Genomic DNA, 140,776 nt, shown 5'->3' with positions numbered 1-140,776 from the left:
CAATCTTGTTGGGAGTGTTTTCTCGAATGTGAGTAAAGGTTGGGCATGTTTGCTAGTCTACCTTGCCACGAAGCACAGAGGTTGACACACAGGGACTTTCCAATTATCCAGCAATGGTACTGTTCCTTTACCCTCTCTTCGATTTTTAAGAAAGTAGTCATGTTGGGAGTCTGGCTCTCGAGATTCGGAGGACGGTGCCTCTTCGATTTTGGAGCAAGCAATCTTATTGGGAGTGTTTTCTCGAATGTGAGTAAAGGTTGGGCATGTTTGCTAGTCTACCTTGCCACGAAGCACAGAGGTTGACACACAGGGACTTTCCAATTATCCAGCAGTGGTACTGTTCCTTTACCCTTGTGGGTAATAATATGGTAGCTAGACCTTCAAAATTTATGGGTCTAAACTTTGTTAGTGCTGTTTCTTTGCTATTCTTTTACCCTTGAACAGTAAGATTCATGTGTTTTCTACTTCCCCAGAAGTCTTTGACAGAATGCCCATAATTTCCGCAAAACTGAGTGTGCGTGTGACAGGTGCTGACAAGGTTGGAAAAGGCTGGAAAAGTAGGTGCCTCTTCGATTTCTGAGATCGGCCCTCGTGGTCTCTGGGGAACCCAGCTTTTGAGAAAGCGAGCGCCTCTTCGATTTTTTAGATCGGCCTTCGTGGTCATTGAGCAGCCCAACTTTTGAGAAAGCAAACGCCTCTTCGATTTCTGAGATCAACCCTCGTGATCTCTAAGCAGCCCAGCTTTTGAGAAAGCAAACGCCTCTTCGATTTCTGAGCAGGCGCCTCTTCGATTTCTGAAGCTTCGTCGAGTGCAGATTTTTATAGGGGCTGGCATTAAGTTCCAAAGCACACTTGAATCTCCACCAGTAGAAGCTTCATTCTTGCACTTCTAAGATCTTGATTTGTCCGACCTCTTCTCTCTTCAACACCTTTGAAAATGTCTGGCCCCTCCGACCGTCGTTTTGACTTGAACCTTGTTGAAGAGGCAGCCCCGCCTTCTCCAGACAACATATGGCGCCCATCCTTCGTCTCCCCTACTGGTCCTCTTACCGTTGGGGATTCCGTGATGAAGAATGATATGACCGCTGCGGTGGTGGCCAGGAACCTTCTCACTCCCAAAGATAACAGACTACTTTCCAAACGGTCTGATGAGTTAGCTGTTAAGGATTCGCTGGCTCTCAGTGTTCAGTGTGCAGGTTCTGTGTCTAATATGGCCCAACGCCTATTTGCTCGAACCCGCCAAGTTGAATCATTGGCGGCTGAAGTGATGAGTCTCAAACAGGAGATTAGAGGGCTCAAGCATGAGAATAAACAGTTGCACCGGCTCGCACATGACTATGCTACAAACATGAAGAGGAAGCTTGACCAGATGAAGGAAACTGATGGTCAGGTTTTACTTGATCATCAGAAATTTGTGGGTTTGTTCCAAAGGCATTTATTGCCTTCGTCTTCTGGGGCTGTACCGCGTAATGAAGCTCCAAATGATCAACCTTTGATGCCTCCTCCTTCTAGGGTTCTGTCCAGTACTGAGGCTCCAAATGATCCCCCTCCGGTGCCTTCTCTTTCTGGGGCTCTACCGACTGCTGAGACTTCTCCTAAGCAACCTTTGTGAAGGCTCCCTCTTGTGTGCTTATTTTGACTCATGTATATGTACATATTTGTAGCTTATCGGGGATATCAATAAATAAGCTTTCCTTCATTTCAACGTATTGTGTTAAATACACCAAAGCCTTCTTCGCTAAGTTCTTTGAATTTTCTTTTGTTAAAGCTTGTATGTTGAAGCTTTCTGAGTGGAGCATGTAGGTTGGGGTAGTGTTCCCTTAATTTCCCGAGTGAGGAAAACTTCTCGGTTGGAGACTTGGAAAATCCAAGTCACTGAGTGGGATCGGCTATATGAATCTTAGAACGCCATTGTGCTCGATCCTGTGTCATGTCCTTCGTTAGATCTAAGTACTCTAAGTCTTTTCTTAGAGTCTCTTCCAAAGTTTTCCTAGGTCTTCCTCTACCCCTTCGGCCCAGAACCTCTGTCCCATAGTCGCATCTTCTAATCGGAACGTCAGTAGGCCTTCTTTGCACATGTCCAAACCACCGTAACCGATTTTCTCTCATCTTTCCTTCAATTTCGGCTACTCCTACTTTACCCCGGATATCCTCATTCCTAATCTTATCCTTTCTCGTGTGCCCACACATCCAACGAAGCATCCTCATCTCCGCTACACCCATTTTGTGTACGTGTTGATGTTTCACCGCCCAACATTCTGTGCCATACAGCATCGCCGGCCTTATTGCCGTCCTATAAAATTTTCCCTTGAGCTTCAGTGGCATACGGCGGTCACACAACACGCCGGATGCACTCTTCCACTTCATCCATCCAGCTTGTATTCTATGGTTGAGATCTCCATCTAATTCTCCGTTCTTTTGCAAGATAGATCCTAGGTAACGAAAACGGTCGCTCTTTGGTATTTCTTGATCTCCGATCCTCACCCCTAACTCGTTTTGGCCTCCATTTGCACTGAACTTGCACTCCATATATTCTGTCTTTGATCGGCTTAGGCGAAGACCTTTAGATTCCAACACTTCTCTCCAAAGGTTAAGCTTTGCATTTACCCCTTCCTGAGTTTCATCTATCAACACTATATCGTCTGCGAAAAGCATACACCAAGGAATATCATCTTGAATATGTCGTGTTAACTCATCCATTACCAACGCAAAAAGGTAAGGACTTAAGGATGAGCCTTGATGTAATCCTACAGTTATGGGAAAGCTTTCGGTTTGTCCTTCATGAGTTCTTACGGCAGTCTTTGCTCCTTCATACATATCCTTTATAGCTTGGATATATGCTACTCGTACTCCTTTCTTCTCTAAAATCCTCCAAAGAATGTCTCTTGGGACCCTATCATACGCTTTTTCCAAATCTATAAAGACCATGTGTAAATCCTTTTTCCCATCTCTATATCTTTCCATCAATCTTCGTAAGAGATAGATTGCCTCCATGGTTGAGCGCCCTGGCATGAACCCGAATTGGTTGTCCGAAACCCGTGCAAAACTAAAATTTAGCATGCGTAACAAATATAGCAGCAAGAATATAACTAATGCATAAATAAAATAGGATATGAACCTGCACATAAGTTTGCCATGCGTCATCACTGTCAACTTCAACGCACTTTTTGACATCATTCCATGCAAATTCACTTGTGTTTATCATGTCAACGACCATACTATATGTTTTTTTCCATTTCTTCAACTTGGACTCAATATGTGGATTTGCCTTTATATTTGAATGAGGACATAAAACATTGACAGCTTTTGCTATTTCAACCAAAGTACCTTGTTTGAAATCACCGGTGTCACACCGTTGCTTCCGAGCAACAAAATCCTCAAGAACTCCTAGTAATACTTCTTCCTCAAATGCTTCCCATTTACGCCTTCTTCCTTTTGGCTCTTGAGTAGCATTCAAAATATTATCGTTATCCATACCTAAACAAAAAATATTTTAATGAAGGAAAATATCATACAAATAATCAATTTGCATAATATCCAATCAACTTGCATAATATCCAATCAACTTGCATAATATCCAATTAATTTGCATACCATCCAATCATTGTGCTAATATCTAACAAATGCATGATAAAAAGGAATACTAAAATAAAATGTTATCATTAAAACATATAGCTAGTTCGGTTGCTGGTTCCTAATTGCTCTCCACTCATTATACATTTCCTGAGCCATATCATTCCTCATTGCAGTCCACTGGTCCGATGTTTGAACACTACCAACATATTCACCTTCTTCTGTATTTTGTCCATCTTCTATTATTGGCAAATTCTCCATTGGATCTACTGACATCTCTTGCCTAATAAGATTGTGTAGTAGGCAACAAGCGGTAATTATTCGACCTTGTGTCCTTATCGGATAGAAAGATGGACTCCTTAGTATCGACCACCTTCCTTTTAGCAAGCCAAAACAGCGTTCAATTACATTCCTTGCCTTAGAATGCTTCATGTTAAAATATTCTTCCTTATTAGAAGGTGTTCTTCCCTCCCATTCAGATAAATGATAAGGTATTCCTCTATAGGGTGCAAGGAATCCTTCACCATTTGTATAACCACCATCTACAAGGTAATAACAACCTAATGAAAAAAAAAACAGACCTTATTAGTGTTTTGTAGTTGACAAACAGAACTAAACCTAACTTACAAAGTTGAGACTAAGTAATAGTCTTACCCGCTGGTACCTTAAAACCATTAGGCCTACTAATCGCATCATGTAGCACTCTAGAGTCTGATGCGGAACCCTCCCACCCCGGAAACACATATATGAATTGCATATCTCCTGAACACACACCTAACACATTAGTTGCGACTCGACCCTTTCTTGTTCGGTATCTTGGTTTGTCAATTTCAGGTACATGCACATCAATGTGTGTTCCATCCAATGCTCCCAAGCAATTCTTAAAAACCAAAAATAATAAACTTTTTGTTAATTTATACAAAGGGAATGAAGAGTTAAAGCTTAGGGAAAATGAAAAAAATTTCTCATCATAGCTTAAAACATCGCCACCTAGCATCTGTAGAATCAATAGGCACAGGCTGGGGGACTTTTAGTAGGGTACCTTGTAATCGCAAAATTCCTTGCAATACGCTATTGAAATACCTACTTATAGTCTCTCCCGACCTATAAAATCTACCGCCAACACTACGATTCTTAGTATGATGTGCTAATATTTGTAAAGTTATACACACCTGTTCCTCTACAGACACCAAACCATCAGTTTTTACCCTCCCATCTTGACGAAGTAAGTCGCATAATATGCCAAAAGTCCTTCTATCCATTCTCAATTCGTTAACACATTCAGTATCAGTATTCCCTATTATACCATTCAGATAACACAAACTAATCTCTCGTCTAATAAGTGAACGGTTAGTCAATGTGGGTCGTTCAACATGTCTCTGTTTGCCACGTAGCATCATCACCACAAGAATCGTACAAATACAAATTGTCTCCAAATAAGACATCTCTAACAATAAGATCAATAAAAGCTTCCTTCGATCCATATCTATCCAAACAAAAAAAAAAAACAATAAACAAATTAACTAAATCATTAACCCGAGGCAACAAATATACATATGGCGTTGAAAAAAAAAAGTTATCATTAACCCGAGGCAACAAATATACAGGTGGCGTTGAAAAAAAAAAAAATCATTAACCCGAGGCAACAAATATACAGGTGGCGTTGAAAAAAAAAAGTTTTCATTAACCCGAGGCAACAAATATACAGGTGGCGTTGAAAAAAAAAACTTTTCATTAACCTGAGGCAACAAATATACAGGTGGCGTTGAAAAAAAAAAATTTTCATTAACCCGAGGCAACAAATATACAGGTGGCGTTGAAAAAAAAAAAGTTTTCATTAACCCGAGGCAACAAATATACAGGTGGCGTTGAAAAAAAAAAACTTTTCATTAACCCGAGGCAACAAATATACAGGTGGCGCATGTGGCGTTGAAAAAAAAAAGTTTTCATTAACCCGAGGCAACAAATATACAGGTGGCGTTGAAAAAAAAAAAGTTTTCATTAACCCGAGGCAACAAATATACAGGTGGCGTTGAAAAAAAAAAAGTTTTCATTAACCCGAGGCAACAAATATACAGGTGGCGTTGAAAAAAAAACACTTTTCATTAACCCGAGGCAACAAATATACAGGTGGCGTTGAAAAAAAAAAAGGTTTTCATTAACCCGAGGCATCATATTCAAAATGTTCTACTCTTATACATCTATAAACATGTGTCTAAGAACACTAGTATGAGGATTGCTATCATTGCTAGGCATTGCATGTGAAAAGGGAAATTAAAGGACACCTGTAATGCAGTAGCCTTAGCCTTAGCCTTCCGTTTATGCTCCTCTTCTCTGCAACCAACAACCACAACAAATTGCAATTCAGCATCAACCCCACACAATACAAAACATTCACATTGTATACACACTGCATACATACACACTGCAAACACAGTACATACATACACACACTACATACACTGCATACACTACACACACACTACATACACTACACACACACACTGCATACATACACACTGCAAACACAGTACATACATACACACACTCACATACACTACACACACACATTACATACACTACACACACACCCTGCAAGTACACACACAATGCATACATACATACACACACTGCATACACCCTGCATACACCCTGCATACATACACACTGCATACATAGTACACAAACACACACACTGTATACACCTTGCACACACAGTACACAAACACACACACACTACATACACTACACACACACACTGCATACACTACACACACACCCTGCAAGTACACACACAATGCATACATACATACACACCCTGCATACACCCTGCATACATACACACTGCATACACAGTACACAAACACACACACTGCATACACCTTGCACACACAGTACACACACACTGCACACACACACACACTGCATACACACTCATTCACACACACACTGCACACACACACACTGCTTACACACTGCACACACACACACTACACACACACTCACACTCACACTCACACTCACTCACACTCACTACATACACTACACACACACACTGCATACATACACACTGCAAACACAGTACACTACACACACTACATACACTTCATACACTACACCCTGCATACATACACTACACACACACTGCATACATACACACTGCAAACACAGTACACTACACACACACACTACATACACTACACACACACACTGCATACACTACACACACACCCTGCAAGTACACACACACTGCATACACCCTGCATACATACACACTGCAAACACAGTACATACATACACACACTACATACACTGCATACACTACACACACACTACATACACTACACACACACACTGCATACATACACACTGCAAACACAGTACATACATACACACACTACATACACTACACACACACACACACACACACTACATACACTACACACACACACTGCATACACTACACACACACCCTGCAATACACACACAGTGCATACATACATACACACACTGCATACACCCTGTATACACCCTGCATACATACACACTGCATACACAGTACACAAACACACACTGTATACACCTTGCACACACAGTACACAAATGACACCGTAATCTTATATTATTACATACGAATCGAATAAATTCAAGATACAAGATCTTTGGACCAATTTTATGAATCAATATTCTGTTAAACGTCCTTGATTCGGTATCAATTTCCTAAGACACATAAAGCAGAATAATAGAGCAACAGAGTAAAACCAGAACTCAAACTAATCAATCGTGCCTCAAGAAGATCTCCCTATTTAGATCATATCACCAGATTCACCACATCCATTTCTACCAAATATCACGATGCAGACTATCCGTTCCAAACCATTAACGTAATCCGAATGAAACACTCAAAACCAAGAGCGATGCACACATCTAAACATAAAGTTGATAAAAATCTCAACATTAAAGAACCATTTCAACTATATTGGCATAGAAGAAAAACCAAACGTCTGTGTGTGTGTATACATATGCAACTCAACCACTACATTCCTCATCGAAACTTTTGATTCGTTTATAAAATTGAACAAACAACAATTACCAAAATCAAATTAATCCGAATTCCAACTAATAAACAACCTAATCAAATCATACATCGATCAAGCAAACCAATCAAATCTCCACAATTTCCATCAATAATTTTCAATCAATGGATTTGATTAAATCCAATAAATACCTAAACAGATCCAACGATGATATTGTTGATGGGGATGAAGATCAGCTTGACGAAGAACCCGACGAAACCCATCACGACGAACCCGATCGCTGTCCGGAGCGCGACCTTGGAGAATTCTACACGACAATCAACCATCAAATCTCATCAATTACACATGCATATCAAAGAATATAACTTGTGAGAAAACACAGATCCGACCCGAATGCTGAATTACCTTTGCGATCGGGCTTGTGGCAGCGCTTGACGAGGCGAATGCTGTCCTTGGAGAACTCTCGGAGCAGATCTGTTACATGAAGACGAGGGAGCGGACGACGAGAGGAACAGATGAGGAGCAGGATGCAGATGAGGGCGACCAGGATGCAGCTGACGGCGAGCAGGACGCAGAGATGAGGATGAGGAGGACGACGTGAGGGAGGAGGTCTTACGAATCCGGACGTTTTTGGGGTGGTTCGCTAAGAACTGCTAGCGAAGGGTTTAATCCGTGCGAGTCGGATCTAATCCCATTAAACGTAATCCTTGCCCCTACCAAACATCAGACTACAATACCAATTAGTGTAGTCTAGTCCAGTCCCCCCTAAGAAGGTCAAACAAACACGCCCTAATGGTATTAGTCAGGATCCATTAAGTGGAATATAATCTTAGTCAACACGCATTACTTCTCAACTTACATCTTACGGACATGCATAACACAGTAGGTGTGAGATTCTATCACAAAAGAACTTTGAATTTTTAAAGTGGAACCACATGAATTAACCCACATTTAAAGCTTTCAATTTTCCTATATGAGATTCTTGTGTTTTACCTCACCCCTTAATGTGGAACCACTTCATTATGGGCACACGTGTAACTAATTTCATATCGATCTTAAAAGAACGAAGCAAAACAAAGCATTAAACAAGGTAACTTAGGCAAGACAAGGTAGACCTAGTTGGCCCAATTGATCAATCAACTCACTCTAATACTAAGTTAACATTTCATATACTCGGCCAATCGCCCCCTACTCTAACCCTACTCACTCTAACCCCACTGATATGGTCCCACAATTTACATCTAATGACCTGCACAACAGTACAGTTGAGAGGTTTATTACAAAAGGTTTCCGTCATCTTAGAAGTGGAGCTATTTAATATGTCACATTTAGGTCTATCAACTCTTTATTTTAATTTTTTTTTACAGCTACTAGTATATAGTCTAGTGATTATCTTCTCTATTTTAAAGTAAAAAGTTTCATGTTTGACTCATTTAAATGAGTTCAAGTTGAACCGAAACTTTTTTAAATGAGTCAAACATTTTTCGTTCGGGGTGGATTCAACTTGAACTTTTTACTTTTACCGGTTTTCGGTTCAACTTGAACTCAAACCGAAACTGAACCAAAACTTTGAAGAGTCAAACCGAAACTTTTTGAAGAGTAAAAACTTTTTTATTCGGTTCGGTTTTTTCGTTCGGTTCGGTTCAGTTCGGTTTTCGGTTTTTTGAACCCACCCCTAAGTTCAACACTTAATTAAATAGTGGTATTACAAGCCCCACACTCGTTAGAATATTGTTGCATCACACTACTGATGCCTTAATCAAGAACTTAACTAGACCTGACATTCGTGTCGTGTTTTTTGTGTTCGTGTCGTTTGCGTATCATACCTGATATCTTAAAAGGTCGTGTCATGTAACACCCATTAAAATAAACGGGTAAAATAACCCGCCCCGAAATCGACCCGATAATATTATAACAGGTAATATGACCCGACTCATTACCCGTTAAGGAAAATATATTTTAAACCAATAAATAATCAAATGAAAAACATAATACTAAATAAGTATATACATACCATATTGTTATATCCAAAACATAAAAACTCAATTTTCTTTTTTAAGTATATTTTCACTTACCTAAATTGATTGCTTTTATTTATCTTACGGCTGGTATTTAACTAAAGTCTTTAATGGTTTTTTAATTAATGTAGAAGTGTAAAAAATATAGAAAAAAAATATATAAACGCTTGTAATGACAAACTTTACAACTTTCATGAAAAGCTTAACTTCAAAATTCACAACTATAATCATATAAATCATATATCAAAATTTAACTGTTGATTGTTGTTTACATTTACGCTTCATTGTTCTCATCAAATTTTGTTCTTTCAGATTTTCTTTTTGAAAACATGATCTATGAGAGGATGCATGAAGATGAATGATTTGGATCGTTGATATTATATTCAGAGTTTTACAATTAGTGAAAATATTGCTTGATGTTTATAAAGTTTCTACAAACTATATGACATCGACTCATATTTTAGTTAACCGTAAATATCGAAACGTGATATCAAAGATATGAACTGTTCATCTTCTTACATCCGCTAGATGATCATGTTTTCAAAAAAAGAAAATTTTAAAAATGAATTTCAGTAAGAAGAATAAGGTGTAAATGACAATCGACGGTTAAATATAAATTTAAGGTTTATGGATTATAGTGTTGGATTTTGAAGTTGACTCATTCATGAAAGTTGTAAAGCTTGTCACTATGAGTGATTGTATATATATATATTTTTACATTTTTTACACTTCTACAATAATTATTATTAATTTTGTCCTCAAATAAAAAACATTATTCATGAGGGTTTGGAGGATTTTAAAAATCTAAAAGATAATTTAAGTGTAACCATTATCTACTCGTGGAGGAATAATGATGAATCACAAGTGTTTATATATTCTTTCACATTTTTCATACTTGTATGTATGTCTTCTTAGTTCTTACCTATATAAATACTATACTAGTTTATTTTAATTTTGGACAACAACATGTTAAGTAAATTTTATCATAGTAATGATAATAATGAACTCTCATAATAAAAATAAATAATGACTAAAAGTTTTTTTTAACTTATATTAATAATACAAAACAATATATTTAATATAGAATATATTGTATTTATTAATATGGCTATTGTATTTTATAATATGTCTTTTAGTAATTAAACTTTAAAATTATCAAAATAATTTTTTTCTTAACGGGTTGAAATGGGTTACCCACGTGTTACCTGCGTGTATACCCGTTAAGAACCCGTTATTAATGGGTCATCCGATAATGACTCGATTAATTATTGTTTTGACCTAAAACCCGTTATTTTCATGTCGTTTTCGTGTCATGTTATAAACAGCTGGGTCTAAACTCAACCCATTTGCTGGGAAAATAAGGCTTTCACCTTGCACTTCTCTTCAGCCTAGTTTCCCAATTAGGACCCAATAGCTATGTTTTGTTCTTCAACAACTATCAAATTCAAGCCCAATACACACAGATACGATGGGCTTGGTAGCACCTCCTTCCTCTGTAAGGAAATGTACGATTCCTTATTTGGCCACCAAACATTAATTTTGGTGGCCATATCCTCGACTCCATAAAAAGAGAAAGCTGTTAATGAGATTCAAATTATAGGGGAGTCGAGAGAATGAGCGACATACCATCAGTTGTAGTGAGAGAGATGGGGGACAAATCATCCCTACAAATGTTGGTGTTGAAGATGTATTTGAATTCAATACTATAAAAGGGGACATCACTGGCGCTTTAAAACCGACAAGAAACACCAGTTAATGTCGGATATTTGGAAAAAATCTAACATTAAGTCGTGCAATGTCGGATATAGTAACTGACACCAATACTACCGTCACAAAAGGGTAATGACGTCGCTTAGACCCCCTTAATCCGCCACCAAGAAGACAGGTAATATAAAATAAAAATAAACAGCAGTGTCGCTTAAAATCGACATAGAGTCTAACGTCGCTTTTAAGCGACATTAAAATGGCACATTATGTCAGTTAAAACCAACATTACCTAATAAATAAATAATTAAAAATCACACTTACTGTCAGTCAAAACCGACATCATGTAAGTTAACTAAATAAAATTCTCTAGGTACTGTCATCCATAAAGCGACACCACATACATTAAAATAATAAAAATTATAGGAAAATCTCATTTATAGGAAAATAATAAAATTCTCCCTCAATTTTTAGTTATTAACAAATACAACAAATTATAGGAAAATAATTTCAACTATATTTCATTTATAAACCAAGGCTACGATTAACAAAATCTCATAACAAATATTTTATATTACACATAACGTACAAAAACTTATCCGTCATAACAAACATTTAATCCGACATTACAAATTCAACATACGAAAAAAAGAAATAGACCATAAATGCTACCACAAGTGTCATACATATCCGACAAGAAAGCGAACCACATAAACTACTCAGCAGAAGCAGAGCCCGAATGTGACCCAGTTCCTTGCCTGGATCCTTATTTAGATCCTCCTTGTGATCCAAAAACCCTTCCCATGCCAACATCTAAAGGAGCACCTGCGAGCATTCCAGAAAACCCTTCAATTGGAACATCATCAGAAGAAGGCATCCCAGGTTGATATACAGGCATTTCATATGGCGGCTGCTGCATGTATGGCATGTGTGGCTGCTGTATGTATGGCATGGGCTGTGTCGGATACATCGGATGTGAATGAGGTTGCTAATAATAGCCTGTATACGGATATACAGGTGCTGCAGGAGGATGACTTTGGGGTGACTGTTGAGTTCCTTGTAGGCATGAATATGGATGAGGCTGACTTTGGCCTGACTGCTGGGTTCTTGGGCTATACGGTGGTGGTGGCTGAAATTTTTGCAAAAACACCGCAAACAACTGATTGTTTACTTGTTGCTGGCTGCGTGTTTCTTCAAGCTTAACCTCCAGGTTTGCCACCTTTTTAGCATTAACTTATCCCTTCCTTCTCAATTCATTATTCTCAGTCAACAACACTGCCACTGAACTCCTGGATGATCTTCTGGAAGAATTAAAACTAGAAGATGAAGAAGATGAATACAACACCATATCCAGAGTCACACCATGTCCATACCCACGTACTCTATTATGTTGCTCAGGACCCATAGTCTCTACATAAACCCGGGTCCTAAGGTCATCACTATCCTCTTGTCCAGACTAAATCATAGTTTGAATATGCCCCTCCATAGTTGCCTTGCAATAAAAATTCAACTACAGATAATAACAATAATATACTGCCACAAAAGAAAAAAACAATTACCCCAGTAAACTCAGATGTTTCATCAATCCAAGAGTTATCTTTCCGAGTATGATAGTAACAAAAAAACGAAACAAGATTAGCCTCATTCCCATGCTTTTTCCGCTATAATTATAAGTCAATAAAAAAAAACCAATTTTCAGCAACCATCAAATTAAAAATAAAGTTCTACCAATTATATACTAAATTTAAAATTATCTACAATTCTTCAAATGTACAACCCTTACAAGATATGCCCGTATTCTTGCATAAGATTTTGCACCCGTTGTGTGATTCATTGTTTTCAACCGTCGATTATGCTTATTTTTTGAGGCAATCTCTCGGAAAAAAAAAACAAATTTATTATACAAATTTTTATGCCACCAAAGTCGTTGAAGCAATCTCCTGAAAAAAAAAAATATTATTAAACATTTACCTTTGTTTTTTCCTTATTCCAATGTGTCACCAATTCAGCCCACTGTTGTGGATCCACATTAGAAGGAGTCTTCTGGTGCTCCTCAACTAGTTTATTAGTATAAAAAAAAATTTAACTTATTTCTATATTCTTTATGTGCGTGCTCCACAATAGGAAGTGTCATTTGACAGATCATTGGCATTCTCGGAATATCTTCTTCTTCAAAAATAATAGTTTCCTACACTCATCATAAAATACAAACAAATTAACAATTACTATAAATATTGACTTATTCTACTCTCTTCAAGTAACAAAATTTTTTTATACCTTTATTCTATTCCAAAAAGCTTCCCTGTCATCTTCCTTGATCTTACGACTCACCGGCAAGTAAATAGATTATTTATCATGCATGCAATGTGGACAGGCTTTATAGCCATGTGTACTCCATCTTGACAACATTCCATAAGCCAGAAAATCACTTATAGTCCATAAGACGGCAGCCTTCATCGTAAAACTTTGGTTGGAATACGCATCATAAGTGGGAGTGCCCACCTCCCACAACTCATTCAACTCATCAATCAGTTGACGCATGTATACATCAATCTCTTTACCAGGACTACATCAATCTCTTTACCAGGACTGCGCAGTCCTGGTATTAATATAGACAACAACAAATTTGGTTGCTTCATGCACATCCAAGGTGGCAAATTGTAAACAGAAAGCACCACAGGCCATGTGCTATGATCATTCCTCATTTTCCCAAAATAATTAAATCCATCACTGGCTAACCCTAATCGGACATTTCAAATTTCTGACGCAAAATCCGAATATAAATTATCTAAATGCTTCCATGCTAGAGAATCTGAAAGATGCATTATAAACTCATCCTTAGGATATTCAGTTGCGTGCCACCTCATATGTTCAGCTGTATGCTTCGACATAAAAAATCGTTGCAATTGTGGTTTTAAAAGGAAAATACCACATGACCTTAGCTGCGATCTTTTTTCTCGACATATCATCTGCGTTGGTAATTTTATATCTTGATTCACCACAAACCGAGCACATGGTCAAATTCGAAGTATCATTCCAATAGATCATGCAATCATTGGGACATGCATCAATTTTCACATATATCAGACCCAAGTCATTTATAAGTTTTTTTGCCTTGTAACAAGATTCAGGCAAACAATCTCCTTCAGGCAACATTCTTTTAATTAACTCCAGTAAAGTGGTGAAGATCTTGTCTAGCATTCCCGCTAAACACTTGATCTGATATAGTCTTACAACTGCTTCCAATTTCTTAAACTCCTTACAACCTGGCCACAAATCTTGATCTGCCTCTTCAAGTAACCTCAAAAAAGTCTCCACCTCTTTTGGACGCCCTTCCCCAATAGAATGTTCAGTAGACGGCCCAACACCTTCTTCTGTTAATGGTTGGACAAATACATCATTAAGAAAATCATGCATGCCAATCACCTCATCTCCTATTTCTTCTTCTCCAATTGCCACATTTTGTTCTCCAATGTTTTGCTTGCCATGATGTTGCCACAAAGCGCTTTTATAATCTTTATCCATATCGTACAATATGAGATGTTCAACAATAGTGTTCCTAACAAAAGTATATCGATTACAACATCTTTTGCAAGGACATCTAAACTTATCAGGACCAACACCATTTGCAACTGCTTGATCCAAAAACAAATTAATTCCAGCTGTATACGCTTCAAAATTTTGGGGTATCGTCAACCAACTCTTGTCCATGCTTTACCACTTTACGAGCGCAAAATATTACGTGAACACTAAGATGCCCACACTCTTTCAATCCGTATCATGTAGGCATAACTATTAGAATTTTCAATTTCTATCTTTCAACCCTCGAACTCTACCACGATTGCAATCTTTTAATTTTCAACACCTATTATAGTAAAAACAAATTAAAATAACAACAAAAAGTTATCAAAATTATGCTCATCTAATCCATTCTAATAAATAACAACCAAAAGTTATCAAATTAAAATAACAAATTAAAATAACAATTAAAGTGCAAAACAAATTAATTTAACATAATATATTTTTATGTTATTTAACATAAATGCTTATAAATAGTATTCATTTCCATTTTCTCATAACAATTCAAGTGACAAAATTAATTAATTCGACTAAATATTTATTAATTTAACAAAAATAGTAGAAAATTATCTAAGTACTTAAATTAGAATTTTTAAATAAATAAACTTGTGTATTATATAATTTAAAAATTAAAGAATTTAGTGATAGAAACCTGAATTATGGAAGAATTCCGACGTCGATCAACTCTTTATGTACTTAACCAACTCAAATAAATTCCCTACAAAAATAAATTGTAAATAAAAATTAAACATAAGAGGAGAAAATAAAAATATTAAAAGCAAGAAAAACTTACTATTGTGAGGAAGGAACAAATGAAGTTGGAAGAACAAATAAGAAAAGCGCAAGAGAGAGAACACGGAGGGTTTGTAAATTGGAAGAACGAATAAGTAAAATGCAAGAGAGGAAGAAGAAAACACCGCCCGGGGGGGGTTATAATACCATCAAGTTGTCCTTTACAACCGACACCAGGTTTCAAAATATTTAAAAAACTAAAATCTATGTCACTCATAACCAACGCAGACTTTAAAAAATTTAAAAACAATAAGGACAAGTTTGTGTGGCGTCGAAATAAGGACAAGTTTGCGTCGGTTAAAACTGACGTGTCCCTGATAGTCTCGACTGTTGTATGAATGGCCTCGAAATAGGACTTTATGTCGCTTAAAAGCGACACCAGTGTTCAAAAATATTATAATGTATGTTTACGTCGGTTTAAAAGCAACACCAGTATTTAAAAATATTAAAATGTATTTTTACGTCGGTTTTTAAAAAATATTAAAATGTATGCTTACGTTGGTTTAAAAGCGACATTAGTATTTAAAAATATTAAAATGTATGTTTACGTCGGTTTAAAAGCGACACCAGTATTTTATGAACATTAAATCTGACGTCATGTTCAATTAGTGTCGTAACTGTCTTGTCCGCCACTATATTAGATTAAACTGACACCACCCACTAACACTATAAGACCATTTTGTAGTAGTGATTATTACCTTTAAAAGAAAAGGTTTAGGAAAACTAATGAAAAGGGCTTGAAAACTTTGAGTTTTAATGATAAGGACAAAATAAAGGGTAAAGTGAATAGTACCATGATTGACTTTTTAGTGTAAAAATTGTTGTAAACATTCATAGTTTAAGTATGATTGTGTAAATCCTAGATAAGATTTGATTCTAGTTATCCTTTCCTATTACAACTTGTATTACTTGGAGGAGAAGGAATATCTTCTCTCCCTTTACTACTATAAATAAAGGCACAATGTAGGAGGGATAATAACACACACATTCCCCTACAATTCTACAAACACACATCTCTCTCCTCTCTCTCTCTGCCGCCGGCCCTAGTCCATCTGTCAGATAAAATAGACCACAACACGTTATCAGCACGCTCCTACCGCTGCGCTTAGGAATCTGACGTTGGAAATTTTTTCTGCATCAAACCAGTTCATCCATATCATCACGCAATCAGGTTCTTTCCAAACAACGGTTTTTAACTCGATATTTTGCAAGCCCTGATAGCATGAACATTCACCATGATGCATGACCCAACTTTACGTTTTACGTATTTTAGATTCTACGTAAATTGTGTATGCTTCATAATCAAAATTGCTATAATTATGTGAATTTGATATTTGTCATGAATTGAATCCTACATATGTACATGCATTGAAACTATTATTTGCATATGCATCAACGTAAATATGTGATTCATTAAAATTATACATGCATATAATATAATTGAATACAAAAAAAAAAAAAAAAACGAAAAAAAATATTTTTAGGGTTGCACACAGCAGCCCATTCCCCTCTTCTCACCCCGTGGGCCTGTAATCCCACCCGAGGGTTCTTGGCCTATATTTTTAGGCCCCGAGATTTTATTATTTAATTTTTTTTAAATAATATGGGTTTTTTTTATATTTTCACCCACATTTTAATTTGGCCCCGAAGACCAAAAAAAAATAAATAAATTAATTCACTTATCATTATACAATATTTCTGCATATATTCTTTGCATATTTGTTTGCATATATATTTGTGTTTGCCTGCAGGAATATATGAACCTGAAGTTCATAATTACTTTGAAACCCGAAGTTTCTTATACACATGCCTTGTTAGAAAACCCGAAGTTTTCACTTAAATATATCACCCATGAAAACCCGAAGTTTTTCATGCAAAATTAAACCAATACATGTCTATTAGAACCTGTATGTTCTACTCCTATGTGAATGGATTGATTTTTTCTCCATTACACTAACCACATCTTGTCCATCTATTTTGTGATAGGACCATGTCGAATTTGAACAAACTCGACTTCACCGCTTTGGAGGTTTCTGGAAGGAACTACCTCAAGTGGGTTCAAGATGTGAAGCTCCACCTCACTGCAAAGAACTTGCGTCCTGCTATTGAAGAAGCAACATATAAACCTGTTGGCGAGGCTGAAAAAGCCACTGCTATGATCTTCATCCGAAGACATATCCATGACGCTCTACAAACTGAGTACCTTGCTGAGGAGGATCCACGTGCATTATGGGTCGCTTTGGCTGATCGTTTCGATCACCAAAAGGACATATTCTTGCCTGAAGCAAGACACGACTGGCAGCACTTGCGCTTCCAAGACTTTAAGTCTGTGAATGAATATAATTCTGAAGTTTGTCGAATCCGATCACTTCTCAAGTTTTGCAATGAAACTTTGACTGAAGAGGATCTCCTGGAGAAGACCTACTCGACCTTCTCTGCTTCTAATATTGTCCTGCAGCAACAATATAGAGCTCAGAAGTTCACTAAGTTCTCGGATTTGATCTCTGTTTTACTTCTTGCTGAAAAGCAGAACCAGCTGTTGATGAAGAATCATCAAGCTCGACCTACTGGGGCTACTGGTGTGCCTGAAGCACATTATAGCACTAATCAGCACCTAAAACGCCAAAAGAGGCGTGGTAAGGGCGGCCAGAAGCCATCCCACCAAGGTCAACAGAGCCAAGGCCCATCCAAGGGAGGAAATAAAGCCCAGAAGCGCCCAAACCTCGCTCCCAAGGCCCCGAACTTCAAGAATAAGGGCAAAGCACCTGCCACAATGAATGACGATATGTGCTATCGTTGTGGTTCCAAGGACCATTGGTCCCGTATTTGCCGTGCTCCCAAGAAGGTTGTGGATGCATATCATTCTCGTCGTACGAAGTTTGAATCAAACTTCCTGCAAGTGGACGAACCGGAAACTACAAAGATGGAGGTTTCTGATTTTCAGGAGGATACCACTCCTTTGGAAGATTAGAATCTTAGACATAGACTTCTTTTTCAGTTAAAATAAGACAATTGGGGCCGAATTCCACCTTGTGGCCGAACCCCCCCTTGTTTTTTGGTTGATTTTGAACAATTTTCCTTTATGTTTTTGGATTATTAGTTGGCGATTTATTTTGGATATTAAGTTTTTTCCTTGAATAAATGAAATTATTTTGAATTGATACTTGTTTTTATAAACTTTTATGCATGTGACCGATTCAAATTAATTTTTCATTCTAGGTATGACTAGTGGGAAAGTTAGTTGTCTGGCAGATAGTGCAACCACGCATACTGTTTTGCGTGAACGCATCTATTTCACTAACTTCGTACCTAAGAATGCACCTCTGACAACCCTCTCAGGCCCATCCAACCTGATCGAAGGATACGGTAAGGCACGTATAATGTTGTCCAATGGTACAATCTTGACCATTGCTGAGGCACTCTATTCTCCACGTTCCGGAAGAACGTTACTAAGTTTCAAGGACATTAGAGATAACAATTACCACGCTGAAACCCACGTAGAAAACGGAGTTGAATTTCTGTGCGTAACTTCCTACTAATATGGCCAGAAGCGTATTCTAGAGAAGATGGAGCGTAACCCGAGTGGTCTGTATACTACGACCATACGCCCCATAGAATGCCACTATGTGGCCGGCCCTACCACAGGGACCGCGCACGAAATTACACTTTGGCATGATCGTTTGGGACATCCTGGACGAATAGCGATGCGCCGTATCCTCAAAAATTCACACGGGCATCCACTAACCCGAAGCTTAGGTTCGATCCATGAAATTGCATGTCAAACATGTTCTATGGGAAAACTTATTACTAAGCCTTCTTATGACAAGATTCGTTCGAATCCTCCCATTTTTCTACAACGGATTCAGGGGGACATTTGTGGACCGATTCAACCTCCCTGCGGACCATTTAGATATTTTATGGTTTTGGTTGACGCTTCTACACGTTGGTCACACGTGTGCTTGTTGTCCACAAGGAACGCTGCATTCTCCAAACTGTTGGCTCAGGTTATCAAGCTCAGGGCTCACCACCCTGATTATCCGATCAAATCTATTCGATTGGATAATGCTGGAGAATTCACATCTAAAACTTTTGATGACTATTGCATGTCGGTTGGGGTTGAAGTTGAACATCCTGTACCCCATGTTCACACCCAGAACAGCCTGGCAGAGGCTTTCATTAAGCGTTTACAAATGATTGCTCGATCGTTGGTCATACGTACCAAGCTACCGATCGCTGCTTGGGGCCATGCAATATTGCACGCAGCAAAGTTGGTCCGCCTGAGGCTTGTTGCGACACAACCATTTAGTGCCCTTCAGTTGGTCACCGGATGCGAACCCGACATATCGCATCTGCGCGTTTTTGGTTGTGCGGTCTATGTGCCGATCTCGCCGCCCTTACGTACAAAAATGGGGCCTCAGCGAAGGATGGGAATCTATGTCGGATATGATTCTCCTTCGATTATTCGTTACTTAGAACCTTTGACAGGCGGTCTGTTTACCGCTCGTTTCGCGGATTGTCACTTCTATGAGACAGTCTTCCCGTCGTTAGGGGGAGATAAGAACGTCAACGTTCCTAATGAACGACGCGAATTATCGTGGACGACTCCCACTTTGTCTCATTTAGATCCCTGCACCGCTCAGTCTGAAGCTGAAGTGCAGCGCATATTAGATCTCCAGAGCATAGCTCAGAGCATGCCAGATGCTTTCACCGATCTAGCGCGCGTGACAAGATCACATATTCCAGCTGCGAATACGCCTGCAAAGATGGATGTACCAAATGTACGACGGACTACCCTCCTGGAAGCCCGGGACGCCAATTCTGGTGATCCACGTACATTAGCGGCTAGCCAATCATCTGCCCCTACACAAAAGCGTGGCAGACCCCTTGGTTCAAAGGATTCACACCCCCGGAAGAGGAAAACCACGGCACAAGGTCCTGAAGAGCCTACCGTGAATCCGACTATCGCTTACTCATTTTACCCAACTCATGAGGAAATTCTAGATTATGGAAGCGTCCTTGAAGAGACGAATCCTCCTCCCGAGAATCGTGAGATTTCGGTCTATTATGCTAGCTTAGATGATGTGTGGCGTAGAAATGAGATGATTGTCGACGATGCATTAGCATTTGCAGTAGCTACTGAGATCATGTTGAGCGATGACATTGAACCGCGTTCCGTTGATGAATGTCGACGTAGAGCTTATTGGTCAAACTGGAAACAAGCAATCCAAGTTGAACTTGATTCACTTGCGAAACGTAAGGTGTTTTGGACCTGTAGTTCCTACTCCTCCACATGTGAAGCCCGTTGGCTACAAGTGGGTTTTCGTTCGGAAGCGTAATGAGAAGAACGAAATTGTGCGTTACAAAGCTCGTCTTGTAGCACAAGGTTTCTCACAACGCCCCGGGATTGACTATGACGAAACTTACTCACCCGTTATGGATGTGATTACTTTTCGATACCTTATCAGTTTGGTAGTTTCCGAACAACTGGATATGCAGCTGATGGACGTAGTAACCGCGTATCTCTTTGGGGATCTTGATACGGAAATTTATATGAAAGTTCCCGAAGGACTTACATTGACTGGTTCAAATATTTCCAAACCCCGGAACACGCTCTCAATTCGGCTGAGGCGTTCACTATACGGTTTGAAACAATCCGGAAGAATGTGGTATAACCGTTTAAGTGAGTATTTGACTAGTCAGGGATATGTGAATAACGAACTATGCCCTTGTGTGTTCATTAAGAAGTCACATTCCGGATTTGCGATTGTTGCAGTATATGTCGATGACATGAATCTCATCGGAACTCCTGAAGAGCTCGCGAGAACTGCTTCGCACCTGAAGTCGGAATTTGAGATGAAAGATCTAGGTAAGACTCGATACTGTCTCGGCCTCGAGATAGAGCATTGTTCGGATGGAATCCTAGTACATCAATCGAACTACACCCAGAAGGTGTTGCGCCGTTTTAATGAGGATAAAGCGAAGCCTTCGAGTACTCCTATGGTCGTTCGTACGCTAGATGCAAAGCGAGATCCCTTCCGTCCGAAGGAGGATGATGAAGAGATTTTGGAGCCTGAAGTTCCTTATCTAAGTGCGATAGGCGCTTTATTGTACTTAGCTCAATGCACTAGACCCGACATCTCCTTCGCTGTTAATCTTTTGGCAAGATACAGCAATGCACCAACACGCAGACATTGGACTGGCGTGAAAGACATCTTCCGTTACCTTAAGGGTACTACGGATTTGGGCTTATTCTATCCCTACGAATCCTCGAGTGATGCCGCACCCTATGCTCATCGGGTTGATTCTCGCCTTGTTGGTTATGCCGACGCTGGATACTTATCTGATCCGCACAAGGCGCGTTCTCAGACGGGTTATGTCTTTACCGTTGGAGGCACCGCAATATCTTGGAGGTCAACTAAACAGACCTTAGTTGCCACTTCGTCTAACCATGCTGAAATTCTCGCCTTACATGAAGCAACTCGGGAATGCTTTTGGTTGAGAGCAGTAGTGGGCCATATTCGAAGCTCCTGTGATCTTCATCCCGCCGTTAATGCCCCGACGACGATTTTTTAAGACAACGCAGCTTGCATCGAACAGCTCAAGAAGGGTTACATCAAAGGAGACAACACCAAGCATATTGCGCCGAAGTTCTTCTTTACACATCAACAACAAGAGCATCAGAAGATTGAAGTCACGCAAATCCGATCACAAGACAATCTGGCCGACCTCTTCACCAAATCACTACCGAAGGCGACGTTTCAGAAGCTTGTTCATGGAATTGGTATGCGTAAACTTTCTGAGTTGTAACTTTGCTATTTCTCTGTGGAATTATGTCAAACTCAGGGGGAGTATCTTCTAGATACTTGCTTGATCTTAATGTACTCTTTTTCCCTACGATTAGGAGCATTTTTCCCACTGGGTTTTTGCTACCTAACTAGGTTTTAACGAGGCACCCACCTTGGGCTGGTCATATCCCTGATGACGTCCTGTAGACGTTTCTTTTGACTTTGCATTTCTCACGCATTTTTCCTTAGACTATGGATTTTGTCCCTACTTGGGTTTTTGCCATAGCCTTAGGGTTTTTTAGTGAGACTTACTACTTATGCAAGTTCCTACCTTATTGAGAATAAGCGTTGTTCCTTGGAATCAATGCCAACGAGTCGACTTCCTCAACTTCTGCATGATGCTGAATCTACCTTGAGTATTTACCCACTCAAGGGGGAGTATTGTAAACATTCCTAGTTTAAGTATGATTGTGTAAATCCTAGATAAGATTTGATTCTAGTTATCATTTCCTATTACAACTTGTATTACTTGGAGGAGAAGGAATATCTTCTCTCCCTTTACTACTATAAATAAAGGCACAATGTAGGAGGGATAATAACACACACATTCCCCTACAATTCTACAAACACACATCTCTCTCCTCTCTCTCTCTGCCGCCGGCCCTAGTCCATCTGTCAGATAAAATAGACCACAACAAAAATATGGTTTTTCGTTAAAGTGAACAGTACCGGGTGCTTTTCGTTAAAATTCCGTTTAAGTTTTTCAATTATGTAACATCGTGAGTGTAACTATACTGGCTAAATTAGAAGGGCAAAACCGGAAAATTAAAATAGTAATCCATCGAACATCCCTCACATAATTTACCTATCCCATAATCTTCACGTACAGCTCTTTCACCTTCTCTAGTCTTCTTCTTCTGCATTGCTGCGTTCCTTCTGAACTCCTCCAACCAATATTACACACACAGAGATCCGAGGAGTTTGGGAAAACCCTAACCCGGATTCAATCCACCGTCCCGTCATTAGAACGCATCACTTTGTCCAACTCCCAACTGCTATCGGGGTTCGCTCTGTTTTTATTTATTTAATTCCTTTTAGGAACTAATTTAATTATGCTGTCGTTGAATTTCTCGATCCTTTTGCATATAATTTGTTCATAGGTTATGGTTAGATCGATTATATATCCGTGAGTAATTGGTATTGATTTTGATTATTTTTTATGCGCCAAAAGATGGAAACTTTAGGAGAAACTGTATGAACTGATTTACATTGCGGTTTTAGATAACCATATATTTTTTTAAATTTTATTGAATTAATCTATCTCATTGTCCCGTTGATATTGAATTTGGATTTTCAAGATTCCTAGAAAAAATTATCATAAAAAATGAAGGTTCCTGTATAAAGGGTTTGATTTTGAAGAAAGAATACACCTTTCAATTTTGAAGTCTGGGATCATTTGAATGTGATAATTGTGTAAGCTGAGATTATTGCGATAAGGTGAGTTACGATTGTAAGCGTGATGTCTTGTGGTTGATATTTTCAGTTATGGCTGCTGTGGCACCGGAAGGATCCCAATTTGATACTCATCAGTATGATGCAAAAATGAGTGAGTTGTAAGTTTTATTTTGTCCGCTCGCTGTCTTCCTCTCATACTTTTTTTATTCCCGTATTCCATATTTTGAATGTGGTGCATAATTTGTGTTGCCAACGATAAAGATTTATTCTTGGTTTACTGGATTGATGGGAGCAGACTTGGAGCTGATGGGCAAGACTTCTTCACATCGTATGACGAGATTCATGACAGCTTTGACGCTATGGGATTGCAGGAGAACCTTCTTCGGGGTATCTATGCATATGGTAAATCAAACAATGCTACAAATTGTGTTCTCTGGAAGTTAAGAGTTTCTGATATTGTACTTTTTGAAATTTGTTGATGGGAATTTTTTTTTGGCTAGATATATTTGATAAGATGATTTTAGTTTATCAACATTTTAGGAAGATAGAAGCTTATAAATCCATTTTTCATCAATTGAGTTTACTGAGGTTTTCGGACAATGTTGTTTTGTGTGTGTGTGTGTGTGTTTTAGATAACAGAAAATGGTGGGTGGGAGTAATATTTTAGGCTGCAACTTGTAAGATTGTTTACGCGAGAAGTGTGGGGTGTGACCTTCGCTTGAAGTAAAATCCTTTACCATTTAACACTGCCTCTTCTTGATTTACACACACACACACACACACACACACATGCATATGCATGTTTGTTGGTATGATATACTACGAATGTTAGTCATCCCTGTGGTAAAATGGAAAGCTGATATATGATTTAAACTTTTATTCAAGGTTTTGAGAAGCCCTCTGCAATTCAACAAAGGGGAATTGTTCCTTTCTGCAAGGGACTTGATGTGATTCAGCAGGCACAATCTGGAACTGGAAAAACAGCGACTTTCTGCTCTGGGATTTTGCAGCAGCTTGATTATGGCTTACTTGATTGCCAAGCATTGGTTCTTGCACCCACACGAGAGCTTGCTCAACAGATCGAAAAGGTTATGAGAGCACTGGGTGACTATCTTGGTGTCAAGGTCCATGCTTGTGTTGGTGGGACCAGTGTTCGTGAAGATCAACGCATTCTCTCCAGTGGAGTCCATGTCGTTGTTGGCACTCCTGGTCGTGTTTTTGACATGCTACGAAGGCAGTCTCTTCGTTCTGATTACATTAAGATGTTCGTGTTAGATGAAGCAGATGAAATGCTTTCACGAGGTTTCAAGGATCAGGTCCTTAATTTCTTTTTCATTTGTATTCTCTGTTTCTTCTGTGTGCTGATACTTCTTGCTACAAATAATGAGTTTGGTGATGTTTCAATTTCGCGTGCTATTTTGGTTAAGTGGTGTATTGTACTAACAATCCCATTTCTTATTTTCAGATCTATGACATTTTCCAGCTGCTACCACCTAAAATCCAGGTGGGGGTTTTCTCTGCCACAATGCCACCAGAGGCCCTTGATATCACTAGGAAGTTCTTGAACAAACCTGTAAGGATTTTGGTGAAACGTGACGAGCTCACCCTTGAAGGTATCAAGCAGTTTCATGTCAATGTTGAGAAAGAGGATTGGAAACTTGAGACACTTTGTGATCTTTATGAGACCTTGGCAATTACACAGAGTGTCATCTTTGTGAACACCAGGCGCAAAGTTGAATGGTTAACAGACAAGATGCGCAGCCGTGATCACACAGTTTCTGCCACCCACGGAGACATGGACCAAAACACAAGGGATATCATCATGAGAGAGTTTCGGTCTGGTTCTTCTCGTGTGCTCATAACCACTGATCTGTTGGCCCGTGGTATTGACGTCCAACAGGTCTCTCTTGTGATTAATTACGACCTTCCAACACAACCCGAGAACTACCTCCATCGTATTGGTCGTAGTGGACGGTTTGGGAGGAAGGGTGTTGCCATCAATTTCGTCACCAAGGATGACGACAGGATGTTGTTTGATATCCAGAAGTTTTATAACGTTGTCATTGAGGAGCTGCCGGCAAATGTTGCTGATCTGCTCTAAATAAGGTTTTGCATTGTTTTGGTGAATTGCCATCGAATTTTCGAAGCCGTATTCATCTTTTTCCTAGGGGCGATTGTTTAACATTGTTTACTTGGAACAGGGGAATTCCCGTTTCAGGTGCGGAAAAAACGACTTGAAATTTTTGGTCGAAGTTTTGTTGCGTGTTTTTATAATTTTAGTAGGTCAGAAGTTTTGCACCATTAAACTATGTTAGGATTGAAGTGTTCAAAGTGGTTTTTGAGATAAAATATGGGGTGTGCTATCCACACACCCCATCTTACTTTTCACGCACCCCTTTATAATTTCTGTTTGTTGATCTTCTTTAATTCATCCGATCCGACGGCCGAAAATTAAAAAGGTGTGTGAGAAGTAAAATGGGATGTGTGGATATCACATCTCTAAAATATAAAGTTGGAGTCACGAAAGCTTCTCGTTTGAGTGCGCTGAATATTGATGCAATTTTGACTTTTGAGAATTTTGTTTCTGTTGTGAAAGAGCGAATAGAAAAATGGTAAATGAGGAGATATTCTTATTTACGATTAGGAATATATACATATATCTGATATCTCTACGTGTCTATAACATCGGAAATTCAAATAGTGATGGAGCAAAATGACCCCAAACATAAAGGGGATGGACTAATTGGGATCAACTTCTCAATATAGTCAAAGAAAAAGAAGAATAAGGTTCTTTTTTTTGGTTAAAAGTCCTTAAAAACAAAAAAATAAAAAGAAGAAAGATAGATGAGACTCCCTCATAACAATATTTGTTGACAACCAACTCTTACAACAAAGTGTAGCTATTTGTATAATTGTTTAGTGACCAGTTTGATGATTACCTTCCTAGGTGAAGTCGGGCTTACACAAAATGGGTTTTACCGACCCATGATGAGCATGATAAGTAATTCATTTGTATTTACCAACACATGAAATTTTGATAAAATATGGGCTCCGGATTTAAATAAGTAATCGGATATCTTAAAAAAATCATGAATGAAATCAATTAGAGAGGCAACTTGATGCATACGTATTCCTTCTTTTTAGTCTCCGATTCATGGTTTCTTCCATTCCATATAAGCAATCATCACATTATTGTACGTTTAGCTATCATTCCTCAAAATTCTATTTTTGATTAAAAGTTCGTAACTATTTTATTTGTGTATATTTTTTTTGAAATTGCTTCATGCCAAAACATATTCAAATGTGAAATAACATTTGGATTCATAAAATGGTTTTGCCAAACAAGGGCAAACTTGCTTCTTTATAGCACATATAGAAGGAGAAAAACTTACATGGAACAAGTTCACCGCCACATGACGTCCTATGTCCAATAATACATTGCCAAATGCAAGTTTTTCTCCACATGGCAAGATATTATTAGATTAAGACACCATGTAACGGTGAACCCATTCAATATAAGTTGCTCTCATATAGAAGGCCTAAAATTTGTATTTTATAGCATTTTAACCAAAATGGTCTTTGAAATTGACATAACTCCTTATTTTGGTCTCTAAGATTTGAAATCGATAGAAGTAGTCCCTAAGTTTATCCACTGTGAATCAATTTAGTTATTTCATGAAAATCTCTTGTTACTAAGGATTAAAATGATAAAAATACTCTTATGATAAACAATGAGCCAAAATCATTTAACAAAAATTAAGGGCATTTTTGTCATTTTCACCTTGTTTAACGGAATTTTTTTCAAAAAATATCCAAAATAATTAACAATGGAAAAACTAAAATAGTTAAATTTTAAAAACCAAAATGAAAAGTTATATTAAACTCGAAACGTATTTTAGTTCGAAAGTCTTCTTTTATTATTCCATACTAGCCTTCATGCACGCGCTCACGTGCGTGCATAAGACATTTTTTGGATCATAGTGTGCTAAGCGCGACTTAAATGTTTTAAATGTATTTGTATGCGTAAATTGACAACAGGAAAGTCAATTATTTGAAGTAAATGTATAATCTTAGATCATGCTAGAATAAACCCCTCATAAACCAATTAAAACAGCTGAATTTATAGAATAAAATCGGTTTTTATAGAATTTACATTAAGAATAAAGAAAATAATATTTAATAAACAATTGATTGAATCACATTACTGATAGCCCATTGTGAGGCTAAGCCCACCATTCCCTTTTAGTGCAGATAATATCGTTTGTTAAAAAAAATCATTCAACAACTAATTTAATCACATCATTATTCGCGTGCGAAAGACTTTTTTTTTAACAGACATTCAATAAACAACTGATTGAATCACATTATTGCTAACTCATTGTGAGGCTAAGCCCACCCCCTCCACCTTAGTGTAGATAATATCATTTGTTAAAAAAAAAAACAATTATTTGACAACTAATTTAATCATATTATTATCCACATGTGAAAGACCTTTTTTTATAACCGGCATTACATACCTCTTAAGATGTTTTGAATGTGTTTAAAAATAGAGAAAATAATATTTAGGGTAAATCTTAGTTTACTACCCTCAAGTTTTATGGTTTTCAACATTTAGTACATGAAGTTTTTTTCATCCCAGAGTCATACCTAAAGTGTTAATTTTGGGACAGTCTCATACATCCGTTAGTCTGGCTGTTAAGTATTCCGTTAACTGATGACGTAGTGCCCATGTGGATAATGACTGAGCACCACATGTCATTAAGGGGTTCACGTGGAAATTAAAAAATTTAAAAAAAATTCCCCCAAATTTAAAATATTAAAATAATTAATTAAATAAAAGTAAAAAATAAAAAAATAAAAAAAAAAGCCCCCCATAACCCCTTCATCTTCCCCACCCGACACCCTTCATCCCTTCTTCCTCAATTTCCTTGTTATGATTGTTGTCTGCAAGTCTCACCTTATATGAAACTCGACCTTCAAACAGACCCAATAGTTGAAGACCTCGCCACCGTCTACACCTTTCTCCAACAATTGAAGACCTCGCCTCCTTGTCGTTGCTTGAAAAGCAGGAGAAGCAGGACGAGCTCAACACGACAGGGCATCGAATGACGACGCGTCGTTAATAGAAGAGACACACAAGGAGAGGAACAAGGCCATTCTCGATTACTACTCTGATTTGCAGGAGTGCTACTCGGAGATGGAAGAATCTGAAACGATGAAGCGAAGAAAATTGAGAAGCGCCTCATGTGCGACGGTAACTGATGAAGTCGAAAAAGGTAAGCCAGGAGTCGGGTCGGGTCACCATCGGCGACTATGGGTTAAGGATAGGTCGAAAGAGTGGTGGGACGAGTGCAACCAACCCGATTTTCCGAAATCGGAATTCAAAAAGGCTTTTCGGATGGGGAGTCGAAGATGGAGGGGGAAGGGTTGGTTGGGTGGGTGGCTGGGTAAATGGGTGGTGGAGTCGAAGATGGAAGGGGAAAGGTTTGGTGGGTTGGTGCAGAGGAGAGAATTGAGAGATAAGGGAGGAAGGGCTAGAGGTAGAAGACGACCAAAACACTTATTTATTTATTTATTTATTTTTGAAATTTTAATTTCTACATAGACCCCTTAATGACACGTGACACTCAATCGTTGTCCACATGGACGCCACGTTATCAATTAACGGAAGACTTAACAGCTAGACTAACAAATGTATGAGACTGTCCCAAAATTAACATTATAGGTATAACTCTGGGACGAAAAAAACTTGATGTACTAAATGTTGAAAACCACGAAACTTAAGGGTAGTGAATTGAGATTTACCCTAATATTTAATAAACAACTGATTGGATCACATTGTTGCTAACCCATTACAAGGCTAAGCCCACCCATCCCCCTTAGTGTAGATAATATCATTTGTTAAAAAAAAATCATTTGGCAACTAATTTAATCACATTATTATTCGTGTGCGAAAGACTTTTTTTATAATCGGCATTACACGCCTTTTAAGATGTTTTAAACGTGTTTAAAATAGAGAAAATAATATTTAATAAACAACTAATTGAATCACATTATTGCTAGCCAATTGTGAGACTAAGCCCACTCTCCTCTCCCTTAGTGTAGATAATATCGTTTGTAAAAAAAAATCATTTGACAACTAATTTAATCACATTATTATCTGCATGCGAATAACCTTTTTTTATAACCGGCATTACACGCCTCTTAAGATGTTTTGAACATGTAAAAAAAAACAATTATTTGACAACAAATTCAATCACATTATTATCCGAGTGCAAATGAACATTTTTATAACCGGCATTACACGCCTCCTAAGACTTTTTTACGTGTTTAAAAATAGAGAAATTGAATCACATTATTATTAGCCTATTATGAGGTATGTTTGTACCATACTTGACTAATTCTGAAACTTCTAAGCACCGATCAATGTTATACCGTCAAAGATCCATAAAACTTTCCCTCCAACCAGAAGGCCAATCACAGCGCGACACATGTCGACATCAGAAACCAATCATGGCGCGACATTTGTCAACATCATAAGCCAATCATAACACGATACGTGTCAATGTCAGAATGAAACTAGAAACTTTCTTCTATAAATAGAGATCATTCTCTCACAATATTTCCTAATGTCATCTGTACTAAATCATTCACTACTACTCACTAAAGGAAAGCTTGAACCTATGTACTTGTGTAAACCCTTCACACTTAATGAGAACTCCTGTACTCCGTGGACGTAGCCAATTTGGGTGAACCACGTACATCTTGTGTTTGCTTCTCTGTCCCTATCCATTTACATACTTATTCACACTAGTAACCGGAGCAATTTAGCGAAGGTCACAAACTTAACACTTTATGTTGTACCAAAGTCCTCACTGATTTTGTACATCAACAATGTACTAATTATAAAATAAAAAATAAATTAAAAAAACACACACACACAAATTAATTATTAAAAAATACTATTAAAATGACAAAAAATGTCCAATCTTATTTGATGCATTATTTTGAGATGCCTTTGAAATTTTTTATCTTAAAGATATTTTTGTTTTTGTTCAAATATTTTTGTTGAAATTTGATCGCAGTAAAACATTATCGATCTTTTCCATTGACTTTATATATAGATAGAAGACCTAACATTCGTATTCCTTTATTCTTTTATGCATAGAATTCAGCTTTTTCCTGGAAAATAATATTAACAAACAGACAAGACAACCTGATTCCCCGCGAAACACGCCATCTAAAATCACTCATAAGGTCAGCTTTTACCAAAAAAAACCTTAAAAAATGAAACCCAAACAAAATATCTCTCTAGTTTTTTCCTCTTACTTTTCTTCTTCTTCTTCTTTTTCCTCCTCTGTTAGAATCCAAGCCCACCAAACGGTTTGAAAGCTCTCTCTGCCCCCATGGAAGAAGACTACAGCAGATCAAGGTCGTCGTACGGCGGCGGCGGGAATAATATGCAGGTGGGAAGCTACTATGGACACCCAACGAGGCCGCCACCCCCCACTTCCTCCTATGAGCTGAGGAGCTACAGTGTTTCATATGCACAAACCCAGAAGGCTAATCAGAATTATAACTATAATAACAGGGAGATTAAGCTGAAAAAAGGGAAAAGCATTTCTGGGTCGTCTTCGAATTGGGGGGTCCTGGCTGATCCGGAGTTGCAGAGGAAGAAGAGGGTTGCGAGCTACAAGATGTACTCTGTGGAGGGGAAGATGAAGGGCTCGTTCAGGAAAAGCTGCAGGTGGCTTAAAGATAAGTACACCCAAGTGCTTTATGGCTGGTCGTGATTAAAAGTGATTAATAAGTGCTTTTTGGTGGGCAATATTTAGATTTTATTCTGTAATTATTCTTATTTGTAAGTCTTTTGAAATGGAGTTTATGGTTGTGATCGTATAAAAAAAAAAATCACGATTTGAGTTTGCTGCAAATTAATAAATTGAACTGAACTGTAAATTGGAGTGTATTGTTTCTGGTTTTGAATCAATTTGTCACCTTCTGTGATTATCCATGTTGTTCTTGTTAAAAGTTATACGCTTTGAGGTACGCTGATAACGATTTGTCGGTGTACACAAAAACTATTTGTTTGGAGATATTGATATTTCTCACCTTCAAATTGGTTCAAGATTTTGATTCTCTGTTCTGGTGTTAGGTTTTATCTATACTATATAAATCTGGATGCTCTAATTTTTCCCTTGCCTTTCATATCTAACCTTTTTGTAGTGTGCTTTAATTTGCGACCTGCATATATGAGAGGTGCTTTAATTTTCATTGTAAGCAATAATCTTGCTTGATTACTAAGTTTCTGTTAGGAATCCTTTTTGGAAGGGCGAAAAGCGCTTTTGATTGCATTTGGCAAAAAACTTAGAAGCACTTTTTGATAGGTATGTAACCGCTTTTGATTGCATCTGACAACAAACTTAAAAGCGCTTATGACTCACACAAGCGTTTAATGCAGAAGTACCGACCAAATGCTTCTTGTGGGAGCATTTTCAAGTGCTTATTTTAATTGAGAATAACGTGTTAATAATCAAAGTACTTTTATTATAAGCACTTATGAGCATAAGTGTTTTTTAGAGAAGCAACGCAAAAGGGCTCGAAGTGTCATCCATGGCTGTTTATAGAGAAAGACATAACCATTTCACATGATGAGTATAACAATAATAGGTTATATCTCCGGTTGTATGCAAGATTCTCACCTATTTATGTGTTTTGTTATCATCTTTTGGTTTTCATATCCATCAAGCTACTTGGCTTATGGGATCATCTCTGTCGTGAATGATTTGTAGCCGTTGAGTCGGTTGACTCCTTATGCAAGGCCAAGTAGTTCTGTGGTTGAGATGATTTTAATATGTAGCAGGACCAACCTATGAAGTTTTGGCTTTGGAATTTCTGCCAGCCCATGTGCTTGTAACCTCCCCTACCATAATATAATGCCATTGCAACTGTTTCCATCACTCCTTTCTGTCCGCAAATGGCTTGTAGTTTGAGTAGTTAAAAATATCGTTACACTCAAGCTCTCGTGTTTGATTTCTCCTCGCCAGTTTGATTTCTTTTGGAAACGGTTAATACTCCTGCAATTGAACAAGTAGACCATTGGCTGGCATTTATGCACAATGATTCACGGTGGCAGGGGCATCATCGGTTGAAAGAAGATACAATCTAAACTCCGTGAAAGGGCTCCATAAAAATCTTTCAGAAGTGCAACTTTGTTTTGCGGGATTAGATACAGCTAATCGACCCGCAAAAACTAGGTCAGATTGATACTGCCAAGCAAGCAGTACTATGTGCCAGTTGATCAGCTGGTATCTGATCCCGCATGGCCTGGATGGCTGGATGCGCCTGTTCAAACCATTTCTTCCAACCAAAATAAAAACTCCTAACTCTACCATTTGAAACTGCAACTAAGAGAATGCATTACTTTCACCTGAACTAATTTCAGATACTGACCATATTCCGCTCTTTTTTTTTCAATGGTTTTCAATGCCACCCCAAGACAAAAATGGAAATTATTGAATTGGAATTGTTTAATATGTAAGAGTACATACTTAAGCACCAACATGTTATAGGGTTACAGATCAATTGTAATTGTTTAATGGACAAATCATTTTGGTCTATTGTTTACTAAATTGAGAGTATTTTTGTCATTTCGGTCCTTATTTAACAACAATTTTTCACGAAATGATCAAAATGATTGACGGTGAACAAGCTCAAACCAATTATGTTAATCTCAGAAACCATTTTGGCTAAAAAGACATTCTTTGTATTTACTTGAAAAGAGTTCCTAGAAATTAGTTGCATATAGTTAAGACTCCATAATCTTACTCTATTTGGGGCTTTTTGACTCCTTGCACATTAAATAACTTGTATGCCAAGTTACTTAATTGTCCAAGCAATCACTACTACAAAATTATCTATAACTGACGGTCCAAAAACCGACAAAAAACGTATATTACTGTCGGATTTTAAGCAAAATCTGACAGAAAATGGATGCAGTGGCGGATATAATAAGCGACAGAATTGCCTACGTTAGGAAATGAATTTTCCGACAGAAAATATTCTAAAACCGACATAAATCCTGTCGGTTATATCCGACAGGATAAAACCGACAGTATATCTGTCAAAAATATTTTAAAAAAGGATTCAAAAATATTATCGGTTATAACCGACAGTATTTTTTTGATATCCGCCACTAAATATCCGTCAGGAATTTATGTCGGATATAACCGACATAATTTTTCTAATATCCGCCACTAATTAAATGATGTGTCGGATATAGTTTATCCGACAAGATTTTTCTAATATCCGCCACCATCATCCGCCACCTAAAGTTGTAGTAGTGAATCGTATCATAGCTCGTTGTCAAACATGTGAGATTTTACATAACGACTAAATTACTTTGTGTGGCGTGCAAGTAAATTTGGCTATATATTAATAGGACAGCTTAGCATCTCCTTGCTAGGTCAGATTACTTTCCCAGTCAAATTATCTCCGTCTCAATCACCTGCGGTACCTGAATACCTCAACATCCGGAAACGCCTACACTATGGCACAACTGGAAGCGAATTCTACACAAATAGCGCCGGAGCTTGAAAGCGAAGGAGGCGAAGATCACTTGCATGGAAATCGAAATCAGGGCTCAGGAGAGCCAAACTCAAACGCCAGAATTAAACATGCTCAGATGCTGGCTGCAAAGACTAGTCGAGATAAATTTGAGCTGGATAAAGCTTTAAACGAAAAAGACGGTAAGTCTGCAATCTGCATGAATTTGTTTGACTGCATTTCCTAATTCATTCATCAGATATGATCATGAATTAAACTATGTTGTATTTTATTGAAATTTATGTATTAACAGTGTGATAGGAATCAGTTGAAAGAACCGAATAAGCATGAACGGAGACTCAAATTCTGTTTGGCCACGATGAGGGAGAAAATGAATATACTGCAACTATTTTTGCTTCATTTCGGAAACAGAGCTCATCAAGGAAATCCAATGAAGCCCTTCTTGCCACGAGAAGAGATAGCTAAACATGTAAGAGTTTTACTTATTATGTATGCACATACGTCGGTATGTAAATGTTTCTTGATTATATAGCCTTTTTGAGTTGTTGGAAATGTGATAATGTATTCTGCAGAAAATGAATTTCCGGATGGTACATGAAACAAACAGTTTGGCGGAGGAAAAAAAGCTTTTGAAAGAGATCAATGCGAGGCAGAAGGAGGTGGTTGATTCAGTTTCACCATTGGGAAAAAATCGTTATTTTCCGCCTTACATAGATGTAAGAAATTTTAATTTCTCCTAGATTAGTCAACTATACGCTTTTTTTTTTGTTTAATCTAATTTGGATTTGGTTTTATGGTTTGGAATATTGAAACAGACTAGGCACTTGCGCCTCGACGAGTATTTTATGGTGATAAACCCGAGGAATGTAGTTGAAAACTGCCTAAGACAAATCCAAGAACTCAAATGGCGAAGCGCAAGATCTGGAATTATATTTCAAAGCCAATGGGATGGTGAAGCCATTGCTGATCATGCAAGTTATGATGTTAATGCTGCTGCCTATTCTATTGCCAATGCCAAGGGAAAGATTTGGGATTCATTGAGTTCAAAAAAAGCGTTACAAGAACAAATCAGAGTAACATACATAATTCTAACTCAAAAAGAATTGGAAAATTTGATTTTTGTGTTTTTTTACTAGCTCATTTGATTTAATTTCTTGACACAAATATTGCAGGTAACTGCCAAGGAGATGGATGAATTAACGAAATCACTGATGGCCCTGCGGCGAGGGCAGAATATAAAGAGAGCTGGGAGAAAATTGAAGGTCGTTGAAAGAGATGTAGAATGCTTGAAGAAGAAAATGACATTGATGGATCAAAAGAAAGATGAAGCATACGAGTGCGTTTTTTAATTGAGAAAACAAGAGAGTACATCAGTTCTGCCATTCACCAAATAAAAATACACAATGCCATTGCAACAAATTTTATCGTCTCTTTCCGCAAGAACTCAAGTAGTTAGTGACATCATTGCATTCAGCTCTTGTTTCGGTTTCCCTTCAATGTGATCTGTTTTGCGGTAGCATATCCGCTCTAGCCAATCGTGACAACGTTCATATATGTGGGCCCACTTAAATCATTTCAACCAAAGTAAAGCTGTAAACTGGAATGTATTACTTTCAGTATAATTATTCTCAGAGACTAGGTCCATATTTTGCTCTCTTTTGACTAAATCGTGCACCTCTGGTTGGAAATATTTGGCGAGTAGATGCTACTTCTGGTAAAATTCACACTAGATAAATATTAATAAATGATCATTTACGTTGACATGGTAAATCATATAAAATAATGAAACAACAATGAAATGCTTTTGTAGGGTAGAAAACGCTCTTCATGCTTAATTAGAACAAAATCTAAGGTTGAGGCGTGTAAGATCACTGTTCTTAAAAGTGGATTTCACCTCTCCGAGACTCTTGGTGTTGTAAGTTATGATGCCCTACCCTCCAGGATACAACAACCTTGTAAGCGTACACTTGCTACTCCAGTCACTCGATTTTTCCATTGGTACAAAACCATTGAATGACACAGCAACACTTGAAAGAATGAGAGAGGAGAGAATTGGAGAGTTAGTATTCCTGAGAAGCTTCATACACGGATGAGTGGTTCAAAGAAGAGGATCACTTGATCAACTCTTTTCAAATGGTTTATATTCTGGAGATATAAGGCTTATAATGATTCACATCAAAATAATGACTAACAGTTATGAAGGAATTAACACATATGATCAAGGTTCTAAAAAACTCTAGGCGCTAGTCGGGCGGCGGGCCTAGCGCCTAGGCAGGGTTGAGGCGGATTTAGGTAATTTTTTTGTATATTTTGTAAATAATTGCATATTGACACTTACAAAAATTATACTTGTATGAAATACATAAATAAGATAATAAAAGAATGATAAAATGCAAACAAAATATCTAGCAAGTCCACAATTTAAAAACATATTAAGCATATATACCATATAACTTAAGACATTTTAAATGACTATATCTAATTTTTAAAGATTAAAAGTAAAAATCCGGTTAGGTGGTTCATAATAAAAAGAATTTTGAAAAGGTGCATATGCATCCTTTCCCATTTCATAAAGTACCATGTGTGTGGTGTGACCCCTTCCCTCTAACCCTAGTTCCCATGCCTCACATCAGACAAGACCCATGCCTCACATCAACCAAGACAATCAGAGACTCCCAAACCAAGGAGTCCATTTTGACGCCTTGAAAATCGGAATCTTCTATTCTTTTTTATTCTTTCCTTTTCCTCATCCTCTTCATTTTCTTTCCGTTCACTTTTCTTCTTCTTTTTTCCATTTTCCCTCTGTAAACTCTCTTCTTCGATTGCTCTGCCCGATTCCCTATCTTTTCCACCTAATTAAGTTTCTTGTTTCCTCTCCCTTCATTCTTCTTCGATTGCTCCGCCTGATTCCCCATCTCTCCGCCTAATTTCCATCATGAGTCCAGTCAATTTCCTCAAGCACAGCAAAGAAATCCTCTCCGACGAAGAAATTTGGGCTTCCAGTCAAAGTTATCGTTTTTTTTCCCTGTAATTGCACTGTTATTCTAATTCCTTCTACACATCTCTCTCACGTTTACTCTTCCCTCACGCTCTCTCGATTTCTCTTTCATCACCATCGCGGTGTAGTGAGACGGAAAATTTTAACAAAATCGCTGCAGATGCCGCTTGGCCCGACGCCTAGGCTGCCTAGCCCGCTTAGTCGGCTGCCTAGGCGCCACCTAATACCCATGCCGATTTCCTGAACGTTTTGAAATAATCACGGCGGCGGCCCGACGCTCATCGCCTAGGCAGCCGCCTAGACCGCGTTTTAGAACACTGCATATGATATTAAAATTAAGATGTTGATATGCACAAGCAATATATATGTGTGTGTATATGGCTGTTGTAGAAACGGTACACTAGTGATGGATACCAACTAATTAAGTGATAATGTTAACCACTATAATTTTAGAAAATAAATCGACTTTTTTTTTTCTTTTCGGAAAACAATAGTATCTACACTAAGGGAGAGAGGGTGGGCTTAGCTTCACAATGGGCTAGCAAGAATGTGGTTTAAACTCGCATTTGGCGAGAATTGAACCTAAGACCTCTCACTTACAAGTGAAGAGGAATACCATTAGATCGTAGTACTAAGTGGCAATTTTTTTGAGTACATCGACATTTTTAAGGGGAGGGAGAGTTTGGCTAAGCTACACAATGGGCAACCTAATTTAATATCAAATTCGCCATCCATGAGATTCGAACCTAAGACCTCTCACTTCCAAGTGAAGATAAATACCACCAGACCGTAATACTGAGTGACAATACTAAGTGGCAATTGACTTTGTATTTTGAAATACCCTAAAAATACCAACACTTCTGGCACACGCCATGTCCATTAATTTACTCAGCTTAATTTGTTTAATAAGGTTTTATGAATCAGTTGACTAAATAGTTGAATATCAGAGTGCGCAACGAACAATACTAACAAAGTAATAGAAATATTATTGATATCAAACGAGAATGCCGAAACGGCTACAAAACCCTAAGAGACTACATTGTGAATAACTTATTACTCTGAATAACAAAGCTCTCTATTTATAATAAACTAACCCTAGTCCCTAATAAGCAAGGAAACGAAAACCTAATTCTAATGGGCAAGAAACTCTAATATCCTTGTCCCACAAGAAAACCACAAACAATAATAAATAATAACTAATTTTCCAACATAAATTTGCGTGGGGTGCAAGAAAAATCGGCTGAATATTAATAGGAGAGCTTAATAGTTTACCAGCATCTCCTTACTGAGTCAAATTATCTTTGTCTCAATCAGTTGCAGTGTCTAAATATCTGTACGTTTGAAGGTAATGTACAAATGGTTTCCCCGTTTTCCTGGTAATTTGGTACGCTGATGCATTCGGGTGCCAGTCGAAGGCACAAAACCTGTATTTCATCTATTAATGTTGACGGTATACTTTCACATCCTTTTGTTTCTTCATTTTACTCTTTCCTTTGCATCACATCAGGCAAGGTCAACACTATGGGGGAACTGGAAGCTAACAGAGAAAACAATCGCTCGCAAGAGCACGTGCATGAAAACTGGAATCGTGGTTTAGAAGTTGATGTTGTGGGTGAAGAGATAACTATTAAAGGCAGAATTCAAGAGGTCGAGAAGCTGGCTGCAAAGATCTGTCAAGATAAAATTCAGCTGAATGAAGATATAGCGAAAAGGAAGGTATGCGAAATGATCCGAACGTTCTATTGGATATATAATATATATATGTGACTGCATTTCCTAATTCAATCATCAAACACCATATCTGACATTTTATTGAAAATATTGTCAACAGTGTGATAGGAGCAGTGTCCTTTTTCGGTTGGAAGACCTGAATGAAAAGGGACTCAAATCCAGGTTGGCCGTGGAGAGGGAGAAAATGAATATTCTGCAACTATTTCTGCTTCGTTTAACAAACAAAGCTCCCCAAGGAAAACCGGAGAAGCCCTTCATGCCACGAGAAGAGATATCTAAGCATGTAAGATTTCCTTATTATACATGCACACTCGCCGGTATGTCAATGTTCTTGATAATACAGCCTTTTGAGTTCGTTGGAAATGTGAACATGGATTCTGCAGAAAATGAATTTCCGGATGGTACATGGAACAAACAGTTTGGCTGACGAAAAGCAGCTTGTAAAAGTGATGAATGTGAGACAGAAGGAGGATACTGCTGGTTCATTTTCGCCATTGGGAAGGGATTATTATTATTATATAGCTCCGCCTCTTATAACTGTAAGATTAAACAAGTAATATTAAGTTCCGCAGAGTTAATTAGTCTACTATACAACGAGTTTTTCTTTTTCTTTAGATTTGATTTTTATCGTTTGGACTACTGAAACAGACTTATTACTTGCGTCATCTCTCTGCTGTACAATATCTTCGGAATCAGAGAAGTATAATGCATCACCGCCTAAGACAAATCCAAGAACTTCAATGGCAAGGAAGACAAATACAAGAACTTCAATGGCAAGGCGATAGACCGGGAATAGTATTTGAAAGGCAATGGGATGAAGCCATTGCTGAAGCAAGAGCTAGTGCCAATCCTAATGCTGATGCTAATGCTGCTGCCAATGCCATTGCCACTGCCAGGATTTGGGATTCTTTGAGTTCGAAGAAAGCATTACAAGAGCAAATCAAGGTAAAACACATAACAATTCTAATTCATCGAATAGAGTAGCTAAAAGTTCGAACTTTGTTTCTTTTAACTTGCTAATTTAATTTCTTGACACAATATTGCAGGTAACGGGTGAAAAGATAGAAGAGTTAACGAAATCACTAACAGCCGTGCGGCCAAAAGTCAGGAAAGTTGAGAGAGAATTGAAGGCCATAGAAAGAGATATCGAAATCTTGGAGAAGAAATTGTCGTTGATTGGTCAGAGGAAAGATGAAGCAAACCAATGCATTCTTAAATTGAAAAACCAACAGAGTGATCATGTCCATGTATTCTTAAATTGAACATAAAGATTCACAGTTGTGTAAAATAAACATTGGTTGAAGAACTGTTCTGCCCACCCATATTATTTGGTTTGTTTTCAACACACCAAAACTCCATTGTTTAGGTTCGGAAAATATAATCCAAGTTCTTTGTAATTACAGTTACTTAGTTAGAAAATTATTAAAACCATGAAAAGGGAAATGATTTCTACACACTACACATCCCGATTTTTTTATTGTCATTGGACCGCACAAATCAAGGGAGAATCAAACGCTATAATTATGAGGGTCAAGGTGTGCAAAAATCACTCACTCCATAAAAATCGTTCAGATGTGTGGTTTTTTTTTTTTTTTTTTTTTTTGCGGGATCAAATACAGCTAATCGACCAAAGAAAACATCAGATATAGCCAAGCAACCACTACTAGTAGTGTGTGCCAGTCGATCAGTTGGTATCTGATCCTGCAGAATGGTATCCGGCTTCTAAACTACGGGGAGGTAGGATTTGAACTCGGGTATAAAGGAGGGGCGCTTCCGCTCTAGCCAATAGTCACAACGCCCACTTTCACTTGAATTGTTCTCAAAGACTAGGACCATATTTTACGCGGCTTAATTTGACAATGCCACCCCAAGAAAAAAATATCTGGATATTCAAGGTAATGTACAAATGTCCCATTCCTTGTTTTTATGTTAATGCACTGATTCATTCGGTGCCAGTCGAATTCAAGATATGTGTTTTATCTATTAATGTTGATATGATGGTCTTGTTGAGAGTGAATTTCACGATGGGAAAATAAGAGATTTTGCATATACGTTTATAAGTAATTGGGTTACTCCCCATATTGGACAAAAAAAAAATGGTTTTAGGTGGAACCTCAACTTTCTTTATGTATCAGAGCAGTTTGTCTCGTGTGTGAAGCCTAACGGCCACATGTGAGAGGGCGTGTTGAGAGTGAATCCTACATCGGAAAATGAGTGACCTTGCATGTATTTGTAAGTAATTGTAGTACTTCCCATATTGCCAAGAACTTAAATGGAAAAGCGCAAGACCGGGAATGCTCTTTGAAAGGCAATGGGATAAAGCCACTGCCAATGAAGCAAGTGCTAATGCTAATGCTGCTGCCAATGCTATGGTCAATGACAAGAGAATGATTTGTGATTCTTTGAGTTCAAAAAAAGCATTACAAGAACAACTCGAAGTATCATACACAATTCTTACTGATCAAATAGAGTAGGTGAAAATTCAAACTCTGTTTCGTTTAACTTGCTGATTGAATTTCTTGACACACTATTGCAGGTAACTGGTGAAAAGATTGAAGGATTAACCAAATCACTATCGGGAGTGCGGCCAAAAGTTATGAAAGTTGAGAGAGAATTGAAGGCCATTGAAAGAGATATAAAATGCTTGAAGGAGTAATTACCATTGATGGATCATAGGAAAGATGAAGCATACCGATGCATTCTTAAACTGAGAAAAAAACAACAGAGTGGTGAGGTACAAGAAATTGTGATGACAGGAAGGTGTCTGAAATTAGTTGCTTGGGTCTCAAATAAGCTCTTTCGTCAAGGATCAGCGGAGGTTGAAGAACGTCTAATTCTTCATCTTCCTTGAATCTGTAAATTGAAATGGTTCATATTAATTAGTTCTTAAAGTTATCTTGTGTCAGTACTGTAAGCAATTGTACTATTAGACCGTCGGCATTTATGCACCAAGATTCACAGTTGTATTGTAGCAAACATTGGTTGAAGAAATGATCTGTGCACCCATTTTCTTTTGTTTGTTTTCAACATCATTAAAAGTCCATTGTTGAGGCAGTGAAAATACAATCCAAGTTCTTTTTTATTTTTTTCCTAGTAACAATAATCCAAGTTCTTTTTAGTACAGTTTTATTTAAACCATGAAATAGGAAATGATTTATACACGTCATTTTCACCTCTTGCGCACTCCTATTTTTTTTAATTGTCATTGGATTGAACAAATCAAAAGAGAATCAAAGACTTAAGACGGGTCATGCAGAAATCATCTCCCCCCGGATGAAAATCTTTAAGAAGCGCTATTCTGGTTCGTGGGATCAGGTACAGCTGATCGACCGGATATATCGAAATCAGATACAACTAAGTAATCAATAGTATGTGCCGGTCGATAAACCAGTATCTGATCTTACAAAATGGGATCTGGATCCGAACTTTTAACCATTTCAACCAAAAAAAGTTAAACTGCTATTTGAACTTGGAACCAAGAGAACGTATTTCTTTCAATTGAATAATTCTCAGAGACTAAGACCATATTTTTCTCTCTTTTTCTAAATGTTTTTCAAATCGTGCACTTATTGCACATGCCGTGTCCATTTACTCAGCTTCATCTGACAATGCCAACCCAAGAAAAAAAAATTATTGAACAGGAATTGTTTAATAAGGTTTTGAAATCTGTTGACTTAATTTGCTTGGGATGCAAGGGTAGTTGTTTAATAAGGTTTTATGCATCCCATTAGTGTGTATTTATATTGTGGTTTTTGCTATAATTATTAATAGGACAGCTTAACCCTTATATCAGCATCTCCTTGCTAAGTCAAACTCAAATTGTCTTTGTCTCAATCATTTGCAGCACCTGATTATCTGGATATTCAAGGTAATGTACTAATGGCCCTTTCCTTGTTTTTATGTTAATTTGTGACGCTGATCCATTCGGGTGCAAGTCGAACTTAAAGACCTGTGTTTCATCTGTTAATGTTGACGATCTACTCTCGCATCATTTTCGTTTCTTGATTTTTACCTTTATGCCAGTGCATAAACCTATTTATTCTTTTCATTTGTATATAGTGTGATTTAACTCCGCCGTGTAAGTTTATCTTACATTGCCGGTCCCAAGCCCAGATAAAGGAGGAGGGGGAGGGCGTCAGGTAGTCGACAGCCGGCACTCCATGATCACGTCGAATCCTTATGAAAATGAATCCAGAACGAAATCGCGCTAAAGCTAGGGCGTCACCCGTAAGTGGCGCGCTGTGTGGCCCGAGCACAGTGATAAGTGAGCAAGGGTCGCTGTATCTCCATCGGCACCCGGATGCAGTGTTAAATGAGCAAGGGGGCTATAGAAACTTCTTTTCGAACGACTCCACTCAAAGTTGTTTGGGAGCATATGCTCCTATCAACTTTACACGGGATACACAAAAGAAGTACTTTGATCCTATTAGACGGGGAAGGGTGAAGAAGCTAGGACAGAAGGGTAGAGTTCAAGAGAGCAAAATGCGTTTAGGAACGTGGAATATAGGAACCTTGACGGGAAAATCTATGGAAGTAGTAGAAGTTATGGTGAGGAGAAGGATAAATATTATGTGTCTACAAGAAACTAAGTGGGTTGGGCATAAGGCAAAGGATCTAGAAAACTCAGGGTTTAAACTATGGTATTCGGGCACAAATAGAACGAGAAACGGTGTTGGCATCATCGTGGACAAGACCTTGACACAAGATGTTGTAGATGTCAAGAGGGTAGGAGATAGAATCATGGCAATCAAGATTGTAATAGGACAAGAACTTATCAATGTGATTAGTGCGTACGCACCTCAAGTAGGGCTGGATACGAGTTCGAGGGAGAAATTTTGGGAAGACCTTGGAGACTTGGTGCAAGGAATTGCTCAGACGGAGAAGTTATTTATAGGAGGAGATTTAAATGGACACGTGGGCAGGGAGACAAGCAACTATGGAGGTTTTCATGGTGGCCATGGTTTTGGGGAGAGAAACGAGGATGGGGAAGCTATCTTGGATTTTGCAATGGCATATGATCTCTTCTTAGCCAACACCTTCTTTAAGAAGAGAGAAGAACATGTGATCACCTACAAGAGTGGGTCGTCAAAAACACAAATAGATTTTCTTCTAATGAGGAAAAGGGATCGTATAACTTGTAAGGATTGCAAAGTTATACCAGGAGAGAGCGTGGCTAATCAACATCGCTTGTTGGTGATGGATGTACATATCAAAAGAGTGAGAAAAAAGAACAAGACTTGGAAGTGCCCAAGGACTAGATGGTGGAATCTAAAAGAAGAAAAACAAGCCATTTTCAAAGAGAAAATAATCACCCAGTGTGTGTGGGATAGAGAGGGGGAAGCTAACCAAATGTGGGATTCCATGGCTAGTTGTATCCGAAAAGTAGCAAAAGAGGTATTAGGAGAGTCCAAGGGCTTTGCCCCACACCAAAAGGAATCTTGGTGGTGGAATGAGGAGGTACAAACAAAGGTGATGGCTAAGAAGGAATGTTGTAAAGCCTTATACAAGGATAGGACCGATGAAAATGGTGAAAGGTATAGAAAAGCGAAGCAAGAGGCGAAGAAAGCTGTGAGAGAAGCTAAGTTAGCGGCTTATGACGATATGTATAAGCGACTAGATACCAAAGAAGGAGAGTTGGATATCTATAAACTAGCTAAAGCAAGGGAAAATAAGACAAGGGACCTAAACCAAGTGAGGTGCATCAAGGATGAGGATGGAAAGGTTCTTGCTACAGAGAACGCGGTTAAAGACAGATGGAAAAGTTATTTTCATAATCTTTTCAATGAAGGACATGAAATGAGTGCTTCTTTAGGGGAGTTGAGTAACTCAGAAGAGTGTAGAAACTACTCTTTTTATCGTAGAATCCGGAAGGAAGAAGTGGTTGTAGCTTTGAAGAAGATGAAGCATAGAAAAGCAGTAGGCCCAGACGATATACCAATCGAAGTGTGGAAAGTTTTGGGAGAGACAGGTATAACATGGCTCACTGACCTTTTCAATAGGATTTTGAAAACGAAGAAGATGCCAAATGAGTGGCGAACGAGCACTTTGGTGCCTATCTACAAGAATAAGGGCGATGTACAAAATTGCATGAACTATAGGGGTATTAAGCTAATGAGTCATACAATGAAGCTCTGGGAGAGAGTCATTGAGCATAGATTGAGGCAAGAGACACGGGTTTCGGACAACCAATTCGGGTTCATGCCAGGGCGCTCAACCATGGAGGCAATCTATCTCTTACGAAGATTGATGGAAAGATATAGAGATGGGAAAAAGGATTTACACATGGTCTTTATAGATTTGGAAAAAGCGTATGATAGGGTCCCAAGAGACATTCTTTGGAGGATTTTAGAGAAGAAAGGAGTACGAGTAGCATATATCCAAGCTATACAGGATATGTATGAAGGAGCAAAGACTGCTGTAAGAACTCATGAAGGACAAACCGAAAGCTTTCCCATAACTGTAGGATTACATCAAGGCTCATCCTTAAGTCCTTACCTTTTTGCGTTGGTAATGGATGAGTTAACAGGACATATTTAAGATGATATTCCTTGGTGTATGCTTTTCGCAGACGATATAGTGTTGATAGATGAAACTCAGGAAGGGGTAAATGCAAAGCTTAACCTTTGGAGAGAAGTGTTGGAATCTAAAGGTCTTCGCCTAAGTCGATCAAAGACAGAATATATGGAGTGCAAGTTCAGTGCAAATGGAGGCCAAAACGAGTTAGGGGTGAGGATCGGAGATCAAGAAATACCAAAGAGCGACCGTTTTCGTTACCTAGGATCTATCTTGCAAAAGAACGGAGAATTAGATGGAGATCTCAACCATAGAATACAAGCTGGATGGATGAAGTGGAAGAGTGCATCCGGCGTGTTGTGTGACCGCCGTATGCCACTGAAGCTCAAGGGAAAATTTTATAGGACGACAATAAGGCCGGCGATGCTGTATGGCACAGAATGTTGGGCGGTGAAGCATCAACACGTACACAAAATGGGTGTAGCGGAGATGAGGATGCTTCGTTGGATGTGTGGGCACACGAGAAAGGATAAGATTAGGAATGAGGATATCCGGGGTAAAGTAGGAGTAGCCGAAATTGAAGGAAAGATGAGAGAAAATCGGTTACGGTGGTTTGGACATGTGCAAAGAAGGCCTACTGACGCTCCGATTAGAAGATGCGACTATGGGACAGAGGTTCAGGGCCGAAGGGGTAGAGGAAGACCCAGGAAAACTTTGAGAGAGACCCTAAGAAAAGACTTAGAGTACTTGGATCTAACGGAGGACATGACACAGGACATAACACAATGGCGTTCTAAGATTCATATAGCCGATCCCACTCAGTGACTTGGATTTTCCAAGTCTCCAACCGAGAAGTTGTCCTCGCTCGGGAAATTAAGGGAACACTACCTCAACCTACATGCTCCACTCACAAAGCTCCAACATACAAGCTTCAACAAAAGAAAATTCAAAGAACTTAGCGAAGAAGGCTTTGGTGATTTAACACAATACGTTGAAATGAAGGAAAGCTTATTTATTGATATCCCCGATAAATTACAAATATGTACATATACTTGAGTCAAAATAAACAAACAAGAGGGAGCCTTCACAAAGGTTGCTTAGGAGAAGTCTCGGAGTCGGTAGAGCCCCAGAAAGAGAAGGCACCGGAGGGGGATCATTCGGAGCCTCAGTACTGGACAGAACCCTAGAAGGAGGAGGCATCAGAGGTTGATCATTTGGAGCTTCATTACGCGGTACAGCCCCAGAAGACGAAGGCAATAAATGCCTTTGGAACAAACCCACAAATCTCTGATGATCAAGTAAAACCTGATCATCAGATTCCTTCATCTGGTCAAGCTTCCTCTTCATGTTTGTAGCATAGTCATGTGCGAGCCGGTGCAACTGTTTATTCTCATGCTTGAGCCCTCTAATCTCCTGTTTGAGACTCATCACTTCAGCCGCCAATGATTCAACTTGGCGGGTTCGAGCAAATAGGCTTTGGGCCATATTAGACACAGAACCTGCACACTGAACACTAAGAGCCAGAGAATCCTTAACAGCCAACTCATCAGACCGTTTGGAAAGTAGTCTGTTATCTTTGGGAGTGAGAAGGTTCCTGGCCACTACTGCAGCGGTCATATCATTCTTCATCACGGAATCCCCAACGGTAAGAGGACCAGTAGGGGAGACGAAAGATGGGCGCCATATGTTGTCTGGAGAAGGCTGGGCTGCCTCTTCAACAAGGTTCAAGTCAAAACGACGGTCGGAGGGGCCAGACATTTTCAAAGGTGTAGAAGAGAGAAGAGGTCGGACAAATCAAGATCTTAGAAGTGCAAGAATGGAGCTTCTACTGGTGGATATTCAAGTGTGCTTTGGAACTTAATGTCAGCCTCTATAAAAATCTGCACTTGACGAAGCTTCAGAAATCGAAGAGGCGTTTGCTTTCTCAAAAGCTGGGCTGCTCAGAGACCACGAGGGTCGATCTCAGAAATCGAAGAGGCGTTTGCTTTCTCAAAAGCTGGGCTGCTCAAAGACCACGAAGGCCGATCTCAGAAATCGAAGAGGTTTGCTTTCTCAAAAGCTGGGCTGCTCAGAGACCACGAGGGCCGATCTCAGAAATCGAAGAGGTTTGCTTTCTCAAAAGCTGGGCTGCTCAGAGACCACGAGGGCCGATCTCAGAAATCGAAGAGACACCTACTTTTCCAGCCTTGTCAGCACCTGTCACACGCACACTCAGCTTTGCGGAAATTATGGGCATTCTGTCGAAGATTTCTGGCGAAGTAGAAGCACATGAATCGTACTGTTCAATCACCCACTTCCCACACGCAACAGCAGCTTATGGGTACCACATATAACTTTGCCAAAGTTGAGACTACTTTTCCAGCCTTGTCAGCACCTGTCACACGCACACTCAGCTTTGCGGAAATTATGGGCATTCTGTCGAAGATTTCTGGCGAAGTAGAAAGCACATGAATCGTACTGTTCAATCACCCACTTCCCACACGCAACAGTAGCTCATAGGTACCACATATAACTTTGCCAAAGTTCTCTGACAAAGTTGAGACACGTGAAGCTTGCAACTCTCACTACATCGCTCTGACCAAGAAGGGTAAAAGAATAGCAAAGAAACAACACTAACAAAGTTTAGACACATAAATTTTGAAGGCCTAGCTACCATATTATTACCCACAAGGGTAAAGGAACAGTACCACTGTTGGATAATTGGAAAGTCCCGGTGTGTCAACCTCTGTGCTTCGTGGCAAGGTAGACTAGCAAACATGCCCAACCTTTACTCACATTCGAGAAAACACTCCCAACAAGATTGCTTGCCCCAAAATCGAAGAGGCATCGCCCTCCGAATCTCGAGAGCCAGACTCCCAACATGATTACTTTCTCAAAAATCGAAGAGAGGGTAAAGGAACAGTACCACTGCTGGATAATTTGAAAGTCCCTGTGTGTCAACCTTTGTGCTTCGTGGCAAGGTAGACTAGCAAACATGCTCAACCTTTACTCACATTCGAGAAAACACCCCCAACAAGATTGCTTGCTCCAAAATCAAAGAGGCACCGCCCTCCGAATCTCGAGAGCCAGACTCCTAACATGATTACTTTCTCAAAAATCGAAGAGAGGGTAAAGGAACAGTACCACTGCTAGATAATTGGAAAGTCCCTGTGTGTCAACCTCTGTGCTTCATGGCAAGGTAGACTAGCAAACATGCCCAACCTTTACTCATATTCGAGAAAACACTCCCAACAAGATTGCTTGCTCCAAAATCGAAGAGGCACCGCCCTCCGAATCTCGAGAGCCAGACTCCCAACATGATTACTTTCTCAAAAATCGAAGACACCGCTCTCCGAATCTCGAGAGCAAGACCCCCAGCAGGATTGCTTTCTCAAAAATCGAAGAGGCATCGTTCTCCGAATCTCGAGAGCCAGATCCCCGACAGGATTGCTTGTTTGAAAACCGAAGAGGCACCACTTTCCTAACTTCAAGAGCCGGATCTCCTTGGATAAAGCTTGTCTGTAATCTTCACACGCAACATCAGCTTTCCAGATACCACATACCACTTTTTCAAAGTGCTCTGACAGAGTTAAAACTTGTGAAGCTAGCAGCTCCCACTACCGTGCTATGACCAAGCAAGGTAAAGGAATAGCATTATTACTTGATGTTAGGGAGACTCCTATATATGTCGACCTCCATCCCCAACGGACAGGCAGACCTGCAAAAATGCTCAACCCTTCCTCTTATCTGAGAGGGCACTCCCAACGAAGCCTTTCGAAATATTCAGCTTTCTTTCCCCCCGATAATACCTCTGTAAACAAGCTATACTAGAGCAAGAATATCTCATATCATCAGGGTTAAAAGCAAGAGTATCCCATATCATGCTTTTTCCCTGTCTTTTCCTTTGGCCTTGTTCTTACCTGCAAGACAAGGAGAAAGAGAGCAATCAGTCAGCACTTGGAATCAAGCTTCCAGCCAGGAACTGACTGCCTGGAACCCCTTACCTGATTACTTACCTGGCATTGCTCTCGAGTACTCATCTTCAACATCTTATGCTTCCAGGGAAGATACCGCATCTGCTTGAGGAACAGATAGGGCAAGTGAGAATGATACAAGGAAGCATGTGGAGACAAGCGTAACAGCACACGTGCCGATACATCCACTACTTTGTCAAAAGCAAAAGTATCCCATATCAGCAGGGTCGAACGTACTCTAGATTTGATGGACTTGTTTTGACCCTCAAATTCTTCAGTCGGCCTTATACTCTAGAGGAAACCAGAAAACCTTCCAGCCCGGTTCAAGAATAAGCCTGTGGAAAGTTACTTCTTCAAAAGCAAAAGTATCCCATATCATCTCTTCTCATTTTTCTTCTCTTTATCCTTCATGCTGCCTGCAAGATAGGGAGAATGTGAACAATCAGCCGGAGCTCTGATTGCTTACCTTGTCTGTTACCTCTTTCAACAGATCCCCTAGCTCGGCGACTTGGGGGAATCCTACTACATGGTTTGTATCGCGCTTGACCAAGCCTGAAACTACAAGTAAGCTTCAAGTGACATTGATACATTACCTTGTGCATCTCCACCAGTTACAGATACCACCCCTGGATGGAGGAAGAGTACTTCTAGAGAAGATTCCACATCTACCTATGAGAAAGATAAGGAAAGTCAAGACGATACCACACTCCGGTACTTAGAAGTTTCGTGGTTACGAGATCATTCTCCCACAATATTTCCTAATGTCATTTGTACTAAATCATTCACTTGTACTCCCTAAAGGAGAGCTTGAACCTATGTACTTGTGTAAACCCTTCACAATTAATGAGAACTCCTCTATTCCGTGGACGTAGCCAATCTGGGTGAACCACGTACATCTTGTGTTTGCTTTCCTATCTCTATCCATTTATATACTTATCCACACTAATAACCGGAGCAATCTAGCGAAGATCACAAAAAGTGACCGTTTTCGCTACCTAGGATCTATCTTGCAAGAGAACGGAGAATTAGATGGAGATCTCAACCATAGAATACAAGCTGGATGGATGAAGTGTAAGAGTGTATCCGGCGTGTTGTGTGACCGTCGTAGGCCACTGAACAAGGGAAAATTTTATAGGACGGCAATAAGGCCAGCGATGTTGTATGGCACAGAATGTTGGGCGGTGAAGCATCAACACGTACACAAAATGGGTGTAGCGGAGATGAGGATGCTTCGTGGGATGTATGGGCACACGAGAAAGGATAAGATTGGGAATGAGGATATCCGAGGTAAAGTAGGAGTAGCCAAAATTGAAGGAAATATGAGAGAAAATCAGTTTCGGTGGTTTGGACATGTGCAAAGAAGGCCTACTGACGCTCCGGTTCGAAAATGTGACTACGGGACAGAAGTGCAGGGCCGAAGGGGTAGAGGAAGACCTAGGAAAACTTTGGAAGAGACCCTAAGAAAAGACTTGAGTACTTGGATCTAACGGAGGACATGACACAAAACCGAGCGCAATGGCGTTCTAGGATTCATATAGCCGACCCCACTTAGTGAGAAAAGGCTTTGTTGTTGTTGTTGTTGTTGTTGTTGTTGTATTTGTATATAGTGTGATTTGCTTATTCCTTTGTATCACATCAGGCAACGCATAATGGAGGAATTGGAAGCTAAACGAGACAACAATAGCTTGCAAGAGGACTTACACGATAACTGGAATTGGGGTTCGGAAGTTGATGCTGCTGCTGATGAAAAGACAGATTTAAAAGGCAGAATTCACGAGGTTGAGAAGCTGGCTGAAAAGATCAGTCAAGACAGACTTGAGCTGAATGAAGATATAGTGAAAAGGACGGTATGATAAATGGTCTGCAAAAATCTGTATGAATTTAGACTGCATTTCCTAATTATTACTTCTGAGTTGTTGTTCTGGTGTCAAATTCTTTCATCAAACATGGTCAGGATTCATAAATAAAATATGTAAAGATCGATCTTATTCAAAATTTATGTCAACAGTGTGATAGGGCATGCACCCTTTCTCGGTTGGAATCCCTGAAAGATAGTGAAATGGAACTCGGATCCCTTTTGTCCGCGGTGAGGGAGAAAATGAATATACTGCAACTATTTCTGCTCCATTTTGCAGAAAAAGCTTACCAAGGAAAGCCTATGAAGCCCTTCTTACCAGCAGAAGAGATAGCTAAACATGTAACGGCTAAATGTTTTGTCATATTTCCTTGAATATTTTTCTGTTTTTCTCTCTCTAAGCGTTTTGATCCGTAGGTTTTGTTGGAAATGTGAACGTCTGCAGAAAATGAATTTCCGGATGGGACATGGAACAAACAGTTTGGTGGAGGAAAAACAGCTTTTGAAACAGATGAATGTGAGACCGAAAGAGGGTGTTGATTCATTTTCATCATTGGAAGGGCATTGTTATACTCCGCCTTATGTAGATGTAAGATTAAACATGAAATATTTAGTTCTCTTAGGATAGCCCGTGCATTTTTCTTAACCTTGGGATTGCTTTTACGAATGAAATATTGTAACAGACTTGGCACTTGCCTCTCAACGAGTTTTATTATGTGAAGAATCAGAGAAGTATAGTTCGAAACCGCCTAAGACAAATCCAAGAACTTAAATGGAAAAGCGCAAGACCAGGAATTCTATTTCAACGCCAATGGGATGAACCAAATGGTTATGTAGGTGACAATGCTAATGCTGCTGCCAATGCTATTGCTAATCCCAAGAGAAGGATTTGGGATTCTTTGAGTTTGAAAAAAGCGTTACAAGAACAAATCAAAGTAATGTATATACATAATTCTAACTCATCAAATAGAGTAAAGTTAAAACTTTGAAGTTTGTTTCCTATTAGTTTGCTGATTAATTTCTTGACACAATATTGTAGGTAAGTGGTCAGAAGGTTGATGAAGTAACAAAATCACTATTGGCCGTGCGGGCAAAAATTAAGAAAGTTGAGAGAGAATTGAAGGCCATTGAAAGATATACAGAATGCTTGAAGAAAAATTTGACGTTGATGGATCATAGTAAAGATGAGGCGTTGCCTGCCTTCGGCAACCAAGAAATTAACAGAGATATCAGCGGAGCTTAAACGACTCCATTAAAACTATGGTGTTAGGATAAACCAAAGGCGTTGTTATGGATGCAATTTACTCATCAGTGTTAGAAATCTTCTCTTCAACAATCTCTCGCAATATTTTCGCAGTCATTGGCGAAGTATTTGTACTCAATCTTTGTTGTATACTCGAGATCACCATTTTCAAATACCTTAGTTATCAAATTTCATCTTCCTTGACTTTAGTACCATTCCTTGCATATCAACACTGTAAGCAATCACGGCGACATTTGGACACTACCAAAATTCCTTTGTTCAATGTGCAAACTCCATTTTAGATGAAACTGCAATTAGACGTTACGCAATTATTGAAGCGTTAAACCATTTCAACCAAACAAGTGGAACATCAACAGAGGACATTTTGCCCTTTTAATGTTTAGTCCTAGACGACATTCACTTCTCCCAGACCCTGCGTAAAGCGGGAGCCTTGTGCACTGGGTACGACCTTTAATGTTTAGTCCTAGACTGCAAAATTTCTTTTCGTTTCGAATCAACTAATATCAACAAAGATTGCAAAGTGCAAACAAGGCTTCTTCGATCATTTTCGTGTGTTGTGTTTCTATGTTCTTTTGTGCTAATAGTTTATATGAAAAATGATGTTCGTACTTTACAGAAAATTGACTGCATTGGAGTTTAATTTCCTCAAGAAGCGGTGGAGTTGAAAGAGATTAGCGGAGATTATTTTGGGAACTTCTTTGAAATATAATTTACCTTTTATTTTGTTAAATTTAATAGATTTTTGTTAGTATATGATCCCATGTAAGCAAAAAAGTTGGGCCAGCACATGACACGTCATCACTTAACGAACTCAATTCAATCGTCACAATTTCGTAACATAAGCTTTAATGTACCAAATTGTTGATTGAGAACTAAGGTTGAATGTTAGACTGATCGGATCAAAAACAAGGTTTCTAGTTTCCATTTCAAAATTTACAGTTGCATTAGAATTTTTGAACTTCCGAATTTACGGATTATTCAGAATCAGAACAATCTCAAAAATTTTGAAACATAATTTTCAGAATTCATATTATCTATTTCAAATACTGCACATCTGGCAGACTAGTTCATTTAATTTGACAATGGCGCCCCAATCAAAAATAAATTATTGAACATGATTTTTTTAATAAGATTTTGGAATCATTTGACCTTATTTGCGTGGGATGCAAGTGCATTTGGCTTAATATTAAAAGGACAGCTGATGCCAGTATTACCCGCATCTCCTTCCTAAGTCAGACTAACGTTTCTAGCACTATGGAGAAACTGGAAGCTAATTCTACACAAACAGCGCCGGTACTTGAAAGCGAAGGAGACAAAGAGAACTTGTATGAAAATCGGAATCAGTGTTCACAAGTTGATGAACTTATAAACGATGCCGCTGATGAAGAGCCAAATTTGAAAGGCAGAATTCAAGAGGCTGAGAAGCTGGCTGCAAAGATCAGTCAAGAAAAACTTGAACTGATTGAAGATATCGCGCAAAGGACGGTATGTTAAATGGTCTGCTAAATCTACATAAATGTATGTGACTGTATTTCCTAACTGAATCATCAAACATGATCATGATTGAAAAATGTGTAACATCTTATACAAAACTATGTGGACAGTGTGATCGGAGCTGCGCCCTCTCTCAGTTGAAAAACCTGAATGATATTGAAATGGGACTCGGCTCCTCTTTGTCCTCGGAGAGGGATATAATCAATATACTGCAACTATTTCTGCTTCGTTGTGCAAAAAAAGCTCACCAAGGAAAATCAATGAAGCCCGTCTTGCCACGAGAAGAGATAGCTAAACATGTAAGAGTTACTCATTGTTTGGATTAAAACTTGATTTTTGGCCCAAGGATGGAGTCAGGCCCAAAAGGAGGCCTGGAGGAATAGAAGATCAAAGCCCAGCTGAAACTTGGGAAGGCAGGAAATGGCCTTTTCTGACTTGATACAATTCACAAAGGCCACTTGCCTACCTACCCAAGGATCAAGTGGTGTAGACTGATCAGACTGCACAGCCCATAAAGTACTTTATGGTGGCATTACATGTAATAAAGCTGATGAGTCATCACCCTCAGACCGCATTCGGGCAAAGCTGTCGCTACAGGAGCCAAACCGAGTAGTCTATAAAAGGAGGAAGAGGAGACAGGAATAAGGACACTCAAACAAACAAACAAAAGCACAAACTCTGCTCAAAAAGCCAGATTTGCCTTTCAAAACGAAGCTGTAGTCAGCCCAAGCTTTCATCCCCCTCGGGATAATCTTTTCTCCTAAACTTTGTAATAGCTCTGCTACCCTGCTCTAACTTGTTGTAGTATCGATTCACCCTTTTTGTATTCTCTTTTCCCCTCTCCACCTCTAAGCTTTCAGACCTGTGATAAAACCACAAAGATAGGGACCTGCCAGACGATCAGCCTTAATTGATAAGGTTTAATCTTGCCCGACCTGCTTTGCGCTGTCTTTGTCTTTTCTTTCTTTAAAGTCTAGCAATATGTTGTATATTTTTAGTTATATGCAAGATTGTTTCTAGCAAAATCACGATGACAAAGCTTTCTCAATACTTGGATCCGATTTAAATACATCTTCAATGCTTAAATCAGATCCAAGTTCTAAGCCCGCAGGCATGTAAATCTGATTAGTTTAAAAGTCCTTGGCCTCAAGGCATAAAAAAGAACTTTATGTGGACTTAACCCATCCACGACAATCCTTGATAAACGAGAAGTCCGAAGTTACTTGGGGCGCAAGTAATCGACCTACCTTCTAGTTTTCTTTCTATTATATCATGATTATCATAGAACGCTTAAGCATGGGATGGACTCTAATGGAAAGCCTCAAGGCCTACACCTAATGCCTCACAAAGGCATCCATTTGGATTCATCCTATTCAGCGATCTTAAGAGTCTAAGCATAAGAATGAACTCTAATGGGAAGCCTCAAGGCCTACACCTAAGGCCCCACAAAGGCACCCATTTGGGTTCGTTCTATTCCTTGGATTCGGGTAATCAGAAATATAATAGTTAGAAGACTCCTACAATCACAAGAATACATATGATGCGTTCGAGGACTGGTTTAGTTATTTATGGGAAGCCTCAAGGCCTACATTTAAGGCCCCACAAAGGCACCTGTTATAACTAACACGGTTTCTTGGATATATATATATATATATATATATATATATATATATATATATATATATATATATATACAATGAAAGAACGACAACCATTTTACATCAGCCATGCTAAAGATGGCAGTGGCACGCCTGAGCACCTAAATGTTAAACTTGATTGCGAGCCTCAAGGCCTATACCTAAGGCCCCACAAAGGCACCTCTCAAAGTTAACGTTGTCCTTCTCTTTCAGCCTTGCCCGAAGAGCCTTGCCTGAAGAGTCTTGCCCGACGAGACTTGCCCGACAACGCCCAGAAACGAAGCAGAAGCCCGACAGCAGCCCTCAACCGGCGCCAACCTCCAGGGGAGCTGTGTGCTCGTCGGCCAGGAAACATCCCTAGCGGAAATTCCTGCCACGAACACTCATCACATATATGCACATGTGGCGGTATGTAAATGTTTCTTGACTATATTTTTTCCACTATGTCTTGAATTTTATGGAAATGTGGACATGGATTCTGCAGAAAATGAATTTCCGGATGGGACATGGAACGATCAGTTTGGAGGAGGAAAATAAGCTTTTAAAGGAGATGAATGCTAGACAGAAGGAGGGTACTGGTTTATTTCCCTCATTGGAAGGGGATTGTTATACTCCGCGTTCTGTAGATGTAAGATAAAACAAGAAATATTTCTCTTAGAATACCCTTTGTTTTTCTTTAATCTTTCAATTTGGTTTTACTTTTGGTTTTGGACTATCGAAACAGGTACGGTTGTTGCCCCTCAATGAGTGTATGTATGAGATGAATCAGAGAAGTATAATTCAACACCGACTAAGACAAATCGAGGAAATAAAATGGCAAAGCGCAGGACCTGGAATTCTGTTTCAAAGCCAATGGGATGAACCAGTTGGTCATGCAAGTGATACTGCTAATGCTGCTGCCAATGCTGTTGCTAATCCCAAGGGAAGGATTTGGGATTCTTTGCGTTTGAAAAAAGCGTTACAAGAACAAATCAAAGTAACATACATAATTCCAACTCATCAAATTTGTAGTTAAAATTTTGACTTTTGTTTCGTTTAACTTGCTGATTTAATTTCTTGACACTATATTGCAGGTAAGCCGTGAGAAGGTTGATGAATTAACGAAATCACTATTGGCCTTCCGGCGCGGGCCAATTTTTAAGGAAGTCGAGAGTGAATTGAAGGTCATTGAAAGAGATATAGAATGTTTGAAGGGGAAGTTGCCATTGATGGAACAGAGGAAATATGAAGCACAACAATGTATTCTTACATTGAGAATATAAGGTGTTAGAGTTTTGAGACTCTTGTCCCACATTGGAGAAAATAAGATTCTCAATGACCTTTATATATGTTTTTTCCTCTATAATATTAGTTATGTATTGGACCACTTGGAATGGGAATTGAGGCTTGGGTCACCATTTTGTGTGGATTGGGCTTGATGACTATACTATAATATTAATATTAATTAATCTAATCAATTAGTTTTAATTTTCAAATTAAGTTTTTAATTAAAAACGTTTTGATTAATAGACACAACTCTTTCGTATAGCTTCAGATACATCCAAAAGGTATTTGAAGAGGTATGAAAGAGCTTATATAACTGGAGTCCTCAGTTCCATTCCAGAAAAATCTTTTCTTCCTCCTTTCTGATTAATAGACACAACTCTTTCGTATAGCTTCAGATACATCCAAAAGGGTATTTGAAGAGGTATGAAAGAGCCTATATAACTAGAGACCTCAGTTCCATTCCAGAAAAATCTTTTCTTCCTCCTTTCTTCTGTACGAAATTTCCAGAGAGTAAACACACAAAGCAAATTCGGTAGAATTAGGTAGTTTAATCCTGATCGAGCAGACGTTGTTGAACCACAAGCACAAGAGTGAGATGTAAATACTGTTCGAATGACATAGCTATTACGCTAGTCTCTGCCTTTTGTAATCAAGTTAGTACCATTGATATTCTTGTATTTATTTCTGTATTTCATTATGAACAGCAAGTATTTTGATTAATATATATTCTACAATTTCAAGTTCTGTTATTTTTATTTATTTCTGAATTGTTCTCCAACATGAGGTATGATGACTTTAGGTGGTCTGGTGTTTTAGCCTGTTGATCAAAGTACTTCTCTCAAGACGAGGAACTCCACGATGTACTAAACCAAGACAATGAGATGACAAGAAGGTGTCTAAACTTTGCTGCTTATGCCAAGTCTCAAATAAGCATTTTCGTCAAAGATCAGCGGATAATGAATCCGTCTTAATTTATAGTTCACCGAAACAACAAAATCTGGTTCCTTTGACGCGCTCACCATATCAACGCATGATGTTATAGTTCTTCTGTTATTCATCAATTTCTTGCAATGTTTTTGCATTTATTGGTAATAACCTCTATGTATTAATTCAATCCTTTTATTATTACACTTGTGGTCACCGAATTCGAATACCTTAATCAAATTTCATCTTCCTCAGCACTGTAAGCAATAATATTTCATGGTTACTAGTGTCATCGATTGCTGCAAATTGATTGGCTAAAACAAAGAAAATTATAACATGTTCGGTTTCTAATATTCACTCCCCTAAAGGGAAAAACTGCAAAAGCCGCATTCGATCTTGTAACAAAGAAAACTTATTCTAAACGCCCATTTCGATTGAAAGATTATGGTGTCACCATTGGATATCCCATCGTGCTACTCTCTCTCCTCACGTCATAAGTCACGTGAGGAGAGAGAGTAACATAATGGGGATATGGAACGGGAGTAGGGAAGTTTGCCTCGTTTTTAAGACGACTTTTACTTGCAAGTTGGAATTGAGACTCAATTCTTATTGCTTTCTTTATGTTTTTCAAATCCTGCTGGTCTGGCACACGCCATTTCCATCCATTAGAAAAATAAATTATGGAAGAGAAATTGTTTAATAAGGTTTTGGAATCAGTTGACTAATTACTTTGCTTGGGGTGCAAGTGAAATTGTTTAATAAGGTGTTATGCATCCCATTAGTCTATACCAGTATTTATCAGCATCTCCTTGCTAAGCCATCAAGAAAAGCCAACACTATGGAAAAACTGGAAGATAATTCGACACAAATACCGCTGGTGCTTGAAAGCGAAGGAGATGACATTCACTTGCAAGAGAGCTTGTATGAGAATCGGAACCAGTGTCCAGAAGGTGATGAAGAGCCAAATTTAAAAGCCAGAATTGAAGAGGCTGAGAAGCTGGTTGCAAATACAAGTCGAGATATACTTGAGCTGATCAGAAATATAAGCCGAAGGAAGGTATGTTAAAATGGTCCATCTGCAACTTGCATGAACGTATGCGACTCTGCATTTTCTTATGTAATGAAATATGTGATGTGATATTATTGAAACTTCTTCAACAGTATGATTTGTATTGTGCCTGTTCACTGTTGGACTACTACCGGAATAGGCACAAAGCGGGGATCAGAGACTGTTTGAACCTGGAGAGGGAGAAAATGAATATACTGCAACTATTTCTGCTACGTTGCGCAAATAAATCTCACCCCGGTTTGTCAGTAGAAGGCATAGCCAAACATGTAAGAGTTACTCATTATATATACGTACAATGTTTTCCAGTTGTTTCTTAGTTAAGCCTTTTGAGTTTGTTGGATTTATGGACATCGATTCAGAAACTGAGTTTCCGGATGGTACATGGAACAAACAACTTAGCCGAGGAAAAGCGGCTCTTGAAAGAGATCAATGTGAGCCAGGAGGTTTCTGCTGGCTCATTGTCCTCGTTGGAAAACGACTATCATATGCTTCCTGAAAATGTAAGAATAAACATTACATATTAAATGTGTTAGAACTTGTCAATTCAATTATACCTTTATTCTTTCTTAAAATTTGGATTTGAATTTTTCTTATGGACTATTGAAACAGACTTGGTGGTCGGATCACCAATCGCGGTATGTGCTTAATCAGAGAAAAATAGTTCATTACCGCCTAAGACAGATCCAAGAACTTAAATGCCAAATAGCATCAAGAACGGCAATTCTATTGCAACGAAAATGGGATGGAGCCATTTCTAATGCAAAAGCTAATGCTAATGTTGCTGCTGCTGCTATTTTCAAGGGGAAGATTTGGGATGCTTTGCGTTCGAAAAAGCCCTTGCGGGAACAAATCAGAGTAACATACATATAATTCTAACACATCACAAAAAAAAGGTTGAAAAATATTAACTTTGTTTCTTTGCTGATTTATAGTTTCATTCATGCCGTAATATTGTAGGAAACTGGCACGGAGATCGATGAGTTAAAGAAATTATTATTTGCTCCTGTGCGGCCGGAAATTAAGTGGGTTGAGAAAGAATTGAAGGTGATTGAAGAAGATATAGAATGCTTGCTGAAGAAACTGCCATTGATGGACCAGAGGGAACGCGAAGCATACGGCCTGCATAAGTTGAGAAAACAACAGAACTTGCCATTGATCACAGCAAGAAAATGAGATTCCAAGAAGATGTCTGCTGATTAGCTTTCTTGGCCCGAGTCTTGAATGATCTTTTTCGTCAAAGATCGTTCGATGTTGAATGAATCCTTCTGAATGTATAACTTTACCAGTAAAACATAAGTATGTGTTTTCAATAGAGTCCTTGAAGAAGAGAGTGCAAGTGATGCGTCAGAAAAAAAAATGAAGCACACCAATGCATTCTCAAACATGTTGAATAAAATGAAAACATCAAGTCATTGGGCCAAGACAGTATGCTCGCATCCTTAAAGTTGAGTTCGAATTCCCCTCCATGTAGATTATACTAATTTATAATACAATATCTTCTTGTCAAAGAAACCCGGTGAATCAATGCATTCTCAAACATGTTGAATCAAATGCAGACGTGAGTTAGGTCAGTTGACAGAAACAGTGTGTTCGCACCCTTAAAGTCGAGTTCAAATTCCCCACCTTGTGGATTATACTAGTTTAGAATACATTATCTTTTTGTCAAAGAAACCTGGTGAATCAAATTACTGCGAACTGAAAGTGACAACTAACAAATGGGTAATTGGAGGATTGAAGTTTGTGACTTCTTCATGGTTGGTTGAAGTGTCAAAGACTCAAAAACCAAACTCTTGTTGCTGACAATGACAGCAACAAGTAGAAGAAAGCTTTTATGAGAAAAAGACTTTCCTAGTTGGTGGGTGGGTTTGGGTTAGTCCTTTTCTTAAGGAACTCCACCAAATACCAAACCAGAGATTCAGTCTCATGAAGAACATGATATGGCCAGAAAGTGCCTGTAATTAGCTGCTGCTTTTATCAATGTCTCAAATAATTTGCTTAATTTGCAAAGGACTTGTAGTCATTTGAGGTTCCGCATTCGATTCCTTAGATATACATAAAAAGGATTTTACTTAATGTAGTTTTCTGCTTAGTAATTATGATATACTGAGTTATGCATTTGCAAGTTGAACTCAAGACATGTTGACCTTTTCTTATATCACACAAACATTAAATTACAAACGGACCAACACTTTAATGTAATTTTAAATATAATTTTTACACTAAAAAATCAATCATTTTTAAAGAAAAATCAAATTTTTACACTAAAAAGTCAATCATGTTACTATTCACTTTACTTTTTATTTTGTCATTATCATTAAAACTCAAAGTTTTCAAGCCATTTTCATTAGTTTTCCTTTTTAAAAATATGAACTAACTTTTGATTTAATGGTATTTCTATTACAACTAGTGAATGAAATCTCAAGTTTGAATCACTAGTCTCTGTTAGTTTATTTTATAAAATAAAATAAAAAAATTGGATTCCACATATGGCTCTTTATTTTTTATTGTCAAATTGAATAAATCAAATAAAAACAACGTAACCAAAAAATGTGTACAGGGAAAGAAAGAATGTGTTTTGTTTTTGTCATCCCTTCAAAAAACGAAGGATTGTTAACTTGGGGTTTGGGTTTTCTACATGACATGGAGCCTTAGGTTCTTTACTAAAATAATATATCGGAAGAATTCCAATTTTCAATGAGTTGTGCTATATCGATACACAGCTTTTCACATTTTCACAAATTTCTTTAATTTATGTTATTTAGGGGGTGTATTCAATTGGGAATTGAAGAGATTTTAATGGATTTTTATGGAATTTAATTTATTTATAGAGATTCCATGTAAATTTTTTATTCAATTCCCTTAAAATCTCATGAGGACATGAGAGATTTATAGATGCTTAAAATACACTACAAAATCTCTCAAATTCCCTCTAATTCCTCAATTTTTTGAAATTCTTTAAAATCTTAATTGAATACATCCAAATTTCTAATAATTTTAATAAACTATCTTAAAATCATGATTGAATACACATTGAATTTCAAAGAATCACTTAAAATCCTGAATGAAAACTCTTAAATTCATTAAAATAATTAAAATCCCTCAAAATTCCAATTGAATACATCCCTCTTAATCTTATTCAATTCATTATATGTACTAGAATAATACGCTAACAATTACAATCATTTACCCAATTAATTGTAAAACAGGTAATTAGATAAAAATCTCCCTCTCTCCAGCGCACATGTTCAGTAATTTAATTCTTAATTCTTCAATCCCTTGGCGTTTGCCAGAACTGTATTGCTGTAATGTCCCACCTAATCTTTTTTTGTTTAAATCTAAACCCAAAACCAAAACAGTAACGACACAAAATCAAAGATTCAATTTTGACTGGTTTTAGAGAGAGAGAGAGAGAGAGAGGGATGTGGGAGTCGATCTTCCTAACGCTGGCGGCGACGGCCGGAAATAACATCGGCAAAATTCTTCAGAAGAAGGGCACCGTGATTCTTCCTCCTCTCTCTTTCAAGCTCAAGGTAGGTACTCCTTCATTTTTTGTTTGCCCATTTTGCCGTTTTCGATTCTGTGATTGCTGTTCGAATCCCAATTTGTAATCTTGGAATTGGATTCCGGGATTTCATTTCCAAATTGGAATTGGGTTCGTTTCAAATTCCCAATTTTTCAGGATTTACAACAAAATTTCAATTTTTTTTATGTGTTGTGCGTTTGCAGGTGATCAGGGCGTATGCTTTGAACAAAGCATGGCTGATAGGTTTTCTGATGGATATATTTGGAGCTTTGCTAATGTTGAGAGCACTGTCTCTAGCTCCTGTAAGTGCTTCAACTCGAAAGTTCCGATTTTTCGATTATTTTTTTTAGTTTCGGTTTTTAGGGTAATTTTTATTGCAATTTGTTCATCTATTTGGTGGTTGGAATTAATGGTGTGCCACATTTTGGTGAATGTTGGATGATGTAATTTGCAGGTGTCAGTCATACAACCAGTTTCCGGGTGTGGACTTGCGATTCTCTCAATCTTTTCCCATTTTTATCTGAAGGAAATGATGAATGCTGTTGACTGGATGGGGATTACATTAGCAGGCATTGGCACTATAGGTAACGTAAGTTCTTCATAATGCTTGGAAGTTCAGTTTTCTTCGATGGGAACTGTTGCATTACTAGCTTTTGATCTTGTGTTTTGTTTTAAGAATAATCTGTGTGAGATTTTGTATTTGTAGGCGTTGGTGCCGGAGGTGAGGAGCAAAAGGCTTCCGCAATATCTGTGTTTCATCTACCATGGTTGGCAATTGTAGTCGCCTTCTTTTTTGTAGGTACCTAACCTTATACCTTGCATCATCTAATGTTTATAGTTGAACACTTGGATTTATGCAATCTAATGATTCTAACCCTGCAAGGCATCTTTAAATAGGCCCTCCTTAATGGGTGGCTACGCATCTACAGACGTCAACGCAAAAAACAGGAGTTGGTAAGCTGATTACTTCTTTTTCGTCTATCTTTAGTGTTTGAGTATGGTGCCCACTACCAATTCACTGATATCTGCTTGTGGTACAGATGGAATATGAAGTTGTTGAAGAAATTATATGTGGCTTGGAATCTGGCATTTTGTTCGGGTATGTTCCGTCCAGCACTAGTATGCATTAATATGTTTCTTATCATATATAGATTCATCTCTCTCATCCTTCAATTCTAGGAGGGAAATTATTAAAAAGCATGTAGAGTTATAGTTGTGCATGCTAGTACATGTCAATGATGTGTTGAGCATGTAAGTTGGGTGTACTTTATGTCACAAACGATAGATAGTTTAAGTATTGTTGACTTAAATCATGAAGCTGCTGTTGTTGTCGAGCCACGTTTAAAATCATAATGTAACTATCACACATCTTATTGCAGGATGGCATCTGTAATATCGAAGATGGGATTTGTATTCTTGGAGCAGGGTTTCCACAGCATACTGGTTCCAATATGTGTCATAATCAGCATATGTTGTAGTGGTACAGGGTTTTATTATCAGGTGTGGTGAATACTTTACTAAGTTCATAGTTTCATATCCATGTGTTCACGTAAACTGAAGTCGGTCCCATGAAATGCATTTGTAGTTTCTTTAGTTAGTTATTGTCATTGTTAATGAGTTATATCTTTTGACAGACTTGGGGCTTAAAGCATGGGAGGGCAATAGTAGTGTCTACATGTGCTGCTGTGGCATCAATTGTGACTGGTGTACTTGCTGGAATGCTTGCTTTGGGTGAAAAATTGCCTTCAGGACCAACAGCTCGTCTTTCACTGATGCTTGGATGGTAAATTACGATAGCTATACTGACTTATTTGCTCGCTTTTTTTTTTTTTTTTTTATATTTAAAGCTTTCTAAAACTTAGTTTTGGGCCTCAGGATGTCTTTAAACCAGATGGTTTTGACGTATGGTGTATGTGGAATGATTCATCAGCTATCATGATTCATTTAGGAAACCTGATTAGCACTTCCGTGAGATGAAAAATTCATTTAGGAAATCTATCAATTTCCCAACACTTCTTTTTTTTATTTTGGTTGAATCCGCATACATATCGCGTAGAATTTATACTGATTCTCCTCATTCTCAGTCTCAACTTGCAAAAACTCTGTTCACGTTGTTTGAGGTGCCGAAATATGGAAATTTTCCATGAAGTTTACTCCAATTATTTTCTACCACAGGTTTCTCATAATTGTCGGTGTGATTTTGCTTGTGAGCTCAACACGGCTGATGCGACGCCTTCCTCGACCATTACGACAACTTTTACAGAGTGGCGTTGATCAGAGGAAATCCGGGACTATCCGTGTTAGGGATGGAAGCCCGAGCACCGTTGTTCAGGCAGCAACTCTGCATCATTTGATACCAACTTCCTCGAAAGAGAAGGCTTGATGTGATGACATTGGAAAGGTTGTATATGCATGAAGTATCTCACATCGGTGGACTTGCAAGTTACGAGAAGCAACTCCCCTTGGTTTAGGCAAAGCTGGTGTATAGTAGGGTATGAGTTTTAGACATCATTCCTCTTAGGATAAATCTTTACACCGTATTTCATGAACATTTGATGTTTCTAACTTTTTCCTCGATTTGGTACGCGGATATCTCACTGTTTATCAATCGCTGTTCGTTTTCATGAAAACGGTGTACCTTTCATCGCCATATGATTTCTTCGCCCCCAAAGTATAAACATGAAATTTATACTTTGAAATGGGGAGAGAGATTCCACTAGACTAAGTACTAGTTTGTTATCGAGATACTTTTATAAAACGTGGATATCAAAAAAAGTTGAGCTCAAAAGGTGTTTGATAAACATTTAAAAACAACTTATTTTCACAGTTTTGGATGAAAAAAAGCTGAAAATGTGAAGCAGTAAAAATGACCTTATTCTCACAGCACAGCAATATCAAACGAGCTCTAATAGTTAGTTGGTTTTCAAAGGTAGCTCTCTGATTTTTGTAAGTTTTCACCTCTTTTCGCCTTTTCAAATGCAATGCCTGCTTTTCTTTTGGGAAATACTCTCGAGAGAGATTATTTTCACATCTTAAATTACTTCTTCCACAATTTTTTAATTTTTTAATATTTTCTACACACCACACCACTAACACTTGATAGAAAAATATTAAAAAATTAAAGGATGTGACATAAATAATTTGGGATGTGTGAGTATAATCTCTCTACTCTCAAATACCGTCCAATTTGTTGTCGATATTGTCCCGGCTACCGGGGTTACCGGTACATCTTTAGCAAATAGTCTTATATATTCTATGATATGACATAAATAAAGTATCAACGTGTCGTCTATACAAGCGATTTGCTACATTATTTGAGAGCTCTCCCTCCTTTTTTTTTCTATGAGAACATTATTGTGATATTTCTTGGAGTACAGGCAAACACAATGATGATGACAAAGACAATAATGCCAAAACAAGACATGAACGGAGAAGAGATCCTCTTCAAATCTTTTCTACCAAGATCACCGAATTAAGTGATCCGGACCTTTGAAATTTCATCCAATGATAAAAAAATTATTATAGCTTTTAAGGGGTCAAAACAGATGGATTGTTGGATGAAATTTCAAATGTCTGGATCACTTGATCCGATAGTTTTGATGAAAGTGATTCAAAATGAAGAATGAGCATAGAGAAAAAGTTGTCGTAGGACCCAAGTAAACAGTTAGTTAACTCTGCAACTTGACCCAGTAGCCCCAAGTAAACAGTTAGTTATCTCTGCAACTTGATTCGGTAGCTTTGATGAAAGAGATCCGAAATGAAGAATGAGCATAGAGAAAAAGTTGCCGTAGGACCCAAGTAAACAGTTAGTTACCTCTGCAATCACTTCAGGGGACGACCCCCTTACAGCCAGTTTTTAGGGTTTAGGACCTCTCTTATTGTACGACAAAACCCTACACCTCTAGGGGCCCACCATTACTTGGACTAGTGCAATCAACCACGAGTGATATGAATGCATTATGCAAAACCCCAACACTACCAGGATGGGTAGGGCACAAGTGTCATGTCACCCACCATTTCTAGTTGCCCTACTTTTCTATTTGTAGGGAAACTAATCAGAGCCAATCCTACATTCGAAATGTCACTGTGCAGTATCTTTAGGCTGACAAGCCATTGTCATGACTGGTGTTTAGGGAAGTGATTTCTGTACACGTCTTTTTAATCTCTGCACCACTTTTATCTTTAGCAACTGAGTTGAATAAATCAAGAGGGGTAAAAATAAACAATGATGTGCAGAAGGAGAAAATGAACGTACAAAAGTCAGTTCCATGTTATTAAATTTCTCCCATACTAAAACATTTTTAGCTTGAGAAACTATCACAGTAACGTTCAAGATGTAGGTGAATCGTTCTCCTGACAATTTCCTGTTCAAGATGTAGGTGAATCGTTCTCCTGACGATTTCCTGAGCATTGCATGTGAGTTGCCAACCTTTACATAGAAAGTTACATGAAAGGGCTCTTCTAAAGTAGTAAACTGACAGATCATATGGTTTTTGCCTCCCATGACTGTACTACTCTGTTTTCTCTCTCTACAGGGCAAAGTTCAGTACCCAAAATGGCCAAACGGAAGGGAAGGAACGAAGAGAAAATCAGAGAAGATGGTCCCCAAGATGGGAAAGGGATCCTTTTCGGATCCCTTCCACCAAATCCTCTTCATCAAACAATCCGGACCCTTGAAATTTGATTCAACGGCTGAAGTTATTATAACTTTTAAAGTGGACTTCTGTTTGTAGTCATTGGATCAAATTTTAAGGCCTCAGATTAGTTGATGGGAAGGATTTGGTGAAAATGATGGATCCCTTTCCCCCGAGATGGATAGCCTCTGTCCAAAAAGCAGTTGATAACTTTGAAATACTTTTATTTTCCGACAAGACGATAATTTACGGGCCTAATCCGCATCTTCAAAATTGACACAACATTTTTCTAGCCAACTAACCTAGCCCGCATCTTCGAAATTGACAAGACAATAACTTTGGTATACTTTCAGTCTTCAAATTATGACTTGTAGACCAATTAAGTCTAGCAAGAACCTCTTTGTGGGACCTTGCAGAATTCAGTGACTTATGATAAGCTATGATTTCTAAACTTAACTAACAATATAAGCTGCAGAATAAAAGTTTTGGGATGCCTTAAGTTCTGCACTATTTTAGAACTGTAATAATTTCCTTCCGTTTCAATCGATCATGAACGAAAGTACGCAACGAAAGACGGAATAAATTCACTTGAAATCGGATTACCGCTGCGAAAAAGCACATGGAAAGGAGAGGTCCATGGCCTCATGGAAATAGTTTCTTCCACACAACTCAAGTATTGATGAATCACAGCAGGAAATAATTAGTCTAGGTGAAAGAATTATTGCCGGTGACAGTTTCACCTTGCGTGTTCTTGGCCTGAGTTTTACCGAGTTGCTCCTTTTTCCAGCTTTCATGAGAAGCAACATGGTCATGGGAAGGAATGTATTGCTGCCAAAGCACACATTGTGAATTTATCAAGGCTTCTGTTTTGTTTTGGAATTCAAAACCATTTCTTCGACTAATAAACGAGTAAGCTCACTCATCGACAGGATAGAAAAGTCGGGTTATCACTATACCTCCATCTTCTGAACAAGTTCTTTGGCTGTTGGAGCAGAGACAACTATATGCCGAGCACCTGGCTTGATGAATCCTTCTTCGACACCATTGTCAAATAGCGCAAGCAAGGTATTATAGTACCCATCTACATTAAGCAAACCAACCTGTACAGAGTAATATCTAAGTTACACATTCAAAATTAGTAGGAGTTGATCGTAACATTTTCAATAACGGAAATCGATGCATTACCGGCTTCATATGAATCCCAAGTTGCGCCCATGTTATTATCTCCAACAGCTCTTCCATAGTTCCATATCCTCCTGAAACCGAAATTAACACTGTACTAAGCACAAGCATTGTAATTTTTTAAAGTTTTTAGTGAGAATTTGTGATGTAACTACCAGGAAGAGCAATGAAGGCATCAGCCTCTTGAGCCATCAAAGCTTTGCGTTCATGCATGTTTGCAACTGTTCTTACTTCTCCAAAGGATGGACCAGATATCTGTCAAAGTTATCCGTAACATATCTTTTAAACCAGAGAACTAAAACTGAGATAATAAAAGACCATGAACAATTTCTTCCCCGAATCCACTAAGAATGTGCACGATGACCCCGTTTAAAATGTGAAAACACTACATCAAACATTTTCAAGAATTAAGGGGAAAAAACAGCATGAAATCAATCAAGAACAGTTGCATTTACAAAATGACGAGGGAAGGCAAGGATAAGATCAGTGTATGGATGTATAGAGATACCTCAAGAGGAATGAGAGCTTTTGGAATGACCCTGCATGTAAAAAGCAGGTATGATTTTTACTTGAGCGACGTTTTTATGATCAACAGAGGCATTGTTTGCATTAGTAACATGTTTATGAAGTAAAAGACCAAATTATACTATATAACTCAAAGCAAAAGTTTCATTTATATATACCCAAGAACATGGCAACCTCCGTCATACACTGTCTGCGATACCAAACCCATCAACCCGACACTTCCCCCGCCATACACCAAATCTATCTTCCTTTTCACCTGCAATATCCACCAACAAAAGTAAACAAGTAACTCCCAGATCATCTTCTAGGGGAAAATTAAGCATCGAAAACAAACGCGTATAAAATCCTTTGTCAATGCATCTGCATAAAGATATACACTTTGCAAAAGTGCTTAATATTCCTGACCAGAAATCACAGCACACGAATAGCCCCAGTGGTGATTAGCAAACAGAACAAACCCGGTTCCGGTTCGAGGAGAGAAACTTCCTAACATATTGAATATATCTCTCCCCCCCCCCCCCCCCTCTCTCTCATCCGACTAGAGAGAGATAAAGAGAAAGGGGTATACAACACGTGATAGACAAGTTTTTCTCCGTTTCGAGGCATTACAGAATACACAGCCATTTGACAACTCTAAACTAAACAAATCAACAAGAAGCTCTTTTGTGAAACAATCAAAAACCAAAACAATCCCATTATCCGTAAAAACACCAAAAACCCATCAGAAAGCAACTCGAGTGGATTCAAACTCATCAAAGATTACATCTTTATACCAAAAAACCCTGCACTTAAACAGCAATAAACACGATTAAACAAAGATTAAGCAAAAAGAGCGTAAAAAGTAGAACAAAAGCAGTCATACCAGTTCATTACCCAACTCCAGAGTAGCATCACTGAACACTTTTCTGCGGCCAGAGTTGCTTCCACAGAACACACAAATCCTCCTGAACTTGCTGCTTTTGTTCTCTTCCATTCACAAAGTCTGCAACTTTTTTTCACACTTTTTGGGGTCAATCCAGCATCATTTGTCAAAAAAGACCTGAAGGCAAGAAAAACCGAGGCAAATGGGTAAGTTTTATGCAGATTATATGGTATTTTAACATCAAAAGCACAAAACTTTATGCAAAATCGATGGAGGACGAGAGAGAGAGGGAGAGCATACGAGAGGGGTTCTTTGAAAGGACAAATGGGTTGATCCTAAAATTGGTATAAAATCAATCAAATTGGTGCGCTTGTTGGGTTTCATGTATCCGGTGAGTGAAGCACGGATAACCCACATGCTCCATTCCCTTTCTAAACCGACGTCATTTTGTCTGGAATTACAGACCGAACATTGTATATTGTCATTGTGACGTCTTATTTAATAATATAATGTTATGTGACTCATTTTACATAAGTTATTCTCGTATTTATGAATTAATAAAAATTATAAATCAGAAAATAAAATTAACTCACAGTTGTAAATTGTTGCGATGGATATAAGTTTATTTATTTACTTCTCTACGTCTCGAGTTCAAATCATCTACAAGAGCTCCGGTGTGTAATTTAATATGGAAATAGTTAATTTGAAAACTTTTTTTTTGTCAAATAAAATAAAATAATTAGAATTATATTAGTGAAGATTTGGGAGAAGACAGATTAGTGTAGACTCAGCAAATAGCTGGGACTGTTAATTAATGCTCCAAATATTGGCGGGCATTGACTTCTACTTAACAAAATTTTTATTGTTAATTAAATTAAACCCTTTTTTAATGGAGATTAATTTTGACAACCGCGTGTTTTGTGTTTGTTGTGTGCCAATATTTTTGTAGCGACGTGAAGTTGTAAGCACAGTAAAATTAGTTTTAATTTATTTCGACTTTTTAATCAAAATAGTTTCTAAGGTTGACATAACTCTTTACTTTAGTCTCTCTCACATGTATAGTTTCCAAACTCAGGTGGTGTTGGGACCACCTTGGTCCGTATTTCCATCCAGCCTTGCTTGAGATTATCCACAGTCAATCATTTTGATCATTCTGTGAAAAATCTCAGTTAAATTGAGGGTATTTTTGTCATATCAACCCCTTCACTTGTACAGGTGGTTCCTTCATTTTAACGAAATTTTTTCAAAATGAGCAAAATGATTGATGGTAGGCAATCGTAGGGACTACTTCTATTAAGTTTAAATATCAAGACCAAAGTGAGAAGTTATGGCAATCTCATAGACTATTTTGATTAAAAATAAGCTTTGATTACTTACCAAAAAAATAAAGTTGATCTCATACAATATTACGTGAATACTCACTGACTTGACTCCTTTTTTTTTTTTATTATTGAATCCACTTACTTGACTTGTTTGAGCAATACTTTTTACATACATAAAATTTAGTTTGACACATATACAAAAGTAACCCGTTAAAATTACAAAACGAAATTATACGCATAAAGCGTTTCCGTCTCACAGTCCATACTTCATAGCAATAAAGAATAGTGGATGCTCAATTTCTATTTGTCTTTTGTTTTGTTATGAATGCATGTGTGTCGACATGAATTATAAATCAAATGCAAGACAATCAACGTTTTAGTTAAGATGATTGGTTGGCCTAAAAGGAAAAGGAAAAAAAAAGTTGATTGGCTACCTTTGTTTGGTTGGTGCTTTGATGTCAAATCTTTCATACACGGTGAGTTATTAGGGTCAGCTCAAGTGGCAACTGGACGTGATAACAAAATGAAATAAAGCGTTTTTGAGTTTAGTACTTTTTAAAATAACAACAAAAATATCTTTGTTTTTATTTATATTGTTTAAATGTGGACAGATTATTAGGAAGATAAGAATGTATAATTTCATATTTTCCGCAATCGCATTAAGCTTAGAGCTCGTTTGAAAAATACGACCTCAGCATTTTCAAACATGGGAACAAAAATTTCTCATCCTCCCCCACTAGAAGTAGGGGTGGAAAAAATTCCCGAAAATCCCGAACCGAACCGAAAGAATTCTGATCCCAAACCAAAAATTTCCCAAACCGAAATTTCGGTACGAAATTCATGATTGGCTTCTCAATATTTCGGGAATCCCATACCGAACCAAAAATATATAATATTAATTATTATATATATATATTTATACATATATATTACATATATTATTATTTTATAATTGATGCTAGTAGTTTATAATTCATGCTCCGCAACCTGAATGCCCTACACCTTGCATATTTTTCATGTTATGTTTGATATTCATTTGGATTTTATTATTGCTGCTGCCATGGCTGATGATTTCAAAATGCTTGATTCTTTTGTCTCTCAACAAATTGCAAAAAGGGTTTAATTAATTTGAATTTTGACTCTGATAAAAACAGTCAGGCATGCCAGTTTTAGATTAAATGGTAGTATGAATGAAATGACATTCCTAGTTCATGAATGTATTCTTGAATTATATATTTGAAAAACAATTCATAATTTCATATTTCAATTTGAAATTCTCGATTTGTCCCGAAATCCCGAAAATATTTCGGGATTCCCGAAAATTTGGTTTGAGATTGGTCTTTAAATTCCAGTCCCGAAAAATTTTGGTTTGGGATTCGGGATACTATGCTCGGTATGGGATAACATACCGAAAATGTTTGTGTAGTTACTTTTCCTCTTATCTACGATGCATGGATACTGACACGGAGATACAACATGACATGACATGAGGATATGTCAAATTTACAAGGATAATTGTTGTATGACCACAAAAGAATACAACGCGACATGACACGGGCATACGAGGGGATACTACCGTGTCCATGCATCTTAACCTCTCATTTCCTAAACTCAAGCATTCTGTTTCGCATCCTTCTAATGACTTTCTTTCGGGAACTCCATTGTTGTTTTCTCAGGAAAGAAACATCAAACCAAATAACATTGTGGAAAAGAAGGGACCCCTTTTGAATTCGAACCGAAGATTCAAACCAAAAGGGGCCTAAAAGAATAAGATAAAAGTAAAACCACAGAAAAACATGGAAAGAAGTTAACATTTTGCAAATTTGCAACCTTATTTCCCAATTTGTTTTTGATGTTTGAGTCCTCCTCATGGGAAGAAGAATTTCGACAGATGAGACAAACCGGCTAATCCATCCGTTGCTATCTTTGTCTTTCTTTGCTGCTGCCATGGCCGCCACCATTGCCATGATCACGGCTCTTTGTAGTTTTCGAAGAAAATCTTCTCCGTCCCCTTCTGAATCCCTTGCTTCTAAGGAAGTAGAGGAATCCGATGCTTGCAATGTGCAAACATCGGAAGCTGCATTGGCAGAGACGGGGAACAAAACACCTCAACAAGATTTGGAAAGAGATCAAGAAAATGAGGATCCAATGATGAGTAAAGAGCTGCCTTTGCCTCCAAGAATGAAGAACTCAGGACAACTTTATTCAGGACAGCTTTATTCCGGCAACCTCGACATGAAACCTAAATTCAAAAAGTCTGCATCAGAGCGAAGGCTCTTCTCGAATTTGAGCATTAAATTGCCACGAAGCTTGTCGATGGCGCGAAAAGATAAGGTAAAGGAAGAGTACAACAAGCGAAAGAACGGAAAGTTGAAGCCGGAAGACTCAATCTGGATGAAGACGATCATACTAGGTGAGAAATGTAAAGTACCTGATGAGGATGAAGCTATGATATATGATGCTAAGGGGAGGAGGATTCCGGCTTATCGCCCAAAAAGTAGGCAATCCTCCTTCATTGATCCGAACGCATTACCGGACCAAAGAATGAAGAGAGTAGAAATAGAAAACAAAATTAATCAAGAGGCTGAGCACAAACAAGAAAACAAACACCAAGAAAGTGATCAAGAACATAACGATAACGATGAGGATAATTAAGGTCAAATGTACATTTTTTTTATCTTAATTATTTGTTTATCTTGAAGTGTATAGTTTCATTGGTTTGTTTTGTTTTCGATTTGATCATGATCTTGAAGTGTATAGTTTCTTTGGTTTGTTTTGTTTTCGATTTGATCATGAGGCTGAAATTCTTTTTTTTTTTTTTCTTTTTTTTTTTTTTTGTGTGATGATCAGCCGATTTGATATCATTATCATGTTAAGATTTCAGGCAGACAGTAAAAGATGAACTTGCATAGTTGAACTTCCCAAGCCTCATTGACAACGAATAAAGAAGTAAGATTTAGAATTGATCCCAAAATTAATTAAAAAGTCTCATTGAAGGTGTGAAATTATAAGCCATGGTATTCTCAAATTTTCTATTATATTTGATCCCACACATTGGGATTGGGATCTTTGATGTTTGTATCATGTGAAGTCTCCATAATTTTTTTTTTGGATTTGATTTCTGTTATTGATGAATCACATGATGATGGTCAATATGAAGTTGAAATGCTTTTATCAATTTTTTCGAAGAAAGTGACTAACATCAAAAACAGTTTCAATAATCATGTTGCCTCAGTAGCAAACATGTAAACACGTGTATACATACAAAACAGCTCAAGCCTCAATCTGCATTTCCAATAAAATTCTCAAAGCAAATAAGAATAACTAACATTAAATGATTCACGTAATATTTTGATTTAATAAAACAATGTTATGCGTTAAAACTTACTCACATTATTATTCTATCGAAACGAAGCGACACGATAGCTGGCTTTGTTGAAAATCCAATTCCATATAAGTCATTATCCAAGAAGACAAGATATTGAGCATAAAGCATCACATTAATGTAGAACCTTATTATTTGTATGGATTCCCTTTCCAATAAAAAAAAATTAGCTGGCTTGATACATCTGCATGTATATATTAATTGAAGTAATGTTTATCATCTTATTTATGAGTCTAAATTTTAAGATTTGTATCTATTTACTAAACAGATCTCGAAATTTAAATTCATCTAACAGTAATAGATAGAGTGGTGAACATCATAATCACTTGATCATGGTGAACAAAAATATTCCCTATATGATTTTCAACTTTCTTTAACCACTCAAGTCTAACACGTGGTGAGATTAGTTTCGATGTGAGTTTATATTCATTCACATCTACGATTTGTATGAGTCGCACAATCCAAAGACATAATTGGTCTCTAATGTTATTCATTTACACAATTGAGCTTGTTTGAGATTGTTTTTGTAAAAAACACTGTTTATTATAAATTGAAAATAATTTATTATAAATTTAAGTTTCTTTTAAAAACATTTAAAAGTCCTTTTTGAAGAAGTAAATATGACAATTCTAACCGTTAAATCTGATAACCGTTCAAATGGATTGAATTTGGGTATGAAAATTCGGATATTTTGGATATGGGAAAAACCGTGAATATTATTCGATTATGGTTTTGGATATAGTTATAGAGGTACCCAATCCGTATCCATCTCCAAATTCGAACCGAACAATATAGAATATAATAGCATATATATGTGTTTGGACCCGATTTTACACCATCGGTCCGAGTAATCGAGGCCGTTGAGTGAGCATGGTTCTCAACCGTCGGATGGAAAAATAGAGATATTTTTGCTAAAGGATAATATTATGGTTTTTATCATGATAATTATCTTCTTGGCATCTTCTTAAACTAGATAAATAGAATGCGATTTATATCTCAAATAAAACAATACAGTTCGAATTGATTTGGGATGTCTCATGGCACTTGGAAGCTTAAAATGAATTTGAAATTCGTTTGATCAAAATGTATCCAGGACAATAGAGATGATGGCTTTTGGTGATGATGTGAGGATGAGATGAGAAACCTAGGTAGGCTAGGTTTTTAATGCATGGTGATGGTGTTGTCAGATTGAGTACAAGGCCATAAGAATTGATGATGGGATTAGGCCATATAGTCTGCATGCCGTGTGGATTTGGCTAACTATATATATAATAATTGGTGGCTATTTATTTGTTCATCTCCAAGCATGCGGATTATTTGGGGATTTGATGTGATAACTGATAAGACTAAACACAAGGATCGAATTTGATTGTATTTTTGGCTAAGTTCAGAGTCTTGGGGGGATTAAGGCTTATCCGAGGCTCAAATAAGTGGAAGAGTTCTAATAACATGGTAGTCTTTACCAGCTTATCAACCAGCGCATACTCGTCCTTATAAATACAAGGCTACAAACAACGGAAATGCCCCTCCAATTCAACACACAAACTGCCATGCGCAAACTCTTGCTCTACTCGAAACCTCTCAACAACCTTGAGATTTTTATTTTCTTTTTCGCCAACACATCTTCAGTTTGGATAAATAGCACTGTGAAAGCAAACAGCGAACATCTTCAGTTTGGATAAACGACACTATTACTGTAGAATCAGCCGACCGCGAAGCACCTTTAGTTTGGATAAACAACACTGTGACGAGGCTAACTGGTTATCTATCCAAGTCTCGGTCGAGAAGAATTTTCAAATCCTTATTGGCAAAGATCATCTCATTAGCCTTCTCGGCGAAGTGAGGTGTTACCAGGTTACTACATTCGATACCCTAGGAGCCGAGTTTGATATTGAACTTCGCAGAACTAGCAGCTTTGTCTTCAGGCTTTAGAACCCGAAGGCCGAGACATGTTCCTTCCTCGGCCGCAGTTGTGAGATTCAGAATTCAGCAGCGCGCCGAACGGAACATCAACAAATTTTACTCACCGGTCGAGCTCGGCCGTCGAGTTGGCACGCCTCGCACACAACCGAATGACGTAGTTAGCTTATTAATTATTCGGTATGTGCGCCACGTATGCTTGGTAGTTTTTAGGGTCAACAATATGTATATTCATTATTCATCGAATCCGTTACCTTGAGAATACAAAAGTTGCATTGTGTGAGTTGTATTTTGTGAGAAAGTTCAAAAGTTTTGATATGAATCAAAATCTATGAGAATTCAATAGTACTTATGGGAGATATCAAAATCAACCAATATTATCAATGTTTAGCTTTAATTTTTATGCTCTACAACATCTATTCATCAAATCATTTTATACATCAAATATTTAATAGCGAAATTAATATTTACTAGATTATAATGCGTCAATTGAATGAATATATTTTTTGTAGTGACGAAAATGGATATAACCATTAATCAATGGGAAATCCGTTACCCGGTGAGTATGGTTATAGATAATACCCGATTATTTATTTGCGATTATGAATATGTTTATTATGGGGATGAATATAACATTTTCATTCCCAAACCCAACCGTTGTCATCATCTGAATAAGCATATTACACGTGAATTTTCATTTACCTAAAAAAGGGAAACTCTATTTTAACTTCACGTGGACAAATGCTAGTGATGGATCAGTGTAGTCACATGTACACAATTCTAACCAATCACGCCCAGAGATGGATTGTCCGCACTCCCTTTCATACCCTTCTCATATTCTTCTGTGTTGTGCGGTCACGGTTAAGTCACGTCAATATTTTATATGAATTTTTTTATAAAAATAATAAAATAAAAAATAAATATTAACGTAACTTAACTGTGATCGTAAAAAAACAGAAGAGTAGGAGAAAGGTTTGGAGAGGGGAGGGCAGAAAATCCATCTCCATCACGCGCTCCCTCCATTTTTCCTTATTTTCCCTTTAAATATTTAACGCTCGTTGGGAAGAAAGAGAGAGAGAGAGAGAGAGAGAGAGGTCAGGTTACTGTCGACAGAGGATTCTGAGAAAGTCCGAGGAAACCTCTCCGTCTCCTTTCTCCTCCCGAAGGGAGACGGGCACTTGATTCATTCATTTCCAACATCATAGGACCATCAAGAAAACATCATATATTTTTGCTAAATTCCAATTCATTCGTGCCCGTTCTTCTCTCTCACCCGAATCTTCCAATTCCAATATTCCTGGTAGGTTTCCAATTCCCTCTTCGATTCCTCCTCCTCCGTTTCCTGTTTCAAACAAAACCCACAAACCGATTCCTTTTTTTGCAACCAAAAGGCTGCGTCTTTCGATTGGATTAAAGGGGCTTCGATTGTTAGGAATTTTGGGTCTGTTACCGAAGGAGAAACCTTTGATGGGTTACGTGTGATTTTCGATTTCGTTTATGTTTCATGAGTGTTTGATCCTAGGATTTTTTCGATAGTTTTCGGTTCGGGGGTTTGTGATTGATTCAATTGAGAATTGCTGTAATAATTGAAGGGGAATTTTGAGTGTTTTGGTGGTGTGGTTGCTCGGTCAGATTTATATCCTTGAATGTATCTTGTCATCACTGCGGTGGAGGATCGGTTTCTGAGTGTGCCCGACTCGATTCGGGGTGTTCTCAGGCCATTTTACCTGCACATTGAGCAAAAGCCCGTCTCGTTTTGTTTTCCGAGAGATAGATGGGATAAGGAGTTCTTCAAGTTGCAGGGCGGATAATAACTTACTTGTCGAATTTACGAAAGGTTCTGGCTTTGTTGGTTGTTTTGTTTCGAGGAATTTGAGATGGGTTCGACGCAAAGGTCTACCTTGCCTACCAATGTGGCGGAATTGGTTGATGCTTCCCCATCAAACGGCCAAGAGGTTTCGTACATTGGTAGTATGCCGGTTTATGTTAGGGAGTTGATTGCCGGTGGCGCTGCTGGGGGATTCGCTAAAAGTGCGGTTGCGCCGCTGGAAAGGACCAAGATACTCTTGCAGGTGAGGCATTTAACAACCTCCATGTTTTTCGAGGCTAATTAGTTTAGTATATAGTGAATGGATGTTTGAGGAATTTTTTCATTGTGAATGATTTTGCTCGGATATGTTTCTATTGCCATATTCTTCATGCTAGGCATCTTGTTGTTATCTGCTCAATTTCTGCATTTGTTTTCATGTACTTATAGACAAGGACAGAGTTCCGCTCTCTCGGAGTGTGGCAATCTCTGAAGAAGATATTCAAGCACGAAGGTGTTCGAGGATTCTACAAGTAAGTTAGACGTGAACAATTACTGTTTGAGTTTCGATATCAAACTTTATACATGTCTCGGTAACAATTATTCTCGAACTTTCTTGTCTGTTTTTCAGAGGAAATGGAGCAAGTGTTGCTCGAATTATTCCTTATGCAGCCTTACATTACATGACATATGAGCAGTACAGGTGTTGGATCTTGAATAACTATTCTGCTTTAGGATCAGGGCCTCATATTGATCTTTTAGCTGGTGCAGCAGCCGGAGGGACAGCAGTTTTATGCACTTATCCCTTGGACCTAGCTCGCACCAAACTTGCTTATCAGGTCAGTGTTTTGCATATATCTTATCGGTACCTTTTTCTTTTGTGTCAAAAACGATTTTTGTAATAGTTCATTGATTCATTGTTTAATCTCTTTTTGTTATGGTTTTACAGGTTGTTAATACCCGAGGAAACATTAATTATGGCATGGAAGGCACCCACCATCAAATTGCTTATAAGGGCATAAGGGACGTGCTTTCAAGTGTTTACAAGGAGGGGGGCTTCCGTGGTCTCTATCGAGGTGTAGGTATGCATTTGCTTCTCTAATTATGATGTGGCATAACCATTTGTCACCACATTCTGTGTATCTAATAGCTGAGTGTCCTGCTAAGACTTTACTGATTGGAGGTGCCGTTTGTTCATACGTGATGCAATATAATGGACAAGCTAATATTAACTTGGAGCTTCTTTTACTTGATCAGGCCCAACTCTCACCGGAATACTCCCCTATGCTGGTTTAAAGTTCTACATATATGAGAAACTTAAACTGCATGTTCCTGAAGAGTATGAAAAGTCCATTGTAATGCGTCTTTCTTGTGGAGCTTTGGCTGGGTTATTTGGGCAAACTCTAACATATCCGTTGGATGTTGTTAGGAGGCAAATGCAGGTATCGCTTTGTCAATGTTATTTATAATTTTTTAAGTGTAGATTCGTTTTCTCCCTTCTGCCTTTTAAATTATTAGATGTTTGTTACGAAATGAAGTTTGTTGCAGTAAGGACCACGGAGTCATAAGGTTATATGACATTTAATTTGGATTTTCACATATATGGTGGGATGTTACAGGTTGAGAATCTGCATTCTTCAGATCAAGGTGGTGTTAGGTACAAAAACACGTTGGACGGTCTTAAATATATTATCCGTAATCAAGGATGGAAAAAGTTGTTTTCCGGCCTAAGCGTTAACTATATCAAGGTGATTTCTTATTCTCTTTGTGTCAAATCAGTATACTTTGTCTGAATTTCAGATTTGATTGAGCGTGCTTTTGTGAGGATAAATTTGTGTTTTTGGTTCTCTGTTGATACTTCAATTAGGTATCTTTTCTTTGTGCTTTTCTTAAAGATAGATTCAATAGAGATTTTAGGGAAATAAAACGCCTACGTTTTCATTGGAATGTGATGCATCTTTCCCGTTATTCCATTGCATTTGAAGTAGAAAGTTAATAGCTTTAAGAGTTCACATTTCATATTATAGCTATGCTGGTTTCGAGCTTCGGCCAAGATTTGTCTTGTTAACGAAAGATTTGTGCTGTGTTGTCAGATTGTTCCTTCTGTGGCAATCGGTTTTACTGCGTATGACACGATGAAGGGTTGGCTCCACATTCCGCCCCATCAGAAAGCCCAATCAAATAACTAGTGCGGCATAACCAGAAATTCAGAATGTGTAAGCTTACAAACTCCACCCAATACTTGGAATCTGGTGCTAATACAAATGTTGCGAATTCAGATTCAACCTCTTTGATGAGTAGAAATCGTCAAATTGTACTGTGGTTATCACGGGCTTCTTTTTCGTCAATGCTGAACTGAGAGTATGTGTGTGTGAGCATATATTCAAGCAAATTTCTATCTTGTCCAATTTCTTACATCCTTCTCTTTAACTTCCTTCAACCCAGTGGTCAATGGTCATCTACTGCACGGGAAGTACAAGGAAGAAGAGCAAGACGAGCGTGGATTCTTAAACTCATTTGGATTATTGATTTGCATGTAAAATTGAGCTTAACCTTGTTCATAATATTAATTACCATTTAATTACTGTATATCAATCTCTGATGCTCTTGTAGCTATTTGGCCATTATGCTTTGATGGGTTGTATTTGATTCAAGTGTTTCCGTGATACCTTAATTTGATAGCCGATATTTTAAACTACTTTGATCTTAAGGGTCAGGAGGCTGGGATACAACACACTGACCGACTGACCTAATCTACGCCTGCCTGTTTCCTTGATACCTAGCCTGCACTGAATTGTATGGTGCTGGACTAATCAAGGCAGGTTCAATCATTCTTGAGACGACAACAACAACAACAACAACAACAAAGCCTTTTCCCACTAAGTGGGGTCGGCTATATGAATCCTAGAACGTCATTGCGCTCGGTTTTGTGTCATGTCCTCCGTTAGATCCAAGTACTCTAAGTCTTTTCTTAGAGTCTCTTCCAAAGTTTTCCTAGGTCTTCCTCTACCCCTTCGGCCCTGAACCTCTGTCCCGTAGTCACATCTTCGAACCGGAGTGTCAGTCGGCCTTCTTTGCACATGTCCAAATCACCGGAGCCGATTTTCTCTCATCTTTCCTACAATTTCGGCTACTCCTACTTTACCTCGGATATCCTCATTCCCAATCTTATCCTTTCTCGTGTGCCCACACATCCCACGAAGCATCCTCATCTCCGCTACACCCATTTTGTGTACGTGTTGATGCTTCACCGCCCAACATTATGTGCCATACAACATCGCTGGCCTTATTGCCGTCCTATAAAATTTTCCCTTGAGCTTCAGTGGCCTACGACGGTCACACAACACGCCGGATGCACTCTTACACTTCATTCATCCAGCTCGTATTCTATGGTTAAGATCTCCATCTAATTCTCAGTTCTCTTGCAAGATAGATCCTAGGTAGCGAAAACAGTCGCTTTTTGTGATCTTCGCTAGATTGCTCCGGTCATTAGTGTGGATAAGTATATAAATGGATAGAGATAGGAAAGCAAACACAAGATGTACGTGGTTCACCCAGATTGGCTACGTCCACGGAATAGAAGAGTTCTCATTAATTGTGAAGGGTTTACACAAGTACATAGGTTCAAGCTCTCCTTTAGTGAGTACAAGTGAATGATTTAGTACAAATGACATTAGGAAATAATGTGGGAGAATGATCTCGTAATCACGAAACTTCTAAGTATCGGAGTGTGGTGTCGTCTTGACTTGCCTTATCTGTCTCATAGGTAGATGTGGCATCTTCTCTGGAAGTACTCTTCCTCCATCCAGGGGTGGTATCTTTAACTGGTGGAGATGCACAAGGTAATGTATCAATTTCACTTGAAGCTTACTTGTAGTTTCAGGCTTGGTCAAGCGCGATACAAACCATGTAGTAGGAGTCCCCTAAGTCGCCGAGCTAGGGGGTCTGCTGAAAGAGGTGACAGACAAGGTAAGCAATCAGAGCTCCGACTGATTGTTCACCTTCTCCCCATCTTGCAGCAGCATGAAGGATAAAGAGAAGAAAAATGAGAAGAGATGATATGAGATACTTTTGCTTTTGAAGAAGTAACTTTCCACAGGCTTATTCTTGAACTGAGCTGGAGGGTTTTCTGGTTTCCTCCAGAGTATAAGGCCGACTGAAGAATTTGAGGGTCAAAACAAGTCCATCAAATCTAGAGTACGTTCCACCCTGCTGATATGGGATACTTTTGCTTTTGACAGAGTAATTGATGTATCGGCACGTGTGCTGTTACGCTTGTCTCCACATACTTCCTTGTATCCTTCGCACTTGCCATATCTGTTCCTCAAGCAGATGCGGAATCTTCCCTGGAAACATAAGATGTTGAAGATGAGTACTCGAGAGCAATGCCAGGTAAGTAATCAGGTAAGGGGTTCCAGGCAGTCAGTTCCTGGCTGGAAGCTTGATTCCAAGTGCTGACTGATTGCTCTCTTTCTCCTTGTCTTGCAGGTAAAAACAAGGCCAAAGGAAAAGACAGGGAAACAACATGATATGGGATACTCTTGCTTTTAACCCTGATGATATGAGATATTCTTGCTCTAGTATAGCTTGTTTGCAGAGGTATTATCGGGGGGAAAGAAAGCTGAATATTTCGAAAGGCTTCGTTGGGAGTGCCCTCTCAGATATGATGAAGGGTTGAGCATTTTTGCAGGTCTGCCTGTCCGTTGGGGATGGAGGTCGACATATATAGGAGTCTCCCTAACAACAAGTAGTAATGCTATTCCTTTACCCTGCTTAGTCATAGCACGGTAGTGGGAGCTGCCAGTTTCACATGTTTTAACTCTGTCAGAGCACTTTGAAAAAGTGGTCTGTGGTATCTGGCTCTCGAGATTCGGAGAACGATGCCTCTTCGATTTTTGAGAAAGCAATCATACTGGGGGTCTGGCTCTCGAGATTCGGAGAGCAGTGTCTCTTCGATTTTTGAGGAAGTAATCATGTTGGGAGTCTGGCTCTCGAGATTCGGAGGGCGGTGCCTCTTCGATTTTGGAGCAAGCAATCCTGTTGGGAGTGTTGTCTCGAATGTGAGTAAAGGTTGGGCATGTTTGCTAGTCTACCTTGCCACGAAGCACAAAGGTTGACACACAGGGACTTTCCAATTATCCAGCAATGGTACTGTTCCTTTACCCTCTCTTCGCTTTTGAGAAAGTAGTCATGTTGGGAGTCTGGCTCTCGAGATTCGGAGGACGGTGCCTCTTCGATTTTGGAGCAAGCAATCTTGTTGGGAGTGTTTTCTCGAATGTGAGTAAAGGTTGGGCATGTTTGCTAGTCTATCTTGCCACGAAGCACAGAGGTTGACACACAGGGACTTTCCAATTATTCAGCAGTGGTACTGTTCGTTTACCCTTGTGGGTAATAGTATGGTAGCTAGACCTTCAAAATTTATGTGTCTAAACTTTGTTAGTGCTGTTTCTTTGCTATTCTTTTACCTTTCTTGGTCAGAGCGATGTAGTGGGAGCTGCAAGCTTCACGTGCTCAACTTTGGCAGAGAACTTTGGCAAAGTTATCTGTGGTACCCATGAGCTATTGTTGCGTGTGGGAAGTGGGTGATTAAACAGTAAGATTCATGTGTTTTCTACTTCCCCAGAAGTCTTCGACAGAATGCCCATAATTTCCGCAAAGCTGAGTGTGCGTGTGACAGGTGCTGACAAGGCTGGAAAAGTAGGTGCCTCTTCGATTTCTGAGATCGGCCCTCGTGGTCTCTGGGGAGCCCAGCTTTTGAGAAAGCGAGCGCCTCTTCGATTTTTGAGATCGGCCTTCGTGGTCTTTGAGCAGCCCAACTTTTGAGAAAGCAAACGCCTCTTCGATTTCTGAGATCAACCCTCGTGATCTCTAAGCAGCCCAGCTTTTGAGAAAGCAAACGCCTCTTCGATTTCTGAGCAGGCGCCTCTTCGATTTCTGAAGCTCCGTCGAGTGCAGATTTTTATAGGGGTTGGCATTAAGTTCCAAAGCACACTTGAATCTCCACCAGTAGAAGCTTCATTCTTGCACTTCTAAGATCTTGATTTGTCCGACCTCTTCTCTCTTCAACACCTTTGAAAATGTCTGGCCCCTCCGACCGTCGTTTTGACTTGAACCTTGTTGAAGAGGCAGCCCCGCCTTCTCCAGACAACATATGGCGCCCATCCTTCGTCTCCCCTACTGGTCCTCTTACCGTTGGGGATTCCGTGATGAAGAATGATATGACCGCTGCGGTTGTGGCCAGGAACCTTCTCACTCCCAAAGATAACAGACTACTTTCCAAACGGTCTGATGAGTTAGCTGTTAAGGATTCGCTGGCTCTCAGTGTTCAGTGTGCAGGTTCTGTGTCTAATATGGCCCAACGCCTATTTGCTCGAACCCGCCAAGTTGAATCATTGGCGGCTGAAGTGATGAGTCTCAAACAGGAGATTAGAGGGCTCAAGCATGAGAATAAACAGTTGCACCGGCTCGCACATAATTATGCTACAAACATGAAGAGGAAGCTTGACCAGATGAAGGAAACTGATGGTCAGGTTTTACTTGATCATCAGAGATTTGTGGGTTTGTTCCAAAGGCATTTATTGCCTTCGTCTTCTGGGGCTGTACCGCGTAATGAAGCTCCGAATGATCAACCTCTGATGCCTCATCCTTCTAGGGTTCTGTCCAGTACTGAGGCTCCAAATGATCCCCCTCCGGTGCCTTCTCTTTCTGGGGCTCTACCGACTGCTGAGACTTCTCCTAAGCAACCTTTGTGAAGGCTCCCTCTTGTGTGTTTATTTTGACTCATGTATATGTACATATTTGTAGCTTATCGGGGATATCAATAAATAAGCTTTCCTTCATTTCAACGTATTGTGTTAAATACACCAAAGCCTTCTTCGCTAAGTTCTTTGAATTTTCTTTTGTTGAAGCTTGTATGTTGAAGCTTTCTGAGTGGAGCATGTAGGTTGGGGTAGTGTTCCCTTAATTTCCCGAATGAGGAAAACTTCTCGGTTGGAGACTTGGAAAATCCAAGTCACTGAGTGGGATCGACTATATGAATCTTAGAACGCCATTGTGCTCGATCCTGTGTCATGTCCTTCGTTAGATCCAAGTACTCTAAGTCTTTTCTTAGAGTCTCTTCCAAAGTTTTCCTAGGTCTTCCTCTACCCCTTCGGCCCTGAACCTCTGTCTCATAGTCGCATCTTCTAATCGGAGCGTCAGTAGGCCTTCTTTGCACATGTCCAAACCACCGTAACCGATTTTCTCTCATCTTTCCTTCAATTTCGGCTACTCCTACTTTACCCCGGATATCCTCATTCCTAATCTTATCATTTCTCGTGTGCCCACACATCCAACGAAGCATCCTCATCTCCGCTACACCCATTTTGTGTACGTGTTGATGTTTCACCGCCCAACATTCTGTGCCATACAGCATCGCCGGCCTTATTGCCGTCCTATAAAATTTTCCCTTGAGCTTCAGTGGCATACGGCGGTCACACAACACGCCGGATGCACTCTTCCACTTCATCTATCCAGCTTGTATTCTATGGTTGAGATCTCCATCTAATTCTCCGTTCTTTTGCAAGATAGATCCTAGGTAACGAAAACGGTCGCTCTTTGGTATTTCTTGATCTCCGATCCTCACCCCTAACTCGTTTTGGCCTCCATTTGCACTGAACTTGCACTCCATATATTCTGTCTTTGATCGGCTTAGGCGAAGACCTTTAGATTCCAACACTTCTCTCCAAAGGTTAAGCTTTGCATTTACCCCTTCCTGAGTTTCATCTATCAACACTATATCGTCTGCGAAAAGCATACACCAAGGAATATCATCTTGAATATGTCCTGTTAACTCATCCATTACCAACGCAAAAAGGTAAGGACTTAAGGATGAGCCTTGATGTAATCCTACAGTTATGGGAAAGCTTTCGGTTTGTCCTTCATGAGTTCTTACGGCAGTCTTTGCTCCTTCATACATATCCTTTATAGCTTGGATATATGCTACTCGTACTCCTTTCTTCTCTAAAATCCTCCAAAGAATGTCTCTTGGGACCCTATCATACGCTTTTTCCAAATCTATAAAGACCATGTGTAAATCCTTTTTCCCATCTCTATATCTTTCCATCAATCTTCGTAAGAGATAGATTGCCTCCATGGTTGAGCGCCCTAGCATGAACCCGAATTGGTTGTCCGAAACCCGTGTCTCTTGCCTCAATCTATGCTCAATGACTCTCTCCCAGAGCTTCATTGTATGACTCATTAGCTTAATACCCCTATAGTTCATGCAATTTTGTACGTCGCCCTTATTCTTGTAGATAGGCACCAAAGTGCTCGTTCGCCACTCATTTGGCATCTTCTTCGTTTTCAAAATCCTATTGAAAAGGTCAGTGAGCCATGTTATACCTGTCTCTCCCAAAAGTTTCCACACTTCGATTGGTATATTGTCTGGGCCTATTGCTTTTTTATGCTTCATCTTCTTCAAAGCTACAACCACTTCTTCCTTCCGGATTCGACAATAAAAAGAGTAGTTTCTACACTCTTCTGAGTTACTCAACTCCCCTAAAGAAGCACTCATTTCATGTCCTTCATTGAAAAGATTATGAAAATAACCTCTCCATCTGTCTTTAACCGCGTTCTCTGTAGCAAGAACCTTTCCATCCTCATCCTTGATGCACCTCACTTGGTTTAGGTCCCTTGTCTTCTTTTCCCTTGCTCTAGATAGTTTATAGATATCCAACTCTCCTTCTTTGGTATCTAGTCGTTTATACATATCGTCGTAAGCCGCTAACTTAGCTTCTCTGACAGCTTTCTTCGCCTCTTGCTTCGCTTTTCTATACCTTTCACCATTTTCATCGGTCCTCTCCTTGTATAAGGCTTTACAACATTCCTTCTTAGCCTTCACCTTTGTTTGTACCTCCTCATTCCACCACCAAGATTCCTTTTGGTGTGGGGCAAAGCCTTTGGACTCTCCTAATACCTCTTTTGCTACTTTTCGGATACAACTAGCCATGGAATCCCACATTTGGCTAGCTTCCCCCTCTCTATCCCACACACATTGGGTGATTACCTTCTCTTTGAAAATGACTTGTTTTTCTTCTTTTAGATTCCACCATCTAGTCCTTGGGCACTTCCAAGTCTTGTTCTTTTGTCTTACTCTTTTGATATGTACATCCATCACCAACAAGCGATGTTGATTAGCCACGCTCTCTCCTGGTATAACTTTGCAATCCTTACAAGTTATACGATCCCCTTTCCTCATTAGAAGAAAATCTATTTGTGTTTTTGACGACCCACTCTTGTAGGTGATCACATGTTCTTCTCTCTTCTTAAAGAAGGTGTTGGCTAAGAAGAGATCATATGCCATTGCAAAATCCAAGATAGCTTCCCCATCCTCGTTTCTCTCCCCAAAACCATGGCCACCATGAAAACCTCCATAGTTGCCTGTCTCCCTACCCACGTGTCCATTTAAATCTCCTCCTATAAATAACTTCTCCGTCTGAGCAATTCCTTGCACCAAGTCTCCAAGATCTTCCCAAAATTTCTCCTTCGAACTCGTATCCAACCCTACTTGAGGTGCGTACGCACTAATCACATTGATAAGTTCTTGTCCTATTACAATCTTGATTGCCATGATTCTATCTCCTACCCTATTGACATCTACAACATCTTGTACCAAGGTCTTGTCCACGATGATGCCAACACCGTTTCTCGTTCTATTTGTGCCCGAATACCAAAGTTTAAACCCTGAGTTTTCTAGATCCTTTGCCTTACTACCAACCCACTTAGTTTCTTGTAGGCACATAATATTTATCCTTCTCCTCACCATAACTTCCACTACTTCCATAGATTTTCCCGTTAAGGTTCCTATATTCCACGTTCCTAAACGCATTTTGCTCTCTTGAACTCTACCCTTCTGTCCTAGCTTCTTCACCCTCCCCCGTCTAATAGGATCAAAGTACTTCTTTTGTGTGTCCCGGGTAAAGTTGATAGGAGCATATGCTCCCAAACAACTTTGAGTGGAGTCGTTCGAAAAGAAGTTTCTATGGCCCCCTTGCTCATTTAACACTGCATCCGGGTGCCGATGGAGATACAGCGACCCTTGCTCACTTATCACTGTGCTCGGGCCACACAGCGCGCCACTTACGGGTGACGCCCTAGTTTTAGCGCGATTTTGTTCTGGATTCATTTTCATAAGGATTCGACGTGATCATGGAGTGCCGGCTGTCGACTACCTGACGCCCTCCCCCTCCTCCTTTATCCGGGCTTGGGACACAGACCAAAATTCTTCGGTGATTGCAACATTCATGGATTGAGATAATAAAGACCCAAGCTTTTTGGTTGAATGGGCACCACAGAAACAGTTAGGGTGAAATCCATGAGCTTTAAAAAACAAGGAGAGACGATTCAGAAACTAATAGCAGCTCCAATGGATCTGATAAAATTTACATAGAAAGGCCAATAAGCTTCAAAAATCGGGTATCTACATAATCGAAAATTGAAGCATCTAATTCAATATTTGAGAATTTGCTCGACGGCTCAAAATGTTTACTTCGTACGGCTAAAAGATTAACTGAGAATCACCGTGATGGACACAAAGATTAGGACAAAGACCTATTTGTTCTGCTAAGTTTCGGTTTCCAATTTCAATTTAGTTATACAAAATGTGTTATGCTACATTATGCTACAAGTGTGAATGGAAATTTGTTCTTTGATTAATATAATTAACAAGTGATTTGTCCAAGCTCTAGATTAATACTATTGTTTAATTAATGCAAATTGTCATTCATTAATGTAGATTATATATACCTACCCAAAAGATGGAATAGATTCAAGAAAGACTACAGAAGTCATGAGTCAAATTTATTTAATCTCACATTAAGCTTAAGCCCGTCATTGAATATAGGTGCTTTTACCTTCCTTGAAACTCCGTGCGACAAACATTGATTTTCAAACGACTATGCTCGCAGCCAGTCTGTCTGCTAGCATATATATGGACATGAACGTCTTCTAGATATGTATGTATTGTCTTCAACCTTCGATTGGTTCAGTATTTGAAAGAGATAAAGGAAGAGCTAGGGCCTCTGAAGGTTATTTTGTTTTCGAGCCCTCCAATGGATGGAAATCATGAAACATTTTTGGTTAGTGAGCTCGATGCTGCAGCAACTAAGCTTCAGAAAGTGTGTAAGGGTTACAGGACTAGATGTAACCTTGCAGAAGCAGCTGTTGTGGTTGAGGAATTATGGTTCATGATTGCACCTCAAAAAACCCACGTCATGCTTTGTTACACCTTTGTTCCTTGGTGTACTAGAAATCCCTTGTTTATTATGTTTGTCTAATTGTTGCAGGTGGAAGGCCGTGGACTTTGCAGCTCTGAAACAAGGCTCGATATCTTTCTTCGACTCGGAGGAAAACGAAACTGCTGTGTCACGGTGGACATGGTCTAGGACAAGGGCTGCCAAGGTATTTTTTGGTGACACACACACGTATATGTATGTGTGTATATATACTGTTATACATATATATATGAATCAGATTGCTAATTAAGATGTGTTTTGTGGAGGTTAATTCAAAATTAACTGCATAAGTTTTGTGTGTTATGTAGATAGGGAAGGGTTTATGCAAGGACGAGAAGCCTCAGATACTAGCTCCTCAGTACTGGCTTGAAGCTGTGAGTCTATATATCTACCTTTAAATTTCTTGATCTTGTTTTGAAGTTTTTGATGCAACAATTTTTCATTGCTCCATCTTTTTCTCAGATTGATCTATTGCATCGGTGTGGAGACAATTTGCAGTTATACCGCGAAATCTGGTCGGATTGCATTTTTGGCTGCTTTGTTTTCATCCTTTTGCTCCTCGCTTCCTCTTTCGTGTACGGGTTATATAGTGTGGAGGATGGACAGGATTGGCTCCTTTTTTAGCTGACCTTACGGAGAGATGATTCTCCAGGAGCTTTTCGTTAAAGTTCCCTATAATAAATACTTTAACAGGTTTTCGATACAATTGTGTAAAACCGCTTCTTACAAACAAAAACATTCTCAAATGAGCCCACACTAATGGTATAATGGTATTGATATGCAACCACAACCACAGTTGAATTCGTTAAGCGCTAAGCAGCATGCCACAAAAAATGTAAACATGATGAATGGAAGGAAAACCCCCCTTTTTTCTTGCGGAAGAGAGAGTTCGAAGTTATTACAATAATTTATAAGAGGGGAAGTTTCGCACCTGGGACGCATGGGTAGAAACCCAACCCTATCTACAAGTATATTAGACCATATGCAAACATAAAACAAAATAATATGCATATCCAGAATTTTGTGGTGCGAAAGTGCTTTCAGATTAAACAAACCAATATATATTTTCATGCCAAATTATTTAGTAGACAGGATTTGTTCGTTGCGGTCTCTGCTCCTGTGCTCCTCCATGTCTAAGTTCGGATCTTAAAATGAGTTAAGGCAGAGGTTCCATCTAGGCCTTTGGCATAGAAATGGGTGTGGTAGTCCCTCACAGTAGTCTCCCTGTACTTTGGAGGGTTGTCTTCTGATACTAAGTCCTTGATAGGTCCATAGAGATTTGTAAATGGTAGCATACCTGTGCTAAAGAAGCTGGCAACGGATATCCTTGGACCTTCACGGTTTGCCAATACCCTGTGTTCTACGCTCTTGAATCTATCATTTGATATGAGCTGAAAACCCCAAAAAGAATTCAACATAAAAGATCTAATTATGATAATCGAAGAATTTTAAGACATATTCTAAGAGAACGCTACCATGCGACCAAAGCTTGTCTCGAGTATTAGTCATAACAAACTAGCTTAGTTTACGATACTATTCTCTTAATTTAATAGTAGTTTTTACGGAATAAGGGCAATTGTATACGTGTGCTTACTTGTAAAAGATCTCCAATGTTCACCACTAAAGCCCCAGGCACAGGGGGTACATCAATCCACTTATTTTGACGATCAACAACTTGCAGACCACCAATATGATCTTGCAGAAGGACCGTAAGGAATGAATTATCGGCGTGCTTGCTTGTGCCCAAAGTTAACTCTGGCTGTGGACAAGCAGGATAGTAATGGCCTAAAACCTGTAGCCCCTTACTACAATATATGTTATTCAAGTGGCTTGGCTTTAGCCCAAGGGCCTCCGACAACAACTCGAACAACAATTTCCCCAACTCCATTACTCGCTTTGAATACTCGATGAGTACGTCTCTGCAAGTTGAAAAACAGGAAAGCACATTAAACTTGTCAAAAGTATGGAGTTTAAGTGATCTAATCCATCAAGGAAGGAATCTGCACCAGGTTAATGTCACCAATTAAACCAGAGAATTGAGTTGTCAAATACCTGCATACTTCTGGCAAGTCTTCTGGCTTAGGAGGATTTGGAGCCATGTAACACAGAAAAGTATCCCTCCAATTCGTTGCCAGTGAACTATAAAGATCAAAGTTGGTATTGTAAAAGAAAGGTTTAGAGTGATCACGAGTGTAAAACTCTTTCTTGACTCGAGTGTCCTGCTCATAAAACCCACGTACCCCATCCTTTATCCTCTCCAAAACACCAACAGGTATCCCATGATTCGCTATTTGAAAGAAGCCCCAAGTCTCTGATGCCTCTCCAACTTTCGCAACAATCTCATTGCGCTTAGTTGGATTACCATGGCCTTCAAGGTCTACTAGCGGAATGCTAAACTGGGTGGCTTCTGAATCACTGCTTGTATTGTTGATGGAGTTCTGATCATCCAATTCTGGTGGTTGATGAAAAATTCTAGGAACCTCGGCTACCCCGGCATCAACAAGACCCTTAACGCCTTCCCTTGTCTCATCAAAAACTTTCACTTCGCTTTTTCGATCGTAATTGGTTGGAACCTCATTGGTGTTGGGAGCTACCATCTTCGCTGGTAAAGCTTGAAGTTTTAGTGGATATGAGGGTACTACTAGGTATGGTTCAGACAATAATGAGTGGGCAGGAGTTTGGAAGAAATTTAAGCAACATATTTGGAAAGACTAGAGAGAGGAAGTTGATTGATGCCAAAGATATTTTGTAAAAGGATATAATGCTGCCACTTCATTCTTTTACTTAGATTGCATGTAACCCATACCACAAAAAGAACCCAATCAACATTAGAAGAAGAGAAAAAAAACCCCACACGAAACTATAACAAGGCAAAAAAGACAATTTACGGTGATATGTCAAAAGTAGCACACGGAAATCAAGAATCTCACCAATGAACCCAGCCAGATCAACATCATAGTTAGCAAAACAATTCGCAACTTGGTTACCTTTACAATAATGAGTAACTAGAATAGTCATTAAGAAAACAGTCGACGCCAACTAAACCAACAAATGCAAAGACGTCACTAAAGATTTGACTGCCCTTGGATTTGGCTTTTCTCAATGCGATCGTTAACCGAAGAAGGAAAGCATCTCACGTCAGTCAGGTATTTTTTATGCCTTGTGTTTAAGATCTTTTGGAATGGGAGTTTGACTTCGATGATGAGTGAGAAGTGTCTTGATCAAGATGGCTATAAAGTGTACTGGATTTTATTATCAATGTTGCAGTAGGTGATATAAGTGTAGTGGATTTTATTTGACAGAGAACTGACGTCTAAATTAACAATACTGCTCGGAAAAGTTAACATGCATAAAGTAAAAGCGGAAAAATAAAAGGACAACAAACAAGAGTGCATAAGAAAATTAAATTTAAATTACTTGATTGGGGTATTGGAATGAATTGAAATGACAGTTTGAAAAATTGAAACAAAAAAATATGAATGAAAGATACGGTTCAACCTAGTTTAGAATGGATGCAAGAACAATACATAGAAGGGAACTTTAAACTGTTCACTTTAACGAAAAATCACATTTTTACACTAAAAAATTAATCATCGTCCTATTTATTTTACCCTTTATTTGGTCTTTATCATTGAAATTCAAAATTAACAAATTATTTTCATTAGTTTTTCTTATATAGAATGTAAAAGTGTGGTGATCTTTGACAATGACCTACAAGGTTCTGTTTCTATTGGTCTATGCAGATGACTTATTCATTTTATGTAGAAGTGATGGTGTCACCCTGCGTAATTTGCAAGGTTTCTTCGATAGATATAGTAGAGCCTCTGGTCAATTTATCAATAAGGCAAAAAGTACTTTCTACTTGGGTTCTACCTCAAGGCATCGCAAAGTTGTGGTTGAGAGTTACTTGGGTTTCAAAGAAGGCAAAGCACCTTTTGTCTACTTAGGAGTTCCAATCTTCTGTGGCAAGCCTAAAAGGAGTCATCTTCAAGCCTTGGCAGATAAAGCCAAAGCTAAGTTAACTGGTTGGAAGGGGAAACTTTTATCTATGGCAGGAAGAGTTCAACTCACTCAATCAGTTTTTCAAAGTATGCTCTTGCATAGCTTTTCTGTTTATAAGTGGCCTTCTTCCTTGCTAAGGTCTCTCTCACGATGTGCTCGCAATTTTATATGGTCTGGTGACGTAACCTCCAAGAAGTTTGTTACCGTTTCTTGGCATCAGATATGTGCTCCGAAGAATGAAGGTGGTTTGGGTTTGCGTGATCTTGGCTCTCTTAACACTACAGCCCTCTTAAAGCTTGGATGACTTATTATTACTACTGATTCCCCTTGGAGTATTTATCTTCGGGAACGTTTCAAGCTACATGGTCGCCTATATTCTTGTAGTTATAAGCGATCTTCTATATGGCCTGGTATCAAATCCATTCTTCATATCTTGTTTCAGAATTGTCGTTGGGTGATTGGAAATGGTTCTACTACTTCCCTTTGGGTTGATAAATGGCTGGATAAGCCTATTTTGGACGTCGTTGGTGCAACAGAGATTGCTCCTTCTTTATCTCGTACTAAGGTCTCAAATATTATTCGTATGGGAAAATGGGTTATTCCTTCTATTTTTTCTTCTACTTTCCCAGACCTAACTAAAGAGATTTTAGAAATGCCTCTTCCAATTGATGAGGATAAGGATGTTTTAATTTGGGAAGTTTGTACATCTGGTGTTTTTTCGTTTTCCGATGGCTATGAAATTGTTCATCATCGGTTTCCTGTCAAGAGTTGGGCTTCCATTATCTGGCGTCCTTTCATCCCACCTCGTTACTCTATTTTAGTTTGGAAGATTCTTTTCAATAAGCTCCCAACGGAGGATCAACTTCAGCGCCGAGGCATCCCGCTGACTTCAATATGCCAACTATGTTACAAGAATTCTGAATCTATTGACCACTTATTTTCTAGCTGTGAATTTGCACAATGTGCTTGGCGTTGGCTAGCTACCCAATTTGGCACTATTATTCCACCTACGGGCTCCCTCTCTGTCTATGGCTTGATTTTCTGTCAAAGCGGTTTTCTCCACATCTTCGCAATGTCTGGCTAACTTCAGGGTTTTTCTTACTAATGGCTATTTGGAAGATGTGTAATAAAGTGAAGTTTAAAGGCAAACCCCCCTCCTTCTCACGTCTCTGCCGCTCCACCTCGGCCTGGATTAGGCAAGTTGGAGCTCTCACCCCTGGCCATGTACGAGGCATTTTGGATAGGCAACTTTTAGTCTCTCTTGGAATATCGCCCAACTCCTGTAAAGCTCATTCTATTGTCCCTGTTCTTTGGCACCCCCCTCATTTTTCTTGGGTCAAAGTGAATACTGATGGCCTTGCTAAAGGTAATCCGGGTCCTGCAGCATGTGGCGGGGTTTTTCGAGATTCTGCGGGTTATTTTCTTGGTGGTTTCTCCCTAAGCTTGGGCCATCGTACTTCTTTCTATGCGGAGCTCCATGCTGTCATCCATGCTGTCGAATTGGCCCACACGCGGGGCTGGCAAAATTTATGGCTTGAAAGCGACTCTTCTAGTGTAATATCATGTTTTGCTTCTGGATCTTTCTCTCCCCTTTGGTCGCTCCAGACACGCTGGAACAATTGTACTCTCCATTTGCAGAACATGGTTTTTCGTTGCTCTCATATTTTTCGGGAAGGGAATGTTGTTGCTGACAAATTAGCCAATTTAGAGCTTCTATCATCTTCACTTGTTTGGCATTCCACTCCCCCAATAGAGATCCTTCCTCCTCTGCACTCAGATTTCTTGGGCATGCCAACCTACAGGTTTGTCTCCTCTTCTTGATGTGTGTTCTCCTTTCTTTTCCTAACCTTTTTGGATTCCCTTTTGTTTTGCAGTTTGTCTTGCAGGTTTTTACCTTTTAAGGTTTATAGAGGGTTTGGGCTTATGTCCGCCTAGTCTTTTCCTTGTATTTTCTTTTCCAAGAGGGGTACGGTCTATGTCCCCCCCTCTTTTTCCGGTATTTCCTTTCTCAAAAGGGGTAAGGTGCATGTCCCCCATTTTTCTTTTTTGTATTTCTTTTCTCTTGTTCTATGAGGGGTTAGGTTTATGTCCCCCCCTGTCTAGGTGTAACTTCTTTTTTCTTATCAATAAATTTCCTTCGTACCGCCGAGGTTCTCCAAAAAAAAAAAAAGCTTCGTCTATCAGTATCTGTTAACTCTATCAACAAACTTAGACAGTAAGTAATAGAGAGAGAGAGAGAGAGAGAGAGAGAAGATAGAAGTTAGAGAGAGAAGGAACTTATGAAGAATGCACTGATCAATTTTTCATTACTTTGAGATAATTACACTTGGATATTTATAGTTTACACCTTATAACACCACTCCACTAATCTAACAACACATGGTGCTATCCCAGCACAACAATATGAGGTTTTACCACAAAAAACCCCAGTATTAATTAAAGTAGGATAATCCTCTCATATACTAGCTACTCAGTACTGGCTTGAAGTTGTGAGTCCATATATCTACCTTTAAATTTCTTGATCTTGTTTTGAAGTTTTTGATGAAATAATTTTTCATTGCTCCATCTTTTTGTCAGATTGATCCATTCCATCGGCGTGGAGACAATTTGCAGTTATACCGCGAAATCTGGTCAGATTGCAATACCAGCCAACCTTTTTTGTACCAGTTGATGAAATTGAGATTCCATCATAAAACCAATTGGCAATATGGGAAATAGCCCAAGACCACATAAGCACATAGCAAATCTTGTCCCTCACTGATGTGGAACAACTCTCAACACGTATCCGCATGTGTGGCGGATTTTCAAGCTTACACGTGGACAACAACTGGATGACGTGGAGCGCGTGTGGCCGTTGGGCTTCACAAGTGGACAACCTTGCTCGGTTCAGCTTTAGGCTTAGAACTCTGCATTGGCGGTTTAAGGGGTTTCGCAACCTTGGTCTTCTTGGTCCTGACGACATCGTCCTTAGTCTCATCAGCCATCCATTTCGGACTCCCGTAAAAAAGTCGTTTCTCCGCCGGAACGTTCTGTAGCTGGGGGCTAACCCTGCGATGAGCGGAGGAATCGTTCAGTTCACCCATCGATTTGTTATTTCCACCCCCAAAACCGATCGGACAACGGAGCGATTTGGAGTGGAACGATAAACTCGGGGAAGATAGAGAGTTCGGAGGGAAGGAGAATACTCGGGGCTCGAGACGTCGCTAGGATTTTGAAAATACCGATAGTGGGAAGTTTAAAACCTTGTCCCTCATCGATGTGGGACAACTCTCAACACGGCTCCGCACGTGTGGCTGATTTTCAAGCCTACACGTGGACAACACAACAAGGTGACGTGGAGCGCGTGTGGCCGTATGACTTCACACAAAGACAATCTGCTCTGATACCATGATGAAATTGGGGTTTCACCATAAAACCAACTGGCAATATGGAGAGTAGTCCAAGACCATATCAGCACATAGCAAACCTTGTCCCTCACTGATGTGGGACAACTCTCAACACTAGTAAGCGTCCGTGTGTTTGCCTGAGGAAAACCATTTGGTTTCTACGACAGTTTAATTTGCAAGAATGATTAGCTTTTTTTATTTCTTCTATTGCAATGGTAATATTGATATTCTGTTTTTCCTCCTCTGGAACTTAGGTTGGATGTTGGTGAGGATAAAGATATAAATCTCGAGAACTGCCCGAGAATCGATCTGCAACGTCAATGCATCAAATATCTTGGATAAGTAAGGACTTAACTTACAAATCAAAATATTGTGGGGGAAGAATGTAGATTTTATGTTGCAGAAAGGCAGATATTATCGATACAAAATCCGTGGCTCATTCTTTTTCATTTTCTATTGCAGTCAGAGAGGGGGACATATAAAGTGATTGTGCAAAATGGAAAGCTTATGCACAGGCAAACTGGGATACTTGTTAACACAATTGAAGGCTCTGAGTTCATTTTTGTGCTCAGCACATCAAGGGATTTATATGTAAGGCCGAAAAAGGAAGGTGTTTTACAGCACTCTAGCTTTCTGTCCGGAGGGGCTGCAACTGCAACCGGAAGATTAGTTGCCCACAATGGGGTTCTCGAGGTACATTAGCCATTCTCCGCTCATAAACATAGGTGTATCGATATTGTCAAAAATGCATTGATAAGTGATAAGATGTTCAGTACCTTATGTTGGAGTTAATGATAAAAGCGCACTGTTAATGTCTTTCGACTTCCGCTCTTTCGTTTTATGGAATTTTTATAAATACTGATTTTTATTTCTTTAACACTTCAATTATTTAGCTTAATTAAATTCCTTGTCTTGCAACTCTTCAGGCTATGTGACCAGACAATGATCACTATCTCCCAACGGTAGACAATTTCAAAGCATTCATTAGCTTCTTGGAAGATCACCAAGTAGACCTAATCAATGTCAAGGTAATTAACTTGGAATTACATTCAACTCCCTTAATATTACAATGTTTAGTAAATGGCACTCAAAGTTAAACTAAAATAGCTCATTCTTAAAACGAGTTTATAGCTCAACTGGTTAAAAACATTTACTTGGGAGCAATTATATTTGAATTTGCTCCCCAGATATCGCTGGTAGAAATAACAGCCAATGGCTAATGTTGGTCTTCTATAGATGCGTGCAATAGATGATCGCTATGACTCCACTAGTCCAACTGATCATCAGCATGAGAGTGTGGGGCCCGATGCAACCAATGGAGAAGTACCACCTGTACTTGACTTGTCGAAACATTTGTCTCCAAATGGAGGAGGAATCTTATATTGGGTACAAATCCTCTTTGGATTTAAAAAAAAATAAACTTAAAATCATATAATCTGGATCATTGAAATTTGATCCAACAGTTACAATTATTATAACTTTTAAAGGAGTTCCTTGTTTATAACCGTTGAATCAAATTTTAACAGTCCAAACCATTTGATCCTTAGGCTCAATTTTTTTAGATTCGAAAAGGATCTGTACTCCCTTATATTGGCCCATTTCATTGATGAAATATGTCGTTTCTCTTATAAAAATACTCTGAGACTTGTAAATGGATATTGTTTCCTTGACAAAAAGCTAGTAGCTGCAAGGAATGCTAAACAAATAATAAAACATATGTAAATTAGGGTTTAATGTCTTTTTGTTTTATAGTTGTTTATAAAATTAGTAACCGATTTTACTGGTGCATATTTCTGAAGTTAGATAGTAAATGAAATGAGGGGAGGCCCTTGTTCTTGTGGATAGACCCAAATATAATTTATGTATGTACATATATACCTACCCATAAATAGATAAAGGAATTAATCTAACTATAGTGGAAAGTGACACCTCCATTATTGAGATGATGATTGATGATCAAGGCATGAAGCCAAAATTTACAACATAAAATTGCTTTAGGAAACTGTTTGAACCCAATTTTGCACCTTCAGCTTATTTAATTGAGGCAGTTCAATTTAATATTTTTTTTTCTAAAATATTATGAGAACTGTTATTGTCACTTCAAAAATTTTATTTTACAATCTTTATAAGTGTATTTTCTTTTCAAATATAGAAAGTTGGGAGTACAAAATGATTATTTTGGAGTGCAAATAACAATACAGTATTATTATTGAATTATTGTAGTAATTATCTTGTGAAAACATTTTGATGAACTTGAAGATTCCAGATTGAATCAAGGATTCACGGATCTGTGAGGGATTTTCCCTGTGGTTGAAGATTACTCCCCATGCAATTCATGCACGTGGGGATCTAGAGTCCAACTTGTGAAAGACAACGTGATTTATGGATAATTGGCAAGGAGATAGGCATGCACGTGAATATGGCTGATCAAATCAAAATGGAGATAAAGCTGAGATGATCATCAATTGAATTTGAATTTGATAAAAGTTGGATCAATTGGAACCTTATTGCCCGTGGTATTGGTTGCATGAAATCCACCTGGGCTTATTCTCAGCCAAGTATTTCAAATTGGATGCTAAATGCATGAGCACATAGTGTTTAAATACAAGTATCGGTAGAAATATCGATATGCAAATTTGTAAAACTATTTACAGATATATCAAAATATCGATATTGATATGTATTGCTTTCGATAGAAATGATAAAAATTTAAAATGAAACTTTGGAGATTGTCAAACATTGGACTGTGAGGTGAAGTCTCTCTCCCCCCCCCCCCACACCCAAAATTCCATTTCTTTCTCTAAATTTTTAGATATTTCCATGATAATATCAACCGTATCAAAGAAATTTTAAATATGTACAAGTGAATAATTGTGTGGCCAAGGATGGTGAATACTTATCGTGCAGAGTTTGTGATAACTATTACAATTACTCATGTGCAACATGATTTCGGCTAAGGATGGTGATGATGAATATGATCATGTTTAGTCGTGGCCCCTTCAGAAACAAAGCTTGAGTGCTGAAAAGTTCCTTCTTTTTCTGCCCTACATATAAAGATCTTGATGCGCTGAGCACAAAAATCTACTTAGACTCTTCAACTGTGTCGACAAGCATTCCACTCTGCCTGTGGACAAGCTTCCTATTCTCCATAATCACTTCATATGCCTCCCTCTCTTGCAATACAAAATCAAAAAAAAAAAAATTTATTAGCAACGGATTTTGTAACGGTAATGTCTATGTTTCTATGAATAATATCAGTACATTTTCTATTGGCATGCTATATGTCAATGTTATCGACAATCTGTCCTTTAGTAAAGAACGAACGTCCTGTTCAGAGAAGAATTGTTGCTTTAAGTATAATTAAGTAATGAAGTATATGAGTACACAGTTGTAAGTCCTTGCTGGTCCAAGATATTGAATGTACTGACGTTGTAAACCAGGACTTCTTGGGCACTTGTTAAGGTTTGTGCATTTGCCATCGCCAACATCCAGCCTTCACGTTGCAGGGGAGATAAAAAGAAAAGATTAATATAATATATAGTGTTTGGTGGTAAATGGTGGTAAATGGTGGTAAATAGTAAAAAGATTATATTATAAAACTGTATCATAGGAAAAGTTTTTCCTCATGAGGCAAACTTACCAATTAGACCACACATCGTGGTAGAAAATGCAAATTGTGTCCGTGCCGATGGCGAGGATCAATCTGAGAAAATAATGAAGCAAATCCTTCACGGTTAGCTTGAGTGTTATCGTATAAATGAGTTAGGATTAGATTAGGTCAAATGTTCGATTCTCTTTCAAATGTAACAATTATTAGGATTGAAGTGTGATACCCACCTGCTTGTGCATGAACTGCATGAACAACCGGTTGATTTAAATCGTAGTGGGTGGTTTGGTTCGGTTTTGATAGTAAAAGATTTCATACAGTCTGACTAATGACTATAATAAATTTGGATTCTTAGAACAGTGCTGATGAACAAAATTAAATTTGGATTTCAAGCCAGTGCTGCAGAGCTACTTACTGAGCCTTCTCATCCTTGCGCAAACCCTTCCCTACCTACAAACACAAATCAAACATTTTCTGTTAACTTTTATTTCTCCATAAAAACACATTTCATCAGATGTCTGATTCATACATCACCAAAATGTGTACCTATTGGCAGCCCTTGTCCTAGCCCGTGACCACTGCGATCGGCACTGTCATGTTTCTCAATGTTGTAGAAGGACACCGAGCTTCGTTTCAGAGCTGCAAAATCCAAAGTCTGCCACCTTCAAAGGTTAAACAAAGGTTAAACAAACAAGAAGGAAAAAAACAGATTGATTGAGCACAAGCAACAAAGCGTACAACAACAACAAAACCTTTTTCCACTAAGTGTGGTTGGCTATATGAATCCTAGAATGTCATTGAGCTCGATTCTGTGTGACGTCTTCTGTTAGATCCAAGTACTCTTAAGTATTTTCTTAGAGTCTCTTCCAAAATCTTCCTAGGTCTTCCTCTACCAAGCAACAAAGTGTAACAAAAAAAAAATATACGACTTAGTATTTTAAGGTAGAGTTGCGAACCACAGTTCCTCAACCGAAGCAGCACAATCTGCAAGGTCTCTTCTAGTCCTGTAACTCTTGTACACTTTCTAAACCTTGGTTGCCGCAGCATCGAGCTCGTTCACCGGCCGCGGAGTAAACAACGTAGCCGATGCAAGAAGCAAAATAGTGGGTTTCTTTATCTGCAATGACACATGATTCTGCCCTTTGAATAATCAGATGCTTCAAGTTTTGGTTGTGTAAATTCCCAATAATTGAAGCTTATTGACCTTTCTAACCCTTTTCTCAAGTCTTCTAACTCCCCTTGTTTGGTGCCCATTGAACCGAAAAACTAGTGGTTAACTACTATCACAGTCCATGCTGATAAGAGTAGAGAAAGGGAGAGAACCATCAGTTTTAATTACTCAAAAATACAAAAAACCCAACTGGGAATTGGGAAAAGCACTTAAATTAAAAGCATGCATATCCAAAATTACACGCACAACCCCCACTCGACGGGAAGTAATTTTCGCACACGCTTTTCTTTCGCCGTTTCTTTTATGAATTGAACAAATGGAAGAAAATAAAGATATAGAAATAAGGGAAGGGATACAAAAGGAGAAATAAGGGAAACGTGAAAATGCAAAACAGGGAAGACGCTCAAGACGAGCCACAACTGCGGCCGGAAGATCAGTTGCTTAAGATGGGGTTTTTGAGGTAAATACATTTATGATCTTTTGATAACTATTTTGTTTATGAGTTTTTTTAACTAAAAATTTGTTTGGTTAATGTTTTCAACCAAAAACTGAAACCTCAAACTCAAAACGGAAAGTTACTTTTTGAGTTTTCAAATTTAAAAAAAAAAAAACTAAAGTGGTTATAAAACCATCCTCTGATTCTTTTAAAGTACAATTTTTTAGGCAGTGAGCTAAAATCTTCATGTCTTTTAACTTGTACAAGGTTGTTTGGCCATACAGTGGTCATTGTCTCCCAACTGTGAGGATAATTTCAAGGAATTCATTATCTTCCTGAAGGAGCACCAAGTAGACAACCAATGTCAAGATAAAATTACCGAACCAACATTCATTTTTTATTATAGAACAAACTAATGATATATATGATAAAATGTAAATGTCTTTGTCGTTAACAAAACATAACGACAATGTTACCTGTACATTCTAAAAAAATATTCATGAACCCAAAATAAACGTTATACGCAAAGAATTTCCTAAGAAAAATGGCTAATTAGTTCTGTCCTCGTTTTTTGGTGGTACTTTAAAGATGTGTGCAACAGATGATGACAAGGGATCATTCAAATTTCCTTATGAGGAATCCAGTCCAGAGATTAAAGCTGCCAATCCTGATGGGCCTAAAATCAACGGCTCCGATGGCTCCATTCCCACTGATCATCAAATGAGAGTATGGGTCCCAATACAGGCAATGCAGACGGACCAGTATTTGACCTGTCCAGGCGTCTGTCTTGCAAGTGCGCATGAGGGTTTGGGCCACGCATTGGGTGTGTGAGGGACTATCCAGTTAACCTACAACGCAAAACACTTGAACAAGTCAACCTATCACCAAAGATACAAGCTCTTCTCCAATCCCTTCCCCTAGACCAAACCCAAAGATCGGGGTCTCCCCTAGACTTGCCTACATGGAACTGCCTAGCACGACGGTATTGGTTTGCGCTAATTTGGGCATAGTTGTATACAATCAGCGATATATAAGTTTTATCGAGTTAGATAACTCGAAAGCGTATGCATTAATTTTGTGCGCAAGTTGAGTTTAGTCACATGACATTAAGTTTGACCTTAAACTCGTAACTATCAGCCTCGTCTACCAGTTGAATTTGGTCGAGCCTAAAAGGCTTTGACTAGGACTTAAGTAGAAAGTAGTTGATGAGCTGCTACTATGACATACTAGATCAATATTGCATTTTGAATCCCTATTCCAATTCTCCCATGAGCCTAAGTTTGTTATTCTTTGCCCTAAGGATGGGGTAGCCTACCCTCCTCCTAAACTTTTTATCAGCGGCTGAATTTGTCATTATTTTCTTTTCCACATTTTGAATCCCAATATCACTAGGATTTTCAATCTTTTTAGTGTTGTTTAACTAAGGTTTTCTACCTAAGAATCTATAAATATACTCACGTACCGACATTTGTTTTAGTATAATTGGAACACGAGTAGATACATCACGTATTATAATACAAGTGAAAAAACAGTAAAAAAAAATATATACCATAGCTCTACTATGTTATACGATACATAATGTACAAATTTATAATTTTAGTACCAATAATGTCATGTCGTTTCGATGTTCCCCCCTCACATTGTATTTATGAATGATGAGAAAACAGATTCTTTCTCTGAGTTTTATGTGGTAGATAGAGATGACTCACTTTCCCGCTTATTTATTTGGATAAGAAATACAGAAGACAAAGCATTAGGTAGATGACCATATTCATACTTTAACTCCACCTCCATGTATTTATTCCAAAGGCAGAAAAAGCAGATTTATTCGAGAAAGAAACAAGGAATTTTCTGAAAAAAATTAAACCGGAAAAGAAGGAATCCAATGTGGAATTTTCCATTTGAAGAACAAGAAAGGACAACCTTTTTTTTTTCTTCTGAAAGTTGATTAATTTATTCAGAAAATTAGGAAAAAAACTGGAAATTTGAAATCTTGGTGGGAAGAAGGAAGGAGAGACAAGAGTGTGGAATCTCGGTGTCAACGACTGACAAAAACATGAATGGTCCGGTTGGTATTTGTCTGGTTGGGAAACCTCCAGGTCGAAATCGGTTAGTAAAATGAACAACAAAGGAAAAGCACTTTTCTCCAAATAAATGCTTCTTTCTTTCCCAAAAGCACTTCACTGTACCTGCCCAGATTCAAACACAATTGATGTGATGACCTTAATGATAAAAGCGTTTTTCAACATTTAGAAACGTTGTTGATTATACGCAACACTGACGCTTATTTTTTAACTGAATTTCTTCTCACAATAAAGTAATACGTGACTCACCTTTTATATTAGTTCGAGTGGTGAAAAGAGTATGAGGTGATAAATTAAAATTAAGATAAATTCGTAATTCGATTTTCTATAATAGAATAAAAATACATGTGATATGTCGTTTCAAACTTTAAAGTAAGTCATTTCATATGATGTATCAAGCTTCCAATGCCTCTAAAACCTACATGTCACATGTTTATATTTCATAACATTTTAAAAACAGCGCATCAAACATAAGTCATCAAATCGAATTATTGTATATGACTATCTGTCACATTAAAATCAAAATTTTAAGCAACGGATGAATGTGACAACTCAAACATCATTTTCTGAAACCACCCCTAAAACTTCCAAACATTTCAAATGACTTCATCAGAGCTGGTCTCTATCTTTAGCAGTAAATCATCCAATCTTCACTTTGATCGTCCATTTTTGGTTCTTGGATTAGTAACTTTGTTGGTGAAAACCACAAAACCAAATATGATTCATCAAAACACGCGGTCACATTCCACGTGGCCAAATCCCATTAGCCACAGGTGGTCCCACAAACACAATCAACCATCTGACTGCGATAGAATGCTATCCAATCCAGGAGGATCTTTTGTCGGTTTCCTTTTCGTACTTTTCGTAACTTTTCGCAACTTTTAATGTACTGACAAAACGGGTCGTGCCGTCGTGGCCTCCGGTCGTTTTTCCCCAGAAAAAGCAGTGGCCCTAGTTGGGGGTGCAGTTTCGTAAATTTATCCCCCCACAGTGGCAAAAACTGCCCCTTCCCCAATAGAACCGAGCGCCATTTGCTTCCCAATTTGTCCCTTGTTGTTTTGAATTTCAAATATCGAACGGCTCTGTTTTTTGGGACCAAAAAAAAGCCCTACAAAACAAAGCAAATCACCCACGTCGCAGAAGCTTTGAGTTTCATAAATCCACCCGGAAGTTTAACTAATCCACCCGGTAGTTTCATTAATCCACTAGGAAGATTCATTAATCCACCTTGAAGTTTCATAAATCCGCGCTGCAAACCTCTGTTTTTGCTTGTTTTTCTGCTGAAGCAAATTTGTTTTGCTCAAATGGGTGCTTCTGGTAAATGGGTCAAGGCTCTGATCGGGATGAAAAAACCCGACAAGGACGACCCGGTAAAGCTTCGATCTTTACCATAATTTCCAGGTTATTTTTTAATTATTTGTTCCGGGTTTATGAATTTCTGAACTTTTATGTTTTTGGGTTTGATTTGTTTAGGAGAAGGTGAGCGGGAAGAGCAAGAAGTGGAAGCTGTGGAGGAGTTCTTCAGGCGATTTGGGGTCTACTTGGAAGGGTTTCAAAGGTAATTACTGGGCGGGATCGGAGGGGTCGGATTCTCCGAGAGGGGCGGATGTTTATAATGCAGCGGTGGCTGCGGTGGTTCGAGCTCCGCCGAAGGATTTCAGGGTTGTGAGGCAGGAATGGGCTGCTATCAGAATCCAAACTGCTTTCCGAGGCTTCTTGGTAAGAAAAAAAATCACTTTCTCAATATTTATTTCATTTGTTTTTTTTAAATCTGCACTCATAGGCCATAGATCTTAGTGTCTTAATTTGAACAACCTGCTTGTTGATGTAAGAAAGTGCTTTTCTGTTATAATTGTAGCTTTTGATTAGAAGAGCTTTTGAAATAAGCACATAGTTAGTGTTGAAGTTGCTCAATACATTCAGTCTGTTTGATAAAATGCCTAGCTGCCTATTGTGCTTAATTTTAAGGATTTGGCTGCTATTGATGAAAGTTTGAAGCTTTTTATATGGGGAAACTGATTTGCAGGCGAGAAGGGCTTTGAAGGCCTTGAGAGGAATAGTGAGGCTGCAAGCTCTGGTTCGGGGCCGGCAAGTGAGGAAGCAGGCTGCAGTGACACTGAGGTGCATGCAAGCTCTTGTTCGAGTTCAGGCTCGTGTGAGAGCTCGTCGCGTGCGAATGTCCATGGAGGGACAAGCTGTGCAGAACATGATCAATGAACGTCGCACGCAGGCCGATCTCTTAAAAGAAGCTGAGGTAACTTGAGCTTTAAAGTTCTTTGCTTTCATTTGAATATTGTCACAGAAGAAAATATTCTTGGTTTGAACTTTGAAGCGGCTCTTTCGAACTTGCGTTTTTGTAGTAAGTACTGAAAAAGGATAAATAATTGCAGGAAGGGTGGTGTGATAGCAAGGGAACAATAGATGATGTTAAAGCAAAGATTCAAATGAGGCAAGAAGGAGCATTCAAGAGGGAGAGAGCAATTGCTTATGCTCTTGCTCAGAAGGTAATAAAACACGGAAATTGGCTTCGTCGGGAACCTCCTTGTAGTTTGTCTGTTAAACTAAGTACCATTCTCTTCACATTACTGATATAAGCAAGATTGTGTTTCTATTTTGTCTTCTCAGCAATGGAAATCAACCCCAGATTCGAATTCGAATTCTCGTACCAGATCCTCAGTGTACTCTCTCAGTAAGAACAATGAATTTGACAAGAACAGTTGGGGATGGAGTTGGTTAGAGCGTTGGATGTCAGCGAAGCCGTGGGAGACTAGGCTGATGGAAGAGTCGCACAATGACTCTTCTGAGATCACACCGCCTCCAAAGAGCTGTGCAGACCCTTTCGCGGGCAAACAACATTCGAAATCTTCAGAACCATGCTCGGTTAAAGTCAGGAAGAACAACGTCACCACTAGGATTTCTGCAAAGCCTCCTCACATTGGGCAAGCTACTCGCTCATCTTCGAGCCCAAGTTCCGAATTCCGGTATGATGAGAGCTCTGCTTCATCTTCACTGTGCACATCCACGCCGCCAGTTTCTGGGAACACCGGTTTGGCATCAGATAGAACAGATGACGGCTGCAACTATAAGCCGAGTTACATGAACCTGACTGAGTCAACTAAGTTGAAGCAGAAACCACACAGTTATCTGTCTCAAAGAACTCAAAGGCAATCCATGGACGAGTTTCAATTCCTCAAGAGGTCTGGGGCATTCTCTAATGGGGATTCAAAAAGTAGTGCTGGTTCTGAGCCATTTTCAGCCAACTTCTCCAAGCCGCTTGGCATGCCAACGCGGTTGGATAAGAACTCTATGAAACTGAGGTGAAAGGGGCACCTCGATCAGACGATCAGCTGGATTAAGTTCATTTTGATTGAGAAGATCAACGGCTAGTTGTTCCCTGTTCCCTGTTATTTAGAATGTGTGATTTTAAGTGTGTGCTAGGAATAGAAGAGTTCAGTCTTCATTTGAACATAGTTAATTTATGAATATGTGGAATCGAATATTTACTTAATTCTAATGTGATGGATCATTGAACTCATCGCGGGCTTTCTTGCAATGCATTGGTCTCCAGCAAATTTAGCTTCAAATCAAATTGATGATTTATATCACATAATCTACATCGAAGATGGCTTATACATTTTGTATATCTAATCTTTCAGTTGCCTTCTAAAGTGAAGGATAAGTATCATGAGGTCTGATCGAGCGAGTGGAAGAATGATTCTTGCATCATGTCCGCTTTATGACTCGAAGCTTGACGCCATTCTTGAACTTGAGAACAATGCCATATTCAAGCTCCAGAGGTACCTCCATAAATGGAGAGTGCCGGAACACATACTTCCGGTATAAGTGAATCAGCGCAAGCTTTATTTCTTGCACAGCAAATTTCTGACCAATGCAGGTTCGAGGCCCGAGTCCAAACGGTATAAAGGCATATGGATGCCTTTGTTTCTCTTCTTTGCAACTTGGATCAAACCTCTCTGGCCTGAACTTTTCTGGCTCTGGGAAGTTCTTTTGATCTTTCGCTAAAACTCCGAGGGCCAACCAAACCCAAGTTCCCTGCTCCTCAAAAACAAGACGAATTAATCCAACATATACACAAACCACTTTCAAATCACAGACAAAAAGACATTTCTTCAAAGAGGTCCTTAGCAGAAGCAGAGCAATACCTTTGGTAGAAGATAACCGCCTATTTCGATTTCTTTAGATGTTTCTCTTGCAACTAATGGGGAAACCATGTAGAACCTCATTGCCTCTTTAACAACCTGCATTCGAAAAACCGACAGGTAAACCAACTAATGAGGAAGCTTCCTCAAATGCAACACTGAAATTCGAGAAGCCTTACCTGATCAAGATAAGGAAAGTTGTGTTGGAGATCAGTAGCAGTTGGCATCTGATCTGGCTGTCCAAATCCATCGATCTCTGCCAGCAACTTTTTTTCAACTTCGGGATGTCCAGCAACCAAGTAGACCACTGAAGACAATGTGAATGCTGTGGTGGCCGACCCGGCAAGGAGATGCTCATAAGAAAGTGCACTAATGTAATCCTGTGTGAAAACATTTTTCGAAACCCTCCCCGACTCCCTTGCATTCAGTATGAGTGACAAGAAGTCCCTTGAACCTTGTCCTCTGTCTTTCATTCTCTTTTCCACAACCGCATCAAGCCGGCTAACCAAATGCCAGTTACTACGTTCGATTTTTCTGTCCATAGTCCCAGGAATTCTCTTCAACATCTGCCAAAATGGCCACTGGAGTATGGGGACAAGTAGTCCTAGTATGATCGATAAGGAACCCGAAAAGTCCAGCTTAAGTTGTGCTGTGGAATACATGTGTTGGTTGATGAAGTCCGAGACTTGATCGTCATTGTTGTATTTTCCATCAATCTTTTCCACTGACTCGCCGAGGGATTGTGGTTTAGAAAGGCCAAAGTTGACACCAAATGCAGCTTGTCCTATTACATCCGTAGTCAATTGAAGGGAGATGTCGGAAAAGGTAATATCTTCTTCTTCTTCCGCTGTGGAGGCAAGTTTTTGAGTTGCACATTCAACAAATGACTGCATTGTAGGCACAAGATTGGCTAAGTGTGATGGTTGATACATTGACAATATAGTGTTTCGCATCGTCGCCCATCTTGCATCCCTGCAGGATGCTCAAATTCCATCAGATGTTCTTCAATCTTCATTATTACAATCAACAAGAAGAGAGATTCGAACTTAAACGTAAAAAAAGGGAACCCAATGTCCTGACTAATTGACTTAATACACGTCTACTATAACTTTAACCGTGGTCCGTGGGTAGATGTTCCATGTCATTTTATAACAATATAACATACAAAAAATATACCTGGTTAAAAAGAGACCCTTCTGATGGAGAGAGGAAGCTGCAAGGGGAGATGGAATGCTTCTGTTCTTCATGTCTTTGAATTTCTTTATTCCAACTTCCCTACAAAGCTCTGCATCTGCTACAATTACGAGTGGTTGTCTACCTATATGAAACCTGCCAGGATGTGTTACCAAAAACTTAAGAGATGAGTTACGCACATACATAAGCGGCTTACCTTAACATATTATAAATCAAAGTAACACATCATTGCGACGTCGGATTTATCACGAGATCTAATTTTTAACTAAGATCCTTCATTTCAACCATATTAAAAGGCACACAAAAAAGGAAGCAAAAACGTAACTTTTGCACAATCCACTGTCCACATGAAAAGATGTCAAACATAGTTGGTAAGCTTATAATTTAGAAAACAGTGGATCAAATGTAGCATGACCTACATGGCACTAATTTGAAGTCTCGTTTCTTTTTAACAAAACGATAGATATTACATTCTAAACTACTCTATTAATTTATGAATAGTGAGAATTTGAACTTGAGTACAAGAGATCTGATACACTATCCTGGACAATTGACCTAACCATGTATGCAGTCTCACACTTGTTGTCAAATTTCTTCGGAAAAAATTCGGGGGAAAAACAGACAAATTATGCATAATCAAACATATACACGCATAACAGCTACTAACCTGAAAATAGGGCCATACTCTTTGGCAAGAACTGAGAATACATCAGGACCATACTTTGCCAACAAGGGAATGTGTCCTACCAGAGGGATAGTTGGTGGGCCAGGTACCCTTCTCATTCCCCAGTAGGGCCAATACAAGTACCCCAAAACTCCTCCCAGTATTGCCAGCACCATGAAGATGGTAAACAACATTTCAATGCTGCCTATCATTCTCTCAGTCTCTTCAATCTAATTCTTCAAAGGAGCTGAGCTCAGGTTGGTTTAATATATAGACTGGTGATGGAATATTCGGGGGGGTCCCACTACTAACCGGAAGCAACAGCTACGCCGTCAATAGTTGATCCTTGTCGCAATCAAGATGATTGTTTTTCAGTCGTGCTTTAAAAATGATTACATTCCTGAAAACTGAGAACCAATAGTCGTGCTCTCATTGACCAACGATTACTAGCAAACGAGCGATTAGTTTACTAATATTTCTCTTTTCAATGTTGGACGAGATTCCGTATCTCTCTTCGCAATGCCAGGCGCGACGTTGAGAATCCACTCTGATTCGTTTTCACAGAACTAGCAATATTTGTATATTCTCTGCATACACATCGTTGCTGTCATGTCATCAAAACTTTCATGGTGGATGGTGATCTCAAAAGTTCCAAGTCCCCAGCTTCTAATAAGTTCGTACATTTGAATATCTTTCACCCAATCATCGTTAGAATACTTGAAGAAATCTATAAGTGCACCCATGACTTTCCAAAGATCCCCATACGCAAGGCAAGCGACAGCAGAAATTCATATGGTCACCTACAGGGCCACACGTACCCAACTAAGCCGAAAGCACTAGAGGCTTCTCCAATGACAGAAGCAGCCATCCTTCTATTGCCTGCCACCCAAAGTTTGAGGTTGAAGAATCGAAAAAGTCTGAAGCATCCCCACCCAGAATGACGCCGAGAATTGAAACATCGAAAGTCGTATAATTTTAGCAAGAAAATTTGGAAGGAAAGAAGACTGTTTGCGAGCTCTTCGGTCTTGTTGGCTGACTAACAAGTGGTACGTTCGTTAGTTTTCACTAAATCATTGCCCGCGGTGAGCTGCGGCACACAATTGTCAGAAATTTTTTTGGGTGAAAGCTGCTCTCCGATCTTAAGCCTGACACTTTATTCTGCATTAAGAGCAATGCCATGTATTTTTTATGTTTTTTTCTTGTATTATTAAGGGTTTTTTTTTTTTTTTTGTCAAACGGTAAATTTTGTTAAATTAGATGTTAAATTAGTCATCGACGAAATTCAAACCCATGATGTATTTTTTATCCTTTTTTCTTGTATTATTAAGGGTTAAATTTCTATCCCCTAATGACACGTCTCGATCCCGATGTCCGTGGAACATCGGAATGGTCACGTGCTGCCCGATACCCTAGGGTGACGAAAGTCATTTATTGAAAACATGAGAACTAAAATATGAATAAGAAATAATTTAAATATAATTAATATGCAAATGAGAAACGTGTTCAGAGCATACAACTAACTAGAACACTAAAAGAAATAATATAAAATTGAATGAATAAAAGAATGGGTCCTACACTGAGAGGACTCGAAGATTCTGATGCGGAAGTACACTAACCCCTAAAGTTTTATAGAAATTCAATAGTATAATATGTAATAGGTTTTCCGAAAACTTTAGCATGTCATAAAACCTTTCATAAAACATATTTCTTATATAGTGTGCTAACTAGTGGTATTATAATCTACCCAAAGGCCCCTATCACCCTACCCGAAGGCCCATATATAAATCTTCAATCGACCCGAAGGCCCCTACATCATCCGACCATAATATATAAATCTTCAATCGACCCGAAGGCCCCTACATCACCCTACCCTAAGGCCCATATATAAATCTTCAATCGACCCGAAGGCCCCTACAGTGACCACTAGATACGCACAAAATCATTGAATATACTATTTCCAAACATAAGTACATATATCTCAAAACCATCTTCACAGCATATAGTCATCCAACATATATACTATAAAGAAGTGTAAAGAAAACTTGTTCATAAATAGTATATAGTCATCCATCATATATACTATAAAGAACATAAGTTCGATAAAATATGGTATTCTAAAATATTCATACTATAGCATGATAATCCATAAGTGTAAATCCAAATTGCTTATAAAACATTTTCACAAAACGTAATCATTAAAATCAAGCTTTTTCATGACACGCCCCTACCCTGATCGTTTTAAGGAAAAAGAATGTCTAGGACCTACAGAGCTGGAGGGGCCCACTAATTTTCTGGTACTCCGCGACCGGAAATTCTAATTCCTCTGATTCTGATTCCGCTGTCTATTCTGTCTCTAAGGCTGGATCCAAGTCTGAGGTTGATCCTGTATCTCCCTATCTCACTTAGACTGTTCTATACTCAAACTTATCTCGATTACATCCTCATAAGTTATGGGTTTCTGAGCAGCTACCAATGTATGGTATTCCTGATTCAGTGCAATTATCGCTTGATCCATCTATGTCTGCGGATTATCATAAGTCTCATCATGATGTCTAGCCAAGCGCCTGAAAGTACTGTCAAATTCTGTGATGCTGAGGTCACCCTGTCAGAACTCTAAGTACTCTTGCCTCTTCCTCAGTCTGTAGTTGGGGCTTAGAAAATAAGCAATAAAACGTTTCCTGAAGGCAGCCCAAGTCATCCAAGAACCAGGTGGACGAGATTCCTTCGTTGATTTCCACCAACTCCTAGCATCACCTTGATTAAAAAAACCTGCAGTGTTTGCCCACTCATTTAGAGGACACTTCATAGCCTCTAAAGTATCCTCCATTTTCTCTAACTATTGCTCAGCCTCCTCACCATTCCCCATAGATTTCAATTCAGTAACTCCATAACTTCTAGCAATTTCTAGATACGTTCGATTCGGTCTATGACCCGGAAGAGCATTCATTAAAGCATTAGTAAACTGCTGGATTCCCCTCATTATAGAAGTACGAGGTCGTCGAGGCACATTCCCACCAGGATTAGTCATGATTCTGACAAAGACAACAAGATTTAGAAATGCTGAAATTTACCAAATTGGTGGAAAGAAACCCTAACCATGCTTTGATATCAATCTGACACGCCCCGACCTTGATATTCCTCGAATACCAGGATAGACACGTGCTGGCCGACACCCGAGGATGACGAAAGCCATTAATTGATTACAAAAGTAATGATTAGGAGAAAATATTCATGAATAAACATTAGAATTTAAGAGTAATAAGCAAAGTTCAAGGAAGTGTCTAGAGTGCATAGAACACAATCTAATTCAAGATTTACAAGAAGGAAAGATCATTACAAGATATCACACAAGTGGGTGATATATTGCTACTAGTAGGGGAATGCCTCGTACGTCGTGTTGTAGTCTTCGTTTCTAAGACCTGAATAGGGGCGCAAAACAAAGGTGAGTGGACCGAGTTCATATATACAATAATAATAAAACAGTTCTCAAAGTACTAACCACCACAGTTTATATATAATGAAAACTACTAGCATAATAAGTGATGGATTTAATCAAAATCCTAGCATGCCAACAATATCTCAAAAGTCATATCGCGGAACAACATCACGAAAATCAAAATAGTAAACGTATCATCGATCATCTCGTAAGCGCGGTGTGCTGCTAGAAAGATCACTGAATAAATATAACTCTCGGCCCAGTACATGCTTTGTGGTCTCTGAGCCCGTAGCCAGAGATTACCAACTCCTTGCCCAATGCCTGCTCCGTGTCCCTCAACCCGTAGCTAGGGATTATTTCTTCCAGCCTAAATGCCAACACCTGATCCTCACCCTAGGCAGCATAGTGTCCTCTAGGCACACACAAATAGTTACGCCTCTCGTAAATAACCACTTCATAGTATAAAGTCATCCATTGTCTATACTATAAAGAGAAGTTTCTAAAACATGTTCTAGTATCCTATCGTCATCCATCATATAGTCTACCAGTTCATGATTTTTATAGAAAATTACGATATATTAAAATATAGCTCAATATAGGCTAACAATTAATTCCTCACCAAAAACACGAGACGAAAATTAATAAATTCAGTAAACAGCTTAACATAAATCTAATCATAAATTCGTAGGCATGCTAATCATTTATGCAATTAAATTATAAAATCATGAAATTTTAGAAGGGGTCCAGTGGTCCACTCACAAATATGCCTTAGCAGAAGAGTTGCGAGGATAAGGATTAAGAATTTCCTCACTAGCAACTTCACCTAGGCACAAAATGTAATAAATAAATAAAAGGATTTTCTAAAAGATTTGGGTTTGAACCAAGTAAATTAAGTGATTTGGGTTGAATGGGTTAGGGTTGAATGGGTTTTTGGGGTTAAAAAGGGTTTTAGGGTGAAAAAATGGTGGTTTGGGCTTAAGCCCAAACACACACACACACCACAAGCACACACATGCACGGCATGCATATATACACACGCGCACGCACACACACACACACACTAATTAAACACACACACACACACACACACACACACACACTAATTAAACACACACACACGAGCTGCACACACAACGCTTACGAGACGATCTTTGATACGTTTACTGTTTTGATTTCCGCGATGTTGTTCCACGATATGACTTTTGAGATATTTTGGGCATGCTAGGATTTTGATTAAATCCATCACTTATTATGCTAGTAGTTTTCATTATATATAAACTGTGGGGGTTAGTACTTTGATAATTGTTTTATTATTATTGTATATATGAACTTGGTCCACTCACCTTTGTTTTGCGCCCCCATTCAAGTCTTAGAAACGAGGACTACGACACGACGTACGAGGCATTCCCCTACAAGTAGCAATATATCACCCACTTGTGTGATATCTTGTAATGATCTTTCCTTCTTGTAAATCTTGAATTAGATTGTGTTCTATGCACTCTAGACACTTCCTTGAACTTTGTTTATTACTCTTAAATTCTAATGTTTATTCATGAATATTTTCTCCTAATCATTACTCTTGTAATCAATTAATGGTTTTCGTCACCCTCAGGTGTCGGCCAGCACGTGTCTATCCTGATATTCGAGGAATTTCAGGGTCGGGGCGTGTCATTTCATGTATGCATTTCTACTATTAAGACATGCATTTCAGAAGGGGTCCACTCACAGATACTTCGTCGTCAAATAGTCATGCAACTAGCGAAGATGAAATCGCCACAACAAATGCCCTAAGCACATAAAGGGTCCAATTAATAAAACTCTACTCGAACAATTGAATTTGAGAAAACGAACATAAAAAACGGATTCAGGACGTTGAAATTAGCTTAGGAGGGGTCCCGACCAAAAATTTGAAAAAGTCAACAAAAATCAATGTTGACCGTTGATCGGTCAAAGTCAAAGTCAACGATTAGCTTTGACCAGGTCAAACCGGGTCAGTCAAACCAGTCCGAGTCAAATTGGGCTGGGTCAAAGGGTCCGGTCAACTGGGTTGGGGGTTCTGGGCTTGGTTTCTTAGGCCTGGGCTTAGCCACTAGGTTAGGTTCTAAGGTCCAAGGGTTTTGGGCTAAAGGGGAAACGAGCTGGATGCCAAGGCCCGAAAGCCTAAGCCTACACAGCTTTAAGGCCTGAGTCCGAAAGGGGATTAGGGTTTCCAATTGGGCTGGGCATTGAAGCTTGGCCCGATTGTTTTTTGGGTTAATAAAATTAAACTAAAGGATTTAGGTTAGGCTTTAGGGGTAACGGGCATAAGGCCCAAGTTCCACTTAGGCCCAAGGCTGGTTCTTTGGGTTTGGGTTTAGTTTTCCCAAAAGTGTTTTGGGCTCGGACGCAACGGCCCGAAGGCCCAACTTGCACAGCCTCAAAGGTATGGGTTGGTTTTCTCACCGGGGAAGGAGACCGGAGCCTTTCGTGCTCCGGTCAACGTCAAAATGCCATCTTAGCCTACGATCTAGGTGCGGAAACGAAGGTAAAGACAAGAGGAAAAGGTTGCTACTTGCGATGAGCCATGAAACAGCCGGAGGTAGCCGGACCTGAGCTCGCACACCCATGGTTCACCGAACCTGAGTTAGGTGTCCTCTGGGTGCCCCAGAGCTTCACGGAGGGGAATGAGGAAGAGAGAGAGAGAGTACCTAGTGGTAGTGGTGGTGATGCGCCATCGTCAGGGTACAAGGATTTAGATGGGTGTGTCGATCGAGAAAAAGAGTGAGAGGGAGAGTTTCAAGAGAGTGAGAGTTGAAAGCTAAGACAATGAAAGATCTGAGGGAGCTTTGAGGGAAGCAGAGAGAGAGAGAGGTAGAGAGAGTTTGTGGGCTGCCACATGGCAGCGTGAGGGAGAAAGAAAATCTAGATGGAGGGTTCGGATTAGATTAGGATAGGGGACCAAATTGCAAGATTCTATATACTTTTAGACAAAAATTAAAATTACATAATAATTTTGGGGAGAGGTTTTACACCTAATTAGGTGTACATAATAATTGAATGGGCTTTGCATAATAATTTTGGGGATGGGTTTTACACCTAATTTTGGGGAGGGGTTTTACATAATAATTGCATGGGTTTATATCTAAATAACTTTTTTTTTGTAATATCAATAAAATTCCTTCAGTACCGTCGAAGTTTTCTAAAAAAATAAAATAAAAAAAACAACAAAGAAACGGAGATTTCTCCATATTAATTAGTGAGTTTTATTTTGTTCAAAATCAGTTAGAGTTTTTCTCCTTGTGAGGAATATTATTTCTACCAATGCATCCGAAAGGCCCCATGTCCAAACAGTATAAACGTACAAGGATGTCGATGTGTGGAAATGAAACTTGAGGTTCCATCCTAAGGCAACACATGAACCAATAGAATTACGTGAAACGTGTATGATTTTATACATAAGGTAATCAGTGAAAACACAGTTCATCATAATTTCATAAATACTAGTTCATATAGAAAAACAAAGCATTACATTAACTAAACAACAAAATTAAAAGGAAACAAATTAACGCTAATCATCCATCAACAAAATTAAGTTGAATACTGCTAACTGATTCATCTTACTTAACTGCTAACTGCTATCTACACAGGCTACATCGATCTAAAGCTACATCAAATTAAAGCATAAGCTTCAAGGATCGAAACCCTTCTCCGGTCTCCGATGGCTCCTCCGCCTGCAATGCAGGAAAGAAGAAACAGAAAATCAAGACCATTGGATACAAAGAAACACACATTCAAATAGTACAAGCAGGAAGCAGCAATCACTAAAATTAAGCACAATCATCAAAGGATACAAAGAAACAGCAGCATTCGTGTTGGGCCCTTTGCAACATTCACCAGCCCTTCTGCACGTCACAGATCGTTGCATTATTTATCGCTTACAGCAAATCAACAAACATACATACCAATTAGTTAATGAAAAGCCAAGTTCTTGAATCAATATACCAATATATAGATATAGGAATGAAGTTGTAGGGGACCAACTAGCACACGTTGCACTTTAAATTTTGTTATCGTCGTCACAGCTTGGGTTGGGTCTGATAACCCATTTGATCAAGAAGGTCTTGCAAGTCCTTACCCCAATCAGCCGGCTCTGCAACCAAATCATCCACCTCAACTTCGATTTCTGATTCGTCGCCCACCACGACAACTTCCTCCTCCGGGTTGCCACCAATGAGGTCATCACTCCACAGCTCCTCCCATATAGTCTCACTAACAGAATCCAAGTGGCCTCCAGTAGTACTTGTGGGTACTAAACTCGGATTAGGGTCCTTGATACCACTGCTCAATTTGTTGTCCAATGCAGCAGTTGAGAGAAAGTTCTCAATATCTGGCTCCATATTTGCCAACTCTCCCAGATCCTGGTTCGCTGAGTAGTCTTCGACGTCGATTATAGGCGCTTCTTGCAGATTCTCAAGACCGGGACTAGCAGCCAGTCTGCGTTTTCGACCAATTTCAATACCGTGCAACTTTCTGTTCTTAGCATTCTTCTCAACAAGGTGCTGGAGAAAAGATGGACTATTGAGTGCTTTGGCAAGGAATGTGGTCATCTGCTGCTGTTTTTTCTCCGTGGCCAGCAACCGGCCCTTCATTGCCATGACTTGCTCCCTTGAATTATGTTGCTGCTGCCTCAACTTCACAATCTCCGTCATCAAAACGTTTCGGTCTCTTTTCAGTCTTTCAAGCTCGGTTTCTACTCCGCACTGCCCCAATTCAACACAAGCTCCTCCTCCACCTTCTTGTTGCATACTCTGTGAGACATGTCTCCTCCTCTTGATGGTCTTCAGCAAATGCCTCTGCCCTCCTAGAAACCCTTCGTTGGCGAATTCCCATCGGTCCGAATCAACCTTTCTGAAACCCTGCATGCATTCAGTTGATGAGCAAGCCTTGATATTTCCCGGATAAGGATGTAAAGTAATCCAACAAAGGGACAATTCGAGTAATTCTTACACTAAACCAAAAAAATGTTTAGAAAATTAGCAGGCAGATAATTTTTTTAGAAAATATGAGATGGAATTTGAACTAATTACCAATCATGCAGAGAACACTCATGAGAATCCACAGGCAAGTTGAACAAGTAATTGAATATGAAGAACCTATGAAGAACAATGCAAGAAAAATCATGTTTTTAAAGTACTTACGTAAGTATTGAGCTGACGAATGAAGCTGGAGAAGTTACTGTGCTTGAAGTAGCGAGTAAGGAGAGTGGTGGAGAACTTCTGAGAGTCCCACACAACGAAGCTGTTGCGAGCTCTGGTCCAGGAAACAATGGCGTCCGTGGAAGGATCCTCCACCATTTCAAACGTCTTAGTGAGAAACGGCGGCGGACCCACCTCGTGCAGCCCCTCTACTGGCCGCGGCGATGAGCCGACGGTGCATGTCACAATCTCCTCCTCTTTCACCACCACTCCATCCATGGTTCACGGTTCCCACAAATTATTAGTAACCTCAGTACCAAAAGACGGGATTTTTACTTCTGGAAGAGGATTTTGAGAATTGGGTTTCGGATTTGATGCGATTTCTGGAATTTGAGTTGCTGAATTCGAGCTCTGCAGTGAAATTTGAGAGCTTTCTGGGGGAAATGGATTCTCTCCTAATCCCAAAGATATTTTGGAGTGTACTTTCTTTGTGATGTGGAGGAGAGAGAACGTGTTATATTTAAGGCCGTGGAGAGGAACTTTCTAGAGAGAACTGGTACTTGCTGTCTCGTTTCTCAAGTTTGTAAGAAGGTTCTTCTTCCACTTGTCAATATTATATTGCATTTAGCCTTAAATTATCACATAAATATGATAATTCATTCTTTTATTATTCGTATGGAAAGTGTTATAATTTCATTCTACACTCCTTACAAGTGTATTTTTCTTTTTGAATATAGAAAGTTAGACGTGTAGAATAAGAATTTTGAAGTGTTAATAACAATTCTCATTCATATTAGTAGTTATTATCTTGTCCGCTTTATAAACTTTATTGGAGTTGGAGGTAATCAGCAATTCTTGTGGTTTGAAGACCCCCCCCTCTCTGACTTTATTAGGGATGTTTTATTTGATGAAAAATTGTAGGTTGGATTGGTTTTGTATTGTCATGTGAGGATAGTTTTATTGTCGTGCGGAACGCTATTTTCACTTAGACCGGGTTAAAAACCTTGACAAGATTTTATCAAAGCCCAAAAAACATAATATCCTTAGTATTTACGTGATCTCCGCTTTGCAATAAATATCGTACTTTTTACCTCAAAAAAATAAGGTGATCCAGCAAAGGAATTCTTAGTGGAAGATTATTTTATTAAGATCTAGAAAGATGCAAAGACTTTATTAACTAATTTCACGCGGGGACTTCCCATTTCACGTAAGAAGCAAAAATTAATTATTTTATAAGGGCAGTTTAAGATATTTTAAAACTTAACTATTTTAAACTTTCCTCATTGGGGATAAGAATATGAAGTTTAAGATTTTTACTTGTGTCTGAAATGTTTTTCTGTTCAATCTATAACTTAATCAAGTAGTCAACTCTAAAATTTAAAACGCCTAACTTTTATGTAGACAATTTTAAATTGTTGATGCAGAAAAAATGTGGTCATTGAACTTCATTGATGTACAAATTTCGTCTGATACCAAATGCGAAATTTGAAGTTACACACCAAAATCTATAAGATAGCAAAAGTAGTCCAACTTCTTATATACAACTTCTTAATTATTTAATGCGAAACTTTAACTAAAAGGAACTCTGAGTGAGGACAGTGAGGTGACTTCTTGTGGTATCCAGATGGACCAAACCAGTTGGATAAGATTTTAGAGTATGCTTTGGCTACGAATATTTATCCAATATTCAGATTTAAAAATAGTGTAAAAAGAATGAACAAATTTCTTTCATTATTCAGCCCAAAAATATTATAGGAAATGAGCTCTTGTAGCTCAGCTTTTTTTAGAAAATTTTATTGATATGAAAAAAAAAATATTACATTTAATTATAGGGATGTAAACCTTACACCTCATAAAGTGATAAAAATAAAATACGAAAAACAGAGAAAAGAGAGAGGACATAAACATTACCCTTTCTTGAAAAACCAAATACAAAGAAAAAGGGAGAAGACAAACATTACCCCTCAAGGGAAAAAAAAGGCTTATTTTTATCTACGCCAATTGGAACTCGATTTTAATTTCATTTTACTCCCTGTAACTCTAAAGTCGCTACTTTACTCCTTGAAACTCAAAATTTGCTTCACTTTGCCTTCTAAAACTCGATTTTATCACAATTTGCCCCTGAAACTTGAAAGTTGTCTCTATAAAACTCAAAATTCGCTCGACATTGCCTTAGATCCGTTAGTTTCTTATGTGGGTTTGATTTGTGTGAGCTAGGCTAATCAATTTCTTTTTTATTTTTTTCATCTCTTCAAAAAAAATTTAAACTTATTATTCTCTTATTGTTTAATGTTCATGCATAATGAAGAATTATAATCAAATTTATAACACATGTGGCATAATCTTACTGGGTGTTGTGTCACATATATGTTTCAGGAGACTACCTACAAGTTTCAAGGAAAACAGAGAGTCCACAAGTCAAAGTGAAGCGAATTTTGAGTTTTAAGAAGTAAAGTAGTGACTTTTAAGTTACAGAGAGAAAGTGAGATTAAAATAGAACTCAATAAGACGTAGCTAAAAATAAGCCGAAACAAATACATTAAAAAAAAAAGACGACATAGGACCAAACCCCTCTAAAAAAACCTAAAAAGTAAAAACATGCAAGATAAGCTACAAAACAAAAACAAAAACGCATACGTTTAGTAAGCAGAAGATCTTGAATTTAACTCTCAAGAGCATTATGTATACCCAGCCCAAAAAGAGAAGTTTATTTCACTATCTCACCCAAAAGAGCAACATATGTGATAGGCCCACCATATAGATAGTGGATCACCATACTCTCAAATGCCATATCTTTTGGAAATTGGGCTTTGATAAGTCTTAGCTTTGGCTCTGTATCTGACTTCTCCCTGCGGATAATAGTACACTTAATTAATGGCATGGTAACGATGCTTATGTTCAGTACATATTACATCGATATATGGTAAATATTCTTGATATGTTAATATAAAATTAAGATGATGTTGATATTTGGTTGATATATCGTGGTATATGTCATCCACATTGTTTAATCGGGTCATGCGCCGTCCATGAAGTGTGCACAACCCACGTGTGCGCAGGAGAAATCCTCTATATGTTAATATTGCCAAGAAAAATACTTGGCTTTTTATATTCAGTAACAATGTTTTAGGAAGTAAACATCACTTTTAACATTTGTTGTAGTACTTTTTTGGAAAAATCGGGCATAGGCCTGAGCTGGAGGTAGGACCTCAAGCACCAAACCCATCAAAATCAATCCATATATAGAGCCGGAAGGCTGTTTTGGTGTCACTGGCTTCGACAAAAATAATTGGACCAAATTGCCCCTCAGTCAAAAAAATCCAAAAGCAGCCCAATACAATATATCAAATAATGCAAGGGTAATTTGGTAATTGACTATTATAAAATATAATATTATAGCAATATATCAAATAATGCAAGGGTAATTTGGTCATCATAAAATATAATATTATAATATAAATAAGGAAAAATTAGTATCCGGTCCCTAGTTTTTACTGTTCATTGACTAACACCTTATTAGTTCTCAAATTTTGATTCAAGTCCCTAGCATTAATGTGATAATGAATTTACATGTTTATTATATAATTTTTTTAATATAAAAATTAGTAATTAATTTAGGGTTTAATACTCACACCTCTATTAAACTTCTAATTAATTTTCAATTCAAACATTTCCAAAATAATAAAAAATTAAATTAAATTAAGTTTGTACCTATTAGTTTTTTTTTATATATAAAAAGATTCTCAATTTTTTAATCTTAAATGTACCCATTCATATAATTTTTCAATTTTTTTAATCTTAAATGTACCCATTCTCAAATATATCAATTTGTTATATGTAAAATGTACCCTTTTTTAATATAAAATCCATTCAAATTTTTTAATCCATGTTTAAACTTATATGGGTACATTCTTTTTCGTTGATTTGAGAATGTATCCATGTTTTGGTACAATAACTTTTTTTGTTAATTTTGGTTAATGTACCCATACACATATGTATACACACACACACACACACAATATAATAGAGAGAATAATTTATATTTTATTATTTTTAATCCCATAATTATGGGTTTTATTTAAAATCTCATTAATATAAACAATTACAAATTTCAATTTTTAATTTTTAATTAAAAAAATATAGTAACTTACATTATTACATTAATATCAGGGACCTCAATCAAAAACTAAAAACTAACAAGGTTTCAATCAAAGGATATTGATAGTTAGGGACCGCATCCAAAGTGTCCCTATAAATAATAAGTGGGGAGGGAGAAAAGAATTAAAAAATAGAATGATGAGTGAAAGTTGATGGTGTCCACGTGAAGGGGAAAGAAAAATATAATAAAAATAAAGAAAATCATAAAAGTTGTGTTCAAAACATCTTAAAAGACCTGTAGCGCCGGTGATAAATTAGTACATTTTTTTTAATTAATACCTTACAATAGGCTAGCAATAATGTGATTCAATCAAATGTTTATGAAATATTAATTTCTCTATTTTTAAATACATTCAAAACATCTTAAGAGACGTGTAATGCCGGTTATAAAAAAATGTATTTTTCACACAGATAATAATGTGATTTGCTGGTTATAAAAAAAATATTTCTCAAGCGGATAATAATGTGATTAAATTAGTTGTCAAATGATTATTCTTTTTAACAAACGATATTTGATATAAGATTATTCATTTACTTCAAATATTTGACTTTCCTTTTGTCAATTTACACATATAAATACATTTAAACGTGTAAATCACGCATAACACGCCGTGATTCTAAAAATACCTTCTGCATGCACGTGAGTGCGTGCATGAAGGCTAGTTATATATAAAGAGAGAAGAAAAGGTGAATAGTGTTTTGATGTCACCAAGCTTCAACAAAAATAATTGGACAAAAATGCCCCCAAAACAAAAAACTTCAAAGGCATCCCAAAATAATGCATCAAATAAGGCAGGGGGTATTTTCATCATTTTAATAGTATTTTTTTAAAAATTAATTTGTTTGTGTTTGTGTTTTATTATTATTTTTTATTTTTTATAATTAGTACCTCACAATAGGCTAGCAATAATGTGATTCAATTTCTCTATTTTTAAACATGTTCAAAAAGTCTTAAGAGACGTGTAATGCCGGTTATAAAAAAGATCATTCGCACACAAATAATAATGTGATTAAATTAGTTGTCAAATAATTGTTTTTCTTTTTACACATTTAAAACATCTTAAGAGGCGTATGATGCAGGTTATAAAAAAGGTCATTCGCACATGGATAATGATATGATTAGATTAATTGTCAAATGATTGTTTTTTTTTAATAAATGATATTATCTAGACTAAGGAGAAGTGACACGCCCCGATCCAGATGATTCAGGATAGGCACGTGCTGGCCGATACCCGAAGGTGACGAAAGCCATTTATTGAATGCAAATACTGAGAATAAGGAATAAATAAGACTTATAAATTTAAAAGAATAAAAAATATGCATTTAAGGAACGTATTCAGAGCATACAACTAATTGAAACACTAAAAGGATTTATATAAAAATTGAATGAATAAAAGAATGGGTCCTACACCAAGAGGACTCGAAGATGCCGATGCGGAAATGCCTGGACGTCGGGATTGTATGCTTCAATTCTAAGTCCTGAAGGGAGCACAAAACAAACATAAGTGGACCAATTTGAAATATAAATAGTAAAGCAGTTATCAACGTATTAACCCCCAGGTTTTATGAAAACACATATATATCATGATAAACATAGGTTTTCCGAATCAAATCATAACTTATATATATATAATAATCACTAGTGAATTGTCCGATAACCCCCAGGCCCCATGCAAGTTCCCTGTCTCTGAGCAAACAGTCAGAGGAAAATACACTTTAGCCTCATGCCGGCTCCCCGTCCCTGTGCTAAATAGCCAGAGGAAACACACTCCAGACCATATGCCAACATCAAACCGTCGCCCGAGATGGACCGAAATCTATGCCTACGTCCCGTAACAGAAAAGACCACTAGTTAAGTACAAAATCATTGAACACATATATATATTGAAAAGCAATTTCATAGTATAAAGTCATCCATCATCTATACTATAAAGAGGTGTTCGAAATATGTTCTAAATATCATATCGTCGTCATCCATCGGATATTCTATAAGAACATGGGTTATAGGAAAAATAGTATTAATTCAAACTAGCCTCAATAAACATGTTATCTCATAAAACATATCATAAAGCGTAATCATTAAAACATGTTGTTCATGTGTGCATTTCTACTATCAAAACATACATTTTTTAAGGGAGCCATTCACGGATACTTAGCCGCCAAAAAGCCACACAAACTAGCAACAACGGAAACATCACAAATATTGCCCCTAAGCACATAAATGGTCCAATTAATAAAACTATATAATAGAAATTGAATTTGGGAAAACGGACGTTGGAAACGGATTCAGAACGTCTAATTATCCTAAGAAGGGTACTGGATAAATTTCGTAAAAGCAATAGAATATTCCCTAACGGAATATTCCACATAAAGGGTTTGGGCCGGCTAGGGTATATGGTTTTGGTCTCAAAGGGCTTTGGGGTTTAATAATTAAAAAGGGTATGGGTTTAAAATGTTTAAAGGGTTTAGTGGTTGACGGGCTTAAGGCCCTAACAGAAATGGCCCAAGGCCTTTGGGTTTTAAAACAAAAACAAAATAAATAAAACTAAAAAGGGTTTGAAAGGTATTGGGCTTGAAAGCCCAAACCCAATTGTTATGGGTTTGAAATAAAATAAATAGAAACAAAATAAAATAAAAGGGGTTGGGTTGGGTTTAAGCACGGCCCAAAGGGCTTGGTTCGAATGGGTTTAGGCCCGAAGGCCTTGGTTTCTTAGTCTCGCCAGAGAAGAATGCTGAAATTCGACCGGAAAATTCCTTAACTTTAAATGTTCATAATTTTGTCCATACTCAACGAAATCGAGTGAAACAAAAACTAAAGTTATATTTCTTGAAGAGACGAAGAGAATGATACCTCACAAGACATCTAACTCGCCGTGGTTTGGCCAGAAAACACCTCGAAAGCCGCAGAGATTGCCAGAAACTGGGTAAGATTCAAATGGATATAACTTCTTCAGTACTCAACAAAATTGGGTGATTCAAAAAGGAAAGTTGTAGTACTCAGGGAGACGAAGAGATTAATACCTTGCATGCTGGCCAACTCACTGTGGTTGGCTGGAAATTGCCTCAAAAGTGACAGGTTCCTCGCCGGAAGTCTAGGGAAGTCTCCCTGACGTGTTTTCATGTCCAAACCTTCACCAAAATCACATTTTAGCAACCATGAATCCTTCTAGACTACTAGGAAGAAAGATGGAAGGGTGTTTTGACCTACCTTCGTCGAAAACGACAATAACTCGTCGGGGAATATTTGCACCGTGGTGAGAAGGAAAGAGAGTGGAATCGGAGGGTGGTGTCGTCGTGTTATTTTGCGTGTACATGGGTGTGCGTATGTGTGGTGCCCGGGGAGGAGGAGAGAACACAGAGAGAGACTCAGGGGAAAAAGAGGAAATGGAAGAGAGTGAGAGAGGGAAAGAGTGAGACCGAGAGAGAGAGAAAGACTTTTCAGAAAAATAAAAGAAAATGGAAAGGGAACCGGGGGACAAAACAGGGGTGGGCCCCTTGGGCACACCATCTAAGACCCAAAAACAATTTTAAAAGCAAGATAATCTCAAATTTAGTGAAAATATAATTTAAATTAGGGGTGGGTTTAGCCTCACAATGGGTTAGCAATAATGTGATTCAATAAGTTGTTTATTAAATATTATTTTCTCTATTTTAAACACGTTCAAAACACCTTAAGACGCGTGTAATGCCGATTATAAAAAAAAGTCTTTCGCACACGAATAATACTGTGATTAAATTAGTTGTCAAATGATTTTTTTTTTAACAAACGATATTATCTACACTAAAGGGAAGAGGGTGGACTTAGTCTCACAATGGGCTAGTAATTATGTGATTCAATCAGTTGTTTATTAAATATTATTTTCTATATTTTTAAACACGTTCAAAACATCTTAAGATGCGTGTAATGCGGGTTATAAAGAAGATCTTTCGCACGCGGATAATAATGTGATTAAATTAGTTGTCAAATGATTTTTTTTAACAAACGATATTATCTACACTAAGGTGGAGGGGGTGGACTTAGTCTCACAATGGGCTAGTAATAATGTGATTCAATCAATTGTTTATTAAATGCCGGTTATAAAAAAGGTCTTTCGCACGCAGATAATAATGTGATTAAAGTAGTTGTCAAATGATTGTTTTTTTTTAACAAACGATATTATCTATACTAAATGGGAGGGGGTGGGCACAATGGGCCAGTAATAAAGTGATTCAATTAATTGTTTATTAAATATTATTTTCTCTATTCTTAATGTAAATTCTATGAAGACCGATTTTATTATGTGAATTCAGTTGCTTTAATTGGTTTATGAGGGTTTTCTTCTAGCATGATCTAAGATTATTTATTTACTTCAAATATTTGACTTTCCTTTTGTCAATTTACGGATACTAATACATTTAAAATGTGTAAGTCACGCTTAGCACGCCGTGATTCAAAAAATGCATACTACACGTGCATACTACACGTGCATGCTAGTTTATTAGAAAGGAAAAGATAAGAGTACAAACCAGCGGGACATGTAGCAAAACCTCGGATAAAAAACTGTAACAATAAAGATTGAAACCTATATGAAACGATAGTTAGGCATGCCCAATCTATCAGGATGACAAAAATTGATTACTTTTTGTATATCTGATAAACTGTATGATATAAGAAACGAAAAATTATTGTATAACAAATTGGATACTTCATAAAATATGGCGATGAGGGGTGGAAAATAAGGAATGACAACACAAATTCTCTAATCTCTTTCTTCGCAATGACTAATGAGGCTCAGGTGCGGAGCCTTCCATTGTGGAGAGACTACACAAAGGTAGAACACCATAAAAAAATCGATGACTTTATCATAAATCTCAATTTCGCTATGCTAATTAAGAATCCAGAGTAGTAAAAATGGGTTCCTGTTCCGCTTCAAAAGGAAGGTCTTTACCCAGATGGAAAACCCCTCTTCTGGCTGCCTTGCGGTCAGATGGTCGAAGATTTAATACTTTTAATACTCAGGACTCAATTAACAAGGATCGATGGTGCTGGCATATGAAACTTCCAACATCCAATTTCCCACCTATGCTTTCTTTAATAATAAACTAATTATTTGATTAATTAGTGGTAAGCAAGATTAAATTAAGCAATTGTGTTTTGGATGGTAAACAAAGATTGAAGAGTAAAGTAAAAGACTCAGGCTGATAAGAGACGACGGACACACACACACTCGTATATATATGCATGCATGATTGAACGAATGAATTATATGCCGCTAATAGTGATTAAAAGCATCATTAACAATATGAAACAAACCAACCAGTACGTATTTAATTGGTTAAGAAGACGAGCTTTTCTACTCCTTTTGAAGGAGCCCACCGATGGTGTCAACTTGTCGACACTCAACACTTCCATCTCCATCTGAGAGAGAGAGAGAGAGAGAGAGAGAGAGAGAGATGAGTGCGTCGTCATGGCTTTTCTAATACCACACCACCAAGGTAATGCAGGTGGCGATCACATTTTGTTGTATTATTAGTAATATTCTACACGATTTCTAGGTCCCCAACAATGCTTTTCTTTGTTTGTCCATCTTTTCCTACTAACTACTTTGGACTCTTAAATAGTACGATAGGTAGATATAACAACCCCTCAACTGTTAATGCGAGTGAATTTCATAACATATTATTAACAGTTGACAACTCCATGCTTGTGTTGTGCAAGTGAATCGCATAACATATCAATAGTTGATAACCTCATGAATCATGCATGGATGTCCAAAACTATGACTGTAGAACAGTCTGTAGGGAAAAAGAAAAACACCTTCAGTTGTTTAAACATGTGTTTAGCGATACTTTAATCTGTATAATATTTGTGAGGCCCTCTAAAGGGAGGGATCCCTATTTTTTTAAAAATGGGGATTAGTTCTAGAACTCACTCCATATCGAACTTCAACGATCCGATCCGTCTATTTTGTAAGTCTCGATTAATAAATCATCCTTGAAAAAATTCAATTCAATCCGAAACTATTTGCCTATTTAATTATCATAATGATATTTCAATGTTTCTCAGAGAACAAAGTATCTGTCAATTTCTTTGAACTCAATTAGATACTTTAAATATTTCTAGTTTGACTAATATTTTGCATGGATAATCTACGAAGTGCAACTTGATGTTTATATATATACACAACTAGTTTTTTTTTTGCTTTGTAAAAGTAAGATTTTTTTTTTTTTGAGAAAATAAAAGTAAGAATTATGCATGCCATGAATCGACAAATTATTAAGGAGAAAAACTGATAGGCAAGGAAGCTTTGCCCTTTGCTCTTTGCCTTAGAGCAAGTCCACCCATAAAAAATGCGTCAGCACTCAGCCTATTTAATTCACCCAGTGAAAAGTGATAGACCCTAATGAACAGTAATAAGCCAAATGCATCTCCATCCCTAACAAAAAATAGCCTTGTCAATTTTATTAAAATATTATTATTTTTTATTATAAAATAATTTTATTTTTAATTTCTGACTTTATAAAAATATATTATTAATTTTTGATATTTTTATTTAGGGAGATTATATCACACACCCTAAATTACTTCTCCCACATCCTTTTATTTTTTTAATATTTTTTTATCAAGGGTTAGTGGTGTATACAAAATATTAAAAAAATTAAAAAGGTGTGGAAGAAGTAATTTGGGGTGTGTGAATATAATCTCTCTTTTATTTATTTTTGGGTAAATTGCCAAAATGGTTCCTGAGATTTGCATAACTCATCACTTTGGTCCCTGAGATTGTCTACCATCCATCATTTTGGTCATTCTGTAAAAAACTCTGTTAAGTGTCCCGGAGCTCTTGGCTGGAAGTTTGGGCAATTTTCAAAACTTCGTAACTCAATCGTTTCTTAACCAAATTCGACCCATAATATATCAAAATGAAGATAGAAAAGTGTAGAATAAGATTATACCTATTTCGAAACCCAATGGTTGCCAAAGATTTCCAGCAAATAGTCTCAAAGTTGACTGGTCCGAGTGAAAACTTGAAAACTCGCTGGAAACTGGGTAAACTTTAAACGTTCATAACTTCTTCAATACTCAACGAAATCAAGTGATTAAAAAATGCAAATCATACTTCTCAACGAGACAAAGAGAATGGTACCTTTTTAGATGGCTAAATCATCGTGGTTTGGCCGGAAAACGGCTCGAAAGTAGCTAACTTGATACCAAGACAGCCACTTTCGAGCCACTTTCTGGCCAAACTACGGTGATTTAGCCATCAAAAAAGGTACAATTCTCTTCGTCTCGTCGAGAAGTATCATTTTCATTTTTAAATCACTTGATTTCGTTAAGTATTGAAGAAGTTATGAATGTTTAAAGTTTACCCAGTTTCCGGCGAGTTTTCAAGTTTTCACTCGGATCAGTCAACATTGAGGCAATTTTCTGGAAATCTATGGCAACCATTGGGCTTTGAAATAGGTATAATCTTATTCTACACTTTTCTATATTCATTTTGATATATTATGGTTCGAATTTGGTTAAGAAACGATTGAGTTACGAAGCTTTGAAAATTGCCCAAACTTCCGGCCAAGAGCTCCGAGACACTTAACGGAGTTTTTAACGGAATGACCAAAATGATGGATGGTGGTCAATCTCAGGGACCAAAGTGCTGAGTTATATAAATCTCAGGGACCATTTTGGCGATTTACCCTTTATTTTTTTATTAAATTTTTTGGCGAAAAAATTTGAACCATTGATCTGAAAATCGAACGGTCCTCATTGTGCCACGTTAGTAGCCATTAATTTTAGATTTCAATTTTTTTTTTACCGTTGGAAATCCAACGGCCCAGAACGAGCCATGTGGCCTCTTTGTCTGAATCGTAAATGCACATGCGCATGTGGGCCCCACATTCTTTTTTCTGTCGGGGACGCGCCCCCACTCGAGAGTGTATCACATGTGCCTGATGCAAAAAAAAAATAGTGGGCTTTGACATCAGGCTGACACAAGCCTGATGTCAGATGGCCCGGCTGTTGGGTTTGTCGATTCTAGGCCAATCTCTTGCCTGCCTTGGGATAGGTGCCAACCTATAAGGCTGGGGTGAAGTGATTTGGTTAGGGGCCGGCCTGTTTTGGGTGCTGGGTACCAAGCCTGATGTCAGATGGCCCGGGTGTTAGGTTTGTCGATTCTAGGCCAATCTTTTGCCTGTCTTGGGATGGGTGCCAACCTATTAGGCTGGGGTGAAGTGATTTGGTTAGGGGCCGGCCTGTTTTGGGTGCTAGGTACCGGGCAATTCACTTTCGGTGGACTTGTTCCTAAATCATTAGCCTTTGCTATACGTATCAGTTTTTCCGGTTCTTTTACCCTCAATTTGTACCAAAAACTTATCTTTTTCTTGGACATTTTGGAGGCCAATCAAACCATCTGTCTCTCTGGAAAATGGATTTAAGATTTGGTCCGTTATTAACACTTTCAAATTGATCCCTCTGATCTGATGAACATGTCTGAGTTGCTGATGGTGAGGATGACGACTTCAGCTTATATATTGGAGATGGGAGGGATCCAATTCAAAGCTGATGTGCTCATTTTTCATCTGCTAACCCTGTGACAAGTCTAGTTGTTTGACATCTCTGTTCAATTATCCTGAAAGGGTAGTGCTATCCACACACTAATTTTTACTTGTCACACACCTTTCTCAATTTTTTAGCCGTCAGATTGCATGAATTTATGAAGATAAATGACATGAAATTAACAAAGATGTGTAAAAGATAAAAATAGGTGTGTGAATAGCACTATCCATCCTAAAAAGCAATAACGACCCGTCTACTAGCTTCATTACGTAGCTTCAATTCCCATTGCACTGTAAAATATTGTTGCTTCTTTGTGATTGTGAAATCCTCAGTAGTTTCAAACAAGCAAGTAATGAACCGTGAAATTTTAGTAAACAAGACGAGTAAAATATTAGTAGAAGATGAGAGATTCTACCATGAAACCGTTGTTACAACTGTTTTCTCCCTCTCGCTTATCACATTTCTAGCTACATAGTAGACCTAACGTTGTTAATTGTAATGCATTTTCATCATCTCACTCATGCCATGACTGAAAAGATATATCCCTGACTACACAGTGCACCTGAAATTTTAACCTAGAGGAGATGTATATTGAGGCCAATGGGAGCATGCATGCCTTATTAATTTGATACCCAACATATATATATATATATATATATATATATATATAGCTTCATTTTCATACTAAATAAAGTTAGGCTTACACACTTTTCCTACAAAGTAATACATAAGATCTTCTATGTCACGATCAAAAGAAATATTTTCATATATACGTGACTCATGGATTGCTGACACAAGAGCATCTCATTGTATGAGTCCCAATGTCAGTGTTTACTAAGGCAGGTCCTTATGAAGGAGATGAAATGGTAAAAATTTACAAGTCAAACACATTGGTTTTGCTTCTGATGCATTGAGAAGCAATTCTCATGCTTTGTTTCTTAAAATTAATTTGCATGTTCTTTCTTAATTAATTAGATTTTGAATGATAATATATAAACTACCAAGGCTAGTATATCAAATGTTAGATAATGATTGTACTGAAAACATGTAAGTATTGTAGTTATTCTTGTAATTTTGATGTTAATGTGGCATTATTTATACGATTAATTACAAGAAATCCGTTGTTTTCTGTAAAGAAAACCTTACAACGAATGAAAACAAAAGCAGAATTTCGTGTTGTATCTTGTCTCTTAAAGTGATTTGATATTCACCAAATTGAGATGAAGTCTGTGGAATTGGATCCTCTCCGATGCAATGCCTCGGGATCATACTGATCGAAAATCCAACGGCTACAATTATTATAACTTTAGAGGGACCTTCCTATTTGTAGCCGTTGGATTTTGATCCAACGGCTTTTGGTGTCTGATCAGTAGGATCTTGAGGCATTGCCTCAGAGAGGATCCAATTCCGGAGTCTGTTTCACAAACCTGCAAGTTTACAGTGCGTTTAATTATATTTTCATCTATAACTAATCACTTTAATATTCTATTTTTGTCACAAATCATGCCATAAAAGTCGAATCTTCTTGCTATAACTTGCTTTTAGGGTTTAAGAAAAGAGAGAGAGAAGGAGAGTGGGCCCATTCCAACTTGTGATGCAATCCCTAAACTCATCTCGAAAACCATATGGCAGACACCATAGTCACCACCACCATCAACGGTGCACCTTTCACAACTCCAAGATCTCACGTTGATGGGTGGGTCCCCCATTCCACAACCTACGTTACGTCAGCACTAGCGTCGGACGAACACGTGGATCCCCACTATTCGCCGGGGTCTTGCAGGAGCCATAATAGCGTGGGCCCTGGCCATCAATCTCAACAAAGCCCACAATCTCCGTGCCTGAAGGAAAGTAAAAGACGACGCCACGTGTCTGCACGGGAACGTCACGATGACGAGAAAAGTGTGGTCTGGCTCCCATGATTATGTCATGGGGTAAACGGGTCCCATCCCACCACCCTCTCTCAGAGGCGGATTGTCTGCTGTATGTTCTTTCTATCCCCTTTATTTTGTGCTGTCACGGTTAAGTCACGTTAATATTTTATATTAATTTTTTATAAAGATAATAAGACAAAAAATAATAAGAATATAAAATGTTAACGTTGCTTAACCGTAGCCGCACAAATACGAAGAGATGAGAAGGGCACCCAAACAGAATGGCAGACAATCTGCCTCCCCCTCTCGCACATATTAGTCCACGTCAATGACCCGGCCGTTTATTACTGAAAAAATTTTAGTTGTGACGGGAACACAAGTGGTACACTACATGTTTTAATAGGAATGGTGAGAAATTTTATTTTTTAAGTTATTAACTTTTTAGCACACATATTCCATCATTTATTTAATGACACATGGTGTACCATCCCGTGTACTGGTCACATTGAAAAATCTCTCGTTTATTACTATGGTGGGGCCCAGGCGGGGAGGAGAGTGGGCTTTAGCTTTCTGTTAGTGGAAACGAATCATCTTCGGATCTCTTTTACCAAATTATTTCAATCAATTAATCCGGACTTTTGAAATTTAATCCAACGGTTAAAATTATTATAACTTTTAAAGTGAATCTTTATTTTTAGTCGTTTGATCAAATTTTAAAAATCGGAATTAATTGATGGAAGGAATCCGGAGATGAGCCCTTTCCCTGTTACGTCAAGGTTCAATCTTTACCGTTCCACGTCGAAGTCCATGTGACGTCACCGTCATTTACTACGATGACCATCCGATCACTCCCCCCATGTGACCGGCAAATATCCAGTACTTCCGAGCTGCCGTATTCTCTTTTCGTATTAAACGACTCCCACGCGCTTGCTTACCTCGTGCACGAAAGCCTTCCAATCATTCACAAATTTTCAGTCGAGCATTATTGGTTTATGTTCAAGCTATGTCTCAATTGTATCTCTTTCAAGCCCAACTCAACTAGAAATTTTTTATTGTGATTGGAACACGAGTGGTACACAACGTATTTTATATAAGTGATGTAAAATTTTAATATTTAAGTTTTTAACTTTTTTAATACACATATCTCACCATTTGTATAGTAACACGTGTTGTACTACCTCATGTTCTAGTCACACTAAAATTATCTATTAGTTGTCGACTCATCTTTCAACAGACACGGTGTCAAAGCTCTCGGCCTCTCCCCCAATTTGAGAGCTTACAGTTTGCTATCCATCCAATAAGGTTGTTTCGTACCCCTTGGCTATCAATAAAAGAAAACAAATGTAAGTATATCATGATCAATCATGGCAAGTATAACAAAACAATGTCAAAATGCTTCATCACTAAGGTACCTTATGTAGAACTAGTCTTGAAGAATGAACCTAACAAACATTCTTCAATGACTTAATTCATTAAGTGACGGGATTTAATAAGCTACGATTTCAGTTGACACTTATCACCATCAGCAATAAAACTTTACATTTATTATCTAGATTATGAGCCTACACTACTGTGAGCAAATGCCAAGTAATAAATTAGGTTATGATGATAAGTTTGTTGTTCGATTTTGACATTATAACCCAAAGTTTCTTCTCTAGAAAGGAGTAGGATTCTCTCCCCTCATTTTTTCTCTCTCCTTCCCTTCTCTCATATTTGAATGATTACGGTTAAACCATGTCAACATCTTATATGAACTTTTTTATACAAAGAGAAAGACAAAATAAAAAAATGTGAAAGGAGAAAATGGAAGGGAATATAAAGAGGAGAGGAGAAAATCATAGTCCTTCTAGAAAACCAATTCTTAAACTATGAAGGGAAAATTAAGACTTGACAAATTAGTGGCATATATGAGCGCGTGGGAGTTACAATGTTCACAGCCTTCGATCCCAAAAAACAAAAAAACAAAAAAACAAAAAAATATGTAAACACAGTACTTTGTGACGTAAGCAACCACACCTCCTCCCCCTTCTCTCCTTTCTATATTTATACACACCTCCCCCACCCCCATTCTCTCTCACACCCACCACTTATTTCCTCTTTGCCCCCGTTGACGTCATTTCCCCACCACCTCTCTCCGTTTCTCCCTCAATTCACCACCACGCAACTCCTCTGGCTTTCCCGGCGATGCAAGGCCTACGGCGTTGCTCCAACGACGTCGTCCACCTCGGCCTCTCACCCGCCCCGACCTCGCCCTCCCCACCCGCTCCCACAAACAAGTCTTCCTCAACTCTCTCCATCGACGTCGCCGAGTCCGCCGAGACCCGCATCCGCCGCCTCATCTCCGAGCACCCGGTCATCATATTCAGCAAAAGCTCCTGCTACATGTGTCACGTCATGAAGAAGCTCCTCGCCGCCATTGGCGTCCACCCCACCGTCATCGAATTGGACAATCACGAGATCGCTGCTCTCCCCTACGACGACCAACAACAACAACAGTCTTGTAATACTCCGCCCGCCGTTTTCATCGGCGGCACTTGTGTCGGCGGCCTCGAGTCCCTCGTCGCCCTCCACCTCAGCGGCCACCTCGTCCCTAAACTCGTCCAAGTCGGTGCCCTCCGCGTATGACTCTTCCCAGTACATAAAAAAAATTTTAAATCTCCATCTCTATCAATCTCTATTTTATTATTATTCTCATCAATATTTTTCCTCAATTAGGAACAACAGGGATCCTGTTTCCAAGATTTATAGTAGAATGAAAAACGGGACGACGTTGTGACGATATTGATCCACTTATTTTACAATTTTAAAGTACATAATTAATTTCAAATACCGTCACAATATCATCCGTCGTCGGAAGGAAGTCCTGGGTTTCAACGTTGTACACGGGAAGGTCTATGCTGAATTACGTACATCGATCGCTTCTGATCAAACGTCCAACGACTTCGATCTAGATTCTCAAAACAGTCTCTCTCTGTCTCCAGTCAGTGTACGGGTCCCACAGTGTGTGGTCATTGATGATAGATTAGCAGCTATTAGTGGAGCATCGGGACCGTCCGATGTGTGGACTTCCTCTTAGGTATGTAGCTCTCTTTCTCTCTCTAGCTCTCTGCAGTCCTGGCTTTCTGGCAATGGGATGTGATTGTATATTTTTGTCGTTTTTATTATTAAAGATTGTAAATTTGTCGTTTTTTTTACTTTAGATAAAAAAAAGTTTGATTAATTGTCGTTAATTTAGGATATAAATGGTTAAAACGATGAGTGTATTATATTATTTGTGGGTCCACACTTGTAATTATTGAGCAATCAAGGCCGTTAAATGTAGTATATTCTTTTGTTCCCAAGTGAAAAAGTTTGTTCTAGACGACTGGTCGTAGGAGTAGTAGTTGTTTTGGGGCATCAATGTCATGATATTAGTTAACCAAAAAAGTTTTATACACTTGTTAAGTGTGACGATATATATGCTCTCGTGAGAGATTTTTCAGGGTTGACCGACAACACAATACATTAAATGTAATAATATAATTAGTTAAAATTTGAAAAAATAAAAATAAAATTATAACTAATTGTATTATGATATTTAGTGTATCGGATCATATTTTCAGCACATTGAAAAGTTTCTTTATCCCAGCAATCAGTATTTTAAAATTATAATTTTACAAAAGTTTATGTGCTTTTTTCCAAGTAATAGGATGGTTACTGAAAATTCACGTAAATTATGATAAAGAGATTCGAACTCAAGTAAAAGGATGGTTACATAAGGTAGAACATTGTTCTTGCTGAGACTAAACTCACATATACTTACGGAAGTTAATGTTAATTTTAACAAAATAAGTAAAAGAAATAGCTGAAAGCTAAGTAAAAATATGATTTTTCATTAAAACAAACAGTACTAGAAGTTTTTCGTTAAAATTCTCTTAATTAATGTTATAATTTAATTTTTTCGCTCTCGTATATCGTTCGTATAAAAAAGAAAACAGAAGAAGACAGGTACATTCACCTAAAATCTAAGGCAAGGACAAATGAGAATTTGTCACCATGCATGAGACAGGATTCAATTTGGTGGTGTCGTATGGCGTGGTTGCTTCTTCAACCACTCGACAACCCATTTCACCATCATTGCACATCATGACAATTACCTATTTACTTCAATCACCATTTTTAACATTATGGTACCAACCCAATTTCTTGGAAGCATTATAAGAGATTAAGATGAGCGAACTCGTCGATCTAGCAGCTCCATCTGTAATCTGATACAATGAAAATACGCATTGTTAGCAAAATTGTTAGTTTGTGTATTGCTGAATTAGCACACAATGAGATTAAATTATAATGCGTATTCTCAAATTATTTCATTTTCAATTAGAATTCTCTAAAGCGAAACGATAAAGATCATAAAAATACATACGATTTGGACAAAATGATATTTTATCTCTCCTTACGAGGCAAAGAGAAAGACTTTTACACTACAAAAATATTACTGTAATAATATTTCAAATCAACCATACATTTGTCATATTAAAACGAAGACAAACACATGATCAATTTATGTACTACTCCATTAACCATTATTAACATTTTGATGATGCACCAACACTTGCTTTTAATCATTAAAAAACACGTCAACACGAGAAAACATTACCAAAAAGTGCGTGTGATTAGCAATGTTGGCTTCAAATCTTCTACACCGAAAACTTTTGTGCCAAAAAAGTACCAGCTTCTAATGTTATGACATGTGGACACTTACGCAACAACCACACAATACCAAAATACATAGGAATGTGATGTCCATACATCTCATTTTACTTCTTACACACCTCTTGTTAATTTTTATTCATTGATTTCTTTCAGTTCATCCGATGCAATGATCAAAAATTTAAAAAAAATGTGAAAAATAAAATAGTATACGTAAATATCACGTCGAATACTTACGTAGAATAATAATCCAATTTGATGATATGTTTATGGTTGCCAATTAAGGAAAAAATTATGATATGTTGAATGGTGATAATTAAGGGTTAGAAACACAACTCCACGTCACATCAACCCATGTGGGACCCAAGTTTTTCCTTTGTCTTTGGAAAAGACAAGGTGGTTAGTGACTGTGATGAGAGCAAAACCATTAGCTGCCACACAACCCACAGTTGCCACAGTCCAAGAGTGCGTGTCCACCTTTAATCCTGCTTTTAATCTTTTGATATTACGTGGCAGACATGCAGTGCGTTTGATTGACTCCATTGGCATGGTGGACCCCCCTCCCCCTCCCACCACCACCTCCACCACCACCACCTAAAATCTTACGAGAAACCTTTTGATATGTTTGGAATACAAGTAATACATTATGTGTTATTATAAAATAATGTTATTTATATCATGTTTTTATATCATATTTATATACAACCTTAGCTAACATCTGATGTGGACAAACCACATTATTTGAAAATTTTGCAAAACCCAAAGAAATGAAGGAGAAAGACTTCTCGTATACCACAATTATTATTAATTAACTAGTTTATCTTAATTATTAGTTTATTAAATAATGAATTAAATTTAAAAATCTAATTAATTCAAATGATGTGGCTGTCCACATCAAATGCCACCTAAGGTTATATGAAAATGTGGTACAAAAACATGGTATGAATAGCATTAATCGATATTATATAAAAAGAATGAAGTTTTATTATTTAAGTTGTTGATTTTTAACACAGGAGCATTTTCGTCACCATCGTAAACTTTCGTGTATATTTACCATAAACCTAATTAACTGCCACATATTTTTTCACTTAACCTTGTTTTTTTTTTAAATTGAAAAATTAACATTAAATGTGAAAGTTAATTACAGTGAAGTGAAATGACGCATGTCAAATAGTTAAGTATATGGTAAGCATACACCAAAGTTGAGGGTTTAAAATGGTGAGCAAAATGTTTCATTTTTAACTCATATATCTTTCAACTTGTATAATAACACATGATGTTTTGTTCCAGATTTAAAGATCTCTTGAAATTTTAAGTCTCACGTCAGAGGAATCTCCTTGATATTCTCTTACAAAATTTTTAAAAAAAAATCAGAAAAATATGAAGGGGAAAGAAAATAATACACGCCCCTGAAAAAAAAAAGATATTTTGTTGATATTTTATAAGGAAAACAAATGAAAAGGGCTTGAAAACTTTGAGTTTTAATGATAAAGACAAAATAAAGGGTAAAATGAATAGTACCATGTTTGACTTTTTAGTGTAAAAATGTGATTTTTCATTAAAGTGAACCGTACCATAGGCTTTTCGTTAAAACTCCCTATTTTATAAGCATTAATGGAGTATTGGGCAACCCAATACAGTGATGGTTCCTTAATGGTAGGGTTTTAGGTTACATTTGCCCTAGTTTAAAGGAAAGGGATTCTCTCAGAATCCCTTCCATCAAATCCATCCAAGCAATTAATTCATATTTTTGAAATTTGATTTAACGACTAAAGTTATTATAACTTTTAAAAAAATCTCCTGTTTGTAATTGTTGGATCAAATTTTAAAAACTCGAATTAATTGATTGGATGGATTTGGATCCCTTTCCTAGTTTAATGCGGCAAAAGTCACTTTAGTGCAACACTTTAGTTTTATAATTCATTTTCTCTAAGTTGTGATGTCATTCTTGCTTGGGCTCCATTTCTTCTATTTCTTTATTATGCTAAAAAAATTTCATTAGGTCTTTTATGATTACAACAACTTTCACACTAATATAATTGACGATAATTTGTTACAAACTTTAAAAATATAATTTCCTACTACTTATAGAAATGCACGTGATGTACACTATGTGTTCCGATCACAAAGAAAAATTTATTTTGCCCCATCAACAAGGCCTAGTGCCTTTTTATTTATTGGTTTTAAAAATATGAAATATATTAATTAATTCTAACAGAAGTTAAAGGTGCAAAATATCAAAAGAAACAGAAAATCTGTTTTAAGAGGCCCACTGCTTAGACCCGGCTTCTATGTCTCCCCACTTCTCATACACTTTCATCTCCTCTTATTTGTACGATCACGGTTAAATCACGTCAACATATTACATTACTATTGTTTTTTGTCTTATTATCTCTATAAAAAATTCAATATAAAATGTTGACGTGGCTTAACCGTGACCGCACAAAATAGGAGATGATGAGTGTATAGGGAGTGGGAGGGTAGAGAAGCCGGATCCCACTGCTTAGGCTTCACACTGTGTAGTCACAGGTAAAGCCTCCCCCAGATTGTTTAGTGAGTGGT

General features: G+C 38.2%; 13 protein-coding genes, 4 long non-coding RNA genes and 1 pseudogene across 27 annotated transcripts; 11 read left to right on the top strand and 7 right to left on the bottom strand.

Moving 5' to 3' along the window:
• Window positions 1-4,811: 4,811 nt before the first annotated feature.
• On the bottom strand, window positions 4,812-5,910 carry LOC139198360 (uncharacterized). The gene is made up of 2 exons (XR_011583791.1): window positions 5,859-5,910; window positions 4,812-5,059 (listed from the first exon to the last, which is right to left on the bottom strand). It is a non-coding gene; the product is annotated as an uncharacterized lncRNA (long non-coding RNA).
• Window positions 5,911-7,799: 1,889 nt separating this feature from the next.
• Window positions 7,800-8,086, bottom strand: LOC139198358 (uncharacterized). The gene is made up of 2 exons (XR_011583786.1): window positions 8,016-8,086; window positions 7,800-7,917 (listed from the first exon to the last, which is right to left on the bottom strand). It is a non-coding gene; the product is annotated as an uncharacterized lncRNA (long non-coding RNA).
• Window positions 8,087-23,371: 15,285 nt separating this feature from the next.
• On the top strand, window positions 23,372-26,217 carry LOC103440778 (eukaryotic initiation factor 4A-14). Its single transcript, XM_008379479.4, has 5 exons — window positions 23,372-23,551; window positions 24,032-24,101; window positions 24,239-24,345; window positions 24,829-25,259; window positions 25,409-26,217. The coding sequence occupies exons 2-5, from the start codon at window positions 24,034-24,036 to the stop codon at window positions 26,042-26,044; spliced, it is 1,242 nt and encodes a 413-aa protein (XP_008377701.3). The 5' UTR covers window positions 23,372-23,551; window positions 24,032-24,033; the 3' UTR covers window positions 26,045-26,217.
• Window positions 26,218-34,420: 8,203 nt separating this feature from the next.
• LOC108170543 (uncharacterized) lies at window positions 34,421-36,163 on the top strand. Its single transcript, XM_029106511.2, has 5 exons — window positions 34,421-34,691; window positions 34,802-34,978; window positions 35,082-35,225; window positions 35,325-35,582; window positions 35,682-36,163. The coding sequence occupies exons 2-5, from the start codon at window positions 34,868-34,870 to the stop codon at window positions 35,856-35,858; spliced, it is 690 nt and encodes a 229-aa protein (XP_028962344.2). The 5' UTR covers window positions 34,421-34,691; window positions 34,802-34,867; the 3' UTR covers window positions 35,859-36,163.
• A 2,639-nt stretch (window positions 36,164-38,802) lies between these two features.
• LOC114826336 (uncharacterized) lies at window positions 38,803-40,610 on the top strand. The gene is made up of 6 exons (XM_070826652.1): window positions 38,803-38,852; window positions 39,015-39,223; window positions 39,339-39,521; window positions 39,622-39,777; window positions 39,887-40,183; window positions 40,285-40,610. The coding sequence occupies exons 2-6, from the start codon at window positions 39,029-39,031 to the stop codon at window positions 40,498-40,500; spliced, it is 1,047 nt and encodes a 348-aa protein (XP_070682753.1). The 5' UTR covers window positions 38,803-38,852; window positions 39,015-39,028; the 3' UTR covers window positions 40,501-40,610.
• Window positions 40,611-42,986: 2,376 nt separating this feature from the next.
• Window positions 42,987-52,954, top strand: LOC139198234 (proton pump-interactor BIP103-like). Its single transcript, XM_070826654.1, has 6 exons — window positions 42,987-43,106; window positions 51,344-51,551; window positions 51,713-51,901; window positions 52,005-52,148; window positions 52,243-52,494; window positions 52,599-52,954. Exons 2-6 carry the CDS (start codon window positions 51,354-51,356, stop codon window positions 52,800-52,802), a joined length of 987 nt encoding a protein of 328 aa, XP_070682755.1. The 5' UTR covers window positions 42,987-43,106; window positions 51,344-51,353; the 3' UTR covers window positions 52,803-52,954.
• A 6,021-nt stretch (window positions 52,955-58,975) lies between these two features.
• Window positions 58,976-60,668, top strand: LOC114826335 (uncharacterized). The gene is made up of 5 exons (XM_070826653.1): window positions 58,976-59,201; window positions 59,306-59,479; window positions 59,573-59,713; window positions 59,823-60,068; window positions 60,171-60,668. The coding sequence occupies exons 1-5, from the start codon at window positions 58,983-58,985 to the stop codon at window positions 60,384-60,386; spliced, it is 996 nt and encodes a 331-aa protein (XP_070682754.1). The 5' UTR covers window positions 58,976-58,982; the 3' UTR covers window positions 60,387-60,668.
• A 1,846-nt stretch (window positions 60,669-62,514) lies between these two features.
• LOC103440775 (probable magnesium transporter NIPA9) lies at window positions 62,515-65,366 on the top strand. 2 transcript variants are annotated; one of them, XM_008379477.4, is made up of 9 exons: window positions 62,515-62,743; window positions 62,940-63,038; window positions 63,191-63,320; window positions 63,443-63,531; window positions 63,634-63,690; window positions 63,777-63,835; window positions 64,116-64,236; window positions 64,371-64,519; window positions 64,912-65,366. In XM_008379477.4, exons 1-9 carry the CDS (start codon window positions 62,633-62,635, stop codon window positions 65,117-65,119), a joined length of 1,023 nt encoding a protein of 340 aa, XP_008377699.3. In that variant the 5' UTR covers window positions 62,515-62,632; the 3' UTR covers window positions 65,120-65,366. The 2 variants fall into 2 exon arrangements, with proteins under 2 accessions (XP_008377699.3, XP_017189054.3); XM_017333565.3 differs by lacking the exon at window positions 64,912-65,366 and adding an exon at window positions 64,612-64,884.
• A 2,576-nt stretch (window positions 65,367-67,942) lies between these two features.
• LOC103440774 (cytokinin riboside 5'-monophosphate phosphoribohydrolase LOG8-like) lies at window positions 67,943-70,414 on the bottom strand. Its single transcript, XM_008379476.4, has 8 exons — window positions 70,240-70,414; window positions 69,940-70,116; window positions 69,236-69,333; window positions 69,061-69,091; window positions 68,708-68,807; window positions 68,556-68,626; window positions 68,327-68,470; window positions 67,943-68,198 (listed from the first exon to the last, which is right to left on the bottom strand). Exons 2-8 carry the CDS (start codon window positions 70,048-70,050, stop codon window positions 68,076-68,078), a joined length of 678 nt encoding a protein of 225 aa, XP_008377698.3. The 5' UTR covers window positions 70,051-70,116; window positions 70,240-70,414; the 3' UTR covers window positions 67,943-68,075.
• A 3,374-nt stretch (window positions 70,415-73,788) lies between these two features.
• On the top strand, window positions 73,789-74,224 carry LOC114826471 (uncharacterized). Its single transcript, XR_011583546.1, has 2 exons — window positions 73,789-73,917; window positions 74,112-74,224. It is a non-coding gene; the product is annotated as an uncharacterized lncRNA (long non-coding RNA).
• Window positions 74,225-77,626: 3,402 nt separating this feature from the next.
• On the top strand, window positions 77,627-80,962 carry LOC103410593 (mitochondrial carrier protein CoAc1). 5 transcript variants are annotated; one of them, XR_003775252.2, is made up of 9 exons: window positions 77,636-78,638; window positions 78,824-78,906; window positions 79,005-79,212; window positions 79,323-79,455; window positions 79,631-79,815; window positions 79,993-80,121; window positions 80,467-80,589; window positions 80,653-80,734; window positions 80,819-80,962. XR_003775252.2 is itself a non-coding variant. In XM_029106766.2 (8 exons), exons 1-7 carry the CDS (start codon window positions 78,444-78,446, stop codon window positions 80,560-80,562), a joined length of 1,029 nt encoding a protein of 342 aa, XP_028962599.2. In that variant the 5' UTR covers window positions 77,627-78,443; the 3' UTR covers window positions 80,563-80,589; window positions 80,819-80,962. The 5 variants fall into 5 exon arrangements, 3 of the variants coding, with proteins under 3 accessions (XP_028962599.2, XP_028962600.2, XP_028962598.2); XM_029106766.2 differs by lacking the exon at window positions 80,653-80,734 and having other exon boundaries at window positions 77,627-78,638; XR_003775251.2 differs by having other exon boundaries at window positions 80,467-80,734.
• An 8,501-nt stretch (window positions 80,963-89,463) lies between these two features.
• On the top strand, window positions 89,464-98,831 carry LOC103440861 (IQ domain-containing protein IQM1-like; annotated as a pseudogene).
• LOC103418032 (1-aminocyclopropane-1-carboxylate oxidase homolog 1-like) lies at window positions 90,489-92,373 on the bottom strand. Its single transcript, XM_070826650.1, has 3 exons — window positions 91,699-92,373; window positions 91,241-91,565; window positions 90,489-91,037 (listed from the first exon to the last, which is right to left on the bottom strand). The coding sequence occupies exons 1-3, from the start codon at window positions 92,241-92,243 to the stop codon at window positions 90,780-90,782; spliced, it is 1,128 nt and encodes a 375-aa protein (XP_070682751.1). The 5' UTR covers window positions 92,244-92,373; the 3' UTR covers window positions 90,489-90,779.
• Window positions 98,832-99,842: 1,011 nt separating the features above from the next.
• On the bottom strand, window positions 99,843-102,256 carry LOC139198233 (uncharacterized). Of its 2 annotated transcripts, XR_011583545.1 has the most exons (5): window positions 101,394-102,256; window positions 101,188-101,303; window positions 101,057-101,091; window positions 100,675-100,737; window positions 99,843-100,527 (listed from the first exon to the last, which is right to left on the bottom strand). It is a non-coding gene; the product is annotated as an uncharacterized lncRNA (long non-coding RNA). The 2 variants fall into 2 exon arrangements; XR_011583544.1 differs by having other exon boundaries at window positions 100,675-101,091.
• Window positions 102,257-105,289: 3,033 nt separating this feature from the next.
• Window positions 105,290-107,867, top strand: LOC103421023 (protein IQ-DOMAIN 6-like). The gene is made up of 5 exons (XM_008359060.4): window positions 105,290-105,702; window positions 105,806-106,051; window positions 106,359-106,586; window positions 106,723-106,836; window positions 106,958-107,867. Exons 1-5 carry the CDS (start codon window positions 105,637-105,639, stop codon window positions 107,651-107,653), a joined length of 1,350 nt encoding a protein of 449 aa, XP_008357282.3. The 5' UTR covers window positions 105,290-105,636; the 3' UTR covers window positions 107,654-107,867.
• A 28-nt stretch (window positions 107,868-107,895) lies between these two features.
• Window positions 107,896-110,562, bottom strand: LOC103421043 (cytochrome P450 711A1-like). Its single transcript, XM_008359078.4, has 5 exons — window positions 110,354-110,562; window positions 109,669-109,821; window positions 108,672-109,464; window positions 108,496-108,591; window positions 107,896-108,385 (listed from the first exon to the last, which is right to left on the bottom strand). Exons 1-5 carry the CDS (start codon window positions 110,560-110,562, stop codon window positions 108,056-108,058), a joined length of 1,581 nt encoding a protein of 526 aa, XP_008357300.3. The 3' UTR covers window positions 107,896-108,055.
• Window positions 110,563-117,229: 6,667 nt separating this feature from the next.
• Window positions 117,230-119,455, bottom strand: LOC103440772 (heat shock factor protein HSF30-like). 3 transcript variants are annotated; one of them, XR_530148.4, is made up of 3 exons: window positions 118,964-119,455; window positions 117,768-118,681; window positions 117,230-117,667 (listed from the first exon to the last, which is right to left on the bottom strand). XR_530148.4 is itself a non-coding variant. In XM_029106764.2 (3 exons), exons 1-3 carry the CDS (start codon window positions 119,237-119,239, stop codon window positions 117,435-117,437), a joined length of 1,119 nt encoding a protein of 372 aa, XP_028962597.2. In that variant the 5' UTR covers window positions 119,240-119,446; the 3' UTR covers window positions 117,230-117,434. The 3 variants fall into 3 exon arrangements, 2 of the variants coding, with proteins under 2 accessions (XP_028962597.2, XP_017189116.3); XM_029106764.2 differs by having other exon boundaries at window positions 117,230-117,496; window positions 117,901-118,681; window positions 118,964-119,446; XM_017333627.3 differs by having other exon boundaries at window positions 117,230-118,681; window positions 118,964-119,452.
• Window positions 119,456-135,504: 16,049 nt separating this feature from the next.
• On the top strand, window positions 135,505-136,871 carry LOC103410592 (glutaredoxin-C6). 3 transcript variants are annotated; one of them, XM_008349276.4, is made up of 2 exons: window positions 135,505-136,141; window positions 136,247-136,871. In XM_008349276.4, the coding sequence occupies exons 1-2, from the start codon at window positions 135,707-135,709 to the stop codon at window positions 136,268-136,270; spliced, it is 459 nt and encodes a 152-aa protein (XP_008347498.3). In that variant the 5' UTR covers window positions 135,505-135,706; the 3' UTR covers window positions 136,271-136,871. The 3 variants fall into 3 exon arrangements, with proteins under 3 accessions (XP_008347498.3, XP_008357281.3, XP_008347497.3); XM_008359059.4 differs by having other exon boundaries at window positions 135,596-136,126; window positions 136,238-136,871; XM_008349275.4 differs by having other exon boundaries at window positions 135,596-136,141; window positions 136,238-136,871.
• The last annotated feature ends 3,905 nt before the right edge of the window (window positions 136,872-140,776 follow it).

The sequence above is a fragment of the Malus domestica genome, chromosome 08, assembly GCF_042453785.1.
Source record: "Malus domestica chromosome 08, GDT2T_hap1".
NCBI lineage: Eukaryota > Viridiplantae > Streptophyta > Magnoliopsida > Rosales > Rosaceae > Malus > Malus domestica.
The sequence above is the reverse complement of the archived record's forward strand: the minus strand, read 5'-3'. Positions and strand labels throughout refer to the sequence as shown.

Excerpts from the sequence above, each read along its gene's own strand:
- LOC103440778 (XM_008379479.4), top strand. The coding sequence starts at position 24,034 with ATGGCTGCTGTGGCACCGGAAGGATCCCAATTTGATACTCATCAGTAT. Across the intron at positions 24,102-24,238 it reads GATGCAAAAATGAGTGAGTT|ACTTGGAGCTGATGGGCAAG; the intron begins GTAAGTTTTATT and ends TGATGGGAGCAG. Across the intron at positions 25,260-25,408 it reads CACGAGGTTTCAAGGATCAG|ATCTATGACATTTTCCAGCT; the intron begins GTCCTTAATTTC and ends TCTTATTTTCAG.
- LOC108170543 (XM_029106511.2), top strand. The coding sequence starts at position 34,868 with ATGAGGGAGAAAATGAATATACTGCAACTATTTTTGCTTCATTTCGGA. Across the intron at positions 34,979-35,081 it reads GAGAAGAGATAGCTAAACAT|AAAATGAATTTCCGGATGGT; the intron begins GTAAGAGTTTTA and ends TGTATTCTGCAG. Across the intron at positions 35,226-35,324 it reads ATTTTCCGCCTTACATAGAT|ACTAGGCACTTGCGCCTCGA; the intron begins GTAAGAAATTTT and ends ATATTGAAACAG.
- LOC114826336 (XM_070826652.1), top strand. The coding sequence starts at position 39,029 with ATGGGGGAACTGGAAGCTAACAGAGAAAACAATCGCTCGCAAGAGCAC. Across the intron at positions 39,224-39,338 it reads AAGATATAGCGAAAAGGAAG|TGTGATAGGAGCAGTGTCCT; the intron begins GTATGCGAAATG and ends TATTGTCAACAG. Across the intron at positions 39,778-39,886 it reads TAGCTCCGCCTCTTATAACT|ACTTATTACTTGCGTCATCT; the intron begins GTAAGATTAAAC and ends CTACTGAAACAG.
- LOC139198234 (XM_070826654.1), top strand. The coding sequence starts at position 51,354 with ATGGAGGAATTGGAAGCTAAACGAGACAACAATAGCTTGCAAGAGGAC. Across the intron at positions 51,552-51,712 it reads AAGATATAGTGAAAAGGACG|TGTGATAGGGCATGCACCCT; the intron begins GTATGATAAATG and ends TTATGTCAACAG. Across the intron at positions 51,902-52,004 it reads CAGAAGAGATAGCTAAACAT|AAAATGAATTTCCGGATGGG; the intron begins GTAACGGCTAAA and ends GAACGTCTGCAG.
- LOC114826335 (XM_070826653.1), top strand. The coding sequence starts at position 58,983 with ATGGAAAAACTGGAAGATAATTCGACACAAATACCGCTGGTGCTTGAA. Across the intron at positions 59,202-59,305 it reads GAAATATAAGCCGAAGGAAG|TATGATTTGTATTGTGCCTG; the intron begins GTATGTTAAAAT and ends CTTCTTCAACAG. Across the intron at positions 60,069-60,170 it reads CCTTGCGGGAACAAATCAGA|GAAACTGGCACGGAGATCGA; the intron begins GTAACATACATA and ends GTAATATTGTAG.
- LOC103440775 (XM_008379477.4), top strand. The coding sequence starts at position 62,633 with ATGTGGGAGTCGATCTTCCTAACGCTGGCGGCGACGGCCGGAAATAAC. Across the intron at positions 62,744-62,939 it reads CTCTCTCTTTCAAGCTCAAG|GTGATCAGGGCGTATGCTTT; the intron begins GTAGGTACTCCT and ends GTGCGTTTGCAG. Across the intron at positions 64,237-64,370 it reads GTACAGGGTTTTATTATCAG|ACTTGGGGCTTAAAGCATGG; the intron begins GTGTGGTGAATA and ends ATCTTTTGACAG.
- LOC103440774 (XM_008379476.4), bottom strand. The coding sequence starts at position 70,050 with ATGGAAGAGAACAAAAGCAGCAAGTTCAGGAGGATTTGTGTGTTCTGT. Across the intron at positions 68,471-68,555 it reads TTGGGATTCATATGAAGCCG|GTTGGTTTGCTTAATGTAGA; the intron begins GTAATGCATCGA and ends TACTCTGTACAG. Across the intron at positions 68,199-68,326 it reads AACTTGTTCAGAAGATGGAG|CAATACATTCCTTCCCATGA; the intron begins GTATAGTGATAA and ends GTGCTTTGGCAG.
- LOC103410593 (XM_029106766.2), top strand. The coding sequence starts at position 78,444 with ATGGGTTCGACGCAAAGGTCTACCTTGCCTACCAATGTGGCGGAATTG. Across the intron at positions 78,639-78,823 it reads GGACCAAGATACTCTTGCAG|ACAAGGACAGAGTTCCGCTC; the intron begins GTGAGGCATTTA and ends ATGTACTTATAG. Across the intron at positions 79,213-79,322 it reads GCACCAAACTTGCTTATCAG|GTTGTTAATACCCGAGGAAA; the intron begins GTCAGTGTTTTG and ends ATGGTTTTACAG.
- LOC103418032 (XM_070826650.1), bottom strand. The coding sequence starts at position 92,243 with ATGGTAGCTCCCAACACCAATGAGGTTCCAACCAATTACGATCGAAAA. Across the intron at positions 91,566-91,698 it reads GACTTGCCAGAAGTATGCAG|AGACGTACTCATCGAGTATT; the intron begins GTATTTGACAAC and ends TTCAACTTGCAG. Across the intron at positions 91,038-91,240 it reads ACATTGGAGATCTTTTACAA|CTCATATCAAATGATAGATT; the intron begins GTAAGCACACGT and ends TGGGGTTTTCAG.
- LOC103421023 (XM_008359060.4), top strand. The coding sequence starts at position 105,637 with ATGGGTGCTTCTGGTAAATGGGTCAAGGCTCTGATCGGGATGAAAAAA. Across the intron at positions 105,703-105,805 it reads AACCCGACAAGGACGACCCG|GAGAAGGTGAGCGGGAAGAG; the intron begins GTAAAGCTTCGA and ends TGATTTGTTTAG. Across the intron at positions 106,837-106,957 it reads CTTATGCTCTTGCTCAGAAG|CAATGGAAATCAACCCCAGA; the intron begins GTAATAAAACAC and ends TTGTCTTCTCAG.
- LOC103421043 (XM_008359078.4), bottom strand. The coding sequence starts at position 110,562 with ATGATAGGCAGCATTGAAATGTTGTTTACCATCTTCATGGTGCTGGCA. Across the intron at positions 109,822-110,353 it reads GAGTATGGCCCTATTTTCAG|GTTTCATATAGGTAGACAAC; the intron begins GTTAGTAGCTGT and ends ACATCCTGGCAG. Across the intron at positions 108,592-108,671 it reads ACTTTCCTTATCTTGATCAG|GTTGTTAAAGAGGCAATGAG; the intron begins GTAAGGCTTCTC and ends TTTCGAATGCAG.
- LOC103440772 (XM_029106764.2), bottom strand. The coding sequence starts at position 119,239 with ATGGATGGAGTGGTGGTGAAAGAGGAGGAGATTGTGACATGCACCGTC. Across the intron at positions 118,682-118,963 it reads TTCGTCAGCTCAATACTTAC|GGTTTCAGAAAGGTTGATTC; the intron begins GTAAGTACTTTA and ends GAATGCATGCAG. Across the intron at positions 117,497-117,900 it reads TGCAGAGCCGGCTGATTGGG|GCGGAGGAGCCATCGGAGAC; the intron begins GTAAGGACTTGC and ends CCTGCATTGCAG.
- LOC103410592 (XM_008349275.4), top strand. The coding sequence starts at position 135,707 with ATGCAAGGCCTACGGCGTTGCTCCAACGACGTCGTCCACCTCGGCCTC. Across the intron at positions 136,142-136,237 it reads TCCAAGTCGGTGCCCTCCGC|GAACAACAGGGATCCTGTTT; the intron begins GTATGACTCTTC and ends TTCCTCAATTAG.